Here is a 144179-nt window from a genome sequence, read left to right as displayed (position 1 = left end):
GGGTAGCTTGCAATGTTTTTATGAGAGCACTTTACCTCTGAAATCAGCTAGTGCTCCTTCAGCTGATAAAATGTTAAAAAAGTACAAGTCTATTCCAACCACTAAACTAACAGTGATTCGATGTCTATAGATATAAATGAACTAGATGATAAGTGACAAAGATTGAGTAGATAGCCAGAGATTTTTTTTCTTTAAGAGCTAATAAAGGGTGGGAGAAAGGTAATGTTATGCTGATTGGAGGAAAGTATGGTGGGGGTGGGTGTCAGAGGCAAGATTTTTATACATCTAGTGGTGAGTGCAAGGTGCGGTGGTAAGGGCAGATACATTAGGAGCATTTGAGAAACTTTTAGAGAGGCCCATGGATGATAGAAACATGGAAGGCTTGAAGGGGGAAAGGGTTTGATTGATCTCAGAGTAGGTTAAATAGTTGGCATTTTGTCGTGGGCTGAGGGCTTTTATGGTGCTGTAGTGTTTGATATTCTATGCTCTAAGTCCGTTAAAGATTCAAAAATTTAAAGTAATTTATTATCGAAGTATGCATGCAGAATACAACTCTGAGGTTTGTCCTCCCACAAGCAACCACCAAACCAAGAAACACCCTGGAACCCATTCGAGAAATCATCAGACACCCAATACGCGAGAAAAAGAACAAATTGTGCAAACAGCAAAAAGCGGGTGAACAAAACATAGAATATGCAACATCAAACCAGGAGCCCAGGAGGGTTGAGTTTAGTTCAGCTCAGCACTGCACCACTAGCTCACTGCAGGATACAGGGCCACTCCTCACCGAAGCACCCCAGTACACATTGATTGCCCCGATAAAACCACTCAAAAACAGCAAATTAAAGAGTAACCAGAATACAGGAACACATGTAATGTGAACCTCAAAGACACCCAAAGTTAGTCCTCAGACTCACCAATCAATCCCGGTAATGTGGATACCAAGACTCCTGCACTTTCCTCTGAATGCGCGAGGAAGACTGGTAGATGGCAATGAACACCCATCTATTTTCTGCACTCATCCGTGTCAACTTCAACCTTTGAGAGAAGCAATGGAGTTGAATATGGGCTCACACCCTCAACACCTCAGTTGGAGAGAAGCAATGGAGTCGATTATAGGCTCGTACTCTATATCCAGGCTTCAAGGACTTGATATTTGAAAGAAGAATAGGTAAAAGTAGTAGTTTCATAAACTGCCAGCAGGACATCACCGTCGGTCGCGTTGCTCACTGGCGCCATCTTGACTATGTCATTATTTAGTAATATTTGAAATTTAATTTGTTCTAAAAGAAAATCCACACTGAAAAAAATTATATAAGTAATCAGCTCTCATTGTATTATATCAGGAGCTCTTGTTTAAAAAGGCACGTAATTTCTGCAGTGGGAATTTCCTGATAGCAGTTCCTGAATAATGAGTAATTTTGAGTTCACAAACAATGTTGGGTTGTGAATCCTCCAGCACTTCTCCAAACCATGGATTCAGCTTACGCAAAGACATTCAAGAAATTATCAGATGGCAATACGAAGGCACAAAGCTTAAGAGAAGATATTTGTAAAGTTCCTTTAATGAATGTTTCTTGCTCATTTACATTACATCATTAAATGGATATTAAATCATTGAATGTCAAAGCAGTCTTAGTGTGTTCCCAGTGAAATACAATAAGACATGCGCCTTATTTAATATAATTTGCTTCACATTCTTAGGAGCTGAGAGAAAGGTTTCTTCCCTGTAGCGCAGGGTCTGACATTTTATTCAGATGGAGAAAGGAAATGTACAGAATTCTGAATTCTGAATTATTTCATCATACATTTTCTTCAATAATCTTTTTCTATTCATTACATTGCCTTACCTTTACAAAGATCATATCGATCTAGAGGCATGAAGCTCCCTTTAGCCTCTCACATATTCAAAATCTATGATGTAATAGATGAGTATCAATAGATTTGTGTACTTTGCATTATATATTAACCAAATCAGCTCATGATATGACAACCACATCATATTTATTAAATTATTATGTATTAAGGGGAAACCATGTTCAGAGGTTTGCACTGTTGATCCTTGCCAGCAAGGGGGAGATCTGGACAAGCAACAACAGCTCACATCAATGATATGTGCTTAGCCCACTGCTCTACTCTCTCTACACCCACCGCCGTGTGTCTAGACACAGCTCAAATGCCATCGATAAATTTGCTGATGATGTAACTTCTGTTCGCTAAATTTCAGATGGTGACGAGGATGCTTACAGGAGTGAAATAGATCAGCTGGTTGAGCAGAGCTGCAAGAACAACTTTGCACTCAATGTCAGTAAGACCAATGAATTGATTATGGACTTCAGGAAGAGGACGTCGGAGAATTACACGCAGTCCTTATTGAGGGATCAGAGGTGCAAAGGGTGAGCAGATTCAAGTTCCTGGGTGTCAACAGCTCTGAAGGTCTATCCTGGGCCCAACATATTGCCAAGGAAGGCACAACAGTGGCTATGTTTCATTAGGAGTTGAGCAGATTTGGTATGTCACCAAACACTCTAACAAATTCCTACAGATGTACCGGGGAGAGCATTCTAACTGGTTGCTTCACCATCTGGCATGGAGGGGCCACTGCACAGGAACAGGAAAAGCTGCAGAAAGTTGCAAACTCAGCCAGCTCTATCATGAGCACTAGCCTCTCCAGCATCCAGAACACCTTCAAAATGCAATTCCTCAAAAAGGCGGCATCTATCATGAAGGACCCCATCACCCAGGACAAGCCCAGTTCTCAGTACTACCATTGAGGAGGATGTACAGGAGCCTGAAGACATACACTCAATAACTTAGGAACAGCTTCCTCCCATCTGCCATCAGATTTCTGAATGCAAAATGAATCTATGTACACTATCTCACTATTTTTGCTCTATCTATTTAATTTAATTTTTAAAATATATATTCCTTTTGCAATTTATAGTTTTCATTATGTATTGTACTGTACTGCTGTCACAAAATAACAAATTTCATGACACATTCCAATGATATTAAACCTGATTGTGATCCAGAGATGCATCGGAATCTCCATTAAGACCATAAGATATAGGAGCAGAATTAGGCCATTTGACCCATCGAGTCAGCTCCACCATTTCATCATGGCTGATCGATTTTTCCTCTCAGTCCCAATCTCCTGCCTTCCCCCGCCGTATCCATTCATGCCTTTACCTATCAAGAATCTATCAACCTCTGCCTTAAGTATTCATAAAGACTTGGCATCCACAGCTGCCTGTGGCAAAGAATTCCATGGATTCACCACTCTCTGGCTAAAGAAATTCCTCTTCATCTCTGTTCTAAAAGGATGCCCCTTTATTATTAGACTACCACTCTAGTCCTAGACTCTACCACCACTGGAAACATCCTCTCCACATCCACTCTATCAAGGCCTTTCACCATTCAATAGGCTTCAGTTGGGTCACCCCTCTTCTTCTGAATTCTAGTGAATACAGGCCCAGAGCCACCAAACACTCTTCATATGACAAGCTGTTCAACGCTGGAATCATTTTTGTGAACCTCCTTCGAGAGCTCTCCAACGTCAGCACATCCTTAACTGCTCACAATACTTCAAGTGAGGCCTCACCACAGACTCAACCTGAAAATTAACCTTTAGGAAATCCTGCACAAGGACTCCCAAGTCCCCTTGCGCCTCAGTTTTTCATATTTTCTCTCCATTTAGAAAATAACCCTTTCATTTGATGGTAAAGCAAAATAAATTCAATGGTTGTCATGGAAACAATGAATTATCATTTTTTAAGGAATCTGTTGTTCTAACATCGTTCAGGAAAAGAAGTCTGCCATCCTTACCAACTAGTCCATATATGCCAACAGACCTAAGAAAATGGTTAATTATTACCTTCTGCAAGACACTCAGTTCAGTGAGCAATTGCAGATGATGAACAATAACTACCATGAATAAATACATTAAGAATGCCTTGTGTTTACATTGCTTGGTCTTGAATGCATACAGAATGTATCATGTTGTGTTCTGTCTGTGCACATTCATGTATGGAATACACATGATCTTACATAATCTTATATGAATTATCCCCATATGCTTCATATTTGCATATATATACTCTACCTCTTTTATGTATTCTGTTCAAAGTGGATTGCAGCTTTAGCCTGCCTTACCGTCTATTACAGGTCATAAGTGGAGATATCCCATAATAAATCACAGTTATTTTGATAAAATAAAAGCTGCAGATGTGGAAATCAGAAGTGTAGACAAAAAATGATGGAAGCATTCAATAGGTCAAACTGTAATAGTGGAAAGAGAATGTCAAGGATATTTTATCAGAATACATGGAAGGTATTTTGATCTGAAATGTGAACTGCTTTTCTTACCGCAGATGCTGTCTTAGCTGTTGCGTGTTGCTAGCATTTTTATTCATTCAATGAAATGAGGTTTAATAACACAAAGTATTATTTCTGTTAATACACCACCCAATGAGACAAAATGGAAGTCAAAGTACATTTATTATTCAAGTATGTATGCAGTATATAACCCTGAGATTCATCTTCCTGCAGATAGCCACAAAACAAAGAAACACCATGGAACCCGTTCAAAGAAAACATGGAACACCAATGCAGAAGAAAAATAACAACTCGTGCAAATGGTAAAAATGAGCGAATTACTCACAGAATGATAAGCATCAAACCGTAGTCCTTGAAACAGCCTAGGAATGTTCAGTTCACTGTAGCACTGTATCGTTCGCCGACTGCAGTCTGCAGAGCCAGTCCTACCCCATCAAAACTGCGCACAATAGCAATATAGAAGTGATAAACCAGAAGCACATATAACACGAACTGTAAACAACAGGAATTCTGCAGATGCTGGAAATTCAAGCAACACACATCAAAGTTGCTGGTGAACACAGCAGGCCAGGCAGCATCTCTAGGAAGAGATACAGTCGACGTTTCAGGCCGAGACCCTTCGTCAGGACTAACTGAAGGAAGAGCTAACTCTCGGCCTGAAACGTCGACTGTGCCTCTTCCTAGAGATGCTGCCTGGCCTGCTGCGTTCACCAGCAACTTTGATGTGTATAACATGAACTGTAGTGTCCTCTAAAAATGAGTCTAATCCACAAACCACACCAATCAAACCTTGCCCAAGGATCAGGACTCCTGCACCTTCTTCCAGCAGCAGTGAGTGAGAGGGAGAGGGAGGCTGGTCAAACACAGGCAGACAGCACTGAACACATCGCTCACCTTCTGTTCTTGGCCACGTTGATTTCAATCTTGCTCAACTCTTTAATCGACGAGATAGGTGAGAAATAGAACCAATCATGGGTTAGCGCTCTGCCATGAGGCCGCACACTTTGTTCTCCACCATGCCGAATTCCCTAGGAGACAGCAAAAATGGCAGATCACTCAGTCAGCCCCAAAACATATTATCAAAGTGTACGTTACAGGCTCCAATCGCACACAGGTCAGTAGTATAAGTATATTTAAAAGAAGAAGAGGAAGTAGTTGTTTTGTGAACTATTTGCAGGACGTTGCCGTTAGTTGTGTTGGTTGCCAGCACCATCTTGACAGAATTTGTGCTTTAGAAATATACTAATGAGTATTGACAAAATGCATAGCAACAGAAGTGTAAATACCATTCTGGAGAACATCAGTCCTGGACCAATTCGATATAATTTGTCATAATATATATTTTAAGGGAAAAATATTTTTGAGTCTATAGTGCAGCAAACCTATCAAAGATAATTATTTCAATGTCACAGATGTAAATCAGTCTAATTTTCTTATTTCCCACTACAGTCATTTCAGTTAAGTGGTGAGTTAGATCTATTTAGTATCTCTTTCAATTGAATAAATCAGAAAATTCAGGAAATCTATGAAGAAAGTAATACAGGCAGATAAATCTTCTCGGAACTTCATATACTTCATATTTTCTTGGGTTTTTATTGTTTGGTGCTTGTTTACCTTGCTCTCAACTAAAGATACTGGCTTTAGTGTTCCACATTCCTTTGCTCACTCACTAGAATCTCGCTGAAGTGACACCTATCATGTACACTGTCTGGACTTTGGGATTTGAAAGTTCCAACCATGATTCATTCTTCACTTGATCTGCACGAACTCACACATATGATCAGAGGCTGTTTTCCTCCTATTTCCTCTCAAAAACAGGAAACGATGGGTCTTATTATTCGGCTGCAAACATGTTCTAACTTAATGAACCGAGGTGCCAGTGGATTTCTGTTCAAACTACTATTTATACAGTCAGTACAAAACCAGGGAATAGTGGAAAATTGCTTTAAGCTTCCAATTCTAGATGAGCAGAAATTTCCTTCAATTACTGGGAAGGCTGAAGTTGATGATTAAATTTTGCAAGGACACCATTGATTAAAAAGTCAGAGTTTGCTGGCATTGGACTACTCAAGGAATGCCTCTCTGCAGTAATGCAAGGGTATATGGAAAGAAGCAGAGAATTGTAATGTTCCAGAAAGAAGCCATTTCTGTCTTCATTCTCAGGCCAACTCCGAGTAGTGCCATAGATCCCATTCTCTGGTACCCTGATAACTATTCAGGCTCAAGCACACGCCCAAGATACTGACTGATTCATCTCACAAGGAGTGAATTGCAAATTATCACCACACTGTTATATTGTTAGTCCTCGCATTTGAGTTACAGTGTCACAAAATAGAACTTCACAGAAATGAGCTCTTCAGCCATTATGTCCATGCTGCCCGTTTTTACCCGTCTACACTGATGCCATTTTCCTAGAGATACTTATGTATTTAAATATTTGCCTAACTGTTCTTAAGTTTCCAACCAAAATCAATGTCCCTTAGCTCTGAACTATCTCCTGAATGGAGGAGCATACCTCTTACTTACCCCATCTAAATCTGGTGTAATGCTGTAAGACAGATCTCTTTTCAATAGCTGAAGATGGACCAGAGTGACTTCACTATTTGTCAATGTATTTTTACAGTATTCTAGTAAACTCTAAATATTTTCTCAAATGTATTTTAATATTGTTAATATTTTTCTGCAGTTAATTATTTAATTCATATTTTGGATAGTTATTTATTGATTCAGAATATCTTTAATTAACTGAGATATTCCGAAATAATAAGACTCTGATAAACTTAACAACATTCAATGATGTAGTATAGACATCTTTATCTTACCCTCTATTTTTGTGAGCTCATCTAGCCTTAGACATGTTTCATAGTATTTTATTTTTGTTCTTAGGCTCTCAATAGTTTTAGTAATATGCTCTATCATCTTCGCAACTGTGCTAAAACCTGTTTGATTATTTTCATATGAAGTATTCCGAGATATTTTACTACATGAAAGGCACTGTATAAATATGAATTAACGTAATTGAAATGAAATAACTCTTGAATCTTAATGGTGATCTTTGGTGTGTAGGAAGGTACAAATTCTATATCAAAACAATTCCTTTTCTCACCCTGTCTGTTGCAAAAACGCCATCCCCTTCTCGCAATTCGTCCGTCTCCGCCGCATCTGCTCTCAGGATGAGGCTTTTCATTACAGGACGAGGGAGATGTCCTCCTTTTTTAAAGAAAGGGGCTTCCCTTCCTCCACCATCAACTCTGCTCTCAAACGCATCTCCCCCATTTCACGTACATCTGCTCTCACTCCATCCTCCCGCCACCCCACTAGGAATAGGGTTCCTCTGGTCCTCACCTACCACCCCACCGGCCTCCAACATATAATTCTCCATAACTTTCACCACCTCCAACGGGATTCCACCACTAAGCACATATTTTCCTCTCCCCCTTTCTTTGCTTTTTGCAGGGATCACTCCCTATATGACTCCCTTGTCCATTCATCCCCCCATCCCTCCCCACTGATCTCCCTCCTGGCACTTATCCTTGTAAGCAGAACAAGTGCTACACATGCCCTTACACTTCCTCCCTTACCACCATTCAGGGCCCCAGACAGTCCTTCCAGGTGAGGCGACACTTCACCTGTGAGTTGGCTGGGGTGATATACTGCATCCGTTGCTCCCGATGTGGACTTCTATATATTGGCGAGACCCGACGCAGACTGGGAGATCGTTTTGCTGAACACCTACGCTCTGTCTGCCAGAGAAAGCAAGATCTCCCAGTGGCCACACATTTTCATTCCGTGTCCCATTCCCATTCTGGTATGTCTATCCACGGCCTCCTCTGCTGTAAAGATGAAGCCACACTCAGGTTGGAGGAACAATACCTTATATTCCGTCTGGGTAGCCTCCAACCTGATGGCATGAACATTGACTTCTCTAACTTCCGCTAATGACCCACCTCCTCCTCATACCCCATCCTTTATTTATTTATTTATATACACACTTTATTTTTCTCTCTCTCCTTTTTCTCCCTCTGTCCCTCTCACTATACCCCTCTGGGCTTCCCTCCTCCCCCTTTTCTTTCTCCCTGGGCCTTCTGTCCCATGATCCTCTCATATCCCTTTTGTCAATCCACTTTCCAGCTCTTGGCTCCATCCTTCTCCCTCCTGTCTTCTCCTATCATTTCGGATCTCCCCCTCCCCCTCCCACTTTCAAATCTCTTACTGGCTCTTCTTTCAGTTAGTCCTGACGAAGGGTCTCAGCCAGAAACGTCGACTGTACCTCTTCCTAGAGATGCTGCCTGGCCTGCTGCGTTCACCAGCAACTTTTATGTGTGTTGATCAAAGCAATCCTTCTGTTTCAGTTAATATAACTCACTAAAACCATCTATCTATTTTTATTTAATTTTTATTTGAAGGTTGAAGAGAGATTATCAAAAAACTCATTATATTCTGAAACATCAATAATTTTTTTTAGAAAAGAGGCCAGTTGTTTGTCTTATGATTGAATATGGAGTACCACCTAGTGGAGGGCAGAGGTACTGCCTCAAATATTTCATTTTTGATATGAAAACGAAAGGTTACCAATGCTGTTAATTATTTCTGGAATATTGTCCAAGTACCTGGTTAGCTTTTGAAATATGTTAATTACTTCTTGCTGAGAGTGAATATCATTAATCAAGGTGCAGACTATTATGTGAAAATTGTAAGACATATTTTTAAAGAACTTTTATAGTCTTTTCCTCCTCTCTGAATACAATCTGTCTTTATATATCTTTTAACACATGATAAAGCATTAAATTCACCACTCTTATTTATACTTCTTCGATTCTTCTGTTGTGGATCTTACAGTCTTTCTGATTGGTTAAGCAAAGAATTTTATTCACAGTTTCAAGATATTTTGCTTCCTTTGTAATGATGTTATTGCATCTAATTTTCGGCAAATTGTCACACAAAATGATCTGAAAACCTCAATATTCAAGAATATCTAACTTGAAGAAGATAAATATAGAGGTTTTTGTTCATGCTAGGTAGCAGCGAGATTCGTGGAATTCTACTTCTATTTAGAAGTATTAAAGATCTTGGTGAATCTGGTACTTTATTAAGCATTTTATTTCTTTTTTAAATTCAGGTAAGTTACACATTAAGCCTTTAGGTAGAACCAGTTAACTAGTAATTACAGTCAGCAGGGGTTAGGTCAGGTCACAAGAATCTCCATTATAAAGTCGGGTGGATTTTTGCTCGTGTAGGAAGTAGTGCTTCGACAGAGGAGGGAGAGGTTCCTAAAGTAACACACATCAAAGTTGCTGGTGAACGCAGCAGGCCAGGTAGCATCTCTAGGAAGAGGTACAGTCGACGTTTCGGGCTGAGACCCTTCGTCAGGACCAACTGAAGGAAGAGCCAGTAAGAGATTTGAAAGTGGGAAGGGGAGGGGGAGATCCAAAATGATAGGAGAAGACAGGAGGGGGAGGGATAGAGCCGAGAGCTGGACAGGTGATTGGCAAAAGGGATATGAGAGCATCATGGGACAGGAGGCCCAGGGAGAAAGAAAGGGTGGGGGGGAAGCCAGAAGATGGGCAAGGGGTATAGTGAGGGGGACAGAGGGAGAAAAAGGAGAGGGAGAAAAAGAATGTGTGTATATAAATAAATAAATAAATAACGGCTGGGGTATGAGGAGGAGGTGGGTCATTAGCGGAAGTTAATGTTAATGCCATCAGGTTGGAGGCTACCCAGAGGGAATATAAGGTGTTGTTCCTCCAACCTGAGTGTGGCTTCGTCTTTACAGCAGAGGAGACCGTGGATAGACATATCAGAATGGGAATAGGATGTGGAATTAAAATGTTTCACTGAACACCTACGCTCTGTCCGCCAGAGAAAGCAGGATCTTCCAGTGGCCACACATTTTAATTCCACGTCCCATTCCCATTCTGATATGTCTATCCACGTCCTTCTCTGCTGTAAAGACGAAGCCACACTCAGGTTGGAGGAACAACACCTTATATTCTGTCTGGGTAGCCTCCAACCTGATAGCATGAACATTGACTTCTCTAACTTGCACTAAAGACCCACCTCCTCATACCCCATCCATTATTTATTTATTTATATACACACATTCATTTTCTCCCTCTCCTTTTTCTCCCTTTGTCCCTCTCACTATACCCCTCGCCCATCCTCTGGTTTTCCCCCCTCCCCCTTTTCTTTCTCCCTAGACCTCCTGTCCCATGATCCTCTCATATCCCTTTTGCTAATCACCTGTCCAGCTCTTGGTTCCATCCCTCCCCCTCCTGTCTTCTCCTATCATTTTGGATCTCCCCCTCCCCCTCCCACTTTCAAGTCTCTTGCTAGCTCTTCTTTCAGTTGGTCCTGACGAAGGGTCTCAGCCCGAAACGTCGACTGTACCTCTTCCTAGAGATGCTGCCTGCCTGCTGCATTCACCAGCATCTTTTATGTGTGTTGCTTGAAATTCTAGCATCTGCAGATTTCCTCGTGTTTGAGATTCCTAAAGTGTTAAGTTTTATTTCTTTCTAGAATTAAGATAAATTGTGCAATTAACATAAATCATTTAAATTGACTTTGATATTAACAGGGAGTTTATTTAATTGGTCCTGAAGCAACAGTTTTTGTTTGCTGACTATAAATGTTCTAAACTCAAGTGAAGACATTAAGGCCTATCAGATATCAACAGCCACAAATACTCTCACTAGAGGGAGATTATGCTGTAACTACCTGATCTTCAAAGACTAGTTCACTCCCATGTTTATTCTCTGTGGTGAGTTTTAGTTGCTAATACACACTATTTGTTCGATGGGTTCCTGCACCATACCAAGAAGAAGATACTTCCAGCTAACAAAGTAGTTTAAAACACAGTTAGGTCATTTATTTATGGTGACACATATTTGAATCTAGACATTCTTAAAACACATTTAAAACTCACAGAGGATTTCTTCCTTAAATGTTTATTTCTGAATTACAAACTGTTTCTAAAACACAAAGTATTTCTAAACCAAAGGAGGAATTCTTATAAATGAAAATGATGTGGATGGGCAAGTTGTTCATCACAAAAACCGCAGCTATTCACCCTATCTTCCTATCATTCTTCTTGATGCTTCTCAACACTCCTAATAAGCTTGAATTGCTTTCTACATTTATACATTTTTTCTACCACTTGGGTGCCTTCACACATGTATGATATTTCCTCAGATGTCCTTTAACACAACAGACCAAAACTATTTTGAAAGCATAGTTCTTCAACCATTAATGCTGTAAAGCTGTGAAGCAAATTTCCTTGAGCACAGAAAACCTTCCAATTGTAAACACATCATATTATGACAAATAATATTATACGTCTGTTCTGCAAGATTCCTTGAACCAAGTAATTTAAGAGTCAGCTTGTTTGTTTGAAACAGATACTTTATCTTGAGTAATAATAAAGCAAGTGAAGTGAACTGAACCTTACCTCTCCCAGACAGAATGTCTACTATCCACAAAGCGTGTTTGCAAAATTGGTCTTTAGACAATACTTAGTTTAACCTCAAGGTGATTAGTACTTGCCATTTACATTTCAAGAACTGAAGAATGACTTCCCTTTATGACCAGAAGTCAAAAAATTGTTAGTTGCATGTTTACTTACATCTGTTTGTGATCATACAATTAGCAGATGCTGTGCTTAGAAAGCAAGATTTGCAAAAAACCAAAAGAGAGAAAGAGGTCTTATTGTCCATGAAGTGAATATCCATCACACCCCCCTCTTGCTAAGCGAGGATTTCTAATTGAGCTTCTTCCTACCAAAATCAGTTTTGACATCAAGACTCCTGTTGAGAATAGGCTATCATTCCTCCATCCATTCCAGTAGGTTACCAGTGCTAGAAAAGGCTGTCTTCGTTCCTTCAATCTGATGATCAAAAGCACTCATCAAGTACTTTCCAATGTAGGGATTTCCTGTGTGATTTTCTATTCAGAACAGTAATTTCCTCAATCTCTGCTGCACACATTTCCCAAATCGCAGAGGAATGTCACTTGTATAATTTCCATAAATTCATGACAACAATGCATCAATATCCATATTAGTCTAATCTTAAATCTTTTTCCCCACAAACAGTTCTTACCATTTGCTTGATGCAAAATCCAAATCACTGTCTCTGTCACCATTAGTTCATCAGGCCAGCTGGCAATATCTCTCACTAAGTTCAACTCTTTCACAGGGATATTCACATTGCTTTCAATGTGATGCATGAATTCACTCACGTTTCCTGAAAGCAAGTCTCAGAAACAAGCTTCTGATCATGTATTGCTGTTTTCTTTTGCCTAAAGATTAGTAATCTCATATTTTACTTATAGAATATTATATCCATCAGTTATGTTATTTTACAATATAATAATATACACAAAAATTAAACACATAGAAAAGTAAGGAAGAGTACAGATCTCTTGATCAGAATTCTAAGCTCCCAGAGAGGAAAAGAAAAGTCACAACATAGGGATTAGTTACGTCCCTCCTGTGGGAGTGCACTAGAACTTAACATTCTGACACCAACCATACCATCTGCATAAGTCTCTTCCCATTTTTAGTGCTTTTCGACTCTGTATATAATTGTTCAAGTCTTCCAATTTAACTTTGTCAAGGATTAGACTCAATTGAGAAGAACTGACACATTTTCCTGATTTCTGTGTTTTCCTAGAAAACCTTAATGGAGCAAGATCACTAAGTCTATTCAGTCAAATCACAGGATTTTATCAACCAAATATACAAATTGTTTGGGTAGCATTAAGTATGACATAAAAAGCAGTGCTGGTAGGTTTAGTGGTCCTACGTGATGCGTTATCGGAGAACCACATACACAATATATATTTATACCCAAATAGGAAGCAAATAGCAACAGATTCTAATAATTAAAATTTGTGATAATGTAATGCTTTATAGATCTCAGAGGTCCTAGGATTACATCTCCATTTCCAAAGAAATTACAACAAAATAGGCAAGAAGTTCCCAGAGGCATAGCATTCCTCAGGGGTAGCCATCATTCTCCAAAGTTCAAAAGTTCAAAGTTCAAAGTAAATTCGTTATCAAAGTACATATATGTCACCATATACGACCCTGGGATTCCTTTTCTTGTGGGCATACGCAATAACCATAATAGAATCAATGGAAGACTGCACCAACTTGGGCATTCAGCCAATGTGCAAAAGACAACAAACGGTGCAAATACAAAAAGAATTTAATAATAATAATAATTTAAAAAGTAATAAATATTGACAACGTCAGATGAAAAGTCCTTGAAAGTGAGTCCATAGGTTGTGTGGAACATTTTAATGATGGGAAAAGTGAAGTTATCCCCTTTCATTCAAGAACCTGATAACTGTTCCTGAACTTGGTGGTGTGAGTCCCAAGTCTCCTGTACCTTCTTCCTGCTGGCAGCAATGAGGAGAGAGTGTGACCTGGGTGGTGGGAGTTCCTGATGATGGATGCTGCTTTCCTGCGACAACTCTTCATGTAGATGTGCTCAATAGTGGAGAGAGCTTTACCCGCAATGGACTGGGCCGTATCCATTACTTTTTGTCGGATTTTCCATTCAAGGGCATTGGTGTTTCCTTACCAGGCTATGATGCAACCAGTCCACTACACATCTAAAGAAGCTTGTCGAAGTTTTAGTTGTCATGATGAATCTTCCCAAACTCCTAAAGAAGAAAAAGCGCTGCTGTGCTTACTTCGTAATAGCACTAACAGGCTGAGCCCAGGACAGGTCCACCAAAATAATAATACTAAAGAATTTAAAGTTGCTGACCCTCCAATGAGGACTTCTGGTTTCCTCCTCCTGAAACCAATAGTCAGTTCTTTGGTCTTGAGTAAGATGTTGTTATTGTGACAGCACTTTCACCTTTGTGTAACATGACACACAAATATAATAAGGTAGCTAGTTTCAAAAGTCAAAAATGTGTACCGTGATTGTATAATGGTTCACTAACAATGAACAACACATTCACAAAGCACACTATATAAAATGTTTAAGAACCATGTATATAAAAAGTTACCCATGTTTAAAGTAGATATTCAACATCTAAATAGGTAAGTGAAAAATAATGTTTGGCGACTCATTTTTCTGTAGGATTGTGTTATTAAACCACTTATTCATGCCAGACACATCAGATACATCCCAACCACCCCACCGCCCCCCCAAGGTGAGGCAAAAAGCATGCACATCCATATGCAACATTAGCAATCAGAACTAGGAAGAGGAGATGAGCAAGGATAACGTGATCAGAGCAGTGACTGCTCTTCACTCTTCCAGGGTTAAAGATGAATCAGGTGCAGTAAAAAGGCCAGGAATAGCAAAGCAGTCATAAAAGAGATAACCTATAGTAGTGCAGATCAGCGATGGGAATGAACCAAGTCATAGGGGTGGAGCAGTCCTTGCAGGATAATTCCAATGGCGAGGGAAATTGTCCATTGGAAACTGCAAAAAAAATCTTCAACCCCATTTAAAGTACGACTAATCCACCGGAAACTATTCACTGCTGTGGAAGCTGAATTTACAAAAGTTGGAAATATCTTAGCGATTGCTTCTGCTAAAACGTTAAGCCAGCCAAGGGCTTAGTATGAGTCCCCAAAGGAAACTTGTGAAATGAGGTGCCTTGTTCATCTGATTGTTTCAGTTCTGTGACTCTGATAATGTATAGTGAAATATTCTTTTAATTTGACTGAGTCTCTTCAAGCCATTGTTGACAAACATTAGGTCCTTCTAGAACATTCCTGGTTCTGCATCCATCATAAATCATTCCTTAAAACTGGACTTGTGTCTCTGTCTCAACTAAATCATCAAATTACTCCAAGAGTCACTTCCTTTATGAAGTTTAAAAAGTGAGTGATCCCTGATAGCAGTATGTCTGAACAACTTTGGTCATCAGAAATTTCTGCCTTCAGAGTGAACCAAAGGATCTATTGCTATAAGAGTGACACTGTCAAAGGATCACACCATTGTTATTTTGAGAGTGTCCCAGTCTCAATTGCCACAATCCTATTATTGATAAACTACAACGTTTGTATGTAATGAGATGATAAGGTTTCCATTTACAATGAAAGTTAGGGTCAGATTTATTTTTGTCAAATTTCTTGCATCCAGTCTCCTTTTTGTGATACCAACCTTCCTTGTCAGGTTCCTTTGCTTTCTCTTGAATTCCCATAAACTCTCTCAATTCCTTGAGGAGAGTTATTTCAGGTGTAGGTGATGGTTGGTCTGAGTTAGTGATTGGGGTGTACTTGAATGAACATTATACGTTGAATCAGGTGTAGGCGATGTTTGGCCTGAGTTAGTGATCAGGGGTGTATGTGGGTGGACATTGTACATTAAGAAATAAAGTGTAACATTCTTGTGCACTCCTATGTTTGCAATTGGCATTTTGTTTACAGACATGTGTGCTTCAGGGACAGGTGTAGCCCACTTTTTTGGCCTCTAGAGTAGACCAGTTTTGTCCGGCCTCGCTGATTAAATGCTCTCTACATTAATACCCTTTTTCTATCACTTGGGTGACTTCACACGAAAATGATATTTCCTCAGATGTCCTTTCAACACAAACAGACTAAAATCATTTTGCAGACATAGTTCTTCAGCTGTAAAGCTGTGAAGCAACTTCTTTGAACACATAAAACCTTCAAACTGCAAACACATCATAGTTATTGATTATGATAAATAATATTATACATCTTTCCTGCAAGCTTCCTTGAACCAAGTACTTAAGAGTCAGCTTGTCTATTTGAAAAATCCAAATTAAAAAACCCATTGTGTTTTACTGCAGTAATAAAGCAGTTATAATGAGCTGAACCTTACTTCTCCCAGACAGAAAGTTTACTCTCCACAAAACTTGCTTTCAAAACTGGTCCTACGGTAATACTGGTTTTAACCTCAAGGTGATTAGTGCTTACCATTTACGTGAACTGAAGACTGACTTCCCTTAACGACCAGAAGTTAAACAATTGTTAGTTGGTGAAGTGTGGGAAAGGGATGCTGATTTGGTGATTTGTGAACATTTTATTTAGAGATACAACACGGAACAGAGGCTCTTCTGGCCCAACCAGCGGTACTGACCAACAACTCACCTAATCACAGGACAATACACAATGATCAATTAACCTACTAACTGGTATGTCTTTAGACTGTGGGAGGAAACTGGAGCACTCAGGCGAAATCCACATACTCATGGAAAGAACATACAAACTTTCCTGCAGATGATGGCGGAAATGAACGATGAACTCCAATGCCCTGAGCTGTAATAGCATCATGTAAACTGCGACGCTACTGTTTCAGGGAAAGAGTTTTGTTCCTCTGAACTAAGGCAGTGATTCAAATTGATGATGGGAATTTTTTCCCTTAGAGGGCTGTAAACCTCTGCACCTCTCTATCCCAAGGAGCTGTGGAGAAGAACGATTGACTATACATTCAAAGCTATGGGGTAAGAGAGGAAAGCAGGAGAATGCTGCAGAACTTAGATTGAATCAACCATAATCTTATTAACTTACAGAGTGAACTCAAATAGCTGATTCTTCTATTCTCCTCATTCCTTAAGCACTTCATACTTATTTTAACCACGATACTACTCCATCTATTCCTTAATGACCCTTCTCAACTCTACTGTTTTATTGATGTATTCATAAAATATTTTAGAATTTTGTTTCATTAATTTTGTTGTTTTATTAATAATTATTTTTTGTCTTCTTTGCCATACTGATTAATGTTTTGACTTCTCCTCTATACCATACACTCAGTGGCCACTTTATTAGGTACCTGTACTGAGTGTATGTTTGTGGTCTTCTGCTGCTGTAGCCCGTCCACTTTATAGTTCAACATGTTGTGTGCTCAGAGATTGTCTTCTGCCCACAACTGTTGTAACATTTGGTTATTTGAGTTACTGTCATCTTCCTCTCAGCTTGAACCAGTCTGGCCATTCTCCTCTGACCTCTCTCAGTAACAGTACATTTTCACCCACAGAGCTGCTGCTCACCGGATGTGTTTTGTTTTCTGCACCATTCTCTGTAAACTCTAGAGACGGATGTGCATGAAAATCCTGAGATACTCAGACCAGCCCATTTGGCACTAAGAATCATTCCACGGTCATAGTCACTCAGATCACGTTTCTTCCCATTCTGATATTTGGTCTGAACAACAATGGAACCTCTTGACCATGTCTGCATGCTTTTGTGCATTGGGTTGCTTCCGCATGATTGGCTGATTAGATGTTTGCATTAACAAGCAAGTTTACCTAATGAAGTGGCCACAGAGTATTGTAATCTTTCTGATCATGGACTCCTCCATGCTGCATTCAATCAATGAGTCTTTCCATACTAAATCATTCTCTTCCATACTTTTACATTCACATAGTCATAACTAATATTTTTCACATTCTTTCATTTATTGCTTCTATTGAAAGTTGCTGCTCCTCCCGCCTTTCCCAAAGTTGCTTCCCATTTTGTTTCCCCTGGTTTTATTCAAACACCTCCCATAGGAAAGTAAAGAAAGTTGAAAGAGTACAGAAAAATTTGCAAGGATGTTGCCGGATCTGGAGAACCTGAGTTATAAGGAAAGATAGACTAGGTTAGGACTTTATTCCTTAGAATATAAAGGATTGAGAATATGAAATGGCTTTAGGGAGGCTTTGGCAAGTATGAAAGTGCTTCAGGGATCCATTAGACTAAAAAAGCTTGAGAAACACTGTCCTAACCTATCATGCTGTGAACCTCCACATCCAATACATTATTCTCCACTAAATCTGCCATCTCCTAAGGGATTCTACCACCAAACACTTCTTTAAGTCCCACCATCTTCCAGCTTTCCACAGAATTGCTCCCTCCATGATTCTGTTGTCCATTCATCCCTCCTCACTAATCTCCCTCCTGGAACCAATCCCTGTAACCAGCCAAAGTGCTATGCCTGCCCATTCACCTCCTCCCTCACCTCCATTCTAGGTCCCAAACAGTCCTTCCTGAGGCAACACTTCATCTTCCAATCTTTTGCGGTTACTTATTGTGTCAGGTGCTCCCAATGCAGCCTCCTCTGCATTGGTAAGACCCCTCATAAATTGGAGGATCACTTTGTCAAACACATCTGCTCCATCTGCCAAAAGTGTAATTTTCCGGTGGCCAACCTCAATTTCTCCTTCTGGTGAAAATATTTCACTCCCCTTCTCTCTTCTTCTATTCCTCACTCCGGCCTCTTACCTCTTCTCTTCTCACCTGTCCCTGGTGCCCCTCCTTGCTCCCTTTTTCCGATGGTCTACTCTCCTCTCCTATCAGATTCCTTCTTCTCCAGCTCTTTTCCTTTCCCACCCAGCTGCGCCACCTACCATCTTCAAGCTAGTCCTCCTTCCCCACCCCCCACCTTTTTATTCTGCCATTTTTCTCCTTCTTTTCCATCCTAAAGAAGAGTCTTGACCGAAAACATCGACTCTTCACTCACGGCCATAGATGCTGCCTGACTTGCTGAGTTCCTCCAGTATTGTGTGTGTGTTATTTTTTAAATACAGTATAAGTTTATCAGTTATGGATATTGATCATTTGGTAAATTGTATATGTTTGAACTCTTTACTTGTAAGATCAATCACCACTCACAATAGAGGTGTTAAAAGTCAATTGAAACTTGCAGCTGACAAACTCTCCTGCTGGTTGTGAATGGAGTAACAACTTCTTGCAATCACTCCTATCTCACTTACTTTACTGTTTCCAGTCTGTTTTGATATGTCACTTTTAAATGTGATATTTTTTACTACGAGTACGAGGGGTGCCATAAGCACTAAAAAAGAAGAAGATGCTCCTGCATCCTTGGATTCTATAATGGGTTTGCTTCGAAAGCCCAGAAAAGAATCTTCCAATGAGTTCCAACAACTTAGATCTGAAATTAAACTAGTGGACGCAAAATTGGATTCTATTCAAAAAACCTTAACTGAGCATGATAAATGAATAGAAGAGAATAAAGAAACTCTGATGATTTTGGATGCAAGAATGGATGACCTGCAAAAGTTCTGTGAAAAGCAATCTAAATCTAATGAGAAATTAAGACAGAAGATTATCGAAGCAGAAGAAATAACCTACAAATTCTGGGTCTTGAAGAGTTAACGGAAGGTGGTCAGCCTACTGAATTGTTTGCAAGCTTTTTGGCACAATTATTTCCTAAAATCTTACTGTCTGCACCTATGATCGATCGAGCTCATAGATCACCTGTGCCCAGACCACCTCTGGGAGCCAAATCCAGATCAGTTATAATTTGTTTTCATGAATTTCAAACAAAGGAACGTTTAATTCATGAATCTTGTTGAAGAGGAATGATTGATTACAAGGGTCAGTAGATTAGGATTGTTGAAGATTTTTCGTCGAGGTCATGAATGAACGTGTTAAATTTAAAAAGGTTATGTCGGAACTTTTTAACAAAGGTTTAAAGCCATCTCTTTGTTATCCTGCTAGTCTTAGAATCACTCTGCAAGATGGTTCTAAAGAATGGTTTCGCTTAAGTGAAGAAGCCCGGGATTTCTTAAAAACAATGGATTGACTGCTTAGTATCTTGCTATATGAATAATTGCTTCTCTTACTTTTGGTGAACCTTCGCAGCTAAACTTCCTTGTGATTTAAATGCTTTATTTAGAGAATAAGATTTTAATGAATTAATACCGAGTGTGATTATATGCTATGAATTTTGTTAAGTTTTATTATTGTTTTATACACTTTTCTCAAGATTTTTTTTATCAATGTGGCTTAGTTTGGGTATTTTTCACTCTATTGTTTTAAACTGTAATAATTAATCTATTTGTGTTCTTGTTATGAGGGTTAAATTTTTTTGGCTGTTATTTAGTCTAGCCTGGAACACAGTTGACCTTGGAATTAATTAGGAGTCAAATTCAGCAGGTTGTTTTATACAGAACATAGAATAGTAGAGCACATTACAGGCCTTTTGGCCCACAATTTTGTGCTGACATACAGGTAGACTGGAAGAATCAGGTTGGTACTGGACCCCAACAAAGGGAGTTTGTGGAGTCCCTCTGAGATGGATTCTTAGAACAGCTTGTACTGGAGCCTACCAGAGAGAAGGTAATCCTAGATTTACTGTTGTGCAATGAACCGGATTTGATCAGGGACCTCAAGGTAAAGGAGCCATTAGGAGGTAGTGACCATAATATGATAAGTTGTATTCTACAATTTGAGAGGGAGAAGGGAAACTCGGAAGTGTCAGTATTACAGTTGAACAAAGGGAACTATGGTGCTATGAGGGAGGAGCTGGCCAAAGTTCAATGGAACAATACTGTAGCAGGGATGACAGTGGAACAGCAATGGCAAGTGTTTCTGGGAATAATGCGGAAGGTGCAGGATCAGTTTGTTCCAAAGAGGAAGAAAGATCCTAAGGGGAGTAAGGGGAGGCCGTGTCTGACAAGGGAAGTAATGGACAGTATGTAAAAAGGAAAAAAATAGTTAAGACCAAAATTGGGCCCTTGAAGACAGAAGCGGGTGAATTTATTATGGGGAACAAGAAATGGCAGACGAGTTGAATAGGTACTTTGGATCTGTCTTTGCTAGGGAAGACACAAACAATCTCCCAGATGTAATAGTGGCCAAAGGACCTAGGGTAATGGATGAATTGAAGGAAATTTATATTAAGCAGGAAATGGTGATGGATAGGCTGTTGGGTCTGAAGGCTGATAAGTCCCCGGGACCTGATGGTCTGCATCCCAGGGTACTTAGGAGGTGGCTTTAGAAATCATAGATGCATTGGTAATCATTTTCCAATGTTCTATAGATTCAGGATCAGTTCCTGTGGATTGGAGGGTGTCTAATATTGTCCCTCTCTTCAAGAAGGGAGGAAGAGAGAAAACGGGGAATTATAGACTGGTTAGCCTGACGTCGGTGGTGGGAAAGGTGCTGGAGTCAATTATGAAAGATGAAATCACAACACATCTGGATAGTAGTAACAGGATTGGTCCGAGTCAGCATGGATTTATGAAGGGGAAATCGTGCTTGACTAATCTTCTTGAATTTTTTGAAGATGTAACTATGAAAATGGACAAGGGAGAGCCAGTAGATGTGGTGTACCTGGACTTTCAGAAAGCCTTTGATAAAGTCCCACATAGGAGATTAGTGGGCAAATTTAGGGCAGATGGTATTGGGGGCAGAGTACTGATATGGATTGAAAATTGGCTGGCTGACAGAAAACAAAGAGTAGCGATTAATGGTTCCCTTTCGGAATGGCAGGTGGTGACCAGTGGGGGACCGCTGGGTTCAGTGCTGGGACCGCAGCTGTTTACAATATATATTAGTGATTTAGATGAGGGAATTAAAAGTAACATTAGCAAATTTGCTGATGACACAAGCTGGATGGCAGTGTGAAATGTGAGGAGGATGTTAGGAGAATGCAGGGTGACTTGGACAGGCTGGGTGAGTGGGCAGGTGCATGGCAGATGCAGTTTAATGTGGATAAATGTGAGGTTATCCACTTTGGTGGTAAGAACGGGAAGGCAGATTATTACCTAAATGGAGTCAAGTTAGGAAAAGGGGAAGCACAACGAGATCTAGGTGTTCTTGTACATCAGTCACTGAAAGCAAGCATGCAAGTACAGCAGGCAGTGAAGAAAGCTAATGGCATGCTGTTGGCCTTCATAACAGGGGGAATTGAGTATAGGAGCAAAGAGGTCCTTCTGCAGTTGTACAGGGCCCTGGTGAGACCACACCTGGAGTACTGTGTGCAGTTTTGGTCTCCAAATTTGAGGAAGGACATTCTTGCTATTGAGGGAGTGCAGTGTAGGTTCACAAGGTTAATTCCCGGGATGGCAGGACTGTCATATGTCGAAAGATTGGAGCCACTGGGCTTGTATACTCTGGAATTTAGAAGGCTGAGAGGGGATCTTATTGAAACATATAAGATTATTAAGGGATTGGGAATGCTGCAGGCAGAAAGCATGTTCCTGCTGATGGGTGAGACCAGAACCAGAGGCCACAGTTTAAGAATTAGGGGTAGGCCATTTAGAACGGAGTTGAGGAAAAACTTTTTCACCCAGAGAGTGGTGGATATATGGAATGCTCTGTCCCAGAAGGCTGTGGAGGCCAAGTCTCTGGATGCTTTCAAAAAAGAGATGGATAGAGCTCTTAAAGCTCGCGGATTCAAAGGTTATGGGGATAAGGCAGGAATTGGATACTGATAGTGGATGATCAGCCATGATCACAGTGAATGGCGGTGCTGACTCGAAGGGCAGAATGGACTACTCCTGCACCTATTGTCTATTGTCTATTGGCTATTGACCCTCAAACCCTGCATCCCATATAACGCCCCACCTTAAATTCCTCCATATGCCTGTCTAGTAGTCTCTTAAACTTCACGAGTGTATCTGCCTCCACCAGTGACTCAGGCAGTGCATTCCACAAACCAACCACACTCTGAGTGAAAAACCTTCCTCTAATATCCCCCCTTGAACTTCCCACCCCTTAACTTAAAGCCATGTCCTCTTGTATTGAGCAGTGGTGCCCTGGGGAAGAGGCGCTGGCTATCCACTCCATCTATTTCTCTTATTATCTTGGACACCTCTATCATGTCTCCTCTCATCCTCCTTCTCTCCAAAGAGTAAAGCCCTAGCTCCCTTAATCTCTGATCGTAATCCATACTCTCTAAACCAGGCAGCATCCTGGTAAAGCTCCTCTGTACCCTTTCCAATGCTTCCACATCCTTCCTATAGTGAGGTGACCAGAACTGGACACAGTACTCCAATTATGGCCGAATCAGAGTTTTATAGAGCTGCATCATTACATCACGACTCTCAAACTCTATCCCTCGACTTATGAGAGCTAACACCCCATAAGCTATCTCAACTACCCTATCCACCTGTGAGGCAACTGTGAGGAATCTATGGACATGTACCCCGAGATCCCTCTGCTCCTCCACACTACCAAGTATCCTGCCATTTACTTTGTACTCTGCCTTGGAGTTTGTCCTTCCAAAGTGTACCACCTCACACTTCTCCGGGTTGAACTCTGCCACTTCTCAGCCCACTTCTGCATCCTATCAATGCCTCCCTGCAATCTTTGACAATCCTCTACTCTATCTACAACACCACCAACCTTTGTGTCGTCTGCAAATTTGCCAACCCACCCCTCTACCCCTACATCCAGGTTGTTAATAAAAATCACGAAAAGTAGAGGTCCCAGAACAGATCCTTGTGGGACACCACTAGTCACAATCCTCCAATCTGAATGTACTCCCTCCACCACAACCCTCTGCCTTCTGCAGGCAAGCCAATTCTGAATCTACCTGGCCAAACTTCCCTGGATCCCAATGCCTTCTGACTTTTTGAATAAGCCTACTGTGTGGAACCTTGTCAAATGCTTGACTAAAATCCATATAGATCACATCCACTGCAGTACCCTCATCTATATGCCTGGTCACCTCCTCAAAGAACTCTATCAGGCTTGTTAGACACGATCTGCCCTTCACAAAGCCATGCTGACTGTCCCTGATCTGACAATGATTCTCTAAATGCCCATAGATCCTATCTCTAAGAATCTTTTCCAACAGCTTTCCCACCACAGACGTAAGGCTCACTGGTCTATAATTACCCGGACTATCCCTACTATCCTTGTTGAACAAGGGGATAACATTTTCCTCCCTCCAATCCTCCGGTACCATTCCCATGGACAAGGAGGACATAAAGATCCTAGCCAGAGGCTCAGCAATCTCTTCCCTCGCCTCATGGAGCAGCCTGGGGAATATTCTGTCAGGCCCCAGGGGCTTATCCGTCCTAATGTATTTTAACAACTCCAACACCTCCTCTCCCTTAATATCAACATGCTCCAGAGCATCAACCTCACTCACATTGTCCTCACCATCATCAAGTTCCCTCTCATTGGTGAATACCGAAGGGAAGTATTCATTGAGGACATCGCTCACTTCCACAGCCTCCAGGCATATCTTCCCACCTTTATCTCTAATCAGTCCTACCTTCACTCCTGTCATCCTTTTGTTCTTCACATAATTGAAGAATGCCTTGGAGTTTTCCTTTACCCTGCTTGCCAAGGCCTTCTCATGCCACCTTCTTGCTCTTCTCAGCCCCTTCTTAAGCTCTTTTCTTGCTTCCCTATATTCCTCAATTGACTCATCTGATCCTTGCTTCCTAAACCTCATGTATGCTGCCTTCTTCCACCTGACTAGATCTTCCACCTCACTTGTCATCTATGGTTCCTTCACCCTACCATTCTTTATCTTCCTCACCGGGACAAATTTATCCTTAACATCCTGCAAGAGATCTCTAAACATCGTCCACATGTCCATAGTACATTTCCCTGCAAAAACATCATCCTAATTCACACCCACAAGTTCTAGCCTTATAGCCTCATAATTTGCCCTTCCCCAATTAAAAATTTTCCTGTCCTCTCTGATTCTATCCTTTTCCATAATAATGCTACATTCCAGGGAGTGGTGGTCACTGTCCCCCAGATGTTCACCCACTGAAAGATCTGTGACCTGACCCGGTTCATTACCTGGTACTAGATCTAGTATGGCATTCTCCCTAGTCGGCCTGTCCACATACTGTGACAGGAATCCGTCCTGGACACACTTAACAAACTTTACCCCATCTAAACCCTTGGAACTAATCAGGTGCCAATCAATATTAGGGAAGGTAAAGTCACCCATGATAACAACCCTGTTATTTTTGCACCTTTCCAAAATCTGCCTCCCAATCTGCTCCTCTGTATCTCTGCTGCTATCAGGGGGCCTATAGAATACCCCCAATAGAGTAACTGCTCCCTTCCTATTCCTGACTTCCACCCATACTGACTCAAAAGAAGATCCTGCTACATTACACACCTTTTCTGTAGCTGCAATAGTATCCCTGACCAGTAATGCCACCCCTCCTCCCCTTTCCCCCCTCTCTATCCCTTTTAAAGCACTGAAATCCAGGAATATTGAGAATCCATTCCTGCCCTGGTGCCAGCCAAGTCTCTGTAATGGCCACTAAATCATAATTCCATGTATGTATCCAAGCTCTCAGTTCATCACCTTTGTTCCTGATGCTTCTTGCATTGAGGTGCACACACTTCAGCCCTTCTAACTTACTACCTTTACATCATTTATTCTGCTTCTCCTTCCTCAAAACCTCTCTATATGTTAGATCTGACTTTACTCCATGCACTTCTTTCACTGCTCTATTGCTCCGGGTCCCATCCCCCTCGCAAATTAGTTTAAACCCTCCCGAACCATGCTAGCAAACCTACCTGCAAGGATATTGCTCCCCCTCGAGTTCAGGTGCAACCCATCCAATCTGTACAGGTCCCACCTTCCCCAGAGGAGATCCCAATGATCCACAAATCTAAAACCCTGCTCCCTGCACCAACTCCTCAGCCACGCATTCAACTGCCATCTCCTCCAGTTCTTACCATCACTGTCACGTAGCACTGGCAGCAATCCTGAGAACGCCACCCTTGAGGTCCTGTTCTTCAGCCTTCTGACGAGTTCCTGAAACTCACACTTCAGGACCTCATCCCTCTTCCTGCCTATGTCGTTGGTACCAATGTGTATCATGCCTTCTGGCTGCTTTCCCTCTCATACCAGGATGTCGTGCACCCGGTCAGAGACATCCCGGACCCTGGCACCTTTGAGGCATCAAACCATGTGGGTGTCCTTCTCACGTCCACAAAATCTCCTGTCTGCTCCCCTGACTATAGAGTCTCCAATGACGACAGCTCTCCTCTTCTTCGTCCCACCCTTCTGCACCACTGGGTCAGACTCAGTGCCGGAGGCCCTGCCACTGTGGCTCACACCTGGTTGGTCATCCCCGCCAACAGTATCCAGGACAGATTTGGGAGAGTGATGTCATTAGCTGTAGCTGCCAGCCTTCTTTTGGCTGGCCTTCTGACTTTGGGAGGGGGGAGGGGGTGTCTCTTTCTGGGAGCTGTTTTGGGATGTTAGCTAAATCTGTTGCTTGGTTCCCCTAATTCAAGGCTTATTGTTTGGTTTTAATATTCATTTTACTGGTTATTACTTTAGTTTCTTTATTAAATAGTATTAATAATGGGTCATACTATTATACAGTCTTAATGTGAAAGGATTAAATCACCCTGTGAAGCGGAATAAGATTTTTGCCTATATTAAACAACTTAAGGCCACAATAATTTTTTTAACAAGAAACACATGTACGTAATTGTGACAACTTATGACTATAATTTTTACTCCTCGTTCCAGGCTAAGTCTAGGGGAGTTTCAAATTTTATAGATAATACAGTTCCCCTTATCCAACGTAAGGTAGTGTCTGATACTAATGGGCGTTTTGTCATAGTGGCAGGAAAATTAGATAATAAATTAATGGTATTTGCCAATCTGTATGCTCTGAATACAGATGATCCAGGACTTTTTGAGTGTTTTTTTGTTTCTGCCAGATTTGAGCCTTTACTCATTGGTGATGGGAGGAGATTTTAATTGCTGGTTAGATCTAGTTTTAGATAGGTCATCCTTTAAAACAGCGACACCTAATAAATCGGCTTTGTTTTTTCAATCTTCTTTAATGAAATGTGGCATTATTGATGAATGGCGTTTTTTATATCCAATAGATAGAGAGTATTCATTTTTTTCTCATGTCCATCATATGTATTCCAGGATTGATGACTTTTTTACTGATAGTCAAATGATTCCTTTAGTTCAATCCTGTGAATATAAAGAATTTGCTGTTTCAGATCATGCTCCGGTGCTTTTATCTTTAAATCTCCCTGATTTTCCTCAAATAAACATGGATTTTAATTTAACTTTGTTATCTGATAAAGACTTGTTAAAATTTCTGGAGAGACAAATTATTCTTTTTTTTTGAAGAGAATACTTTGGAAGAGACTTCTAGTCTTTTTATATGGGATGCCTTTAAGGCTTTTATTAGAGGTCAGATTATTTCCTATACTGCAAGTGTCAAGAAAAAAGCTAATAAAGAGAGAATTGAGTTAGCTAATGAGTTAAAACAATTAGACCAAAAATATGCCTTGGCTCCAGATCCTGCTTTATATAAAAGGGAGGGAACGTCAACTCAGACCATGGGATGTCTGCTTCGGGCATTTTCATGCTTTACAAGGCACGGATTGGAAGTCTGTGTGGGGCGCCACTCCTCACACAGACATTTGAGCAATGTATGATTAACTGCCTTGCTCAAGGACACAAACACGCTGCCACAGCTGAAGCTGGAACCAGCGATTTCAGATCACTAGATGAACACCTTAACCACTTGGCCACATGCCCAACACTTTTATATAAAAGGTGTGTTGAAATTCAAACTAAATATAATCTTCTTTTAACATATCCAATTGAAGCTCACTTTTAAAAGATAAAAGTCGATTTTATATCTACAGAGACAAAACAGGTAAATTATTGACTAACCAATTAGAAACCTTTATAGCTAAATGACAAATTAAAGAAATTTATAAAGCCAATGGTGATAGGACAACCGACCATTTAGAAATAAATGATATTTTCAAAGAATTTTATTCTAAACTTTATAGTTCTGACCCTCCCAAAGATAATACTGTCATTAATATTTTTTTAGATCAATTAAACATTCCTACACTTTCTGTTGATAACCGAAAACAGTTGGATCAACCTATTTTGTATGAGGAAATTGTCGAGGCTGTACGTTCCTTGCACTCGGGGAAGGCTCTGGGTCCTGATGGATTTTCTGCAGAATTTTATAAGGCTTTTCCCTCACTGCTTATACCTCATTTATGTGTAGTTTTTTTTGGACCCCTTTAAGTTGGGTAGGATGCCACAATATTTTTATGAAGTTTCTCTTTCGCTTATTCTTAAAAAGATTAAGAACACAACTGAATGCTCTTCATACAGACCAATCTCTTTAGTTAATGTTGATATTAAAATCCTATCAAAAGTTCTGGCCCGTAGAATTGAAAATATTTTACCATTTACCATTTCTGATGATCAGACGGGATTTATTAAAATTGATATTCCCACTTCAATATTCATTGTTTATTAAACGTTGTTTATTCCCCTTCTAAGGAGATATCGGAATGTGTGATTTATTTGGATGCTGAGAAGGCTTTTGATTGAGTTAAATGGAATTATTTATTTAAGCTTTAGAAAAATTTAATTTTGGGCCGGATTTTTTTCAATGGATTAAATTACTTTATCTATCTCCTTCTGCTAGGGTCCTTATTAATTTTCAGAATTCCAAACCTTTTAAGCTTCAACATGGATCTAAACAAGGTTGTCCCTTGAGCCCTTTGCTCTTTGACTTGGCTTTAGAACCTTTAGCCATCGCTTTTGGAGAATCTTATGATATTACTGGTATTCTAAGGAGAGGGACTGTTCATAAAGTTTTGCTTTATGCTGATGGTCTATTGCTTTTTATCTCTAATGTCGAGACTTCACTACCTCCTGTGCTTTCTCTGCTTTTGTATTTTAGCCAGTTAGGATACAAACAGAATTTACATAAGAGTGAACTTTTTCCTCTGGATAATTTGTTATCAATTAATACTAACCTTCCTTTTAAAATTGTAAGAAATCAATTTACCTATTTGGATGTAACAATTACCAAGAATTATAAATACCTATTTAATGAAAATTTTGTTACTTTACTGAATTTTGTAAAAAGGACCCTATCAAACAGGTCGCCTTTATCGTTATCCTTGATTGGCTGAATTAACTCTATTAAAATGAGTATTTTACCTAAATTTATATACAATGGCATCCAAAAGTTTGGGCACCTCTGGTCAAAATTTCTGTTACTGTGAAGAGTTAAGTGAGTAGAAGATGAATTGATCTCCGAAAGTCATAAAGTTAAAGATGAAGTATTCTTTTCAACATTTTAAGCAAGATTAGTGTATTATTTTTGTTTTGTATAATTTTAGAGTGAAAAAAAGGAAAAGAGCACCATGCAAAAGTTGGGGTACCCCAAGAGATTTGAGCTCTCAGATAACTTTTTCCAAAGACTCAGATCTTAAATAGCTTGTTAGGGCTATGGCTTGTTTGCAGTTATTGTTAGGAAAGGCCAGGTGATGCAAATTTCAAAGCTTTCTAAATACCCTGATTCCTCAAACCTTGTCCAAACAATCAGCAGCCATGGGCTGAGCAGCTGCCTAGCACTCCGAAGGTTAAAATAAATAATGCCCACAAAGCAGGAGAAGGCTATAAGAAGATAACAAAACATTTTCAGGTAGCCGTTTCCTCAGTTTGTAATGTAATTTAGAAGTGGCAGTGTGGCAGTTAACAGGGACGGTAGAGTCAAGTTGAGGTCTGGAAGATCGAGAAAACTTTCCGAGAGAACTGCTCGTAGGATTGCTCGAAAAGCAAATCAAAACCCCCCTTTGACTACAAAAGACCTTCAGGAAGATTTAGCAGACTCTGGAGTGGTGGTGCACTGTTCTACTGTGCAGCGACACTTGCACAAATATAACCTTCCTGGGAGAGTCATCAGAAGAAAACCTTTCCTGCATCCTCACCGCAAAATTCAACGTCAGAAGTTTGCAAAGGAACATCTAAACAAGCCTGATACATTTTGGAAACAAATCGTGTAGACTGATGATGTTAAAATAGAACTTTCTGACCGCAATGAGCAAAACTATGCTTGGAGCAAAAAGGGAGCAGAATTTCATGAAAATAACACCTCTCTAACTGTTAAACACTGGAGTGGATCGATCATGCTTTGGTCTTGTGTTGCAGCCAGTGGCACATTTCACTGGTAGAGGAAGAATGAATTCAATTAAGTACCAGCAAATTCTGGAAGCAAACATCACACCGTCTGTAAAAAAGCTGAAGATGAAAAGAGGGTGTCTTCTACAACAGGATAATGACACCTCAAAATCCACAATGGACTTCCTCAAGAGGCGCAAGCTGAAGGTTTTGCCATGGCCCTCACAGTCCCCCGACCTAAACATCATCAAAAATCTGTGGATAGATCTCAAAAGAGCAGTGCATGCAAGACGGCCCAAGAATCTCACAGAACTAGAAGCCTTTTGCAAGGAAGAATAGGCAAAAATCCCCCAAACAAGAATTGAAAAACTCTTAGCTGGCTACAGAAAGTGTTTACAAGCTGTGATACTTGCCAAAGGGGGTGTTACTAAGTACTGACCGTGCAGTGTATCCAAACTTTTGCTTCAGGCCCTTTACCTTCTTTGTTATTTTGAAACTGTAAAAGATGGAAATAAAAAAGTAATCTTGCTTAAAGTATTAAAGAAACTTTAATCTTATGCCTTTAACTTTATGACTTTTGGAAATCGGGTCATCTTTTATTCACTTAGCTGTTCACAGTAACAGAAATTTTGACCGGGGTGCCCAAACTTTTTCTTGTTATTGTACCTTTTTCAGGCATTACCCGTTTTTATTCCTAAAACTTTTTTTGATTCTCTCGATTCTATTATATCTTCTTATATATGGAAGAAGAAACATTCTTGACTAAATAAAATTCATCTTCAAAAATCTAAGAAGAATGGAGGTTTAGCTTTACCAAATTTTAGGTTTTATTATTGGGCAGTCAATGCACGAAATCTTATGTTTTGGACATATTATATTAACCGTGAGGACTGTCCGATATGGGTTTCTTTAGAAGTAACTCTGTTAATATAATTTTCTATTATTTCTCTTCTCGGATCCTCACTCCTTTTATTCTGTAGTAAACTAACTGAAAGTTTGGTAGTTAAACATATCTTGAGGATCTGGGTACAATTTAGGAAATTCTTTGGTCTATTGAAATTTTCTTTGTCTAGTCCCATTTGTTCTAACTATTTTTTTAAACCTTCGATGACCGATTCTGCGTTCCCAACTATATACATTTCCTATAAGTTCCGGTAAGGACTTATTAGATGTAATTTTTAATTTGAAACCTTTTTATAATGGTTCAATATCCAATATTTATGGTATGTTGCCAGGAATGAGAAATATTCCTATCGACAAAATTAAAAATCTTTGGGAACAAGATTTACAGACTTCAATCTCTGAGGAAACTTGAAATGAAATTTTTAAATTGGTTAACACCATCGTTATGTGCCCGTCATTCCCTCTCACAATTTAAAGTGGTTCATAGGGCCCACATGTCTAAAGATAAGCCATCTCGTTTTTATTCGGATGTATCTCCTTTCTGTGATAGATGTAATAATGGAGAAGCTTCATTAATTCACATGTTTTGGACATGATCGAGCCTTGAGAGATAGTGGAAGGAAGTATTCCAAACTTTCTCGGTACTTTTCAAGGTAAATTTTAAACCTAACCCTTTGACCCCGTTATTTGGTACTGTTGGAGGAAAAGACTTTATTTTGGAGACACCTGATTTGCATATTTTGGCTTTTTTCTTTCTTATAGCTAAGAGAGCACTCTTGCTTAAATGGAATGATGCTGTTCTGCCTACTCACGCTCAATGGTTACGTGATGTTATGTCATGCTTAAACTTAGAGAAGATCCATTGTTCAGTTTTTGAATCTAGCCAAGACTTTTATACATTGTGGGGACCATTTCTGAGTTATTTTTAAAATCTTTGATTTGTTATAAAAGTACAGCTGGTGGCTAATAATATATTTTATTATATGATAAGTGTTGTTTCCCCTTTTTTCTTGCTTTTCCTAACAGTTTTGACTTTGGTAGTGAGTTTAGATTTTTTTTCTGTATAAAAAATTATTATATTTCAATATTACGATTAATTTAATTTTTATGAATGCAAGGTTTTGTGATTGTAACTGTATTTTTAATACAATGTATTTGGTAATATTTTATTTTTTGACTTATATACCTTCTTGTACTCTGTATTCTTCTATGCAGAAACTAATAAAAATATTGAAAGAGAAACTTCCAGCTGACAACAGATGTTATCACATCCTTCCGTTATTCCTATCTCGTTTGTCTCCAACGCTCCCTGTTGTGTAAAGGGACGTTATGTTTTAAGGAGACCTTTCTGGAAAAGTATCGTTGCAGCGATCTCACTCGTCTGGCTTGAGTGCACATTGCTACAGTCAGAGCAGTCTGTAGTAAGCAGAGCTGTCTCTGGCAGTGTCACTTGACTACAACTGCCCCAGGCTAACCTTGCCTGGACATTGTCTTGAACTCTTGCCTTACCATAGATTCCACTATGACCCTCAGATGACATTGGGTGGTTTGGAGCTTCAATATGTTGACCCAGTGACAGTGAAGGAAAGCCAAAATATTGTCAAATCTGGGCGGTGTAATTTGGACAGAAACCTTCAGGGGATGATCTACTAAAATCAGCCTTCTCATGGTGAAAGCCAGTGGTTTTGAGAGTGCTGTGAAAATGAGTTGTTACAGTTCTCTTTGTAGATGGGGAAAAAGTCAATGTAAGACATGTCACTACAGGATACCCTAAAACTGGCTTGCTGTTGAAGGTGGTTGCTCATGTTACATTCATCCTCAATGTGATCTAAGAGATGTCAATGATAGATTTGTCAAATTTGTCAAAAGCAATCACATTCTGTTATTATACTCCTTTGTGCAACATCAATACACTGTGCAATGAAATAATATTTATGGATGACACACTAAAGCTTTTAACTCTACTTCAGTACAGGTGATTGTTGTAAAATCTCTTTCCTTTGGAGGTGATCATTGGTACTTCTGCACCACTTGCTACTTATCAGCCCAAACTTGCATGTTTCCTTGCTCCTTCTGAACATGCATGTGGGCATTTTCATGGTTGGAGGAACTGAGAATGTAACTCAACATGTTACAATCATCCATACAAATCCCCACTGTTGACCTTATTTTGCAGGTGAGGACATTGATGAAACAGTTGAAGATGATTAGGCCGAGGACATCCCCATCTAAGGACATCTTCAATGATGTCCAACAGGGAGAACATAAATAGTTCAAAGTGAAACAAAAGTGCCCTGAATGAGGCAACTGTATGACCCAGCTGGTCAGTGTATGGACTCTCAGTGTTTATGCACTGGGTCATGTGCAAACAACGAGATCTTAGGTGAGGTGAGGATATCAGCTGTCTTAAATGGGATCATCAAAATCCATGATAGCGAAGCATTATTCAAGTTTTATTGCTTGAATCCTGGGCAGCCGGTACAGATAACTAAAGTACAGGCTTCCCCCGCTACCCGAAAGTAGAGCATTCCTATGAAACCTTTCGTAAGCTGAAATGGCATAAAGCAAAGAAGCAATTACCACTAATTTATATGGGACAAATTTTTGAGCGCTCCCGACCCAAAAAATAACCTACCCAATCATACCAAATAGCACATAAAACCTAAAATAACACTAACATATAGTAAAAGCAGGAATGATATGATAAATGCACAGCCTATATAAAGTAGAAATAATTTATGTACAGTGTAGTTTCACTTATCAGAATCAGGAAGATTTAGCCAAAACCGATTTGTAGAAAAAAATCGGCACGTACACGCATGTGCACACACCTGCTCGCGCTAGGCTTCATGGTCATGGTAGTCTTTCTCGGGGTAAACACAAGTTTAAAGCGGGCGCTTTTTTGCGTAAAAGCGAAAATCCTCTTCGAATTTCTTTTGGTTAGCGAAAACAGATACTAATGTAGGTCTTTCGTAAAAGCGAAGTGGCGTAAAGCCAATATTACAGCAGGGGACACCTGTAATGTACTTTCGTATTGAAAAAATGAGGGATAAAAGTGAACTACGAATATAAAATTGCTTACTGTCCTGTGCCTGGCACGTAAGCGCAATGATGAAGAAAGCATGGCAGTGCCTCAACTTCCTTAGGAGTTTCCGAAGATCCGGCATGATGCCTAAAACTTGGACAAACATCAATAGATGTGTGGTATATTAACTGGCTGCATTATAGTCTGGTATGGAAACACCAACGTCCCTGAATGGGAAATCCTACAAAAAGTTGTGGATAAGGGTCAGTCCATCACGGATAAAGCCTTCCCTACCATTGAGCAAATCTACATGAAGAGCTGTTGCAGGAAAGCAGCATCCATCATCAAGGACCCCCACCACCCAGGTCAAGCTCTCTTCTCACTGCTGCCATCAGGAAGAAGGTACAGGAGCCTCAGGATCCACACCACCAGGTTTATGAACATTTATTACCCCTCAATCATCAGGCTCTTGAAGAAGAGGGGGATAATTTCACACAATTTCACTTGCCCCATCACCAAACTGTTCCCATAATCTATGAACTCACTTTCAATGACTCTTCATATCATGTTCTCGATATTTATTGCTTTTTTTAAGTTTTATTTTTTCTTTTGTATTTGCATAGTTTGTTGCCTTTTATACACTGGTTGTCCAGCCTGTTGGGTAGGTCTTTCATTGATTCTATTATGGGTATTCGATTTATTGAATATGCCCTTGAGAAAATGAATCTCAGGGTTATATATGGTGACATATATGTATGTACTTTGATTATAAATTTACTTTAAACTTTGTACTTTGAACTCTTACTTGCCAGTGATATAATCCAACGGGCATTCCCCCTGAAATAAGGAGATGAAACAAAATACCCGGTAGTTATTTCTGGAATTCATTATCTTTCAAAATAACTTCCAGAGGCCATGGGAAGTGGAAAAGCAGTTTGAAAAAAGGCCTGATATAGAGCTTCCAGTAGTTTGTTGAGAAAAATCAATTGATAGATTAAGCTTTATCTACTCCCTCCACTGAGATTACAGCTGAGAAATAGTCGATAAAGGATTTATCTCATGCACAACAATTTATCTTCATTATTTCTGCCATCAATTCTACATCACAGTACAATGTGCCCAGTCTGATAATCATTCTATCTCTGAGGAATCGGAAAATTGTCAGAAATTCAAACTAATGATGAAGGTACATTGTTAAATAAAAGAAATGCTGGCAGGGTCAGAACAATTTGCTTTTAATACTGCAGCTTACATCCAGTGAAACTGAGACTTTTAATATGTTCTACATCACAAAATATTGTAATAATTTGATACCATGATGCAATTATTAAGGTGCTACCAATCAGGATTATAATTGCCACATTTGTTATATACCTCTGTTTATGATGATAAGAACAAATGCATCCAAATGATTATCTACTGTCTGTGTCTTTTGGCACAAACTCTTCCAGATGTTTGGGTTGACTGAATGTCCTTCGCACTCTGGGCCCATTTAGTTACACTTCGTGTGGGACCTAACACTGGACTGTGATGTTCTCACTCTGCAGAGTTCATCCTCTGATATCTTCATGTGTTTTTGTAAAACAGGCCTCTTCCCTACCACCAAACACATCTTTACAGCCCCCCACTCCTCACTCTCTGTGACTCCCTGGTCTACTCATCCCTCCCCACTGACCCTCCTTCTAGCACTTACCCCTTCACCTCCTCCCTCTCCCAACAGTCCTTGCAGAATGGGCAACACGTCACCTGTGACCCTGTTGTGGTCGTGTACTGTGTCCAGTGTTCCCTGCAGAGGAGGCAACACGTTACCTGTGAACCTGTTGTGGTCGTGTATTGTATCCAGTGCTCCCTGCAGAATGTGCAACATGTCACCTCTGGACCTGTTGTGGTCCTGTATTGTATCCAGTGCTCCCTGCAGAATGTGCAACATGTCACCTCTGGACCTGTTGTGGTCGTGTATTGTATCCAGTGCTCCCTGCAGAATGTGCAACATGTCACCTCTGGACCTGTTGTGGTCCTGTATTGTATCCAGTGCTCCCTGCAGAATGTGCAACATGTCACCTCTGGATCTGCTCTGGTCGTGTATTGTGTCCAGTGTTTCCTGTACACAGGTGGGACCCAATGTAGACTGGGGGGAATCGCTTCATTGAACACCTTTGCTCCATCCACAAAAATTAAGATTTCCTGGTGGCCGACCATTTTCATTCTAATCCTCCTTCCCATTCCCACATGTGTGCCCATGGCCTGCTCTCCTGCAATGATGAGGCCACTCTCAGGCTGGATGAGCAACACTTCACATTCCATCTGGGTAACCTCCAACCTGATGGCATGAACATCGATTTTTCCAACTTCTGGTAGTTCCCCCCCTTTCCCCTCTACTTCAATGCCCCACTCTGCCTCCTCTCCTCTCACCTGAATATCACCTTCCCCTGTGCTTCTCCTTCTGTGTCTCCCATGGTCCACCCCATTAATATTTTTTTTTCTCCAGCCCTTTACCTTTTCCACTTATCACCACCGAGCTTTTTACTTCACACCCCTCACCCACCTTCGTATTCCAGCTTCTTCCCTCTTCCTTTCCAAAACTGATGAAGGGTCTCAGCCCAAAACTTTGACTGTTTATTCATTTCCATAGATACTACCTGACTGGTTAAGTTCCTCCGGCATTTTGTGTGTTTTACTCTTCAGTGGTCTTCCTGAAATGACATTCAATTCTCTGATCAGAGACACTTTTCCTCATCATGACCTGTGTGGACCTGGGCTGGTGAGACTGATGTGAGCTTCTTCTCCCTCACTGCACCTCTGCATTTGGCACTGCTTTTGTGGTAATATACTGGTCTTTTATAGCTGGGTACAGATATCTTCTCACACTTTAGATCCAGCAGCCTTTCTGTGGTTGGGATTAGATTGCTAGTCTGTATATTTATAAATCTCCCCACAGGATTCCTCAGCATCCCCTGCTTGGTGTGCTGCAGAAGGCTAGGATACTCAAATAGGGCTCTTGGCCATTCTCAGCAGTTCCTCAGACATCTTCACTGCCTTTGCTGCCTTTCCTGTTCCACTGTGAAAGGTGAGATGATAAAATCCTTTGAAACATAGAAACATAGAAAATAGGTGCAGGAGTAGGCCATTCGGCCCTTCGAGCCTGCACCGCCATTCAGTATGATCATGGCTGATCATCTAACTCAGAACCCTGCACCAGCCTTCCCTCCATACCCCCGATCCCTTTAGCCACAAGGGCCATATCTAACTCCCTCTTAAATATAGCCAATGAACTGGCCTCAACTGTTTCCTGTGGCAGAGAATTCCACAGATTCTCCACTCTCTGTGTGAAGTTTTTCCTCATCTCGGTCCTAAAAGGCTTCCTCTTTATCCTTAAACTGTGACTCCTCGTTCTGGACTTCCCCAACATCGGGAACAATCTTCCTGCATCTAGCCTGTCCAATCCCTTTAGAATTTTATACGTTTCAATAAGATCCCCCTCAATCTTCTAAATTCCAGCGAGTGTAAGCCTAATCAATCCAGTCTTTCATCATATGAAAGTCCTGCCATCCCAGGAATCAATCTGGTGAACTTTCTTTGTACTCCCTCTACGGCAAGGATGTCTTTCCTCAGATTAGGGGACCAAAACTGCAACAATATTCCAGGTGTGGTCTCACCAAGGCTTTGTACAACTGCAGTAGAACCTCCCTGCTCCTGTACTCGAATCCTCTTTCTATGAATGCCAGCATAGCATTCGACGTTTTCTCCACCTACTGTACCTGCATGCCCATTTTCAATGACTGGTGTACAATGACACCTAGGTCTTGTTGCACCTCCCCTTTTCCTAATCGGCCACCATTCAGATAATAATCTGTTTTCCTGTTCTTGCCACCAAAGTGGATAACCTCACATTTATCCACATTAAATTACATCTGCCATGAATTTGCCCACTCACCTAACCTATCCAAGTCACCCTGCATCCCCTTAGCATCCACCTCAGCTTCATGTCATCCGCAAACTTGGAGATGCTGCATTTAATTCCCTCATCTAAGTCATTAATATATATTGTATACAACTGGGGTCCCAGCACTGAGCCTTGCGGTATCCCATTAGTCACTGCCTGCCATTCTGAAAAGGTCCCGTTTATTCCCACTCTTTGCTTCCTGTCTGCCAACCAATTCTCTATCCACATCAATACCATACCCCAAATACCATGTGCTTTAAGTTTGCACACTAATCTCCTGTGTGGGACCTTGCCAAAAGCCTTTTGAAAATCCAGATATACCATATCCACTGGTTCTCCCCTATCCACTCTACTAGTTACATCCTCAAAAAATTGTATGAGATTCGTCAGACATGATTTTCCTTTCACAAATCCATGCTGACTTTGTCCGATGATTTCGCCGCTTTCCAAATGTGTTGTTATCACATCTTTGATAACTGACTCTAGTATTTTCCCCACCACCAATGTCAGGCGTACCAGTCTATAATTGGAAAGCGGCCAGTGCGTGAGTGGGCCAGTGAAGGAGTGGAGCTTTGAGGCTTTGACTCGAGAGGCTTCGACGAGAAGAGGCGGAGGACAAGCTAGCTCGCAGTTAGTTTTTACAATGTCTCCTGAGACGGTGATGAGCCTCTCATGTGAGATGTGGCAGTCTTGGGGGAGCTCCACCCTCCCGCAGAGTCATATCTGCTAGAAGTGCATACGGCTGGGCGATCTGGAAGACCGTGTAAGGAATCTGGAGCAGCAGTTGGATGACCTTCGACTCATAAGGGAGAATGAGGCAGTCATAGATGAGAGCTACAGGGAGGTAGTCACACCTAGGCTGTTGGAAGCAGGTCATTGGGTGACAGTCATTGGGGGGAAAGCGAAGGTGAGCAGATAGGTAATGCAGAGCACCCCTGTAGCCATTCCCCTGAATAATAAGTTTACCGTCCTGGATACTGTTGGCGGGGATGACCGACCAGGTGTGAGCCACAGTGGCAGGGCCTCCGGCACTGAGTCTGACCCTGTGGTGCAGAAGGTTGGGACAAGAAGAGGAGAGCTGTCGTCATTGGAGACTCTATAGTCAGGGGAGCAGACAGGAGATTTTGTGGATGTGAGAAGGAAACCCAGATGGTTTGTTGCCTCCCGGGTGCCAGGATCCGGGATGTCTCTGACCGGGTGCATGACATCCTGGTACGAGAGGGAAAGCAACCAGAAGTCGTGAAACATGTTGGTACCAACGACATAGGCAGGAAGAGGGATGAGGTCCTGAAGTGTGAGTTTCGGGAACTAGGCAGAAGACTGATGAACAGGACCTCAAGGGTGGCGTTCTCAGGATTGCTGCCAGTGCTACATGACAGTGATGGTAAGAATTGGAGGAGATGACAGTTGAATGCGTGGCTGAGGAGTTGGTGCAGGGAGCAGGGATTTAGATTTTTAGATCATTCGGATCTCCTCTGGGGAAGGTGGGACCTGTACAGATTGGATGGGTTGCACCTGAACTCGAGGGGGAGCAATATCCTAGCAGGTAGGTTTGCTAACATGGTTCGGGAGGGTTTAAACTAATTTGCAAGGGGGATGGGACCCAGAGCGATAGAGAAGTGAAAGAAGTGCATGGAGTAAAGCCAGATCTAACATACAGAGAGGTTTTGAGGAAAGAGAAGCAGAATAAACGATGTAAAGACAGTAAGGTAGAAGGGCTGAAATGTGTGTACCTCAATGCAAGAAGCATCAGGAACAAAGGTGATGAACTGAGAGCTTGGATACATACATGGAATTATGATGTAGTGGCCATTACAGAGACTTGGCTGGCACCAGGGCAGGAATGGATTCTCAATATTCCTGGATTTCAGTGCTTTAAAAGAGATAGAGAGGACGGAAAAAGGGGAGGGGTGGCATTACTGGTCAGGGATACTATTACAGCTACAGAAAGGGTGGGTAATGTAGCAGGATCTTCTTTTGAGTCAATATGGGTGGAAGTCAGGAACAGGAAAGAAGCAGTTACTCTATTGGGGGTATTCTAAAGGCCCCCTGGTAGCAGCAGAGATACAGAGGAGCAGATTGGGAGGTAGATTTTGGAAAGGTACAAAAATAACAGGGTTGTTATCATGGGTGACTTTAACTTCCCTAAAATTGATTGGCACCTGATTAGTTCCAAGGGCTTAGATGGGGCAGAGTTTGTTAAGTGTGTCCAGGACGGACTCCTGTCACAGTGTGTGGACAGGCCGACCAGGGGGAATGCCATATTAGATCTAGTACTAGGTAATGAACCAGGTCAGGTCACAGATCTCTCAGTGGGTGAGCATCTGGGGGACAGTGACCACCGCTCCCTGGCCTTTAGCATTGTCACGGAAAAGGATAGAATCAGAGAAGACAGGTAAATTTTTAATTGGGGAAAGGCAAATTATGAGGCTATAAGGCTAGAACTTGCGGGTGTGAATTGAGATGATGTTTTTGCAGGGAAATGTACTATGGACATGTGGTCAATGTTTCGAGATCTCTTGCGGGATGTTAGGGATAAATGTGTCCCGGTGAAGATGAAAAAGAATGGTAGGGTGAAGGAACCATGGGTGACAAGTGAGATGGAAAATCTAGTCAAGTGGAAGAAGGCAGCATACATGAGGTTTAGGAAACAAGGATCAGATGGGTCTATTGAGGAATATAGGGAAGCAAGAAAGGAGCTTAAGAAGGGGCTGATAAGAGCAAGAAGGGGGCATGAGAAGGCCTTGGTGAGTAGGGTAAAGGAAAATCCCAAGGCATTCTTCAATTATGTGAAGAGAAAAAGGATGCCAGGAGTGAAGGTAGGACCCATTAGAGATAAAGGTGGGAAGATGTGCCTGGAGGCTGTGGAAGTGAGCGAGGTCCTCAATGAATACTTCTCTTCGGTATTCACCAATGAGAGGGAACTTTATGATGGTCAGGACAATATGAGTGAGGTTGATGTTCTGAAGCATGTTGATATTAAGGGAGAGGAGGTGTTGGAGTTGCTAAAATACATTAGGGCAGATAAGTCCATGGAGCCTGACGGAATATTCCCCAGGCTGCTCCATGAGGTGAGAGAAGAGATTGCTGAGCCTCTGGCTAGGATCATTATGTCCTCTTTGTCCACGGGAATGGAACCGGAGGATTGGAGGCAGGTGAATGTTGTCCCCTTGTTCAAAAAAGGTAGTAGGGATAGTCGGGGTAATTATAGACCAGGGAGCCTTACGTCTGTAATGGGAAAGCTGTTGGAAAAGATTCTTAGAGATAGGATTTATAGGCATTTAGAGAATCGTGGCCTGATCAGGGACAGTCAGCATGGTTTTGTGAAGGGCAGATCGTGTCTAACAAGCCTGATAGAGTTCTTTGAGGAGGTGAGGAGGAGATGAGGGTAGTGCAGTGGATATGATCGATATGGATTTTAGTAAGGCATTTGACAAGGTTCCACACAGTAGGCTTATTCAGAAAGTTAGAAGGCATGGGATCAAGGGAAGTTTGAGCAGATGGATTCAGAATTGGCTTGCCTGCAGAAGGCAGAGGGTGGTGGTGGAGGGAGTACATTCAGATTGGAGGATTGTGACTAGTGGTGTCCCACAAGGATCTGTTCTGGGACCTCTACTTTTCGTGATTTTTATTAACGACCTGGATGTCGGGGTAGAAGGGTGGGTTGGCAAGTTTGCAGATGACACAAAGGTTGGTGGTATTGTAGATAGTGTAGAAGATTGTCGTAGAAGATTGTAAAAGATTGCAGAGAGACATTGATAGGATGAAGAAGTGGGCTGAGAAGTGGCAGGTGGAGTTCAACCCGGAGAAGTGTGAGGTGGTACACTTTGGAAGGACAAACTCCAAGGCAGAGTACAAAGTAAATGGCAATATACTTGGTAGTGTGGAGAAGCAGAGGGATCTCAGGGTACATGTCCACAGATCCCTGAAAGTTGGATCCCTCACAGGTGGATAGAGTAGTTAAGAAAGCTTATGGGGTGTTAGCTTTCATAAGGAGAGGGATAGCGTTTAAGAGTCGCGATGTAATGATGCAGCTCTATAAAACTCTGGTTAGGCCACACTTGGAGTACTGTGTCCAGTTCTGGTCACCTCACTATAGGAAGGATGTGGAAGCATTGGAAAGGGTACAGAGGAGATTTACCAGGATGCTGCCTGGCTTAGAGAGTATGCATTATGATCAGAGATTCAGGGAGCTAGGGCTTTACTCTTTGGAGAGAAGGAGGATGAGAGGAGACATGATAGAGATGTACAAGATAATAAGAGGAATAGATAGAGTGGATAGCCAGCACCTCTTTCCCAGGGCACCACTGCTCAATACAAGAGGACATGGCTTTAAGGTAAGGGGTGGGAAGTTGAAGGGGGATATTAGAGGAAGGTTGTTTACTCAGAGTGTGGTTGGTGCGTGGAATGCACTGCCTGAGTCAGTGGTGGTGGCAGATACACTAGTGAAATTTAAGAGACTACTAGACACGTATATGGAGGAATTTAAGGTGGGGGCTTATATGGGAGGCAGGGTTTGAGTGTCGGCACAATATTGTGGGCTGAAGGGCCTGTACTGTGCTGTACTATTCTCTGCTCTATAATTCCCTGATTTCTCTCTCCCTCCTTTTTTAAAAAGCGGGGTTACATTAGCTACACTCCAATCCTCAGGAACTAATCCAGAATCTAAAGAGTTTTGAAAAATTATCACTAATGCATCCGCTATTTCTTGGGCTACTTCCTTAAGCACTCTGGGATGCAGACCATCTGGCCCTGGGGACCTATCTGCCTTTAATCCCTTCAATTTAGCTAACACCACTTCCCTATTAACATGTATTTCCCTCAGTTCCTCCATCTCACTAGACCCTCAGTCCCCTACTATTTCTGGAAGATTATTTATGTCCTCCTTAGTGAAGACAGAACCAAAGTAGTTATTCAGTTGGTCTGCCATGTCCTTGTTCCCCATGATCAATTCACCTGTTTCTGACTGTAAGGGACTTACATTTGTCTTAACCAATCATTTTCTTTTCACATATCTATAAAAGCTCTTACAGTCAGTTTTTATGTTCCCTGCCAGCTTTCTCTCATAATATTTTTTCCCTTTCCTAATTAAGCTCCTTGGCGGGAGGAGGTGATAGTAGCGCGGTGCGTGCGCAACCCTCCGGTGGAAAATGATATTGTATCCGTTAAATAGGGGCCGTGGACAATTCTGATTTGATGGAGACAGAGGTGAAAGCACAGAGGAACATCTGAAAAAATTTCTGAAACACCCGTTTGCTGCTGTTGTTACTGTGCGATCGGGAATCTTTCGGAGGGAAGGCCTCAAAATCCCTGGCTTTGCCTGCTGTTGGCGACCGAGATGGAGGTTGAATTGCTTGGATAGAGATGGCGCTCAGTACTCGGTGTCGGAGAGCTGATCAGAGCTCGAAGTTTTCGGATGACTCAGAGTCGGACCATGGTCGGGTATGGCAGAGAGAGTTTTTCTTCCTTCTCCCGTCTGTGTGAGATGTGGGACATTTGAGAGACTTTGAACTTTTACTGTGCTCATGGACTTCTTCATAAAGTTATGGCATTGTTGCATTGTTGTAACTATATGTTATAATTATGTGGTTTTGTTAGTTTTTTTCAGTCTTGGTCTGACCTGTGTGTTGTGATATCACACCGGACGAAATATTGTATAATTTCTCAATGCATGCATTACTAAATGACGATAAAAGAGAACTGCGTGTCTTCATAATCTAGCTAATAAAATCTCAGTATTTTTCTGGCACGAATGTCAGAGCCATTACCTGTCATCAGATCCTGGTGATGTCTCTGAATTCCTTCATCTGTGGCTTCTTCACAATCCGGAATTTCACTGCCCTTAGCTGCTGACTGTGATCCGTAATAAAACAGCAACGGAATATCGCATTTGCTGCTAAGTTTTTGTTGAGGTACTCCAAGGAGAAGATCAACGGGAGGGCATAAGGTTTCTGGATTGGCAGGTATGGGTTTGATATCCTTTGTGCTCCACCTGCTCCTGCTCTGAATGTTGCCGACTGATCCAAAAGACATGATCGACCTCTTGATCAGATCCGTTTCTAGTTAAGACTGTAAACACAGAGTGAAACCAGATACCACAGTTCCAGTAATGTTCCAAGTCAGTGGACCGTAACATAAATTGTCATCTGGGTTTCAGCCAGAGGAATCTTATGGTTTTGATTCTGATTTGGCCTTTACTTCATCTCACCAGCTCTCTGTACATTTCTCTCACTCTTCCTCCTCTCTCTCACTCTCTATTTCTCTCTCTCTTTCCTCCACCTTTCTAACTTTTCTTCTCACTTCCACCCTCTCCCGCTCTCTGGCTCAGAATTTGTTTGCCCGGTTACTGAGTGACATCGACACTCGGTGAAAATCATTTGCTTCATGTAAGATGAAAGCAGAAAATACTATAAGCACTCAGCTGGTCAGGCTGAGGAAGTAGAAACAAAGTTAATACTTTGAGTTAAATGCCCTTCTATCAGAACTTGTAGAGGGGCAAAGCAAATTAGTTTTACATTACAGAGGAAGTAGTGGAGAGAAGGAAGGATGGGAGGGGATATTTCGGATATCAGAGTTGCTACCTTAAGCCTTTTGTGATTCAACTGAGAACCAAAATCGTCAGTCAAAACCCTCTTTTCAAGGAAGTTGAAATCCTGAGGAGTGTAACCGTGTGGTTCTATTACCATGTTTGTAAATCTTGGACAAATCAAAAGAAGGACATTATAAATTGAAGCAGAACCAGACAGCTCAGTCTCTTGCACCTTCTCCATCAGTCAATAACATCCCCACTCCAGCCACCCATCCTGACTGAAAGCTTTAATATACAGATAGATTGGTTTACAAAATTCATACTTCTCTGTATGAATCGCATTGTCCTTGATTCTCTTAATATTGTCTACATAGTCCTACATTGAAAATTTTCAAAATTCATTACCCTCTGTGTGAAGCCATGTCTTTTCATGTTGCTGTCGAATAGCTGTCTCTTTATTCAGAGATGCTGAACTATGCTTCATTATAGCCCCACCAAGGGGAAACGTTATGGCCATGCAGAACCTGAAAAGCCCCTTAAGAATTTAGTTTGATTTAATAAGTAAATGGAGAGAGTGTAATTCATTTACTTTAATTAGTTCACCCCATGAATTCATGATTTCTGGGAGTGACAAACATTCTGAACCATTTGGCCAATTTCAGTTTCCACTACTACCGCCTCTTGCTCATCTCTGCTATTTTGTGAAGCCCAGACCGTGTACACACAGTAAGTAAGTGCTGTATTTTCTCAAGTAAAGACTGTAGAGCCATACTGTTACAAATAACAGTAATTGGTGCACACTAAAGATATCTTGGTTGCTACCTTATTGTTGCAGCCATATCTAAAATGCACTGTCCTGTACGATAAGTGGAACAGTAGTCCTAAAGTTCTACAAACTGAGGTACTGTAAGTGCTTTGGTATCCCCACTCCAGCCACCCATCCTGATAGAAAGCTTTAATATGCAGATAGACTGGTTCACAAAACATTTGTGGTGTGAGCAGTGTGCTAGGGACTCCTTAATAAGTTTTTGGCTTTGTGATTGCTGATGCTAACAGCATTTCAGTTGAACTGAGTGAACCATAATTATTATGGAAGTTAGAGCCATGGTCTTGCATTTGGGCGTGCGATGGATTCTGTGTGTGCTAACTATAATTGCCACTGTTGAGTATCATCTGTGCAGAATAAATTCCAAGGTGTTCGATGTACACTACGTTGGTTCCTCTTGGCAAATGACTGCATACTGTATAAATGTTGCCGTTTGATGACACAAAGTGAAGGTGCTTCTGTCATGATTACATAACCGCTCATGCACAAAAGAAAGGCAGCAAGTTGGAAGGAAAATGAGAAGGCCAAGTTGGAACAACAAATTTCACCACATACTGAGCTGTACCCCTGAATCACATACTGATTTCAGCAGAGCTGAGAATGAATTATGAAAGGTTATTTTGTTTAATAACAAATACAGGTGTCCCCTGCTTTTCGAATGTTTGCTTTATGAAAACTTGCTGTTATGAAAGACCTACATTAGTTACCTGTTTTCGCTAACAGAAGGTGTTTTCACTGTTAGGAAAAAAGGCAGCGTGTGAAGAAAGCAGCCAAGCTCCTCCTCCGGAACTGCATTCTACCCCGGCATTGCTTAAACATGCGCTTGTGAGCAGCCATTAGCAAGATGAGTTCTAGGGTATTGGAAAAGCCTAAGAGAGCTCGTAAGACTGTTACACTTAGTGTAAAACTAGACGTAATTAAGCATTTCGATCGTGGTGAACGAAGTAAGGACAAAGTGAGTTCGGCTTGTGGAAGTTGACGAAGATGATGTTGAAGAGGTTTTGGCATCCCATGACCAAAAACTGATAGATGAAGAGCTGATGCAATTGGAAGAAGAAAGGATAACAATTGAAACCGAATGCAGTAGTGAACAGACTGAAAGTGAAGTCGTCCAGGAACTGAACGTGAAGAAGATGACCTGCCTGACCTGATGGAAATAGACGATGATGAGATAACACCCTAGTGTCCCACCACCCCAACCCCCGGGCCACGGACCGATACATTGCCGCCGAGAATTGCAGCGGTAGCTGGGACGCACCCAGCACATCTTTAAGAAAAAAAGCCGAAATAAACAAGCTAATTAATTAGGTGCCGCTCGGCACGTAAATGTCAGCCCAGATCAGAGGTGATTGCTGATTGTTGAAAGCTGTGCCGAACATGTAATTACCTTAGAAATGACCTCCGGTTACCCATAGCCCTCTGTTTTTCTAAGCTCCATGTACCTATCTAGGAGTCTCTTAAAAGACCCTATCATATCTGCCTCCACCACCATCGCCGGCAGCCCATTCCATGCATTCACCACTCTCTGCATAAAAACTTACCCCTGACATCTCCTCTGTACCAATTTCCAAGCATCTCAAAACTGTGCCCTCTCATGCTAGCCATTGCAGCCCTGGGAAGAAGCCTCTGACTTTCCACACGATCAATGGCACATATCATCTTGTAACCTCTATCAGGTCACCTCTTATCTTCCGTCGCTCCAAGGACAAAAGGTCAAGTTCACTCAACCTATTCTCGTAAGGTATGCTCCCAAGTCCAGAAACATCCTTGTAAATCTGCTCTGCACCCTTTCTATAGTTTCCACATCCTTCCTGTAGTGAGGTGACCAGAACTGAGCACAGTACTCCAAGTGGTGTCTCACCAGGGTCCTAAAGAGCTGCGACATCACCTCTCAGCTCTTAAACTCAATCCCACGATTGAGGAAGGCCAATGCACCGTATGCCATCTTAACCACAGAATCAACCTGTGCAGCTACTTTGAGTGTCCTATGGACTCAGACCCCAAGATCCCTCTGATCTTCCACATTGCCAAGAGTCTTACCATAAATACCTTATTCTGCCATCATATTTGACCTACCAGAATGAACCACCTCACACTTATCTGGGTTGAACTCCGTCTGCCACTTCACAGCCCAGTTTTGCATCCCGTTGATGTCCGGCTGCAATCTCTGACAGCCCTCCACACTATCCACAACACCCCCAACCTTTGTGTCATCAGCAAATTTACTAACCCATTCCTCCACTTCTTCATCCAGGTCATTTATAAAACTCACAAAGAGTAGGGATTCCAGAACAGATCCCTGAGACACACCACTGGTCACTGACCTCCATGCAGAATATGACCCGTCTACAACCACACTTTACCTTCTATGGGCAAGCCAGTTCTGGACCTACAAAGCAATGTCTCCTTGGATCCCACGCCTCCTTACTTTCCTCAATAAGCCTTGCATGGGGTACCTTATCAAATGCCTTGCTGAAATCCATAAACACTACATCTACTGCTCTACCTTCATCAATGTGTTCGGTCACATCCTCAAAAAATGCAATTAGGCTCATAAGGCTATCTCTGCTCCCTTTCTTGATTTAGAGAACAACATCTGCAACTCTCCAATCCTCTGAAACCTCTCCCGTTCCCATTGATGATGCAAAGATCATCGCCAGAGGCTCAGCAATCTCCTCCCTCACCTCGCACAGGAGCCTGGGGTACATCTCATCCGTTCCCAGTGACTTATCCAACTTGATGCTTTCCAAAATCTCCAGCACATCCTCTTCCTTAATATCTACATGGTGCTGTAGATTTCTATGTTCTATGTTTTATGTTCTTTGTCAACTGTCACCAGCGTGTATTTTCCTAGCTCTAGTCAATTTAAACTGAAGTGTTGATGAGAGTCATTAGCATTTCTTTCCATTTTGTAATTGTTTCTAAACATCACCACTTGATGGCAGCAAACTGATGAACAACAAGAAGCAGCTCCCTGTGCATGTAACGTGAATGGTTGCCTTTTGATTTGTGACTTTCCTGTTCTACTGCAATTCTTCCTAACAAGCTACGGATTAAATTGATTGACCTTGAAGACAAAATTTATTGTGAGCAAATAAAAAAAATAACCCAGACATGTAGTTCAGGGACTAGAGTTCAATTCGCAGAACAATGTTCTGCAGTTCAAAATGGGTTTAACCTGGAACAGAGTTACCTTGTTAATATTTGCTGGGTGAATTGATGTCTCATGAGTAAATAGACCATGAGTTTTGTTGGCACATGTGCCACCTTTACCAGAGTAAAACTGCCCCCTACTATCAAAATCAATAATAGGACAAAACACTTGCTGTGAAAATTTCAAACTCACTCATCTGAACAAATATGGTTTTTATATACTCACAGAACATCTCGGTGTTATTCTCACTTTATTTTCTCAGAAATGGTGCTATTTAAAGAGTAAACACTTACAGAGTAAACAATCATGCTTCATTCTTTGTCCTGGAAGAAGTCTGTGACTTCAAGTAAAACCTCACGTGTGCCTAGATTGCTTTACCCGGTATCGTTCTCAGTGTGCCTCAAGTAGCGAAGAGTTCATTGTCTTTTCCTTCCACCATCAGGAATGTGAGAGACATATTGTCCTATTCCAGGCTTCCATAAACATGCAGGCATTTATTGTCTGCATTCATGCCTTTACAAAGTCAAAGTTGATTTTATTGGAACAGAAGATCTTGCCTTTCAATCAATATTGTAGCTAGATTGTTTATCTTTATTATTTTTATTTAGGGAGACAGCATATTAACAAGCACATAACATCATACTGTATAACATTGAATTGACTTTATTATTTACATTCTTCATATACATGAGGAGTAAAAAAATACATTATGTCTCTGTCTAAATGTGAAATGTGCAATGTATAGTAATTTGTAATAAATAGTATGTACAACAATATAGCATAGAAATACAATTGTATCTGTGTGAGTTAATCAGTCTGATGGCCTGGTGGAAGAAGCTGTCCCGGAGCCTGCTGGTCCTGCCTTTTATGCTGTGGCACTGTTTCCCCGATGGTAGCAACTGGAACAGTTTGTGGTTGGGGTGACTCAGGTCCCCAATGATCCCTCAGGCCCTTTTTACACACCTGTCTTTGTAAATGTCCTGAATAGTGAGAAATTCACACCTGTACACAATAAGCAGCATTCACAATAAAAAAAGAACATACTCATAAATTATCCAAGTGACACACATAAAAGTTGCTGGTGAACGCAGCAGGCCAGGCAGCATCTCTAGGAAGAGGTACAGTCGACGTTTCAGGCCGAGACCCTTCGTCAGGACTAACTGAAGGAAGAGTGAGTAAGAGATTTGAAAGTTGGAGGAGGAGGGGGAGATCCAAAATGATAGGAGAAGACAGGAGGGGGAGGGATGGAGCCAAGAGCTGGACAGGTGATTGGCAAGGGGGATATGAGAGGATCATGGAACAGGAGGCCCAGGGAGAAGGAAAAGGGGGAGGGGGGAAAAAACCCAGAAGATGGGCAAGGGGTATAGTGAGAGGGACAGAGGGAGAAAAAGGAGAGAGAAAGAAAGAATGAGTGTATATAAATAAATAACAGATGGGGTACGAGGGGGAGGTGGGGCATTAGCGGAAGTTAGAGAAGTCAATGTTCATGCCATCAGGTTGGAGGCTACCCAGACAGAATACAAGGTGTTGTTCCTCCAACCTGACTTTGGCTTCATCTTTACAGTAGAAAGAGGCCGTGGATAGACATATCAGAATGGGAATGGTACGTGGAATTAAAATGTGTGGCCACTGGGAGATCCTGCTTTCTCTGGCGGACAGAGCATAGGTGTTCAGCAAAACGATCTCCCAGTCTGCGTCGGGTCTCGCCAATATATAAAAGGCCACATCGGGAGCACCGGACGCAGTATATCACCCCAGTCGACTCACAGGTGAAGTGATGCCTCACCTGGAAGGACTGTTTGGGGCCCTGAATGGTGGTAAGGGAGGAAGTGTAAGGGCATGTGTAGCACTTGTTCCGCTTACAAGGATAAGTGCCAGGAGGGAGATCAGTGGGGAGGGATGGGGGGGGATGAATGGACAAGGGAGTCGCGTAGGGGGCGATCCCTGTGGAAAGCAGAGAGAGGTGGGGAGGGAAAGATGTGCTTAGTGGTGGGATCCCGTTGGAGGTGGTGGAAGTTACGGAGAATAATATGTTGGACTCGGAGGCTGGTGGGGTTGTAGGTGAGGACCAGGGAACCCTATTCCTAGTGGGGTGGCGGGAGGATGGAGTGAGAGCAGATGTGCGTGAAATGGGGGAGATGAGTTTGAGAGCAGAGTTGATGGTGGAGGAAGGGAAGTCCCTTTCTTTAAAAAAGGACATCTCCCTCATCCTGGAATGAAAAGCCTCATCCTGAGAGCAAATGCGGTAGAGATGGAGGAATTGCGAGAAGGGGATGGCATTTTTGCAAGAGACAGGGTGAGAAGAGGAATAGTCCAGATCGCTGTGAGAGTCAGTAGGTTTATAGTAGACATCAGTCGATAAGCTGTCTCCAGAGATAGAGACAGAAAGATCTAGAAAGGGGAAGGAGGTGTTGGAAATGGACTAGGTAATCTTGAGGGCAGGGTGAAAGTTGGAGGCAAAGTTAATGAAGTCAACGAGCTCAGCATGTGTGCAGGAAGCAGCGCCAATGCAGTCATCGATGTAGCGAAGGAAAAATGGGGGACAGATACCAGAATAGTTTTGGAACATAGATTGTTCCACAAAGCCAACAAAAAGGCAGGCATAGCTAGGACCCATACGGGTGCCCATAGCCATAGTTTGGAGGAAGTGGGAAGAGCCAAAGGAGAAATTATTAAGAGTAAGGACTAATTCTGCTAGACGGAGGAGAGTGGTGGTAGAGGGGAACTGGTTAGGTCTGGAATCCAAAAAAAAGCGGAGAGCTTTGAGACCTTCCTGATGGGGGATGGAAGTATATAGGGACTAATTTTTACAAGAAGAAAACAGAAATAGATTTTCCCCCAGTGATCTCTTGTCAGAATTACATGGGTCGCACACACAAAGATCATCCCTACTTAGCCACAGTCTTCACCAGGCTTTTAAAGTCCTCTATCGGTTGTAAGGAGCTTGTGCGTTCTTCCTGTGAGCATGCGGGTTTCCTCCGGGTGCTCTGGTTTCCAAAGACATACGGAGTTAGTGGGTTAATGGGTCACATGGGTGTAATTGGGCAGTACGGGCTCTTTGGACCAGAATGTCCTGTTAATGTGCATTCTCTCTAAATAAAATAAAAAGATAAATAATGTGGCTACAATATTGGTCGAAAAGCTTGAGTTTCTGTGGCAAATAACTCACCTGCCTGCCGCCCAATACTTAGTTATTATCTACAAGGAACAAGTCAGAAATGTGATGAGTGCAGCTCCCACAGGAGAAACTGAGTATTATCCAAAATAAAGTGGATCAGTTGACTGACCCTTTATTATCTCAGTTATTCCATTCCTCCATCACCAGTAACAAGAGGTTGCTATATAAATTGTTGCTTCAGGATGGGCTACGGAAAATTGTCAGGATTTCTTTGACAGTGTTTACTAAATCCGTGACCTCTATCCCCTGGAAGTACTAAGGCAACAGACTGATGAGAACTCTAACAATCACCACCATTTTGATTTAGGAAGGTGACACATCTGCCAAAAGGTGACTCATATCCTGTGATTGAGTAAATAAATAACTTGAGAACATAGTGTAAAAAAAAATTCCTTGACATTTACTTTGACGACAAAAATTATTCAGTCAACACCTGTTGGGAATTATGCCACTGAAGGTTGGTTTTAAATCATATTCTCTGCAACCAGCTGCAAAATTCACAGCTGAGAATTTGTACTTGACTTTGATGCCTGCAAGTGAAAGTTTTAGTGATTTTATTGCTATTTTCAAAACACTGGACCATTATATTACAGTGACCTATTTTAATTTAAAAATACTCTGCAAATTCATGTATTCTTTTCCTTCAATTTCTTAGAAATGTTAACCAGATATATGAATGAATAAAAGGATATACACTATTAATAGCAGAATTATGTTCATATTACATAACACTTCATAGAAAATTTTCAAGTGCAGTTTGAGTCTATCAATAAGACACAGCAATCCTGTTACTTTGCATGTCAGAAAGATATTTTGAATTCAGTAAACAGAAGATATATTTCCTATACAATCTGTTCATATGGAAATACATCTATTAAATTTGCATATTTTCTATATATTGAAACGTTGAAACATAAAGTTCATGTAACGCCCTGAAGATTTTTGCAGCTCTGCTGTAGGTATTTCATTTTAGCAGTTCTGTAAGAGCAGTCTGTTCTGCTTTCACCCTGGTTGTGTTTGAGCTAAGATAGGGGGCTTTGTTGTTCAGTTTAGGAATGTTGTGTCAGTCAGTCAGGAGGGTGGACTTGGGAGACGGTTCTAGAGAACTCTGGGTGGAGAAGTGTTTGTGACAGACACTGGTGTGGGTCGAGGTCTTTTTTGCGGGAGCTGGGAGAAAACAGGAGGGAAGATGGCTGAGGATGCCAGCCCTGCTTTGTACGGTTGAACAGCTTCAAGGGGGAAGGACCAATACTCCCGTTGAGGGACCTATTTGTTGGAGATGGATTTTGAGCAACCTTTCGGAAGGTTGTGTGTGCTTTCACGCAGACCAGTGTTCCAGTGCATGAGTTAAAGACAACTTCAAGATGGGTTCCAACTTATGTACACATTTGGACTGGGTTAACTGTAATGGGCCCTTTTGTAGTTTTCTTCCTTTAATAACTGTTTGATTAAGTTAACATTCACAAATATATTTTCTTTATCATTTTAGGCTGTGTACAGTCTGTTATTTCTTGCTGGCGGGCAATTACATGGGGTCAGTAAAATATATAGTATTTGCACAGATCGGGATTTGGGTGGACGAGACATCCCAACCTCATGGGTTTTGCAGGACCCAAGTCATATCGACCCTAGATGTACGGAGTCTGTGAAAGGTCGTTTTCTCACCACTGAGTCCGGTGGCTTTTAGCGAGGGGCTAACGAGCCACATCTCCAGAGACGCCCGATAAAAAGGGGCTTCATTCATTACAGTGATCTATGTATTCCAGATTTCCCCAGGAAGAGGAAGCTCCAGATTCTTGGCAAGCTTTTGTTTGATTGTGTTTCAGTGTTCGTCTTCACAAGGAATCCAGTGGCTAAACATGAAGTTAAGTATTTTCCCACTGCTTACGTTTAGAAATCCTCTTGAACAACTTGCACCAAATTAGACATATCTGAAAATCAGCTTCCTGTATTTGAATGGTCAGCAATTGTTGTGAAGGTTTAAGATATGCTCTAGATCACTTAGACTTTTGCAGCTTTTTCAATTGTCCTTAAAAAAGTTGATTGTTCCTATTGTCTGTTTTCTTCATTTATATTTTTTCATGTTGAACTGTTAATAAATAGATGCTTGTTGTTCCACTGCATTTCATGCCTCAAGGTCCAATAATAAGAACCATTCTCTGCAAAAGGATCATTGTATTCTCAGCAATCAAAACCGAATCATGACATCATTTGTACTTTGGCTGAAGTACCATTTATAACAGCTGAAAGTTTTCACTGAATCAGCCTCATATCATTTTATAAATCAAGTTTATTCAGTATATAGCTAAAGTGATAACCGATTTATTTTTCTTTGCAATCACCTACTTTGGTTGTAGCCATTTTTTGGAAGGCAAGTTCCAAGGCCCCTTCATGTGAAGTTCTTCTATAGATTATTCCTATTATTGGTTTTAATCAGTTTAGTCTGTGAAGATATTTTGAATGAATACTAACTGGACATTTGTTTCTACAAATGGCAGATTCAAATTAAAAAATAATTTCTATCAATTTATCAGTAATATCCGGTTAGCATTTCTAAGAAATTGAAGGAAAAGAATGCATGAGGTTGTACATTATTTTTAAATTAACATACACTATTGTCATAATAAGGGTCTGGTGTTTTGAAAAAAGCAATTAAATCACTGCATCTGGTGGAAATCCGAAGCAATACCCACAAAATGTATGGGGAACACAGAAAGCCAATCAGCATCTATGGAAACGATTAAACAATCAATGTTCCATAGATGCTGCCTGACCTGTTGTGTTCCTCCAGCATTTTGTGTTGTTGCCGGCCAAATGACCTAATTCTGCTCCTATGTCCCATGGTTCAATGGTCCTATAAACTTTTCTCTTGCTACTGCCTAGCAGCATATACCATGTTGATAGTCCCACGCTCTTTCCAGACTCTCTGGTAGGAGTCCATGGTCAATGTATGGTGTAAGATGGTTGAGAAGAAGCCTGATGAAGATATTTCCTGTGATGACAGCAAAGATGTTCCCCGACAGTTATCGCAGGACTGCTGGTTTCCCATTCGCTTACAAAGTTTGACGATGGATGAGTCTTTAAATTCCTGTAGAATCATCTCTTGCTCCACATGAGTTGGAATAGCTGATGGAGCTTTTCTGTTACCACTGCACCAGCTTCCTTTTAGGCTTCAACTGGCATTGCATTTGATCCAGGCAGCTGAAAGATCACTTTCTGGGTCTCAGCTAAGGTCAGTGGAACATTTAGTGCTTCATTGACTGATATTTGGGGCAGACAATCAAAGGCTTTGTTATTTATAGCCAATGGGCAATTCAGAATACTGTTAAAGTGCTCAGCCAACCTCTGAGGAATTTTCTCTTTGTCCATGTGTCCCCGCAGCAGTAAGGAAAAGTGATGATGTTGATGATGAGGGGTTAAAGACTTCTTCTAGTGTCATACCTATCTGCATACACCTGGATCTTATCAGCTTTTTGCTCAGCCAGCAATCCTCCATCTGCTGTATGGTCCTTCATATATTATTGAAGATATCTTTCTTTGAGATGGACTTAAGGTCACTGAGGAAACCTTTGTGGAGACAATGTTTCTCACCCAGCAGTTGTTTCATGTTGACACAGTTTTCATCAAACCAGTCCTTGTGTTTTCTGGTAGCAAGCCCCAGAATCTCTGTAGCAGTATCGTAGATCGGCTCTCATTGAGCTGACCAAACAGTTTCCACATTCTTATTGTCAAGAGGAATGGAATTTAAGTGGTCTGCTAGAGTCTCAACAAAAGATGGCTTTATAGTAATGCTTTTCGGCAGCCATCTTGGTGCTTTCTTTCTTTGTGGGCCTCTCTGGGGCTAAATATGGATGTTCAATTTAGAAACAATGACATGGTAGTCTGTCCCACATTCAGCACCGCACATAGATTTTGTCAGCTAGTGTATCTTTTCTGTTTCTCTTCCCGACAATGACGGAGTGGATTAGATGCTAGTGCTTAGAGAGGGAATACACCCACGAAGTTGTGTTATGGGTGGGAAATCAGATGACGGTGTTGGTGATCAACAATTCATGTTCGACACATGAGTGGAATGGTAAAGACCATTGTTGCTGCAGCAGCCATCGTTGTATTTCCCAATGACCCCATCCCAGGAAGTGTTGTTAGAGCCTACTCTTGCAGTGATGTCATCAAGGATGATAAGTTTGTCAGCTTTTGGAACTGTGGCAATAACTGAGTGCAGTTCTTTATAGAACTTGTCCTTGATATTATCTGGGTAGGTCATTGATTGGGGTGTAAGTGCTGTCAGTGGTGACATGTTCTTACCGGGGGAGCGTCATCGTCATGAGCCTGTCATTCACGCCTTTTGGAGGTCCAGCAAGCTTGCCCCCAATCTCCATCTTCACTGCAAATCCAATCCCGGACTCAGATTGGTCTGAATTTTCTTTTCCACTGCACAAGAATTTGATCCTGTGGCCCATTCATAAAGCTCAACCTCTCTTGCAATTTGCATCTTACTCAGGGCTTCAATATCAATGCTATATTGACCCAAATCCCTCTCTATTAGAGCAGTTCTCCTCTGAGGTCTGTCAGCATCAACTCTGTCCAACAGGCAAAATATTCCAGGCACCAGGGAATGTATTGAGATGTATAGAGACCACTGTGACAGGGTCCCCACTAGACGCTTTAATCTGGACAGGGAAAGAATGAAACAGGCAATGTTAAGGGCATTTTTCCAGCCCCTTCCTCATAACAAGGAGGTGAAGTGCATTCCTGAAAGGGGCTGCTCTCTCACTCAGGTGGTAATGAAAGCCATGACTGCTCCCTGTCAGTGGATAACCAGCCTAAGGCCCGAGCCACCAGTGTGCAGGTTTGTGGCTGCGGCAACCAATTACTCACACCTGCCACTCTGTTGTCACAGGAATTAGGCGAGTTTGGGATGGGAAGCATGGAATGCAAAAGTGACTTGCACAGAGACAGTTTAAAGTGGGAAAGAGTTGCACAGCGTCGACCTCACTCCCTCATCTGGGACCATCGGTATCCAGTGACGAGACAGAGTCAGGACATTGGAGATACAGTCAGATGTAGTGGATGACCATGATGTTCTGAGTGCCTCATTATGCTCAAAGAGCTCCACGGCACCTTGCTGGGCCTGCCTTCCTGCCCGTTGAGCTAAACTTCTGGTTACCTTCGTGCACGCTGCCGGGTTCAGTCCTCACTTGAGTTATACGGCACAGAAAAGAGACTCATTGGCCTAGCTTGTCCATGCTGCCAAAAGAGCTTGTATCATTTGCCTGTTTCTGGTCAAAGCTTTCATATGCATCCATCTATCCAAATGTCTTTTAAATGGTGTCATTGTAACTACATTTCAGTGCAATTACAATCATTTTCTCTGGCAGCTCATTCCATTGTAAGGACAACACTGTGTGAAAAGGCTGCTCCTCAAATCCCATTTAAAGCTTTCCCCTCTCACCTTATAACAATACCCCCTAGTTCTGGACTTCTCTACCCTAGGGATAAGACTATAGCCATTCATCATAGCTATGACCCTCATGATTTTATAAATCCCTGTAAGGTTATCCCTTAGCCTCCTCACCTTCAGAGAAAAAAAATGTTCAAGCTTATCGAGCCTCTCCTTATAACTCAAACCTACCAGTCCTGGTAACATTTTCATAAAGCTTCTCTTCTGCACCTTTTCCAGCTTCACGATACCTGTTAAATAGAAGTGCAACCAGAATTGATTAGTTTGACTTCAGTGGAGACAGAGATCAATACTACTCATATTATTTTTCTACCCAGACATAATATTAGTGAGAGCCTATGTTAGGACAATTTCCAACCTCTGTGGGATAAAAGAGACATAATTCATTACTGCCTCAATCACTTTCTCTGGCAGCTCATTCCATCGTAAGGACAGCACTCTGTGTGAAAAGGCTGCTCCTCAAATCTCATTTAAATCTTTCCACTCTCACTTTAGAAGAAAACCTCCAGTTTTGGACATCTCCACCCTAGGGATAAGACTATAGCCATTCATCATAGCTATGACCCTCATGATTTTATAAACCTCTTGTTAAATCATCTCTCAGTCTCCTCACCTTCAGAGGAAAAAAACATCCAAAATTATCTAGCCTCTGCTTATAACTGAAACCCACCGGTCCTGGTAACATTTTCATAAAGCTTTTTTCACACCTTTTCCAGCTCCATGATGCCTGTTCTATAGAAGTGCAACCAGAATTGATTAGAATTTTCCTTCAGAGGGGACAGAGATCAATAATTGTCATATTATTTTTCTACCTGGAAATAATATTATCATGAGCCTATGTTAGGGCAATTTCCAACCTCTGTGGGATAAGAGAGGCAGAATTCATTGAACCTCACTGCAGCTGCAAGGGAGAAGATAGCTGCTCTGTGGCAGTTGTTCACTTCACTAGAAGTTTTTGCAACAATAGCACGATCTAGATGACACTGTACTCTGTCTGGTCTCATGTAAGTCCCAGTGACATTGCAGTGTTTCAAATTGCTTTTGGGATGTACCTGAACCATTTCTTAGAAACTCTATTCCCAGGGCAGGGGAGCCGATCTTCCTGGAACACACCAATCAAAGGTTTGCCTTCCAGGGAAGTGACCTTCATGGAAAACTGCTCCAAAATGTGGGTCACTGTGATTTTCAGCAGCAAAAATGTGACCATTGCAGGAACATTAGAACCTAGTGGAGAGACCATTAAGCTTGTTTAGGGAGTTAAACAATTAAAAGTGGTTTGTTTAACAAGTAGAGAAGTAGTCATTGAAATATAATTTTGCCCCTTACTAAGCATAATAAAAGGTATTTAAATTCAGTGAGTATGAATTTTCAATGGATATTGTATGATTTACATTCAACATGAAAGGGAAATGGCTGGCAGAGCCCTGAACAGTGATGCTGAAAGGATGTGCTCTGCTGTATTGTGCAGTGTGCACTCATACTTAACCACACAGTGAATTGTTCCTTTCTAACGGAGAGCCAGATGATAATTCATTAATGCATAGATAATAATCTTTACTTAACATAGCAAACGATAAAACATTGGCTCAACCTTGGGAGTGGCAGTGCAACACTTGTCTGTACAGTGACCATTGTAGGAGGAAGGTATATTGTTTCCAACTGTACAAGAATCATTATCATCACTCATAGGAAGTGCCACTCTGATCCTTGGACTCCGTCTCCAATGGTCATCGACAGTACCGTTGAGTGATGGTAGGCAAGACCGTCATTCCATTAAGACTTAGGATCTTTAAATGGTCTCGGACAGGAATTGAGGTTATGTATTTTACTGCTTAAGTGATCAGCATTTCATATGTGATCACCATTATGCCTCTGAATCTAAATAGGAATCAAGAGTGTCATTACTTCACATCTTATTGGTTGTCAGCTTGTGGCAAGGCTCCTTAAAACTTCTATTTCCTCCACAGCTGTATTGATGTTAATGGGGAGCCATTCGTTATAATGAGTTGACCCTGTCTGGACATTAATTATACATACCACAGGCACCATGGGGACAAAGGAAATGCATGGAACCTGACATTTTAGCAGTTATGAACAAGAGAGTGATTGAGGTTTGGGATCTCATTGAGTCGAATAAGCATAACCAGAGTGTACTGAATATACAAGTTTCTCCCTTTATTCCTGATCAAAGGTTTCAAAGGTGCATTGCAAGAGCCTACGCATTGAGAATGACAAACCCCATGATAAAATGATGATCACCCCTGACTTCAGACAGTAAGACATGAGCTTTAGTCATCAGAGTATATTGCTGATTCCCTGAATTGTGGTGAGCGCTTATGTTCTGTATCATAAAGATGTATTTTTGTAGTGGTGCAAATGGATTGAAGGCAAGCAACAGGGATGTAGGATAGTTGTGCTTGGATGTCAGATGTCCGGCTGGCCAAAAGTGGATGTGGGCACTACCCCCCCCCACCCCCACTCCCTCAGGTCAGTGAGATGTTGGCAGGTTTTAAAGTCAAAGTTCCATGTGGGAGGAAGGAACAATTTCTGATTGACAGATGGGCTCGTGAATCAGTGAGCCTTATGTTCGAGGCTTAGTGTTTGGGGTCCTGTCATTAGCGAGTCTGGAGTTTGAAGCCCAGTGTTTGGTAACATGCGCGTTCTGGAATCAATGACGAGGATTGTGGCCCAAAGTCAAATCAAAAGACCGGATATTGAGGTCCGTTGGTCGGTGTTTTGTCTGCAAATCTCTGCAAGTCTACTGAGGAAGCTGAAGCCCAATATCTGCAAGCCAGAATCTGGGTCCAAGCCCATGTCCACTGGGGGCTGGAGGCTAAAGGATAGGGCCTCTTTTGGGTTTAAAGGACTGAGCGTGTGCATAGCTGGAATGGAGGAATGGGGCCTGTTATGGCATTATTGTTTGGTTGCTTGTCATGTTCTGTCTAGCATTGTGGGTATGCCATGTTGGCACTGGGATGTGTGGGCTGCCCCCAGCACATCCTTAGGTGTGTTGGCTGCTAATGCAAATGACACATTTCACTGTATGGCTCAATGTACACATGATAAATAAACTTGAATCCTGAAAAAATGATACTTGATGCATTACGAGGATCTTTCATGGCTTGTAGCATATCCAGATGATTGTGTCTTTCTCCATCCCTGTCATTGGGCTCTTTCTCTTGCCATTGCTCTAGGGCTGTCGATGGAGACTCAGATCCTGATCATCCTCCTCCTTCCCCTCTTCCTGCTGTGGAACTCAGGCAAGTTCTCTGCATGTCTTTTTGCCAAGTTGATCAGTATGCAAGAAATAGCTATGATACAGAAGTCCCTGCCTGGTGTGCAGCAAAGGGGACACCCAGAATGTGCTTACCATTCAATCTGAGGAGATCAGTACCTTTGACACCAAGGTCTGGTCATCGATACTTTTTATTATGGGGAAATTGAGTCACAGTGATTTGAAAGCACATTTTCATAAGAAGTGAGGAGAGGATGGGACAGCATTTATTCCCCAATATCTATTAATCAAGGCAACAAACTGTCTGAAAGACGATAGGGAGCCAAAACTTCTTTGGAAAAAATGATATGCATGAACTCCCATTAACCTGCTAATGATCATGAATATGATCATTGATATCCATATATAACAGAACATTGCCTGAGTGCAATCCCTGAGGAGTACTGTAGTGAAGCCCAGAGAACTCCATGAGGATAGCCTTTGATGGTCAGAGCCATGGGAAAGCTATCAATCCTGCTTAATCCTCAACTTCTGGACTAGTCAAAACATAGAAACCATCTCCCTTAGTGCCAGTGACCTTGGTAATGCATGGAGAATACCAAATATAGATCTAACTGCATCTACTCGGAACACTCATAAATCTAGGAAGCCTGAATGGTAGCAACCTCCATATTGGAGATGTCTAAACACAGGTAGTAGCCTGGACTTGAAAGAAACAAGGTGAAATCTCAGTCATGACTGCTTTGGCAATTCTGAGAAACTGATAGTCACAATCTCCAAACTTACATTTCGTGGTTCATTTGCAGACCAACCAGGTTTGCATACACTGTTTGCATCACTATACAAATCCATCTTTATGATACAGAACATAGGCACACATCACAATTCAGGGAATCAGCAGCATTCCCTGATGACTAAAGCTCATGTCTTACTGTCTGAAGTCAGAGGTGATCATCATTTTAACATGGGGCTTGTCATTCTCAGTGTGTAGACTCTTGCAATGTACCTTTGAAACCATTGGTTAGGAATAAAGGGAGAAACTCGTACATTCAGTATACTCTGGTTATACTTATTTGATTCAATTTGAAACACTGTAATGTCACTGGGACTTACATGAGACCAGACAGAGTACAGTGTCATCTAGATCGTGCTATTGTTGCAAAAACTTCTAGTGAAGTGAACAACTGCCACAGAGCAGCTATCTTCTCCCTTGCAGCTGCAGTGAGGTTTAATGAATTCTGTCTCTCTTATCCCACAGAGGTTGGAAATTGCCCTAACATAGGCTCATGTTAATATTATTTCTGGGCAGAAAAATAACATGAGTAGTATTGATCTCTATCTCCACTGAAGTCAAACACTAATCAATTCTGGTTGCACTTCTATTTAACAGGTATCGTGAAGTTGGAAAAGGTGCAAAAGAGAAGCTTTATGAAAATGTTACCAGGACTGGTAGCTTTGAGTTATAAGGAGAGGCTCGATAAGCTTGAACATTTTTTTTCTCTGAAGGTGAGGAGGCTAAGGGATAACCTTACAGGGATTTATAAAATCATGAGGGTTGTAGCTATGATGAATGGCTATAGTCTTCTCCCTAGGGTAGAGAAGTCCAGAACTAGGGGGCATTGTTATAACGTGAGAGGGGAAAGCTTTAAATGGGATTTGAGGAGCAGCCTTTTCACACAGTGTTGTCCTTACAATGGAATGAGCTGCCAGAGAAAGTGATTGTAATTGCACTGAAATGTAGTTACAATAACACCATTTAAAAGACATTTGGATAGATGGATGCATATGAAAGCTTTGACCAGAAACAGGCAAATGAGACAAGCTCTTTTGGCAACTTGGTCAGCATGGACGAGCTGGGCCAATGAGTCTCTTTTCTGTGCCGTATAGCTCAAGTGAGGACTGAACCCAGCAAAGTGCATGAAGGTAACCACAACTTTAGCTCAATGGGCAGGAAGGCAGGCCCAGCAAGATGCTGTGGAGCTCTTTGAGCATAATGAGGCACTCAGAACATCATGGTTATCCACTACATCTGACTGTATCTCCAATGTCCTGACTCTGTCTCGTCACTGGATACCGATGGTCCCAGATGAGGGAGTGAGGTCGACGTTGTGCAACTCTTTCCCACTTTAAACTGTCTCTGTGCAAGTCACTTTTGCATTCCATGCTTCCCATCCCAAACTCGCCTAATTCCTGTGACAACAGAGTGGCAGGTGTGAGTAATTGGTTGCCACAGCCACAAACCTGCACACTGGTGGTTCGGGCCTTACGCTGGTTATCCACTGACAGGGAGCAGTCATGGCTTTCATTACCACCTGAGTGAGAGAGCAGTCCCTTTCAGGAATGCACCACATCCCTGGTCCCTGGGCCCAGTGGAAAAGAAAATTCAGACTCATGACCATGGAACGAACCCCCTCCCCATTAAGAACATGTCACCACTGACAGCACTTACACCCCAATCAATGACCAACCCAGATGATATCAAGGACAAGTTCTATGAAGAACTGCACTTAATAGTCTCCTACTATTCCACTCATGTGTCGAACATGAATTGTTGACCACCATCACCATCGCCCACCTTCCCACCCATAACAGAACTTTGTGGTTGCAGTCCCACTCTCAGCACTGGCATCTAATCAACCCTGTCATTGTCAGGAAGAGAGACAGGCAAGATGTATTAGGTTGATAAAATCTATGTGCATTGCTGAATGTGGGACAGACTACCATCTCATTGCTTCTAAACTGAACATCCATATAGCCCAATAGAAGACCACAAGGAAAGAAATTTCCAAGATGGCTAAATGTCTCCAAGCTGAAAAGCAATACTATAAAGCAATCTTTTGTTGACACTCTAGCAGACCACTTAAACTCCATCCTTCTGGACAATCAGAATGCGGAAATTGCTTGGTCAACTCAACAAAAGCTGATCTACAACACTGCTACAGAGATTCTGGGACTTGCTACCAGAAAAACAAGGACTGATTGGAGGAAAACTGTGCTGACATCAAACAACTGTTGCATGAGAAACATTGTCTCCACAAAGGTTTCCTCAGTGACCTTAAGTCCATCTCAAAGAAGGATGTTTTCAATAATATATGAAGGACCATACAACAGATGGAGGATTTCTGGCTGAGCAAAAAGCTGATAAGATCTAGGTGTATGCAGATAGGTATGATTTAAAGACCTCTATACACACTGGAACAAGTCTGTAGCCCCTCATCATCAACATCATCACTTCTCCTTAGTGCTGATGGGGACACATGGAAAAAGAGAAAATTCTTCATAGGTGGGCTGGGCACTTTAACAGTGTTCTGAACTGCTCATTGACTATAAATGACAAAGCCACCGATTGCCTGCCCCAAATATCGATCAATGAAGCACTGGATGTTCCACTGACCTTAGCTGAGACCCAGAAAGCTATACTTCAGCTGCCTGGATCAAATGCAATACCAGTTGAAGCCTATAAGGAAGGTGCTGCAGTGGTAACAGAAAAGCTCCATCAGCTATTCCAACTCATGTGGAGCAAGAGATGATTCTACAGGAATTTAAAGACTTTGTAAGCGAATGGTAAACCAACAGTCTTGTGATAATTGTTGGGGAATATCCTTGCTGTCATCACAGGCAATATCTTCATCGGGCTTCTTCTCAACCGTCTTACACCATACATTGACCAGGGACTCCTACCAGAGAGGCAGTGTGAACTTGGAAAGAGCGTGGGACTATCACCATAGTGTATGCTGCTAAGTTGTAGCAAGAGAAATGTTGATTAGGACCATAAAACCATAGGACATAGGAGGAGAATTAGATAATTTGGCTGGCTGCTTGAGATTGAGTGTAGTCAACCACTTGATCATGGTTGATCCATTTCCCTCTATACCTATCTTGAAATCAACTGCAAACTTGGCTACAAAGCCATCAATTCTGTGATCCAAATCATCGACATACAACATAAAAAGAAATGGTTCCAAAACCGACCCCTGTGGAACAGCACTAGCTACTGGCAGCCAACCAGAAAAGGTTCCCTTTATCCCCACTCTTTGCCTCCTGTCAATCCGCCAAGGCTTTATCTATGTGAATCTTTCCTGCAGTGCTATGTGGTATTGTCTTGCTAAGCAGCCTCATGTATGGCACCTTATCAAAGGCCTTTTGAAAAGCCAAGTACACCACATTCACTGATTCTCCTTTGTCTATCTATTCTGCTTGTTATTTCCTCAAAGAATTCCAAAAGATTTGTCAGGCAAGATTGTCCTTTAAGGAAACAATGCTGACTTTAGCTCATTTTATCATGTGCCTCTAAGTTCCCCAAAACCACATCCTTAATAATTGACTCTAACATCTTCCCCACAACTGAGGTCAGGTTCTCTGGCCTCATGTGCCTCCAAGTTTCCCAAAACCACATCCTTAATAATTGACTTCAACATCTTCCCAACAACTGAGGTCAGCTAACTGACCTACAATTTCCTTTCTTCTGTCCCTCTCCTTTCTTGGAGGGTGGAGTGACATTTGCAATTTTCCTCTCATCTGGAACCATGCCAGAATCTAGTGATTCTTGAAGGATCATCACTAATGCCTCCACAATCCCTTCAGCCACCTCTTTTAGAACCCTGGAGTGTACACCATCTGGTCCAGGTGACTTATCTACCTTCAGACCTTTCCGTTTCCCAAGCACCTTCCCCCTAGCAATAGCAACTGCACTCCCTTCTTCTCCCTGACACTCTCAAACTTCTGGTACACTGCTAGTATCTTCCAGAGTGAAGACTAATGCAAAATACTTATTCAGTTCATCCACCATTTCCTTACCCACATTACTACATCTCTAGCATTGTTTTCTAGCAGTCCGATACTTACTCTCACCTCTCTCCTCCTCCTTATATAACTGAAAAACTTCTGGTATCCTCTTTGATATTATTGTCTAGCTTACCTTTATACTTCATCTTTTCTCTCATTATGTTTTTTTTCAGGTGCTTTCTATTGGTTTTCAAAAACTTTCCAATCCTCTAACTTGCCCTCTCTTTCACTTTTATTTTGGCTTTGTCTTCCCTGTCAGCCACAGTTGAGTCATCCTGCCTTTAGAATTCTTCTTCTTCTTTAGGATGTATCTATCCTGCACCTTCCTAATTTCTCCCTAAAACTCCAGCCATTGCTGCTCTGCTGGTCATCCGTGCCAGTGTCCACTTACAATCAACTTTGGCCAGCTCCTTTCTCGTGCCTCTGTAATTTCTTTTACTGCATTATAATATTGATACATCTGATTTTAGCTTTTCTCTCTCAAATTACAATTGAGTTCCATCATGTTATGATCACTGCCTCAGTGGGTTTCTTTATCTTGATCTCCTTCATCAAATCCAGTTCATTACACAACACCTAATCCAGAATAGCCAATACCCCATGGGCTCATCCACAAACTGTTCTAAAAAGCCATCCTGTAGGCATTTTACAAATTCTCTCTCTTGGGACTGAAAGTCAGCAGCAACCTATCTTTCTATGCTTGCAGTTCCTTACAATTCTACATCTTCTGATCCTATGCCACCTCTTTCTAAGGATTTGATTTCATTTTTATCAACAGAGCCACGCCATCCCCTCTGCCTACCTGCCTGCCCTTTTAATACAATGTGTATTCTTGGATGTTAAGGGTAAAATGTCAGGAGCAAACCACTGATCTGATCTCCTGTTATGTCAATCTGACTAAGGCCCTTCTATCTTTAGCAGAGAGGGTCTGTGGAAGATCGTGGTAAAATACAGATGCTTGAGGAAATTCATCATCGTGGCGCAGCAATTCCATGATGGAATGCAAACCAGAGTTCAGGACAATACTGAGACATCCCAGCCCTTCCCTGCCTCAAACAGGGTCAAGTAGGGCTGTGCCTTGGAATCAACGCTACTCAGTGTGGTGTTTTCATCATGTTGACTCATGCCTTCAGAGACAACGATGTTGGCATCAGCATCAGATTCCACACTAATTCTAAACTGTTCAACCTCCACGCAAAAACTAAAGTTATGACAAACATCATCAGAGACTTCCATTTTGCTGATGACTGTGCCCTCAGTGCTGGTTGAGAAGATGATATGCAGTGCTGTGTCAGCAAGTTTTCTGATGCCAAGAAGACTGAAGGAATGCACCAACCAATTCAAAATCATGCATTGAACTTAACATCACAATCAACGGTCAAAAGCTCAACTCTGTGAACAGTTTTTATAAAACTTGGTAGCACACTGTCCCAGAACATAGTCATATTTACCTTCTATTCCTGTCTTCCTGCAGTTCAAAAGTGGCAAATCTTTCTACAGGTCCCAAGGGCTCCTTGATTTGCACTGTACCCTATTGGTCTCCGTACCAGAGTTGGTTACCAGTGGGGATAGTGAAGCACAGTGCTTTCTCAGCAAAATCCTCCTCTTATTTAGGCTCCACCTCTGCCTTCTCCTTTTGCTGTTCATGAACTGTTGGAGATGAAGTGGGATCTACTGATACAGACAAAACGTATCAAAGTTGCTGGTGAACGCAGCAGGCCAGGCAGCATCTCTAGAAAGAGGTACAGTCGACGTTTCAGGCCGAGACCCTTCGTCAGGACTAACTGAAGGAAGAGTTAGTAAGAGATTTGAAAGTGGGAGGGGGAGGTTGAGATCCAAAATGATAGGAGAAGACAGGAGGGGGAGGGATGGAGCCAAGAGCTGGACAGGTGATTGGCAAAGGGGATATGAGAGGATCATGGGACAGGAGGCCCAGGGAGAAGGAAAGCGGGGGGGGGGGGGGGTGGGGAACCAGAGGATGGGCAAGGGGTATAGTCAGAAGGAGAAAAAAGGAGAGTGAAAGTAAGAATGTGTGTATAAAAACAAATAGCGGATGGGGTATGAGGGGGAGGTGGGGCATTAGCCTTCCGCTAATGTCCCACCTCCCCCTCGTACCCCATCCACTATTTATTTTTATACACACATTCTTACTTTCACTCTCCTTTTTCTTCCTCTGTCCCTCTGACTATACCCCTTGCCCATCCTCTGGTTCCCCCCCCTACTTTTCCTTCTCCTTGGGTCTCCTGTGCTGTGATCCTCTCGTATCCCCTTTGCCAATCACCTGTCCAGCTCTTGGCTCCATCCCTCCTCCTCCTGTCTTCTCCTATCATTTTGGATCTCCCCCTCCCCCCTCCCACTTTCAAATCTCTTACTAGCTCTTCCTTCAGTTAGTCCTGACGAAGGGTCTCGGCCTGAAACGTCAACTGTACCTCTTCCTAGAGATGCTGCCTGGCCTGCTGCGTTCACCAGCAACTTTGATGTGCGTTGCTTGAATTTCCAGCATCTGCAGAATTCCTCTTGTCTACTGATACAGGTAACAGTATCACAATGGAGTAAAGGGAATCACAGAGGCATGAGAGAGGAGCTTGCCCTGATGGATTGGAATAGGATGCTGGTGGGGATGACGGCTGGTGGCTGAATTTTATGGGAGTAGTTCACAAAGCGCAGGATAGATATGTCCCACAGAGGAAGAAGTTCTCAAGTGGCAGGGGTAGGCAACCCTGGCTGACAAAGGAAGTTAAGGATTGCATAAAAGCCAAGGAAAGGGCATATAAGGTAACAAAATTGAGTGGGAAGTTGGATGATTGAGAAGCTTTTAAAATCCAACAAAAGGCACCTAAAAAAGCTATAAGAAGGGAAACGATGAAATATGAGGGCAAACTAGCCAATAATATAAAGCAAGATACCAGTAGTTTTTTCAGTTATATAAAGAGTAAAAGGGAGGTGAGAGTTGATATTGGACCACTGGAAAATGATGCTGGTGAGGTAGTAATGGGGGACAAAGAAATGGCAGATGAACTCAATGAGTACTTTGCATCTGTCTTCACTGTGGACGACACTAGCAGTGTGCCAGAGGTCAGTGAGTGTCACAGAGCAGGAGTGAGTGCCATTGCTATTACAAAGGAAGAATGTGCTAGGCAAACTCAAAGGTCTTAAGGTGGATAAGTCACCTGGACCAAATGGACTACATCCCAGAGTCCTGAGAGAGGTTGCCGAAGGGATAGCATATGGGCATTGTTCATGATCTTTCAAGAATCGCTTGAATCTGGCATGGTCCTGGAGGACTGGAAGATTGCAAATCTCACTCAAATCTTTAAGGAGGGTGGAAGGCAAAAGAAAGAAAGTTATAGGCCAGTTGGCTTAAAGTCAGTGGATGGGAAAGTCTATTATTAAGGATGAGGTTTTGGGGTAATTGGAGACTAATGATAAAATAAGTCAAAGTCAGCGTGGTTTCTGTAAGGGAAATCTTGCCTGACAAATCTGTTTGAGTTCTTCGAGGAAGTAACAAGCAGGGTGGACAAAGGAGAGGTTGTGGATATTATTTACTTGGATTTTCAAAAGGCATTTGATAAAGTGCCACACATCAGGCAGCTTAACAAGGTAAAATCCTGTGGCGTGACAGTGAAGATACTGGCATGGATAGAGGAATGGTTGACAGGCAAGAGGCAGCGACTGGGAATAAAAAGGCCTTTTAGGTTGGGTGCTGGTCACTAATGGTGTTCCTCAGGGGTCAGTATTGGGACTGCTACTTTTCACATTGTCTATCAATGATTTGGATAATGGAGTTGATGTCTTTGTGGCAAAGTTTGTGGATGATACAAAGATAGGTGGAGAGGTATGTAGTACTGAGGACACAATGTGATTGCAGCAGGACTTAGACAAATTGGAAGAATGGGCAAAAAAATGGCAGATGGAATACAGTGCTGGAAATGTATGATAATGCATTTTGGCAAAAGGAACAATAGTGCAGAATATTATCTAAATGGGGAGAAGGTCCAAACATCAGAGGGGCAGAGGGACTTAGGAGTCCTCGTGCAGGGCTCCCAAAAGGTTGAGTCTATGGTAAAGAAAGTGCAATGTTGGCATTTATTTCAAAGGAAATAGAATATAAAAGCAAGGAGATAATGCTCAGACTTTATAAGACACTAGTCAGGCTGCACTTGGAGTATGGTTAACAGTTTTGGGCCCCATACCTCAGAAAGGATGTGTTGTCATTGGGAAGAGTCCAGAGGAGGTTCACAAGGATGATTCCAGGAATGAATGGGTTAACATATGAGGAGCATTGGGCAGCTTTGGGCCTGTACTCACTGGAATTTAGAAGAATGCCGGGGGGGGGGGCGCGGTGGTAGATCTCATTGAAACCTACTGAATGTTGAATGGACTAGATAGGGTGGATGTGGAGAGGATGTTTCCTATGGGGGGGATATCCAGAAATAGAGGACACAGCCTCAACATTGAGGCGGCGACCATTTAGAACAGGGGGAAGAAACAATTTTTTAGTCATAGTATAGTGAATGTGTGGAATACTCTGCCACAGACTAAGGTGGAAGCAAAGTCTGTGGGTATATTTAAGGGCGAAGTTGATCATTTCCTGATTGGTCGGTGCATCTAAAGATATGGCGAAAAGGTAGGTGTTTGGAGTTCAGTGTGATCTGGGATCAACCATGATGGAATGGCAGAGCAGACTCAATGGGCTGAATGGCCTAATTCTTCTCCTATGTCTTATGGTCCTATGGTATATCTCTGGGGAACCTTCACTAATAAAACATAAACAATAGCAGGGTATGAGATATGCATGGTTTCTTCACTCTAAGTAGTGATCAGATTGAGACTTTATTTCAAAAAGGGAATCAATGTTGTCATGCAAAGATAGATGTCTACAAGGAAATATCCATGGCTGTCCTGTTGCCTTTGAGGTATGAGGTTTGACTATCCTCGAGAAGGAGGGTACCTTTTTATTTTTGCAGACTGCTTCGTCTGATAGGCTGAGCATGTTCTCTGTCCCAGGCCTCAAATGCTTTGATTGTTGTTGGTTCTTTGCCGCTTTAGTAAGTCAGATGAATGCAGTGCACCTATGGCAAGATTTGCCCTGCCCAATGAACCTGTCCATTCATGTCCTGATTATCAGAGTGGTGGGGTCATGGTGGGGGAGTGAGTAAATGTTGTCTGACTGGCAAGGTGTGAAGGGAAGGGGAAGAATAGGGGAGTGAGCATTGCTATCTGTTGGATTAGGATGAGGAGGGGAGGAAGACTGGAGTGAACATCCTGTTTGGCAGTCAAAGAGGAGGAAACTAGAACAGATACTGTTTTGCCATGACCTCAGTCCTGACCACTGGTACTCCCATTCTCCTGTGAATGCATGTGTTTACCCCCGAAGCTCTGATTTCATAGAAGATGGAACATTACAGCACAGTATAGGGCCTTCAGCCCACGATGTTGCGTGATCTTTTAACCTACTTTAAAAGCAATGAAGCCCCTCCCTCCTACATAGCTTTCTATTTTTCTATCATCCATCATTCATGTGCCTATCTAAGAGTTTCTTAAATATCTCTAATGTATCTGCCTTTACCACCACCCCTGGAAGCATGTTCCATGCACCCACCAGTCTGTGTAATCATAAACTCAAGAGATTCTGCAGATGCTGGAAATCCAGAGTAACAGACATAAGATGCTGGAAGAACTCAGAAAGTCAGGCAGAATCTATGAAGAGGAATAAACAGTCAACGTTTTGGACCAAATCCTGATGAAGTGCTTCTGCCTGAAGTGTCCACTGTTTATTCCTCTCCATAGATGTTCCTGACCTGCTGAGTTCCTAAAGCATTTTGTATGCATTACTCTCTGTCTAAAATAACTTATCTTCTGCTTCTCTGTCTTGTTTTATGGCGGTTGGCACCCAGTTTAAAGGTGCATTACCACCACCTTCTGCTCCGGAGTGTGCAATAGACTTGCACTCTAAATCCCTAAAATAACTTGCCTCTAACATCCCCCATATACTTTCCTCCAATCACCCTTAAATTTATGCTTCCTGGAATTAACTATTTCCCTCCTGGCTATCTCCTCCATCTATGCCTCTTATCATCCTGTACACCTCTGTCAAACCTGCTTATTTTCCAAAGATATGTGAGTTGGTAGGATAATTAGCCATTAAAGAATTGGCCTGAATGATTAGTAATTGGTAGACTCGAGGGTGGGGGGAGGAGGGACTTGATAGAAATGTGGGGTGAATAAAACGGGATTTCTCTAGGATTAGTGTAAATGGATGCATACTGGCTGGTTCAGAATCAGTGGGTTGAAGTATCTGATTCTGTGCCATATAACTTTATGAGTTTATGACTGAAAACTGTTGCTGAAGCAAACTTCACTCTGTGGTGAGTTGTTTTTAGTAGTGAATCTGAAGCTGCACAGTAGGACAGTAACAAGTGAAGGTGTGACTATCACATCCTACACATAACTCAAAAGCACCATATGTTGGGATAAGTCACTCCAGAAGTGAGCTCCTGCACCATTTCCAGCCAGCAGAGCCGAATTGTTGCCTTGGACAGCCCCTATGGCACAAAATACCTCTTTCATGTAAGTGATTTTGTCCACTAAAATTTTCCAATTCCGTCTACTCCTCTGTATCTATCATTTTTAACAAGTTGTATCTGTGTATGTTATCCTTTGAGGGATGGTTTCTCATGGTGACAGCTATCTGAACTGCTGTTGATGTTTGTAATAAAAAGGTAGGCAGCAGTTGAAGTATAAGGCAGTATAAAGAAATCACCTATCCTGTTACACAAGGATCAAAATTGAAGTTCATGATTGCTTCCAACATTTGAAAGCAGCATCAATGTGATAGCAATACACACAAAATGCTGGTGAACGCAGCAGGCCAGGCAGCATCTATAGGAAGAGGTACAGTTGATATTTTGGGCAGAGACACTTCGTCAGGACTCAATGTGATAGACAAGGTTGTTGTAATACTCTGATCTTTGTTTCTAAACCATCTGTTATAGTTGGAAGTAACATTCCCCTAGAAAGTGGCCCTAAAAAGCATTTGATCCAGAGTGCTAGCCTTGTCATTAACTAAGTCTTTACCTTCTTAAGACCCAGGATCATAGATTGTTAGAATATAAGAGGCTTTGGGAATCCATTATATTATATATTACATTTGTTACGTACCCCGTAACTGGGTTGCCAAACCAGCAGAAATGGATCACTCAGTTGGAGTCTGGAGTACTAGAACTAAGAAAGTTTTATTAAAGAAACAAGCAACACAGTAATCGAAAGGATAATAAATGCAACAGTTCAGTGACGATAAACACACATGTGCACAGAATTAAGATAACAGCATCAATCAAGCTCTATCGTTGTCTAGGGGTAAATGACCAAATTTCAAAATGACTCAAAGTTCAGTTCGCAGTAATCGTTGCCATGGCGATGGACAACGTGGGGGAAGAGACAAAGAGAACAGGAACAACTCATCATTCAGCACAGCTTCACTCACAGACCAGCGAGATTGCTCACGAGCAACTTTTGGGCGGGTCCTTGGTGATGTCACCTGAGGTCACCGACTGTGACCCCTCCTCCAGATGCGGTCGATCCTCTGCAGTGAACCCGGCACCCAGGCAAGGGCGGACACACACCGGGTTCCCGCTGATCGTACCTTTCCACCCTTGTCGTTGTCTGGTACTTCTCACCCACTCGTGAGAGGCGCACCGCTTCCAGGGTCTCGTTACCTCGGGTGGCGTGTGTCCTGCCTTAGCGAACCGGTCCCTTTTTATCCCCCTGCTGGGGTATCGCCTGTCCATCACTTCAAACAGTTCAAGGTTCAAAGAGGGGAGCCGCTCCAGACAGCTCTCTCTCCCCCGTCCCTTCATTACACATCTCCAGACGCTGCTCCATTGTTCCTTATCTCTCCTTCCCCTGAGGGCAGGTGGCAGACCACTTGCTGATGTCACTGATGCTAACCCAGGCCAGCAAACATCTTAATTTTATGTGTATTCTCGTAACACATTACATTATATATTATAGCAACGTGCTTGACATGTGATTGGTTAGATTTACTTCTTGCATCTTTGGTTGACAGGTTAAATTATTCATTGTACTTGTGCGTCTTTAATTAGCTGATTTTTGTTGTCTAATCTCCTGTGCTTTATTGTGACTTGGGGAATGATGTGAATGTTGGACAATCAACATGTTTATCGCTGCACATATTAAGTGGAACTTGGAATGGAACGTCTGAAAGCATTCATCACCTACAAAATCAGGATGATGTATATGTTTCAGTGCCAGTGCAGCAAAATAAGAATGGTTCTCAAAAACTAAAAAAAGTACTTATATTGCATTTTTATCATAGTGATGTGCCCAATATCTTAATAATTAATTTTGTACTTTGTGAAATGGATATGTTATCACGCTGTAAATCAGTACAGCCACAGAAAGATCCCACAGACAACAAAGTGACAGTGACTAGGTAATTGTTTTCTAGTGGTATAGTGGTGGCTGAGAGGTGAAATATAATTTAAGTCAGACTTTAGAGCAATTTGAGTTGCCTCTCACAGTTCAAAGCAAGAATCCAAATTAAGAATTTAAATAATTTACCATTGAAAAGATGGTCCTAATTTCCACCAAAAAAAAGATCCTCATGTGTTGCTTGCATTACTTTTCCTTAAGTGAAATGAATAGCAAAATAAATGTGAACAAATGGAGAATAGATCTCACAAGTTTTAATTTGTCATTATTTTGAGCTGATCTTGTTAAGATTAGTTAGAATTTTCTAATTTGGAATGCCTTCAATTAAATTATAATTTGAATTTATTTCACATCATGTTTCACAAATGATGTTCCAAGAAATTATATGGGAAATAAAGTGATAATCTGTCACATAAATATCATTTTTAATATAGGATTCCAATTTCAACTACTGACAAATTAATGTATAGCACATCGAACTTTAGAGCTATCGTCATTCATTACATTAACCTTAAAGTCAGTTCATCTCAAAACTTTGCAATTAGCCAAGGAAAAGGGGGAATGGGGCCTACCTTCTCTTCGAGATTATTATTTTGCAGCACAGATGAGAGCTGTGATATGCTGGTGCAACCCATCATATGAAGCTCAATGGAAAAACATTGAGGAGAAGATACCTTCCATCCCCATACAGGCAATTTTGGCTGATAACAACCTACAAAGTTATATAAATACCATTGATAACCCATGGGTGAAATGGACACTTAAAATATGGAAAACTATTATAAAAGAATATAAACTAGAGGGAGATATTGTAATTCTTAACTGGTGTGCATATGACGCAGATTTGACGCCGAATAAACTGGATGCTAGATTTAAGGACTGGACAGCTAAAGGAATAACAGTTCTATGCCATATAATGAATGAAGGAACACTGTTCAGTCTTGAAATGCTTAAAGGGAAACACCTATTAGAAAAACAAGATTTTTATCAGTATTTGCAGATGCGACATTATGTTAATAGGAGGGTGAAAAATGTAACCAAGGCAAGTACATGTTTGATAGAACTGTTTACAGAAGCATATCGTTCAGATAATGGTAGTAGAATCATTTCAAGGGTGTATAAGGGTCTGTCAAATCTTAAAACACATTTGACTTCATACATTAAAACAAAATAGGAGAAGGAAGGAGGGATAACTGTATCTGAGGAAGAATGGACAAAAATATGGAGGTATCAATGGAAGTGTACCAATTCACAGAAATGGAGGGAGTTTGGGTGGAAAAACCTGACAGGATATTTTATTACACCCTCTCAGAAATCCCATTATGATAGTAACCTCCCTGTTTGCTGGAGAAATTGTGGAAATCAAAATGGAAACCATAACCATATTTTCTGGGATTGCCCCGTTATCAAAGACTGTTGGAGTGGGGTACACAATGCCCTACAAGACATTTCGAAACGTGAAATACCCTTAGAAAGTAAGACCATATATTTTGGGCGCGTACCTCAAGGATGGTTGAAAAGAGATACATTTTTAATGAATATACTGCTGGCGGCTGGTAAAAAGACCCTTACCAGGAAATGGTTATCACAGGACAGCCCAACTTTAAACGCATGGATGGAAATTACAATGGACATTTACAAAATGGAGAAGATAACAGCATCTGTTAATCATAATTTGGAACAATTTGATTCATACTGGGGAAATGGTTTAACTATATAACACACCATAGGCCTTATTTTATTCTCACAAATGAATGATTTTGTTGTAAAAAAAGATCACTCCCTACTTGTACATAGTTTTCCTTTTGTTAGTTCTTTCTTTTCTATAAGTGTATATCTCAGATTAATACTATGTGGAGATTTGTAGCAAACTTGAATATATGATATATACATACACTATCTGAAATACATCTTATGGAAGTGTTTGTATGATGCTGAATTTCAATAAAAAATAAATTGCAAAAAAAGTCAGTTGAAATCTTGTTTATCAAAGGGTTCATTAGGTTTCAGTAAAAAGAGGAAAAGTTGACATAGCGTTCATTATTCTTTCCCTGTGACATGAAGAAGAAGTCCAAATGGTCATATAAAAAACAAATACCCTGCCGATCCCCACTTCATAGAAAGCCATTTCTGCCTATTTTTTCACATTCCTCTATCCTTTTTAAATTCCATTCTCTAACTTGTCTTATGCTTCTTCCATGTTGTTTTAGCTACACTATGCTGCCAATTGTTTTGCCTTTGGCCTTGTATCCTAACATTGCTCCTGAAATTGTCAGGCTATCAAATAATTTCTTCTTTTAATCTACTTTGTCCTGGTAACTTACTCTGTCCGGCTCATTCCTCAGTGTAATGCCAATGTTCACATCCTCATCTGAAGAATACAGAGTATTTGATCCTCAGATGGGTTTGCCAATATGCCTGGACAACCTCATGTGCTGTCATTATCCTCAGCAAAACCTATCATTCTTCAAGGCCATTCTGGTAAGCAAATATCCTGCAGCTTCTTGGTCTTCTCGACTAGTATGAACAGCATGGATCGAATGGCCCCCTTTCTTAACTGTAAATTGCTCTGATTCTGTATTATTAATGGTCACTCCTCTGATTTGCCTTGATCTTTCGGTTTCTGCAAGCTATTGGATCACCTCTAACTTCCTGTTTCTCCCCCATCCTTAGATGTTCTCCCTAATCCATGGCCACTTCCACTGCGGTTTGTTTTCCTTTAGTTTTGCAAAAAATGAATAAAAATGTTAGGTGTCCATAACCAATGTGCATAATCCAAGAAGGCCCACCAGCGCCTTTACTTCCTGAGAAATCTAAAGAAATTTGGCCCGTCCCCTAAAACCCTCACTAATTTTTATAGAGGCACCGTAGAAAGCATTCTTCTAGGTACATCACTACCTGTTATGGAAGCCGTCCTGTCCAAGACCAAAAGAAGCTGCAGAAGATCGTGAACACAGCACAGCACATCACAAAAACCAATCCTCTATCCTTGAACTCACTTTACACCGCACGCTGTCGGGGCAGTGCTGCCAGGATAATCAAGGACATGACCCACCCAGCCAACACACTTTTCGTCCCTCTTCCCTCTGGGAGAAGGCTCAGGAGCTTGAAGACTCGTACGGCCAGATTTGGGAACAGCTTCTTTCCAACTGTGATAAGACTACTGAATGGATCCTGACCCGGATTTGGGCCGTACCCTCCAAATATCCAGACCTGCCTCTTGGTTTTTTTTGCACTACCTTACTTTCCATTTTTCTATTTTCTATTTACGATTTATAATTTAAATTTTTAATATTTTTAATATTTAATATTTGTAATCCAGGGAGTGGGATGCGCAGAATCAAATATTGCTGTGATGATTGTACGTTCCAGTATCAATTGTTTGGCGACAATAAAGTATAAAGTATAAAGTATAACTATCCTCTGCACCCTCTCTATACTCTATGCTACCTTGCACCTCATGATCCTTTAGCTTATGTTGCATTTGTTTTCTGTGTTATGTTGTTTATAGATGTTGTCCTGACTTGTTTTTACCCAGTTACACTCTGACCAAATTCTCAGATGTTGGCCGCCTTCATTCCAGTGAGAACAAACCCAGCCTATGCAGTCTCTGCTTGTAAGTAAAGATTTTCATTCCAGGCAACACCCTGGTGAATTTCTTTGGCACTCTTTCTAATGTTACCTCATCCTTCCTGTGACCAGAACTTTACACAGCATTGCTTATGTGTCCTGAGCAATGTTCTGTGCCAATAGCAATTTTAGTTTAAGCAAGAAGTGATGATCTTGCACTTTCTAAGACACACCTCAATATTTTGCAGAAGTTTCATTAATGGCACTTTCGAAAATGAAGGACTGCACAATGAGTTAATTGCTCAGTGCTGCTCTTACAGTTTAATTAAAGCTATTGGTCAGAGAAGAGTGAATCATTGGTTGGGATGCTTTATAGACGTTCTAGGGTGTATTAAATATTGTTTGAGATAACTGAGTGAAACACAAGTAAAACGTTGCACTGGAGAAGGAAACTTCTGGCCATTGCACACACTAATGCAGAAGCCTGGACAACTTAATCTTCATACCTTCCAGTTATCTGATGACATGGAGGAGGGTCCAAATGATGACTAACCTCTTTTCAGAAAATCTGCATATAATTTGGAAACATAACTGCTATCAAGGGCTTTGCAATTGTTCTTGAGTACAACCTTTTTCATCTACAAATCAGGTTCATTTTCAATTCACACTACCCACTAGCCCAGTATTCAGGCTCCAGCTTCAACCAAATCATAGCAGTGAACTGCAAACATCACGCTGAACCAGGCAGTTTGGTGCTGAAGCTGAACTGAAGATCAAGTTGTTATAGTCCCTGAGGTAAATGGTTAGAGAAGGCTGGACAATGGGCTCAGTATGTAGGAGGGTATTGATCATATGGCTGGGGATACTTAGAGAGAGGAGGGTAGCAAAAATCAGGAGCAATTGCTGGGGGAGCTGTTAAACCATATATAACCATATAACAATTACAGCACGGAAACAGGCCATCTCGACCCTTCTAGTCCGTGCCGAACTCTTACTCTCACCTAGTCCCAACGACTTGCACTCAGCCCATAACCCTCCATTCTTTTTCTGTCCATATATCTATCCAATTTTACTTTAAACAACAACACCAAACCTGCCTCAACCACTTCTGCTGGAAGCTCGTTCCACACAGCTACCACTCTCTGAGTAAAGAAGTTCCCCCTCTTGCTACCCCTAAACTTTTGCCCTTTAACTCTCAACTCATGTCCTCTTGTTTGAATGTCCCCCATTATCAAAGGAAAAAGCCTATCCACGTCAACTCTATCAATCCCCCTCATAATTTTAAACATCTCTATCAAGTCCCCCCTCAACCTTCTATGCTCCAAAGAATAAAGACCCAACTTAGAAAACCATAGAAAACCATAGAAAAACTAAAGCACAGAAACAGGCCTTTTGGCCCTTCTTGGCTGTGCCGAACCATTTTCTGCCTAGTCCCACTGACCTGCATACGGACCATATCCCTCCATACATCACCCATCCATGTATCTGTCCAATATATTCTTAAATGTTAAAAAAGAACCCGGATTTACCACCTCATCTGGCAGCTCATTCCACACTCCCACCACTCTCTGTGTGAAGAAGCCCCCCCCCCATGTTACCTTTCAACTTTCCCCCCTTCACCCTTAACCCATGTCCTCTGGTTTTTTTCTCCCCTTGCCTCAGTGGAAAAAGTCTGCTTGCATTCACTCTGTCTATACCCATCATAATTTTATATACCTCTATCAAATCTCCCCTCATTCTTCTACGCTCCAGGGAATAAGGTCCTAACCTATTCAACCTTTCTCTGTAACTGAGTTGTCCTGGCAACATCCTTGTAAACCTTCTCTGCACTCTTTCAAACTTATTAATATCCTTCCTGTAATTTGGTGACCAAAACTGAACACAATACTCCAGCTTCAGCCTCACCAATGCCTTATACAACCTCATCATAACATTCCAGCTCTTATACTCAATACTTTGATTAATAAAGGCCAATGTACCAAAAGCTCTCTTTACGAACCTATCTACCTGTGATGCCACTTTTAGGGAATTTTGTATCTGTATTCCCAGATTCCTCTGTTCTACTGCACTCCTCAGTGCCTCACCATTTACCCTGTATGTTCTACCTTGGTTTGTCCTTCCAAAGTGCAATACCTCACACTTGTCTGCCATTTTTCAGCCCATTTTTCCAGCTGGTCCAAATCCCTCTGCAAGCTTTGAAAACCTTCCTCACTGTCAACTACAACTTTTCTCTGTAACTTAGGAGATGAAACCCAGGCAACATTTTAGTAAACCTCTTCTGTACTCTCTCAATCTTATTGATATCTTTCCTATGATTTGGTGACCAGAATTGTACACAATACTCCAAATCTGGCCTTACCAATGCCTTATACAATTTCAACATTACATCCCAACTCCTATACTCATTGTTCTGATTAATAAAGGCCAGCATACCAAAAGCTTTCTGTTCTTAACAGAAAAGGTGTGCAAATCTGTATGTTCAGCTGTGAGATGCATTATCTACTGTACTTCTTCTCTGAAATGTTGTCTAAATCTTTTAATAATTACAGTACAAAAACAAAGATTCTGAAAGGATGTAAACAAGCAATTTTGGAAATACTGGTCTATTAGCATTTCGTGCATGATGATCCTCACTGCTGAGAGCATTTAGTTGTTCAAGTTACTTCATGTGCTTTATTTTATCTGTATAGAAGGTGAAATGATTTTGTACAAGGTTTTTTTGAATGTCCAGAAAATCAGCTGTGTTTGTCTTGGAGCAATATAATTGAAAATGGATTCTTATTGAATAAAAATATGATAATAGCAATTTCTGGTCAATTTGTGTCACTACAGAATATCTACTTGTTACTTGTCCACTTTATTAATTTTTGGAACTCCAGAACATAAAAACTAATTGAAAGGAAAACAAGCGAGCTAGGAATATAAGTCCAACTTCATTTTTTCCAAAGGAAGGTGTGCACGTCTCACATGATGACATATGTCACTTACGTACTTTTACAGATAACCCACAGTGCATTATGTAAACAACAAAGGATGCTTAATCAAACAATATTTACAATATTACTCAAATAGTACTGAAATATTAAATATACAACACACCTGAGTCAATGTCTGTCTCATGCACACATCAAAATATGTTATTTCTCATGCAAGTATCCAAAGCTTTGCTAGGGAAATTATACCACTGTATTCTCAGGAATACTCAATTGGGAATTTTCTGAACATATAGGTTTTATTACCAGTGTCTAGGCTGGTGTTCCCACCACTCATAACAGTGACAATCCTTCACCCAGTGGTTTCTTTCCCAGAGTGTTCTTAGCATCAATGTTGACTCATCAATCACCCCTGGCTCACACCCTGCTGAATAAATTAGCCCATGCTCTGAATTATCTGATCTTTCAACTGTTTCCTTCTCTGATCTTTAATACCTCAAATTCTGGGAGTTGTAATAGAGGTAACGCAAAATATGCTAGCTCGATCAAGTCTGTCTTATTTAGAGACAATATTGCATTTGAAGCTTTATATTTTTAAAAATACTGTCCTTTTCTCCTATAATGAGGTTTGCAAAGTAAATATTCCTTTTTACTGTGACGAGATTTTGCTCCCTTTTGCTAGGATCTAATTCACTGCTGTGAAATTCTGTGGCAGCTTGTGAACTGACTATTATTTGTCAAAGGAACACATACAAGGTAGGCGGGCCAGGCAGCATCTATGGAGAGGAGTCAATAGCTGATGTTGACTGTCAATTCCCAATTACAGATGCTGCCTGACCTGGTGATCTGCAGAATCTCTTGTATTTATTACTTCAGTAAGACCCTTGACTGTGGTTGTCAGCAAGCCTCTTCAGTGTAGGGTAAGGAGGAAGAGAGAACAATAATTGAGAATGATATTGTTTCATTATTGAGACTTTCTGTGCATCCGTTCAATTCATATAAAACCAAGGAAGTACTGGGATGTAAATGATTCGAGAACCTTTCTATTTGTGTCAAATCATCAAAAAAAAGGATTTGTGGAGAGGTTGTCAGACAAATCTGAAGTTTTATATTGGTTGCTGGAAATTATTTAATGTATATGCTTAACATATCTTGTTGAAATTATCAGTAGGCGTTCTTGAGCCTGTCTATTACAAATGTCTGATATTGCCAAATCAAGAATAAACTATAACTTAATTCAATATTTGTGGAGAGTTAGAGTGATGGAATTTTATGGTCACCATGCCCATACCATACTTTTCCATTTGCCAAGTCTCTAATGAATGTGACAAACAGCAAGAGTCCCAGCACTATGGTACACCACGTGTCTCTGATCAGAAAAAACATCCTTCTACCAAGTCAATGTAGGTTCCAATTAATTAGCTCATCTTGAAGCCCATGTGCCATAACCTTTTGGAAAAGTCTATCATGAGGGACCTTGCCAAATGCTCCATATAGACAATGTCAAGCTCCATGGTTACCTCCTCAAAAAAGACACAGTCAAATAAGAGAGATGGGATTTCCACTAACAAAACTATGCTGACTCTTTTAAATCAGTTCCTGCCTTTCCAAATGGACTGAAATCCTATCCCCTTGAATTTTCTCCAATGATATCTCTCCCACTGATATAAGGTTCACTGGCTTGTATTTGCCTGGTTTATTCCTCTGTCCTTAAATAATTGGAAAGCATTAGCTATTCTGCAGTCCTCTGGTAAATTACCATTGGCAAGGACTGAATGACAGCTAATGTCCAGCTCTGGGGATTTACCCACTGTTAAGATATCTAAGGCCTCCACCTTCCCAATACAGACATGCTCCAGACTATCAAAATAAGCTCTCTTTATGATCCTCAAGGACCCCACTTAATTTTGGTTGCCTATTCTTCCATGATTTTCCAGATAAGACATTCAATTATCTTGGTTATCCTAGATTACTAGTCTTGCCATCCTTTCCTTTCACCCTTTCTGGAACTTGCTGTCCCTGAACACTTGCCAACTCTTTTTAAATGACTGTGGCAGAACAATTGAATATCCATATTTTATCAGTTGGCTGTACATGAATTTGTCCTTGTTCGCTTGTAGCTAGGAAATATCAACTAGGGGATTTGAGAGATATAAAGGTGGCTGCAACCTACTAAGAAATGACAAAATCTACCAAACTGAAATGCAGATGGAATGATCACTCCTGCATTTTGGCGCTCTACAGTCCAATGGGTGTTTTTTTTCAACAAAAATGTGTTAGGGCCCCAGACAGTCCTTCCAGGCACTTCCTCCCTTGCCACCATTCAGGGCCCCAGACAGTCCTTCCAGGTGAGGTGACACTTCACCTGTGAGTCGGCTGGGGTGATATACTGCGTCCGGTGCTCCCGATGTGGCCTTCTATATATTGGCGAGACCCGACGCAGACTGGGAGATCGTTTTGCTGAACACCTACGCTCTGTCCGCCAGAGAAAGCAGGATCTCCCAGTGGCCACACATTTTAATTCCACATCCCGTTCCCATTCTGATATGTCTATCCACGGCCTCCTCTACTGTAAAGATGAAGCCACGTTCAGGTTGGAGGAACAACACCTTATATGCCGTCTGGGTAGCCTCCAACCTGATGGCATGAACATTGACTTCTCAAACTTCCGCTAATGCCCCACCTCCCCCTCGTACCTCATTCGTTATTTATTTATATACACATATTCTTTCTCTCTCTCTCCTTTTTCTCCCTCTGTCCCTCTGACTATACCACTTGCCCATCCCCTGGGTTTCCCCCCCCCTTTTCTTTCTCCCTGGGCCTCCTGTCCCATGATCCTCTCATATCCCTTTTGCCAATCACCTGTCCAGCTCTTGGCTCCATCCCTCCCCCTCCTGTCTTCTCCTATCATTTTGGGTCTCCCCCTCCCGCTCCAACTTTCAAATCTCTTACTAACTCTTCCTTCAGTTAGTCCTGATGAAGGGTCTCGGCCTGAAACGTCGACTGTTCCTCTTCCTAGAGATGCTGCCTGGCCTGCTGCGTTCACTAGCAACTTTGATGTGTGTTGCTTTTTTTAAAATTACTGTTTTGGCCATAAGGAGATCACACATTCCTGACTTCAGTCAAAATGATGTCAATGACTTTCAGGAGACCAACTTTTCATGGAAAGTTCTCAAACAAACGTTGTATCTCATACTGAACTGACAAGAAGTTCAAACATCTGTGTCAAGTAATGTCCTGAATGTTTCTTTCTGTGCCTGCTCAAGAGTGCTGAGTTGTACATGCTTGGTGCTTAGAACATGCCAGTTTACCGCATTGTGTTCTCAGCATCTATTTGACTGTGCATAATAAGACCGTAAGATAAAGGGGCAAAAACAGATTTAGGATATAGGAGCTTAATATGCATCTTCTAAAAACTGCACTGTAACTTCTCATAAGGCTTTTCATATAGCTATTTTTAAACTTGTGTACTTCCACTACCTGGACTTATAGCGACAACGGGAACACTTGAATATCACCAACTGCCTTTTCAGATTACACACTACCTTGACTTAAAATATATTATCATTGCTTCATTGCCATGTCATAGAAATGCCTACTGCATACTCACCTGTGGTAGTACAATTCCTTCGCCTGGAGGAGCTCTGCAGCTTAGGTTTCCAGGAGTGGCGAGGATGGTTCATGACAGCATCTCACACACACCTTATAAAATTTGATATTTTAACAGCAGATATACCTTGTTTATTGGATGGCACAATATTTTGGCCCTTCCAATGCAGCAAATCAATTTTTTTGAAATCAAAGCCATGTTGGTATTTAACCCTTGCATATAACTATGGGCAATAGTTTCAGAGTTTGAATTAATGTAGACACCCAAGACTCATATGTGTGAGAACTAACAGGACATAGTAACAGATACAGTTTTATTCTGGAAGCCCAAATGTGAAAATCCATGACTGGCGCAATGATAGCAATACCCAGAAGTCTTACAAGTGTATGTAGCTCAATTAGAAGTTAAGATTTAGTCTATGGTTTTGTTATTTATTTATTATCTGCATTTGCAACATTTGTTTAAGGTTTACTGTTCCTGATGTTTGCAGCTTACAGATCCCGTTTACATTACTGTTCTATAGATTTGCTAAGCATGCCTGCAGAAAAAGAACCTCAGGTTTGCATGTGGTGACAGGTATGCACTCTGATAATAAACTTTACTTTGAACTTCGAATATTTAGCAAGCTAAGTTCTGCTCATATAATTTTAAACAATATGAAAATACTTCTTTTCTCTAGCTCAGTGTTCATCCTGTACGTGCTGGGAAAAAATAACCATGTTCTTTTACTTGGAACAACACAATTTATAAAGTATAAGGGAGGCCACAAAGAAGTATGTAGTTGCATTGTTCCAAAGAAAGAAATGAAACCTAAATGCACTCTGAAGCTACAGATAATCCATGAGAAACTATGTCTTGACTTTCTGCATTAGGTCTATTAGCCTTTCTTCAACCTGATCAATATTTGAAGCCTTGTATCTTATCCAAAATTAAACTATCTTGCTTGCATCATACACCAGTGTGCTCTCTTCAGTTACTTGATGAGGTAACCGCAGCCTTTGGCCAAGGGCAGATGTTGTCAGGTGGTGCCCAAACTTCATAGAGTGTTTCGATCCTTAAACACTACACACTCCAGTTGGTGGGTCAGCAGTGGTGGCCAAGTCACTGCCCATCTGCTCCTGACTTACAGCTCAACTCCTCTCGTCTACTCCATATCCAGTAAGAGGCTCTTTCTGCTTCCTTCCCCATCCTGCGAGATGCTTGGTTCTTGCTCCTTTCATCAAGGCCCAGCACGGATAATCACCTCCATGCTGGCCTTGTCGGGAACCCTCTACAGCCGATCTCCATGGGGAAAAGCCATGCCTGCCATCCTTTGTCCCTGCATTCCTGGACTAAGGATTGGTACTTCAGGGCCTTCCCGTCATGAGCCTCCTCGCATCCTTAGGCAGCTCCTTTCACCTCCAATTAAAATATTATGTTAAGTATGTACAGAATCACTTTGGGCTCATGCTCCCATTACTTTTCAGAAAATGTTACCTCAGGAGATTTGAGTATGCAGCAAATAAGGGCTGGATATTTTACATCAAAGGCCGAAGAAACTCACCACAAATTCTATAAAGCAATGCATTGAGACACTTTGAACAGCCGTATGACTGAAAGAAATTGATATCATTGGGAAGATAAGAAAAAAATATTTGGGGGAAAAAAGGCCAAACAAAAATAAATAATATTGAAGAGTTGATAGAGACTCTTAACTCGTGGTTTAGACTTACTGCCAAAAATCCAAAATCTGTAAAACTTCTTTCTTACTAACGAAAGGGTTTTGAAACTTGAATTTCCCATTATTTACTCATTGCTTTTGGTCTTCCCGAATCTTATTGGGAAAATGAAAGATAAACAAAAGTGTACACATCCTTAAATCATTTATTTAATCCATTAAAATGTTAAGAATTGAACTGGATTGATGATATGTTACTAATTTAGAGAGCTGCAACTAAAGAAATCATTCCCAGAAGTGGCAGATTGAAGAGTCTGTTACTTTCAGCAACTCTTTATGTATCTTCCCATGTGTGATACTTTAGACATGTCTCTCTTTGAAAGGAATGAAGCACTTAAAAAAAACACTGAACACATCTCAGAGCATATAGTATAAACAGTGATATTAATCCTGATTTGGCTTTTTATTTTGTGTATTGCAGAATACTGCTGCCACCAAACAACAAATTTCACATATGTCAGTGATAATGGACCTGATTCTGAACCTAATTTCTGATTAAGACTTGCTCCTTACATATTTCTGTGTTTCTTTCTGTCTGTTCTTCTAGCTGTGTAATGGAGTATGAAAGATAACAAAAGCCACCTTTGTGCGCAACAGATCTACTTACAGATGCACAAAAGCTCATTCTAATCTCATAACTTTGCTGCACATACTAAAATGATAATTGTCAATGCCTCGTGTATCTGTTAAAAATTGTAATAGAAACCTCTAACGATGTATAACTTTGCAGTACAAAAAAACAGAAGAAAATAATATGAATACTCAGCAGGATAGAAAGCAGCTGTAAATAGCGAAATGGAGTTGACATTTCAGGTCAATTACATCCCCACAAAATACTTAATTACATACCTAATTTTATAAGAGATCAAATCGAATCATAACATTGCATTTGCTTTATTTTTAAACAAAGTTCATTACTTTCATGACATCGGAACTAATATTTTCATTGTGCTTAAATTGCACTTCAGAGTGATAGAAACAGGCCCTTTGCCCTACTTATTTTGTGCTGAAACATTAATCTCATCTACCTACACTATGACCATAGTCCTACATAGCATTCCCATCCATGTACCTATCCAAACTCAAACCACATCCGCCACTTGCACTGGCAGCTCATTCCACACTCTCCCTGCACTCTGAGTGAAGAGGTTCCTCCTCATATTCCCCATAAACATTTCACCATTCACCCTTAACCCTTGACCTCTTGTTGTAGTCTAACCCAAGCTCAGTGTATTTACCCTATCTATACCCCTCATAATTTTGTATACCCCTATCAAATTTCTCATCAATCTTCTATATTTTAAAGAATAAAGTCAAAACCTGTGCAACCTTTCTTTATAATTCAGAGCTTCCATTCCTGGCAACATCCGAGTAAATTCTCTCTGTATCCTTTCAAACTTATTGACTTAGATGAGTTATTAACTTCAATCTTTCTGCATAATCACTCAAGGAGTTGAACTGCATGTACATGTAATGAGAGCTGTATAACTCATCTCCTTCTACCTTAGGTCAGAAATTTATCAATCACCTCTGGAGGTCCAAGATGCCGACTTCTACAAAGAAGGGACCGTATGCTCCACGACTGCTGGACTAAGTGTGTAAATATAGGAGGGGACTATGTTGAAAAGTAAGTGTGCTAGGTTTTCTGAAATTGACTCCTTCTACCTTAGACCATGAACTTATCCATCACCCCTCGTATATTCAAAATATTTACACGAGTAAGAAGAACTTAATATCCCAACAGTCTGTCTTAGGTTCCAAATCTCAGAAATCAAACAAAGACTTTTCTTTTAGTTAGAATCAGTGAGATTCATGAGAATAACATTTATTTCTCCAATTTCTCAAACTATTTTGATCTAGTATTATTCCCTATTTAAAGGTTTACAGACTAACATCTGTGTTTTTTTTATTTATCCCTAGTTAGTTAGGAAACTAATTGAATTCCTATTTTTAAGTATTATGGTTAACATCAGTTTCAGTTCAGGTCAGTATGGCTACAAATTCAAATTCAACACCTGAAAAATATATCTATTCAGCTTAACTCCTTTCACAACAATTCTCCAACATCACAACTTTTAAACAAAATAATTCTCATTCAGTAACTTATCAAACTCTTTGTAAATACAATCAGTTCTTCCAGGAAATCAAATTCAAATCCTTTGAATAAGAAATAAACATAAATCTAACCATATTAAATCCTCTACATCATGAAACATTTCGTTCCCGTGCTGGCTCTGTGATCTTGGGTGGCTTGCTATCTTGTTTCTTGGTTCATTGGATGAAATAGTGGGTCATCCATGGAAAGTCATTTCACAATGCTTACACAAAAAACAAACTTGCCCAATCCCCTTGGTATGATTTAACAGAACTAAGTCATTGTTACATGGTGGAGTTCTTGGATACTACTCTCTGTTGATATTGTCTTGCGAGCGCTTGTTATAACCATTGCTTCAATATATCTTTTATTGATATTGTCTGTCCTCCAGGGTTTCACCCTGATGATTTCCAGTAAGTTGAGTAGAGATACTAACTACTAACTCCACTTTTAATAGTTTATATCCTTAGTTAGTTTCTATAATTTGCTACATTTCTGTTGCTAAATACGTTACTGAAACTCAAAAATAACTCAATGAACACCTTTGAAACATGAAACAGTTTGATTTTACCTTTGAACACTGTCTTTTTTCCAAATTGCACAATTTGACCTTTTGATTCCATTTGCAAAATGTCCAGTAACTTTGTCACTCATAGCATGAGTTGCACCACAGTACAGAATTAGACAATCTCTTTCCACTTAACCACATCAAATTTTACGTGAATAATGACTATATGCCTTAACTCAGAGGACAAGAAGAATGATTCACACCTGATAATTGACTTTCCTTCCACTGTCGCTTCTTTTTTCATTAATTCTCACCTCTTTTCTGAACATTATTTACAGCTGTTTACACCTTAAAGACAACTGCGTATTTCACTATCTATTTTCTCACTGCGGCTAGTAGCTGCAAATTGTACTGCACACACTAATTGCTGCCAAAAAGCAAATTCTGAAGGCATTTCAGATCGTGCTTTTGAGTCCTTCCTCTTTAATCAGGCTTAAGATGCAATGTTCCAGAAAACAAATTGTGATATTTGACAAAGTCAGGTGCTGTGACTATTCTCGGAGCAGTGATGTGAGCAAATGCAGCACTCAGGGAAGTTTAGATTATCTTCTGCTGGGTTCTCTTGTGTGTATATGTATTGAATTTTTGTGGAACTGACTTATTACTTCCAGCAGCTAGAAAACAGGTATGTGGGCAGACATAAAAGGAACCACGTCAAGCAGGATTCTAGATGTAGTTACAATTTTTTTTATTACTTGAGAATCCATTCAATCATTTAAAATGAATATTTAATTTTGAAACTGATTACACTGATATTTAGCATGGCTTCAGTTCAGTGTTCTCTGAATAAAACTTTATTGCAGCTAATTTTCCGCTTTGCTTATTTTGTGGTTAATCTCAGAATCATAAAACATTTACAACATAGTTCGTTATACTAATTTTTTTAAAACACTGGACGAATGTCTGAACTGTTCAAAATTACAATTAAACTCTTTCTGAACTTGCAGCAAGAGGGTTTGGTCAACACTGTAGATTTGATAATGTTCATAGCAGCTGGATGCTTTCTTAGTCTCAAGCATTATTAACATGAGAGTGTCTATTAATGACTACATTTCTGTTGGTCACTTTGAGAACTAAGTTGATGAATTCTTTCTTAATGTCTGTCAAAGTGGCTTGATGGATTTTTTTTACATTCAGGCCTTATCACTTAACAGTATATATAAAATTATTACCCTTCTGTAAGTCCAAGGAATGTTGTGTCCAAAACATTGGTGATTTAATGAATGAGGAGTGACCATTAAAGTGTCAAATTGATTTAAAATGGTCTGCTGAACACTGTGCTAATGAAAATGTGTTGTTTGGATGAAAGAAACCAGGCTGAGTTAATGGCGTGAGACCAAAAGATCCAAGAGTTTGTCAGTCTCTGTGTGTCTCTCTAACTTGTGGAACTTGTATTTAATGGGGTACCTTCAACTGAGGACCAGAAATTGTGATTGGTGCCTGGGGCCCAGGAGTGGTTTCATGAGTGAGTCAAAATTCAGAGTTCCCCCGACAACAGTGACAATAAACTGGTGACTAAGAATCATGATCCCTGTAGTCTATGTGGAAATATTTGTGACTTACTACATAGTATTTTGTGTGGTTTAGTTGTGCTATCTATTTTATGATAATACGTTGTCAGGTTGTCACCGCCAGCCTTGGAAATTTCTTCGTCAGGCTGTTGTACTCCATCACCGACAGTTGTCCGGATGGTTTCAGCGTCATTACAGATGGCAGTAACTGAACTGATGGAATATGGAAGAGAGAGAGAGGTCGAATGCAAAGCCCGCCCACAGAGAAAACCGATAGCTCTACTTAGCACAAAGAGAGATCAAGCAGGATTCATTCATTTTCTTTCTTACTTTTTTTTCCCTCTCCCTCTCTAAAAAATCGATTTCCGGAATATTGTATATAATTTGCGGGCATCCGGAAGCTGCTATCGGTATGCGGGAGACTCCCGGAACTCCCGGGAGAGCTGGGATGTCTGAAGTATACTCAATGACTTAGCCTCCACAACCATCCGTGTCAATGAATTCCACAAATTCACCACCCTCTGGCTAAAGAAATTTCTCCTCATTTCTGTTTAAAGGTACTAGGCCTTTCAATATTTTATTGGCTTCAATGATATCCCCTCTCATTCTTCTAAATTCCAGCAGGTACAGGCCCATGTCATCAAACACTCCCCATATATTATCCCCATTTTTCCAGGAATCGTTCTCATGAACCTCCTCTGGACCCTCTCCAAAGTTAACGCATCTTTGTTTTGATAAGGGGCCTAAAACTGCTCACAATACTCCAAGTGCAGTCTGATCAATGCCTTATAAAGCTGCAACATTACATCTTTGCTCTTATATTCTAGTCCTCTTGAAATGAATGCTAACATTGTACTTGCCTTCCTTACCACAGAGTCAACCTGCAAGTTAACCTTTAGGGAATCCTGTACGAGGACTCCCAAGTCCCTTTGCACCTCAGAGTTTTGAATTTTCTCCCTGTTTAGAAAATAGTCTATGCCATTATTCCTTACATGACTATACAGTTCCCTACAATATATTCCATCTGCCATTTCTTTGCCCATTCTCCCAATCTTTCTAAGTCCTATTGTAGAACCTCTGCTTCCTCAATACTATCTGCCTTCCACCTGTCTTTGTATTGTCTGCAAACTTAGCCACATTGCCATCAATTCTATCATCTAAACTGCTGACGTTCACATAATGTAAAAAGGAGTCGTCCCAACACTGACCCCTGCAGAACACCACTAGACACTGGCAGCCAACCACAATAGGCCCCTTTTATTTCCACTCTTTGCCTCTTGCCTCTCAGCCAATCTTCTATCCATGCTAATATCTTTCCTGTAATATCATAGGCTCTTACCTTGTTAAATAGCCTCATGTGAAGCACCTTGTCAAAGGCCTTCTGAAAATCCACGTAGACAACATCCACTTTGTCTATCCTGCCTGTTATATCCTCAAAGAATTCCAACACATTTCCCCTTAAGTAAAGCATGCTGACATTTGCCTACTTTATCATGTGCCATTAAGTACACCAAAACCTCATCTTTAATCATGGACTCCAACATCTTCCCAACGACTGAAGTTAGGCTAACGGGCTTACAGTATAATTTTCTTCCCTGTTCCTCCCTATCATCTTAAGGAATGTAGTGACATTTGCAATTTTTCAGTCCTCCAGAACCATTCCAGAATCTAGAGATTCTTGAAGGATCATTACTAATGCCTCCATATCCTCTTTAGCTACCTCTTTCAGAACCCTGGGGTGTATTCCATCTGGTCCAGGTGACTTCCCTACCTTCAGACCTTTCAGCTTTCCAAGCACCTTCTTTGTAATGGCAACCACACTCACACCTGCCCCAAACACTCGAATTCTGGCATACTGTTAGTGTCTTCCACAATGAGGACTGATGCAAAATACTTATTATGTTCATCTGCTATTTCTTTGTTCTCTATTACTACTTCTCCAGTGTCGTTTTCCAGCAGTCTGATATCTACTCTCCCTCTCCTTTACTCTTTATATATTCGGGGAAAAAAACTTTTGGTATCCTCTTCTATGTTATTGGTTAGTTTACCTTCATATTTCATCTTTTCGCTCCTGATGACTTTTTCATTTGCCTCTGTTGGTTTTTGAAAACTTCCCAATTCTCTAACTTGCCACTAATCTTTTGCTCTATTACATTCCCTCATTTTGGATTTTATGTTGGCTTTGATTTCTCTTGTTAGCCACGGTTGTCTCAACTTCCCTTTGGAATCCTCTTCATCTTTGATATGTATATATCATATCCATTCTGAACTGCACCCAAAAACTCCAGCCATTGCTGTTCCGCCTTCAGTCCTGATAGTGTCCCCTTCCAATCAACTTTGGCTAATTCCTCTCTCATGCCTCTGTAATTCCCAATAATCCACTGTAGCTCTTATACTTCTGATTTTAGCTTCTCCTTCTCAAACTGCAGAGTAGATTCCATCATATTATGATCAGTACCTCCTAAGGATTCCTTTAATTTAAGCTTCCTAATCAAATCTGATTCATTACACAACACCCAATCTAGAGTTGCTTTTCCCCTAGTGGGCTCAACCACAAGCTGCTCTAAAAAGCCATTTCAGAGGCTTTCTACAAATTCTCTCTCTTGGGATCCAGCACCAGCCTGATTTTTGCAATCTACTTGTGTATTGAAATCCCCCATGACTATAACATTTCTCTTATTACTTGCCTTTTTTATCATCTGTTGCAATTATTCCATATCTTTGCTACTGTTTGGAGTCCTGTATCAGGGTCTGTTTTCCCTTGCAGTTTCTTAACACAAGGATTCTACATCTTCTGATCCTATGTCACCCATTGCTAAAGATTTGATTTCATTTTTGCCAACAGATCCCCTCTGCCTACCTGCTTGTCCTTTTGATACAAAGTGTATCCTTGGACGTTAAGCTCTGAACTATGATCTTCTTTCAGCCATGACACAGAGACGCCAACAACATCATACCTTCAATCTCTAACAGCGCCACAAAATCATCTACCTTATTCTGTATACTTCATGCATTCAGATAAAACAACTTCTGTCCTGTATTGTCACCCTTCTCAATTTTGCCTTATCATAAGAACATAAAAAATAGGAGCAGGAGTAGGCCATCCGGCCCATTGAGCTTGCCCTGCCATTCAATAAGATCATGGCTGATCTGACCATGGACTCATCTCCACCTATCTGCCTTTTCCCCATAACTCTTAATTCCCCTACTATGCAAAACTCTATCCAACATTGTCTTAAGTATATTTACTGAGGTAGCTTCCATTGCTTCATTGGGCAGAGAGTTCCACAGAATTACCACTCTTTGGGAAAAGCAGTTCCTCCTCAACTCCATCCTAAATTTATTCCCCCAAATCTTGAGGCTATGTCCCCTAGTTCTAGTCTCTAATCATCTGCCTGTCCTTCCTCACATTTTGACTACACAATGCATCAAATGCTTTATCCTTAGCCCTACCACTCCAGTTCCCGTCCCCCTGCCAAACCTACTTAAACCCTCACTAACAGCCCTAACAAACCTGCCCATAAAGATATTGGGCCCCCTTGGGTTAGGGTTGTACTCTGTCCTTTTAGTACAAGCCATGCTTTCCCCAGAAAAGATCCTAATGATTCAGAAATCTGAAACCCTGCCCCCTCCTGCACCAATTCCTCAGCCACTCATTCATCTGTCCTATCATCTTATTCCTGGCCTGACTACCACGTGGTGCTGGGAGTAATCCAGCGATTACTACACTGGACATCCTGCTCTTCAGCCGCTTCCCTGCCTCCCTATACAGTGGAGGGTCTCTTCTCCTCTTCTTTCCTATGTCATTGGTACCAATGTGCACCATGACTTCTGGCTGCTCACCCTCCTTCTTGAGAATCTTCAGCAGCTGCTCTGAGACAACCTTGACCCAGACATCCATGAGGAAGCACATAATCCTGGTGTCGTTTTCTGTTTTTTTAACACTCTGCAGAGAGAAATAGGCTCTTCTTATTTAGGCGTCACTGGAAGAGGCTTCGAAGAGAAGATTTAAACTATTTAGCCTGTCTAGATGTCTAAAGTTTTATATGCTTAAAATTAACTCTCACTTCAGCTTCTATTATTCCAAAGAAAAGAAGTCCAGTGTATTCAATTCAATCTTTCTTTTTTGCTACAATTTTCCAGTCCTAGAATCATTTTTAAATCTCCTCCAAACCCTCTGTAATGTGAAAACAGAAGTAAACACAATGATAGCATATTGAAATTATTCTGCCCTCATTCAAACATTGCCAACTAATTGGTAAACACTCAGTGGTACTTATTAACTACACCTGTGTACCTGCTCATAAATGCAAATATCTAATCAGCTAATCATGTGGCAGCAACTCAAATCACAAAAGCATGCAGACATGGTCAAGAGGTTCTGTTGTCGTTCAGACCAAGCATCAGAATGGGGAAGAAATGTGATCTAAGTGACTTTGACCATGGAATGATTGTTGGTAACAGATGTGTGATTTGAGTATCTCTGAAAATGCTGATCTCCTGGGTCTCTAGAGAATGGTGCAAAAACAAAAAACACCAAGTGGGCAGCAGTTCTGTGGATGAAAACATCTTGTAAATGAGAGAGGTCGGAACCTTGAGTGGATGGGTTACAGGTGCAGAGGACCATGGGCATGCACTCCGTGGCCCTTCATTAGGTACAGGAAGTACCTTATATTGTGGCCACTGAGTGCATAATGTAATCTAAAGGAGTGAATCATGTTAAAACTGACTAAACCATATTCAAAAGTGAAAACAGAATAACTGAAGATTTCACTTTGGTTCATATCTTATTTTAGAAGCATTCTTTTTACTACCTATGAGTTGGTACATTTTCTGACCAAATCAATAAATTAATCACTTTACAAGTAACGAGCCTAATCGGTTTTCCTTTAGAACCTGCTGTGTTAATGTACACTTCAACAAAATCATATTGCAAGGTCAAATTTATTAATCTTTTGCTACCATCACTTACAAAAGTTAAAATAATTAGCTAAGATAATTAGTAGTCAATAACTGTGCCCAAGAAAGCTTCATTAAAAAAAAAGCAGCCAGTTGTAAACATGTATGGAAATAATTTGGAATGAACAATTACAAAGTTTCGCAGTGGAGAACAAAAGGAGTTATCCACCTAAGAACTCTTTGGTGGAAGTAAATGAATTGAAATGAATTTAAATGAAGCTTCCTCCTGTTTTCTACTCAAAAAGATGCATGAATTGAAATGAAAACTATTAGCTGTAACGCATTTTAAGGTTGTCCTTGTATCTGGCTGGGAATGTAGCTAAACTCTAATCCAATAATATCCACAGAACATCAGGAACTTCTAAACTGGAATGTATACCTTAACTAGTCATCTGATGCTATGTTCTGCTATCAATATAACATCTACATATAACCATCATCATCATCAGGTGCCATGCCCAGATTGAGCTTTGACCACCAAGGCTCACACACTCCTGGTTCGGGTCAAGTGGATCAATTCATCGGTATTCATTTCCAGTTCTCTGGCAGCTGTCTCCATCATCATTTGTCTTTGTCTTCCTCTTGCTTTCTTCCCTTCAATCTTTCCCATAATTATCGTGCATTCTAGCTTCTCTTTCCTAGTCACATGTCCAATGAAGTTACGTTGCCTTTTCATGATCTCATACATTATTTCTCTTTTTCTGCTTGCTCTGTTCATGACATCCTCGTTAGATTTTCATTTTGTCCATGATATTCTTTGCATCTGCCTCAAAAACCACATCTCTGCTGCTTCAATTCATTTTCTCATGTTACTAGATATTGTCCAACATTCTGATCCATATAACATAACTGGATAAACGTAACATTTCAGTACTCTGAGACGGGTTGTCATGCCTAGTTTAGTGTTGGTAATTATATTCTTCATTCTCGTAAAGGTGTCTTTTGCCATCCTTATTTTTCTTTTGATGTCCATGTCGCACCTGCCATCTGATGTCACCCAGCTTCCTAAGTAGCAAAAGTTCAGTAGTTGTTTTATGTCTTCCCCATTTATTTTCAGTCTGCAGATAGGATTCCCCTTCTTTTTGGATATCACCATACATTCTGTCTTTTTGCGATTGATAGATAGACCCATTTTTGCACTTTCCTCAACAACTATATCAAAGTTTTGTAGTTCTTCCTCCATACTTGCAATTAACACAGTGTCATCCGCATATCTGAAATTATTGATGTTTTCATCGCCAACTTTGGTTCCCAAGATGTCTCTTATTTTTGTAACATCTGCATATTATACGTAAGTATATCATACTGATTTTCCTCCTGAAAACAATCAACAATCCTAGTCCACCTAGTCCCTTAGATACTTCCATCCACACCTTTGTTCTCTGTCTGCTAAATGTGAGTCAGTGTCATGAAAATTCAATAAACATAGACACTAATTGCTGATTCAGTCTGTTGACAAGCTTCTTCAGTGGCTTTACCTTTTCAGTTGTGCCCCTGTCTCTGATGTATTATCTTCTAAAGAACTTGCAGCCTCTGGACTTAACTTGCTGTTGTGCCTTGATTCAACAGCAGTTGATCCCATGATGTTATGAGGAAAAAATCCATCATCATAACTCAGTATACCACTTGCTGTGATTTTTGTCAAGAACATAAACATTTTTACTATTGCTTCCAACACATCTTGAACATGAATTACTTCACTGAGATTTGTCACTGAGTCTCATACACTTTCTGCTGCCTCTTCCACTCAAACAAAATTGTTTGTCTTTTCCTTGAGATGTTGCTTTTTTCTACAATTGATAATTGACTAATTCTCCCCTCCATTGTATCTGGTTCAATTCTGTATATCAATCAGGGATGCATTACCAACTCTGTCAAAATAAAACGACTAGTAGAGCATGGAGTTAAACCATACTTAAGCAAAAAATATATAGTCAATTAATAATTCATCATGAAAGCAGAAGGGTCTTGAAAAGTTTGCACTTTGAGGCTTCATTTAAAGTATATACAAATCTTACTGTTATCTCATGGAGGAGATAGGAGCTTCAGTCAGCTGTTCAGAGGGCATTTTTTGCGAATAAAGAACTTTCAAATGTATGTAAGAAGTGTGATAATCCATTATTGAACAATAATTTTGGTGTTAATCATTTCTTGGAAAGATCCACCTCAATTTCTGAACAGGTCTGACAATAGGAACAAGGCAGTTTTTGTTTGACAAAAGTCAACAAAAGCTACCATAGTTATGTTAGCCATTTCCATGGTTACAATGGTATCTTGAAAAGCATTGCTTTGCAGTTCTGGCAAACTGTGCACATTCATATGAACTTTTCCAAATCTTTAAGCAAAATTAAGTAATATGCAAAATTCATGGCAATGGCTTTCATGTTGTCAATATCAGTGTTAGTATGTTACATTTGAAGTTTATCTAAAATCTGCTTTGTGAGAGCATTTAGAATAACAGATTAAAATCCCTATCTTAAACAGCCATGGTCTTTGAGCATTTAAATCCATGGTAAATAGGTTCACTATTGTCATGTGTATTAAGGATAAGTGAAAATCTATGATTTGCATGCCATCCATAATCACCATTTTATCACAACAGTGATCTGAGGTAGTTCAAAGGAAAAGCAATAGCAGAATACAGAATAAAGTGTTACAGTTACAGAGAAAGTTCAGGTAGACAATAAGACACAAAGCCATGATAAGATAGATTTTGAGGTCCAGACTCCATCTTCTTGTACAGAGATCAATCTTATAACAGTGGGATAGAAGCTATCCCTGAACCCAGTGGTATGTCATTTCAGGCATTTGTATCTTCTGCCTGATGCTGGGCAGAGGGTGGGGTGGAGAGAAAAGAGAGAATGTGACACAGGAGCAGCCAAAAGCTGCTGTTCAAGAGTCATAGGGAACTGTTTACTTAAACACTTAAAAGCCTGTGGACCTGAACAAAGATGCTTGCGTTTAAGCCAAACATTTGCAGAAATATTTCAAGTCAATGACCTTCCATCAGAAATGGAAAATGCTTAGGATTAACAAAGATACTGATAAAGGAGGAAATTGTTATTGAAAAGTCACTTTTGTTAAAGCTACTCATGTCAGTTTGACTTGTAACGAAATAGAAGTACTGCTTTTTTTTTACCCCCACATAAAACCCTTATTATAATGACCCCCAGCTTTTCCAACTTGTACAGCTTTGGATCATTAGACAGTTTACACATGGGTGGGATGCTCTAGAATGTAAAGCAAAGGTAGGTGACTTTCAATGCAGTCAATGAGCAAAAACCGTCACTCTGTCCATTCTGATTTTTAATAAAAGAAGGAATTTCTCTGCAAAAATTTCACTATAGAAGTCATATTGGAGTTTCACTGTGAATGGAAGACAGCTTTATTCTGTTAAGAATGCCTCATCTGCATCTGGACAGGATGCTCTTTATCAACATCAGCTCAGCGTTCATTATCATCATCCCCTCAAAACTGATCAATAAGCTCCAAGACTTTAGCCTCAATGTCTTCTTGTGTAATTGAATCCTCAATTTCCTCACCTGCAAACCCCAATCAGGTTGGATTGGCAAAAACATTTTCTCCACGCTACTTTTGCACAGGTGCACCACAAGGCTGTGTGCTTAGTCCCCTGCGCTACTCGCTTTACACTTATGATTGTGTGTGGCCATGCACAGCTTTAAGTTTGCACAATCATGGCTGAATCAAAGGTGGTGATGAATCAGCATATAAGAGGGAGATTAAGAATCTGGCTGAGTGGTGCCACAACAACAATCTCTTACACAATGTCAGCAAGACCAAGGAACTGAATACTGACTTCAGTAGAAGGAAACCAGAGGTCCATGAGCCAGTCCTCATCAGAGGATCAGAGGAGGAGAGGGTCAGCAAATTTAAATTCCATGATGTTATTATTTCAGAGGATTGCCCTGGGCCCAGCATGTAAGTGCAATTACAAAGAAAGCATGGTAGCATCTCTTCTTCCTTAGTTGTTTGTGGGGATTTGGCATGACATGTAAAACTTTGTGAAACTTTTATTGATGTGTACCGAGAGCATATTGACTGGCTGCATCACAGCATGGTATGGAAACACCAATGCCCTTCAGCGGAAAATCCTACAAACAGTAGTGGATACACCTTAGTCCATCGTGGATAAAGTCCTCCCCGCCATTGAGCACATCTATATGAAACACTGTCGCAGGAAAGCCGCATCCATTCATCAGGAACCCACACCACCCAGGATATTCTCTCTTCTCATTGCTGCCGTCAGGAATAAAGTATAGAAGCTTCTAGACTCACACCACCAGGTTCAGAAACAATTCATAAACACAAAATAATCTGCAGATGCTGTGATCAAAGCAACACTTTCAGTACGCTGGATGAACTCAGCAGGTCGGGCAGCATCAGTTAGAAACGATGAGTCGATGTTTCGGGCCGGAACCCTTCGTCAGGACTGAAGAATGAAAGATGGGGAAGGATTTGAAGAATGCTTGTAGCTTCATTTGATAGACCAGTAATTTGAAAGACAAAGGGGTGGGGGAGGGGAAGCATTGACGTCATAGCCATTGAAAACAATGGGTGGTAGAAGAAGGAGGCGGAACCATGAGGGAGCTGGGGGAGGGGGTAGGGTGAAATAGGGATAGAGGAAGGGAGGTGGAGGGAATTACCGGAAGTTGGAGAATTATCCCTTTTTCACTCTACCCCCTCCCCCAGCTCCCTCATGGTTCCGCCTCCTTCTTCTACCACCCATTGTTTTCAGGGCTATGATGTCAATGCTTCCCCTCCCCCACCCCTTTGTCTTTCAAATTACTGGTCTATCAACTGACGCTACAAGCATTCTTCAAATCCTTCCCCATCTTTCGTTCTTCAGTCCTGACGAAGGATTCTGGCCCGAAACGTCAACTCATCGTTTCTAACTGATGCTGCCCGACCTGCTGAGTTCATCCAGCGTACTGAAAGTGTTGCTTCAGAAACAATTACTACCCCTCAACCATCAGGCTCTTGAACCAAGGGACATAATTTCACTCTACTTTCGCTCCATCATTGAAATGTTCCCACAACCTATAGACTCACTCACAAGGACTCTTCATCTCACAATCTCGATATTTATTCCTTTTTTTTGTATTTACACATTTTGTTGTCTCCTGCAATCTGGTTGAATACCCAAGTTGGGTGGTCTTTCATTAATTCTGTTATGGTTATTATTCTATAGATTTATTGAGTATGCCCACAAGAAAATCTCAAGGTTGTATATGGTGACAATATATGACTTTGCTTATAAATTTCTTTTGAACGTTGAGATTCAATGTACTTTATAGGAGAGGCATCTTGAGTTAGCTTTCATTATACAGTATATTCAGATTTGTACACTTCTTTATTTCAGTGGAAAAGGTAGAGCATCGCCAGAATCCAGCTAATTATTTTAACATATATGCAAATAAACAATTGATGCCATTCTTTGTAAAGACCTATATTATATTATAAGTTGTTTTTATTGTAATGCAAGCTCCCTCCAGCTAAATATCTTTACTATAGTCATTACTGGTCAGGGCAGCGGCCGTAAGAACTATACTGAATTTGAAATTGCATGAAGGGTATCTCCACCATACATTTAGATTCAGTTTAATGTTGCATGTTTGGTGATTTCTGTCATTCAGAGCGCATTTGATCACTCACATAATACTTCAAAGATAAAACACACAGCACATTTAATAATCTACTGTACATTGTGTTCTTTGTAGATGTACCAATTACAGCAGAGAAGGAAATAACTGGGTTCTTGCCCTCTCCTGTAACACTATTAAAGATTGTGCATACAGTCCATAGAGAGTCACACGGTTATAGAGTCATATATCATGGAAAAAGACCCTCTGGTCCAACTGGACCATGCCTACCACGATACCCAACCAAGATAATTCCATTTGTCTGTATTTAGGCCATAATCTTCTGAACAATCACAATCTTTGTATCTGTCTAACTGTTTTTTTAAGATGCTAATGCACCTGCCTCAGCCGAATTTCTACAGATGTAACGTGGAGAACATTGTCGCTGGTTGCATCAGAGTCTGATATGAAGAGTACCACTGTACAGGATTGGAAAAAGCTGTAGAGGGTTGCAAACTCACCCAGCTCCATCACAGGCACTGGTCTCCCCAGCATCGAGACATCTTCAAAAAGACGGCACCCATTACTAAGGAATCCATCACCTGGGTCATGCCCTCTTCTTATTGCTGTCATCAGAGAGAAAGTACATGACACTCAAGACACACACTCAAAATTTTAGGAACAGCTTTTTCCCCTCTGGCATCAGACTCCTGAATGGACAATGAAGCAGCCCATGGATTATTTTTGCTCTCTTTTTGCACTAATTTCATCTTTTTAATATATATTTGTTCTTGTAAATTATAGTATTTTTATATATTGCACTGTACTACTGCCACACAACAACAAATTCCATGCGGTATGCCAATGATATTGAACAGGGTTCTGACTCTGATTTGCCCACCTCCTCAGCAGCTGATTTTACATCGATCAAAGTGAAGATGGAACTTATTGTCATATACACCAGTTCATGCAGGCACAGGTGCAATGGATAACTTACTTGCAGCAGAATCACAAGCACATAGATTCATGTAAGCAGCATTCAGAAGTAAAACAGAAACCTAAATCATACACAATCTTACAAGAACAAAGCACAATAAGAACATCATTAAGGATGATGTAGCCCCCTGGTAAGCCTCAGGCTCGCTCAGCTCGCTTTCCTCTAGGGAGAGCAGCCTTCGGCCCGCCAAACTAGGTAATCAAGTTTGTGTGGATGCTGTGTGATGTACCCCACCCCATCAAATAACAGACAATACACCATATGCAATTAAATGATTACACTTTATAGATCTCACTGGAACTATGTGATTAATAGAGATAAAATATAAAAGGAAAGTAAAAGGCGCCAAACTTATCAAAGTTCAACCACTTCGAGCACAACAGTTGGAGCTCAATTAACGGAGTCCTCTTTCCACCATTCGATCCCCTCCAACCACCTCGACCCGCCGCCTGGGACCAACCACGGTGGTCGACCAGACGCTCCACATGAGTCTGTCTTCATCTCCTCTCCTCGCCGAAGACCCTAGTCCTCGGTCTCACGCTCGGACCCCGTCCCGTCACCCAGCTTACGCACCTCGTCTCCTCTCTGTGTCCCCATCGCGCCTTCTGCCCCAAAGCCTCCCGAAAAACAATAGCTTACAGACACGCAAGAAAGAATAACATCTATCCCAATTGGTTAGCAAATGAATACCAATCTCATTATCAGTAATATAACCCAAACAAGCTGCTAGAGGGAGAACTTTCTCAGCAGTTAACATAAGAAAGAAGCCATTTTATTCTAACATAACAAAGAAGCCATTTTTTTTAGCCTCAGCAGTAACATAAAAGAAGAAACCCTTTACAGTGATAATGTGATAAACTGGATCAGCAGATTTACAGATGACAACAAGGTAAGGGGATAGTGAACAGGGAGGAATGCTATTAAAACTTGCAGTATCTGGACGAGCTGGAAAAACAGGCCGAAAAATGACAGATGGATTTTAATGCAGGTAAATGTGAGTTACTGCTTTTTGGGAGGACCAACCAGTGTAGGACTTACATTCTGAATAGTAGGGCACTGAGGAGCGTGGCAGAACAGAGAAAGTTGGGAATAGAGATCTATAATCCCTTGAAAGTTGTGTCACAGGTAGATAGGTTGTAAGGAGAGCTTTTGTCCCATTGGCCTTCATAAATCAAAATATTGAGTACAGGAGATGGGATGTATTTTGAAGTTGAATAAGACACTGGTGAGACCTAAATTGCAGTATTGTGTGCAGTTCTCATCACCTACATAAAGGAAAAATATCAATAAAATTGAAAGAATACAGAGAAAGTTTACAAGGAATTTGCCAGGACTTGAGGATCTGAGTTATAGGCAAAGGTTAAATAAGTTATAACTTTATTCCTTGGGGCATAGAAGAATAAGAAGCTATTTGATAAAGGTTTACAAAATTATGAGGGAGTTAGAGAGGGTAAATGCAAGCAGACTTTTTCCATTGAGATTGGATAAGACTAGAAATAAAGGTCTAGTTCTAAGACCTAAGGGTGAAAGGTGAAATGTTTAAGGGGTAAACAGGGATAACTTCTTCAAGGATGTTGAGAATGTGGAATGAGCTGCCAGCAGGAGTTGTGGATGTTGGTTTGATTTCAACGTTGAAGAGAAATTTGGATAAGTACATGGATGGGAGGGGTATGGAGGACTAGTCTGGGTGCAGGTTCATGGGGCCTGACAGAATAATAGCTTGGCACAAACTATATTTGCCAAAGGGCCCGATTCTGTGCGGACGTACTTCATGACTCTATCTTTAAAAAACGTCTATTTTAAAACAAAATAATCAGAGTAGTCATACTGCTGCTAAACTATAGTGGTGATTAGGGTTTTGCTAGTTGGTTCTAGGGTTATGGCCGACAGGAAGTAGCTTTTCTTGAACGTGATTTTTTGAGACTTCAGGCTTCTATAGCTTCTGCTTAATAGTTGCTGCCTATTTGGTAGGGATCTTTGATGGGAATTAGCTGATTATCTGGTAGGTATCTTTTCTTTGATGGATGGTGGCTGATTACCTCGTAGGGATCTTTGATAGATGTTGTATTCTTGAGGTAGAACCTTCTGTATTTGCCCCTCAAGTTCCTTTTTAAATCTTTTAAAATCTTGATTCCCTAATTTTGGGGAAAAGATTGAATGCATTCACCTTATCCATGCCTCTCATGGCTTTACATGTCTCTACAAGTGTTATCTATGAAACCATCAGTGACAGAGACTGCCATTCAACAGCTGCTGCAAACCTTCCGCCACTCTGGGATGCCCAGAGCGCTTGTTTCTGACAACAGCACTTAATTCAGGGCACAGTAGTTTGCTGCATTCTGCCACACCCACTCACATCACCTCCTACATCCCCCTCCGCCACCGTATCACCCACAGTCCAACTGCAAAGCAAAGAGGTTTGAGGATACCTTCAAATGCTGACTTCTGAAGCTGAGCCTCTTGACATATTTCTGCTGACCTACTAAATTACACTGCATCCAGGACTCAAGGGAGTCTCCAGCTGAAGTGTTTTTGGGGAGGAAATTATTCACAGCATTGGATGCAATGCTGCCAATGCATTCAACATCCGAGAAAGCAGATGGACAGAGGCACAAAGACAGCTATGCAGACCCTAGGCATTGGGTGAAGTGATTCAAGCTTGGAGCTGCAGTGTGGGCCAGGAAGTATTACAATGGTCAACACCCATGCGTACCAGATCAGATTGTCAAATGCATGGCAAAAGTTCTATACAAAGTTATCACAGATGGGCATCCCTGATATCACCACATCAACCAGTTACAGCTACGTACCCCCAAAGGCACAACAGGTTCATTAAATAGATCATCAAACATAGAGCTGGACTGCCATCTCCTCCTGGAAGGGTTCAGTTTACCCCGACCAAACCAATAGCCAGTGAAAGCACAGCCACAAGCAATATCACAACAAGAAGGTGATGGCCTACGACCACAAAATGAACTGATCACCAGCGCAAGCTGGTTGTTCCAATCCAAATAAAGCCTCAGCTCAAATCCTACAGATAATCATCATCAAGAGAGAAGTGTTACAGCGGAGATGCAAGCAACCAATGCCTATTGGTTGGCTGTCAACCAATCCCAGGCTGACGTTCTCTGAATGATCATTGTTCCTGACATTGTCTCGGATGTTCTTTGTGACCTTTAAATTGCTGTGCTCCCGTTGCACTGTTGGTTTTGGCTGTGTGATTTGTTGAAAATAGGTTCATTTTGTGTTCTGCTTTTGTTCTGTTTCCAGGCTCAGGGTCTCATCGGTAGATATTGGCGAGTAAACACAACAATACAATCACCTCTCCTATGCCCCAAAGAATAAAGTTCTAGCCTCCTTACAGTCCAAGATCTCCCTACAACTTAGTTCTCCCAAGTTCTGGCAGTGAATGTTTTCTGCACTCTTTGCAGTTTAATAACATCCTTCCTATAGAAAGATAACCAAAACTGAAAACAATACTCTAACTGTGACCTCACCAGTATCCTGAACAACCACACCGTGATCTCCAATCTTTTATACTCAATGTCCTTACATTTCTCCTTTAGGAAAACTTACCCAGTTCCTTTTTAAAACGTTAGTTCATATTTCAACAGCAGTTCAGAGTGAGGGGTTGAACTGATCTTTCAAGAAACCAACTCTTAACCTTCCAGGTCAGAGCAGGAGGAGAGGGATGGAAGGTTAGACCTGTTTCACAAAGATAGTCAAGGGTGGAAAATGAGAGGAAATTTCAGAAGGTTGTTACTCAGCTATCTGCTGGGAGCAATGCTCTGACTGCCAGACAGAGTGAGTCACCCATCTGATGGCTGGGATTTACTGCTAGACTGATTTTTGAGTTTAAGTCATTTACATTTAGCAAATGTCTTTGGCTACTAGTCTTCTGTTCCTTGAAAATGTATTGTGGATTTAATTTGGAACAACAGATTCCTTATAGCTGCGAATCCCAGTCGTGATGATGCTAATGTCTGTGGTTGAATGCGAATCAGGAGGTGTGAAGTTTGTATGTAGTTTCAAAAGAAAGCGTTGTCTCTACTTTGTAAAAATGGAATTGTCCTTTGTGCTTAGCACATAAAATATCAAGCCGTACGTTAGGCCAGCAGACCTTTTCATTGAAAGTGTGTCCATATGATACCTGGGGTACCTTGTTTTGTCAAATAAAGAAATTGCTCTGTATCTACCAGTAATTTTCTCTGGTGATTTCATGCATGCAACAACACTGACCATGACAGTAGCAAAGGAGGATTTGTTATTGCACGGGCATAGCTCAAAATGCATCCTCAAGCCTCCAGTAGGCATTCTGTTTATGGAGATTATTGTTCCAGTCACCTGATACTAGATTCTGGATGCTTCCAGGTGAAGGCACCTGTAATTTGACACATGTATCATCTTGCAGCTTCCTGCTTTGTACACAAGAAGAGAAGTAAATTAATAATGGGACCATAGCTAGTTGCAAGTAAACTTTGGCCAGAGACAATAGCTTCATTCTGTACAATGACTCTCTGGAGGAAATTCATAGACCCCTCTACAAATTGTATATCAAACAATCTGCTACCACAGAAAAGTAGAGGTGAATGTCATCTGTGTATGTGTGATAGCTCTTATCATACTTGTTCATGATATTTTGAGGAGGAAGAGAATAATGGCAAGGACAGATCCAAACAATGCCACATGAGATCAGAAGAGAAATAATTGTTGACCATAATAAAATAAGAAAAACTGGAAACAAGTAAGTAACAGTATTTTTGGATCTTATTCGAATAAGTCTGTCTGCCTTTTTATCCCTGGAAGATCGCTCTGCTGCCGGAGAGGGGAGAGTGACATTTTATCGCCGATGAGAACATTTTGTTATGGAGAGGGAGAATGTTGCTCAGGTTTTCTGCGTTTTGGATGTGGACTTGAACTGTGGACTTTTTTTTCAATCTTATGGTTTTTTTGTAATCTGCTTTTTTGCCCAATCTTTCTCAGTTGTTTTTTCGGGTGCAGGGGAGAGTGAGGGTCGAGGCACCTATTCTATTTTTGTTCATTTTTTTGTGTGGTGAGGAAGGATTTGGGGGCTGATAATTGTGCTGTCATATTTTTCTTTCTTGTTTTTATGGCTATGTAGAGGGGAAGAATTTCAGGGCGGTATACTTCGATAATAAGTGAACCTTTGAATCCTTGAATAACATCTCTTCACATCTGATCAGTAATGGAATAGTGTTCTTGGAGCAAGTTCTGATTGAGTAAGCCATCAGCTACTTGGATCTGAAAAGAGGGAGGTGACTCATAAAAGATTTCTATGGCTACGGAATGCCAATGAAAAGACTACCAAGAGCCACAGATCCTTATCCTTCTGCTCACATCAGAACTGGGCTGCTGACTGTCTCAGATGCTGTCAAACCCGATTGAAAGAAAGGTTGCTTGTTTCGCACAGTGAATAGCAAGCAGATACTAGACTTTCTTTCCAAGCTGGTTATTATCTGTCACTCCACCGGAGGCTGAGACAACTGTTAGAATGTTCCTGAAAACCTGTGTGTTCCAACTCAAAAGCAATTGTCTATTTTACATTAATGCTTAAAGGCATAGCCTTAGAACCACTCAAAAATATTGCATTTCTGTACAATAATTATGAATTACATTTAATTTGGACATTTATTTGCTTACCTTGATTAACTTGAGAATTTGTCTTATGTAGGTAGCTTCTCTTAAAGCAAACCTTTGAACTTAACATGAATTATTCAGTTGGGGAAATCTAGTAAAGGTTCACGCTACAAAACAATGCAGAAGTCTAACAAATAAAATAAAAGAAATATAATTAGTATGTACGATGGGACATAAGATGCTTCATGATATTACTGAAGATATGAGATAAATACTATACCATCATACATTAATATAATCTCTGTATTCTGTACCTACACAGCTTTAACCCTTGGCTGTAACTCATATGTACTCACAGCTATCTCTCTTTAATTCTCGACAGGTAGCCATTTCTATCCATCATTACTTTGCAGCATATCCTTTAGCTTTAAACATTAGTCACTCTTTATCTCTCAATAATTTTTGGATAGAAGTCGCCTTGAAAACAACTCAGAATGTGGGACAGTTCTGACTACAGCCGTCTGCAAGTTACCCAAGACTTTCCAGAACAATTCTTACTTTATAATCCACCACTCTCTGAGTAACAAATTTACCTCTCACATCCCCTTTGAACCTACCCCCTCTCATGCCCTCTGGTTTTAGACATTTCTAAACTGAGACAAAGATACTCCCTGTCTACTCTATCTTATGCCTCTCATAATCTTATAAACCTTTATCAGATCTCCCCTCAGCTTCCACCACTCCTAAGAAAACAACACAAGTTTGTAGAGCCTCTCATGGTAGCACATGCCCTCTAATCAGGCCTTATTCTTTCCAAAGCCTCAACATCCTTCCAATTGTGGGGTGACCAGAACTGTAGACAATACTCCAGATCTGTGCTAACCAGCATTTTAAAAAGTTGCAATGTAACCTCTTGACTTTTGAACTCAATGCCAACTCTCCACCAACTTCCCAACAACTGACAAGAGACTCACTGGTCTATAGTTCCCAGGATTTTCCCTTGTTCCTTTCTTAAATAGAGGTACAACATGAGCCACTCGCCAGTCCTCCAGAACCTCAAATGTGCCTTGAGAGGACATGTAGGTACCAGTCAAGGCCCTAGTAATCTTATCTCTTGCATCCTTGAATAACCTGGGGTAAATCCCATCAGGCCCAGGGGTCATATCCAAATTAATACTCATTAGGAGGCCTAACAAGTTCTCCTCCTTGACCTCTAAACATCCTATTTCTACACTCAGCACTGATCTCCTGGTCTTCCACATCCTTTACCTTGGTAAATATTGAAGTAAAGCACTCATTACGTACATCATTCAGATAGTGCACAATAAAGCAAATTTTCCTCTCTTTGTCCCTCTCTCCAGTTGTCCTCTTGCTCTTGATGTATGTATAGAAAGCCTTGGGATTCACCTTGATCCTACTTGCCAAGGACTTTTCATGGCTCCTCCTGGTTTTCCTAATTCCCTTCTTTAGTTCTTTTCTGGCTCCTTTATACTCCTTATGCGCCCTAAGTACACCTTCATCAGTAAAAAAACCCATTCAAATCCACACTCGACAGGTGTTTTCTGATACCATCAAAATAGGTCTTTCTCCAACTCGGGGACCAGACCTATCCTTTTCCATAATTTCCTTGAAACTAAAGGCATTATGATCACTAGGTGCAAAGCTTTCCCCCACACACACTGCTGTCCCATCCCCCAACAGATCTGGTATCACACTCTCGCTAGTTGGGACTTACCTGTACTGATTAAGGAAACTTTCCTGAACATGTTTAACAAACTCTTTCCCATCTGGTACTTTTACAGTATGGGATTCCCAGTCGGTATGTGGAAAGTTAAAATCACTTACCTTATATTTCTTGGAACAGACTGCCATCTCTCTGCAAACTTGCTCCTCTAAATGCCGCATACTGTTGGGTGGTCTATAATATAATACTATTAATATAGTCACACCTTTCTTATTCCTCAGTTCTACCAATAAAGCCTCACCATACGAGTTCTCCAGTCTGTCCTGACAGCATTGCCATGACATTTTCCCTGACTAGACATGCCAGTCCTTCTCCTTGAATCCCTCCCACTCTGTCATGTGTAAAACAATGGAACCCTGGAACACTGAGCTGCCAGATCTGCCCCTCATGCAATCAAGCCTCACTAATGGCTGCAATGTCATAATTCAAAGTTCTGATTCATGCCCTAAACTCATCCATCTTTCCCCCAATACTTCACCATCTGTGGAGTAGCTGTTTTTCAACTGTTAGCAAAATAGAGGTGCTTTGATGGATGAAAAAAATGAGGTTATTTGCTTCTCTGCTCTATAACCTTCAAATTATTTATAGATGTTTCTCATCCTTACCCCAGAATATTATCCACAATGAGGAAAAGAAACTTCACATCCTCCCTCCGGCTCAGATCCTGGCATTTTATGCGCCATAGTAAGTAGTTTGGGGGTGGGATCTGCATGTGCTGAATCATGAGGGACAAAATGGAATCAAGTCAGGCAGGGAAAAGGGGTAGCTCATGTAACAAATGACTGGAGGGTGATGTTACACGCTGGATTTACTATAGACTTGTTGAGAACCAAGTTCAACAAATGAGGAGTAACAAATATGCACTTTAAAATGCTTAGGATACTCTTCTGCCTGCCCAAAACTTTTGTGTTTTTACCTTATCATCCAACTGCTTCAAGTGACTGGCCCTGATTCTGAGCAAGTACAGTCCAAAACTGCTTCTTGGTATTCTTGTGTTTGCCTTCCTAAGGGCCAGTTTCCTTCACTGAAGGTCAGCTACATCATACCAGGGATGGGGCAGCCATTAGTCAGCAGTGTGGTTCATAAGAACAGACTGAGTCACATAGGCAAGTGTGATCAGATGCTATCGGCAAGAATGCTCAATTCTTGGTGAACAAAGGTTTATCAAACATAGTGGAAATCCAGTGCTAGTGCTGAACTTGATAATAAATTTCAGGTTCATAAAAATGATTCTGGGATTAAAGGGCTTTCATATGAGGAGCATTTGATGGTGCTGTGCCTGTACCCACTGGAATTCAGAAGAATGAGGTGGTGGAGGACGGGGATCTCATTGAAACATAACAAATGTTAAAAGGGGTTGATAGAGTGGATGTGGAGAGGATGTTTCCTATGTTGGGAGAGTCTAAGACCAGAGGACACAGTCTCAGGCTAGATCATCTAGTATGGTGGTGAGGAGGCCTTTCTTTAGCCAGAGAGTGGTGAATCTGTGGAATTTATTGCCACAGATGGCTGTGGGGGCCAAGTCATTGGGTATATTTAATACAGAAGTTTTTGATTAGTCAGGGCATGAAGAGTTACGGGAAGAAGGCAGGAGATTGGGGCTGAGAAGGAAATGGAACAGCCATGATGAAATGGAGGAGCAGACTCGATGGGCCAAATGTTCTTATGGTTGTATTTGTTTATACAAACAGAATCTTTATTCAAGCTCATTCTTTGAGACAGTGCCATTCATAGTTTCACATTACACTGTCAGAGACAAGATACCTCCAGTATAGTTGGTTCCGTCCTCAAGAGGCCTTTGAAAATTCATCATGAGAACAATATCGCTAACGAGCTTTTTAGAATGAAGATAAACTCAAAACTTTTTTCCTCCAGAAAAGAATTATTTTGTGCTAATGATGGGCACCCAACATTTCTAATCGGAGAATTCATGGTCTTGTAGCAAGTAAAAAGGATGGAAATGATACTTAACTACGAAGTGGAAGGTTGCTATCACAGCTTGGTATAGCAACTGCTCTGCCCAACACCACACGAAATTAGTAGAGTTGTGGACACAGTTCAGTTCATCACAAAAACCAGCCTCCTCACTGTGAACCTCGTCCACACCTCTTGCTGCCACAGAAAAGCAGCCAGAATAATCAAAGAGCCCTCCCATCTAGGACATTCTCTCTTCTCCATCTTCCATTAGGCAGAAGATTTAAAAGCTTGAAAATGTGCACCACATGACTGTAGAACATAGAAGTGTACAGTGCGGAAACAGGCCCTTCAATTCACGATGTTGTGTCGAAACAATGGCACTTTCTCTCTAACTGCGTCTGTAACAATGTACAGTATTCTTCATTGTGTTGTGGCTTTTCTCTTGTTCTACCTGAATGTACCCGTGATTTTAATTGATCAGTATAGCTGGCTTGCAGGACTAAGTTTTTCTCTATATCTCAGTACATGTGTCAATAATAAAACAATTCCAGGTTGAGCCAATCAAATTTCATTGAAGCTGAACCCAGGACCCCTAAGTGATTGCCAGAGTGAGCTCTATCCAATATCATCCAGAGTTAATGAATGAATAATATTCAAATCTAAAGAATGGATTGCAAGGCAACTGAGGATAGAATTGACCATCTATACTGAATTAGAGAGATATGGATGTGAATGGTATGCGTGAGTTAGAGTTAAGGGTTCAAACTCTGTAAGGTACATAATAGAGGTCATATTAGTGTACAGGAGTCTGTAGCATTTCAGTGATTTCATATAGTGTTTTTGTTCACATTAGTTTAATTCGTTTGGCACAACATTGTGAACCAAGGGCCTGTTCCTGTGCTGTACTACTCTATGTTCTACAGCCCAGAGCTTATCCACTATGTAGAAACTTCTTGATTTAAAAATTCTCATTCTTGTCTTCAAATACCTTCTTTAAAGTCATCCATCATTTTAATGTAATTAAAAAAGTCTTTAATTTGAACATTTTTATAATGTAGCAAGTCCAAGGTTCCAAGGTGATTGTGAATCTTTGCAAATACCAAAGATAATGTATAACAGTGACAGCTGATGAGTTTGAAAGCTTTTGAGGGAACAGAATGAATCCGTGGTTGGCAGCAGCTATCTCAGAAAGATCTGCCCAGATGTTTCTATATTCATTCTGGACAGCAAATGAATTAGGATCTCTGTTGTCAACAAGGCTGGCTGAAGGTCATGGCTGCAGTGAGTGCAGTGTGGAGAAAAACAACCCAGGATGATTCAGATAACGAATTCATTCCTACCGTCTGTCTGTCTAACATTACAGTAGCAACCTTCACTGGAGCATATAAAGAGATGATAAAGGTAAGGAACAACAAAGCAATGGAATGATTTGAAGGCAAGAATGACACAGGTGACACAGTAATGTCCTTATAAGCAGGTTTTTGCTCACTTGTTAAATGAAAGGATTATAAAAGAATTCCAAAGATTGCCATAATCCTCAAAACTGCTTCAAATGGATTGTGCTGAAGGGTGCCCTTACATAATCTAAAGAATGGAATTATACTTTACCGTACCTGTATTGTTCTTGATCATACTTTTTATCAACGGCCTTTCGATGCCCAGTCACATCTTTGTGACTAATGAACCAACTGACCCGTCCGTCTTTGGAAGTGGGTGAAGAAATGAAGCACCCTGAGGAAATCCACATGGCCAAGGGGAGAAAGTACAAACTCCTTACTGAGAGTAGCAGAACTGATCCTGAGTCACTGGCACACTAACTGCTACACTGCCGTGCCGCTAAAGTCATGGAAATGAGCCTTCATGCATAAATCTTTCTTCTGATGATCACATTCAAACTGAACTTTAATTAAGTACTTCATTTGCAAGGTGACACTATGGATTCAAGTGTGTAATGAATTATACATCAACTCAATGGCACTCAATTATTTGAAGAGTCCTTCAGTCCTGTATAAAACACATAAGCAGTACCCTATCTCATTGACTATTTGGAAAGTGATAAAGCTATTAAACTGAGTCCAGAATGGACCAGTCTTTTTTTTATTGCAGAGAGCTACAAGTTGATTGATGCTGTTATTGGCTCTCCAGAATCTGGCGCATGTCTCTTCAGGATAGCTGGTGCCAAAATGGTTGCTGGAACCACAAAGTTTCCACTAAAATTTTGGAATAAATAAATTTTAAAGCAAGTTGCCATCATAGTCAATGGTTCGTGCATTGGTATGTTATTACCTGAAAGAAACTTAAAAATAAATCGTTATACTAAATTAATCTATTTGTCTTGCAACCTCTGGACTTGAGCCAACCTCTAATGTTGTCTTCCAGAAGTTCCTACCTGACCTTCTCCAACTAGTGGTGGGAATCCAGTGGTATCCAAAGGGGGTTAGCAACTGTTCCCGCGGAATGAAAACAGAAAATAACTGGAGCTGCAAGTCAGTTGGAGTTGCAGAGTACCCTCTCCTTGCATACTGAAGGCTAAAGCTTCAGGCAAAACTGAAAACTGAGCCGCAGTTTCAAAATTTGTTACAGAGTGGAATTATAAGCAATATTGTTACTCTTTCTGCACCAGAGTTTTATTTTAAACATTTAATATCAACTTCATGTGAATTTAATTTACAATCCCTATGTGATGCAAGCACGGAATTGGATAAATAGCATAGGCTGTGCATAAGCAAATTCTGTTGGCTGTGTATAGCTCTAACACTGCATCCTGATCAATTATTTGCATTTTCCAAAGTGCACATCATGCATTATAGGGCTGCACGACCGGCGTAACAGATTTCTGATCATTTTCCTTTCCTACATAGGCACAATATGAGGAGAATGACTCTCTGGAGTCAACTAAAAAATACTTACTTCAGTATTTCATGGCTGGTACTTTACAGGTTTTTCTCAAATATGCATGTTGCCATTACACATTTCTGTCATGATTCACTTCTTTACAACTGTCTAAGATTCCAATCATTGAGTGGTATCATTTTTTGCCTCCATTAATTTCAATCTCATAGTAATGAATCTGTCCCTCTTGACTTTATCTTGTATTGAAGATGTTGAACATGTTGATCCTGTGTCATCAACCAGTAATTTAATTTTCTTTAATGCCAGGAACTCACTTGTAATGTTGCCTTTAGATTATTCAGCTCAATTTCCAGTGCAGACTCTCTGCCCTCCCGTTGCCATTAAACCATTAACTGATTTCTCCAAATGCTGCTCTACCACCTATCAGTACCTGCTTCTCTATATTAACTGTATTCTAACTACTTCCCTTCTCAAATATTCTCTTAGCCACTAAGGTCTTCTAATGCTATTTCTTCATCTATGTATTTTGTCGTTCTCCCTGCCCTACCCATTCTGCTTTCATTTCTTTCCTCTCAGTAATTCACTCATTTCTCTAAACTTTCTCTATACTTGTTAGGATGTCATTGTATTGCTTACAGTAAAGTTGTTTCTGGAAACTGTGAATGAGAGCTCAACAAATCCACCTTTGTAGTTACCTTCAGGTTATAAATAAGTAATTCTCTTCTCTCTCTTTCTGTGTTCAGTTCTGGTCGCCTCTTTGCAGGAAGGTTGTGGATGTATTAGAGAGGATGCAGGAGAGATTTACCAGGATGCTGACTGGATTGGAGAGAATATTGAAGCAAAGGCGGATGAACAAAGACCTGATGAAGGTGTGTAAAATGATAAGAGGCATAGATAGAGCGAGAGCCAATAACCTTTTCTCAGGGTGGCAATGGCTAATATGAGTTGGCATAATTTTAAGGTGATTGGAGGAAAGTACAAGGAGGATGTCAGAGGATGATTTATTTTTTACACAGAGAATGGTAGTGAATGCAATGAACTGCGTGAACTATGCAGGGTGGTGGTAGAGACAGATATATTAGGGACATTAAAGAAACTCTTAGATAGGCACATTAATGAAAGACTGGAGGGCTTTGTGGAAGGGAAGGGTTAGATTGTTGTTGGAGTAGGTTGAAATGTCAGCCCAATATTGATGGTTCAAGAACCTGTACACTACTATGTTCCATGTTCTATATTCTCTGTTCTGCTTCTTTCATCTTTTCTCTTCCCCCGCTCCCCTATCTCTTTCTCTCCTTTCCTCTTCTCCTAGGAAAGTTTTCAGTTTGAAACATTAACTTTGTTTCTTACTCCACTGACACTATATGACTTGCTAAGTCATTGCAACAGCTCGTATTTTATATCTTAATGGTTTGAATTTAGATACAAAATTAATAAACTCACTGGTCAAATTCTAAGACAGTTGATTTTAAAAAGTGGCAAAAATTTGTATTTGCGGTCATGCCAATCATTAGAGCAGGGGTCCCAAACCTTTTTAGCACTGCGGACCGGTTTAATATTGACAATATTCTTGCGGACCGGCTGACCGGGGGCGGGGGGGAGGGTGGGGGTAGGGTTGCCAACGGACAAGAGTTGCAGTCAAATATGTTGTGTTTACCCTGAGAAAGACTACAATGACCATGAAGCCTTGCGAGGGCACCAGTGTGCATGCATGTACGTGTCGATTTTTCCCCCCCCTGCAAATCGTTTTCGGCGATTCTGCTCGGGGGTGGGGGGGGGGTGTTACTCATGACCGGAATATAGGTGATAAGTGGCTAATACACTCAATTTCATTTCTAAAAGGGTTTATCTAACAAATTTAATATTAAACACACAACACATATTTTCCTTGCATGAATATAGTGATAGATCAATTATCGGGGGAGGACAGGGGAGCTTGAAGTAAGTGTTGAACGAACTTCCAGTAGAAGTGGTAGAGGCAGGTTTGATATTATCATTTAAAGAAAAATTGGGTAGGTATATGGACAGGAAAGGAATGGAGGGTTATGGGCTGAGTGCAGGTCAGTGGGACTAGGTGAGAGTAGCATTCGACATGGACTAGCAGGGCCGAGATGGCCTGTTTCTGTGCTGTAATTATTATATGGTTATATAAGTCACTTATAAGTCAATAACATCATAACATTTTAAGTAACGTTTGGATATTAAACCCACAACACATATTTTTCCCGTATGAACATTTAAAATCATTGCAACACACCAATATCGCTGAATCAATGGGAGCCCTGGGCTGAATACTTGTTCCCTGCAACAACACGATCATATCGAGGGGTGATGGGAGACAGCGATACTCGAAGGGGGTTCCTTATGTCCAGTCTATTCCGCAATTTAGTTTTGGTTGTATACATTGCAGAAAACTCCGCTTCGCAGAAAAATGTTGGAAATGGAAGCAACGTTCTCAGTGCTTTCATGGCTATCTCAGGATATTTAGCCTTGACTTTGATCCGGAATGGCGGCAGAGATGTTATGTCAAACATACTTTTCAGCCCGCCATCATTTGCAAGCTCGAGGAGTTGATCTCCTTCCCGCGCTGACATGGATGATGTGCGGGTAATGACCTCGCATGCGTAATGGCTCAACAATGTGCGTGACAGGGAATGAGGAAAGGTTTCCTCGCGGCCCGGTACCGGTCCGCGGCCTGGTGGTTGGGGACCACTGATTATAGTATAATATGAGATCATTTTTTAGAATGTTGGCTATTTTTCCCTCACGAATATTGGATTCTGAGGCAGAACAAATGAAGTCCAAGAGACACTATTGAAGTATTTAAAAGATTCGAGATACTTACACATGAACATATAAATCAGGGGCAGGAGCAACACTCAGCCCGTCTCCTCTTAGGATGATCCTGATGGATTTCATTGCAATTCTGCTGCAATCCAGTGTAACAGCAGTAATCCTCCACCCCCATCGCTTATCAAAAATTCTCTTGACACTGGCCTTTAAGGAAGATAATTCCAAATAGTCATGATCCACTGAGAGAAAAAAATGCCACCAAACTGCTATCTTAATTTTTGCTATTTATCTTCTATTTAGCGATACAGTGCAGAGTACGTCCTCTGGCTCTTTGAGCCATGCACACTTGACAAACCTGGTTAGCCCTAACCTAATCATGGGACAGCTTACCATGACGAATTCATGTATCCGCTATGCCTTTGGACTGTGGGAGGAAACTGGAGCATCTGTGGAAAAACCACATGTTCCAGGAGGAGGGCGCGTGTGGACTCCTTACAGATGGCGTCAGAATTGAACTCTGAACTTTGACACACCGAGCTGTAATAGCATTGTGCTAACCGCTATGCTTAGAGTGCAATCATAATGTTGAAGTGAGCTGTACCTGTAGATCCTCCCACAAGCAGAAACATCCCCCTCCACATCCACCGAGGCTTATCTCGACCTTACTTGTTTATATGAGAAAGCAGAAACCATTTAACTGCAACTGAAGCTGAGCAAATGTTTTTTTAAATTAATATCTGACAGATAAATTGCAGGTTTTGATAATGTTGCAAAGTGGTTCTCAACGACAAGGTTAGGGTTAAGATATAGTTACCACGATTGTGAATTTTTTGATGTTTGAAGGAGTAATACAGATGATTGAGAGAACTGTGAATTCAAAGACTAATGTGATCCTGAGAATGCACAAACAAAATTTACGTTAAATATAGCAAAAAAAAAATCAAGAATACTGAGCAACAATGGGGAACTAATTGTCCATGTTTGGGTATAACATAATCTTAGAATTTATCTTGTAAGACTTTGTAGAACAGGTGAAGAATATGTAAGTTAAGAGGATCATGAATATAGCCAAGATCCATGCTGAGCAGGTACTAAGTTTGTTTTTTCTAGTTATGTGTTCTTATTTCTTACTTCAGCCATTTGTATTTATCTGCTATTATCTTATCCTATGTGCTCTCATACTTGTTTATCTGATGTACCGGACGAGCTTCCATTTTTCACCTTGTCATTGAGGAGAGTCTGGCCGGAATCCCGATCTTTCTTGTAGAAAGCAGGAAGTAAAAAAAAATAAAGCTGGGGCCTGTAGATAAAACTCTTGGTATTCATATCCTGGGACATATTATTCAAGCAAAGGCTCAGAAGCAGTATTTTCATCCACACTCCTAATATGACAAAAATGCAATACAGAAATATGCAGGAACAAGTAAATATACATAAAAATATAACGAGCAAACAGAAAGTCATTCACAGTTTGAATATTTTCAGTGCAAGTTGTAAGACTGGGGATCAAATCCTATCTCTGTCTGTAAGGAGTTTGTACGCTGTCCCAGTGACTGTGTGGGTTTCTGTCATGGTCCGGTCCGTGGAGTCTGCATTCTGGTTCACCGTACGGTCTATCGACCCTTGCTCCAGGTTTTCCTGTCTACCCTGTTTCTGTTCCTGTTGAGCACTAATTGAGGCAGCTGATTCTCATTGGGGCTGGCTACATAAATACCTCCAGAGACCAGGCCGTGTCTGCTGAATTGTTCTTGTCCTTACTCCTTGTATCCCTTCCCCTGCCTTCTCTTTCCTTGCCTGAAGCCTTGCCTTGTCTTGCTGGTAACTCTTGCCTCGTCTCGCCTGAAGTCTTGTCCTGGAGCCACCCTGTACCTAGCTCCCTTCCTGTCCCTTGCCTCTGCCGGCTAAGTCAGGCCAGATTGCGGTTAACCTGCGGTGGGTCCTGTCCCTTCCTATCCCTTGCCTCCATTGGGTAAGTCAGGCCAGATTGCTGTTACCCTGCGGTGGGTTCTGTCCCTTGCCTCCATCAGGTGGAGATCTGCACCCTGCCCAGGAGGAGCTTCAAGACCCCAAGCCTCTAGCCAAGACTCGCCTCGAGTCTCTAGCTGAGCCTCGCCTCGCCTCAAGTCTCTAGCCTAGCCGAGCCCCAAGCCAAGCTTCAAGACCCCAAGCCTCAAGCCTCTAGTCTCGAGTCTCTGGTCTCCAGCCTCGCCTCAAGTCTCAAGCCTGAAGACTCCAGCCTCGTCCTGCCTGCCAGCCAAGTCACGTCCTTGCCTAGTTCTGGGGTCCCAGCCAGAGGCAAGACCGAGGTTCTGGGTCCTTGTCCAGTCTCTGGCTCAGAGTCCAAGCCCGGGCTCCTAGCTCTCTTGTCCTGTCCTGTTCCGGGTTCCCGGCTTTCGTGTCCATATCCTTGCCCTCACCCTGTATCCTAGTCCTGTCCCTAGTACTTCAGTGTCTGTGTCTTGCACTTGGGTCCGTTCCCAGCCACATTCTTATGACAGTTTCCTCAAGTGCTCCAATTTCCTCCCACAATCTGAAGCTGAAGAGGTTCGGGTTAGTGAGTCGTGGGCACGCTGTCTTGGCCAACACTTCTAGGCAGCCCAACACAATCCTCACTGATTTGATTTGACACAAATGATGCATTTCACATACATTTCAATGTGACAAATAAATTAAGGATCTGATCTAATTTTATCGTGTTATCTTAATTGCAGATTCAAGAAGCCTCCAAGAAAATACAACTAAGTTGCTGTGCTTAAGATCATTTAAGTGATTATCATCTGACGGCCACTTTATTTAAGAATACAGAATAGCATTGTTTTTATTTAGTTGACAATTATTTCTTCTGTAATATAATTTCAGGCTTGAGTAAAGCTTTGCTGACTGAAAATTCCAGTGCTCAAGTCCTAGTGCGAGGTACGATTCGCTGTTTAGACAATTGAAACGGTGGCCCAGATCGGAGGTGAGAGCTGATTTTGGTTGTTTTCTGAGATGTTCACTCCTCTCTCCAGGATGCCGGAGCATTTCACTGTCCGTCGTTTGGTCAATTTAAACACATAGAATGAAAAGACACGGTGTCTGTCGGGATGAGAGCCGATTCCATTTGTTCTCCTCGATGGTCATCTCCATGGTGCTGAGGCTATGAAGACTGCCCTGGCTGCTGCGCTCCATGCCCGCTAATATGATGAACTGATAAGTGAGGCTTTGGGCCTACTCCGGACTGCTCTGGGCCTTGGGTCTGAGGACTCAATTTTGGTTCCGAGTGCTGTTGTATACTTCAATTTTGTGCATGACTTGTAATTTTTTTTCTTTCTCTTGCACATCATGTGTTGGTCTTCTATTTTTATTCTTTTTTTTACTTTAATGGGGTTCTTTCGGATTTCTTGCTTTGTGGCTACCTGTGAGCAAGCGAATCTCTAGGCTGTATAATTTATACATGCTTTGATAATAAATGTACTTGAATCTTGAATCAATGCTTATCAGTGATAAAGCATTTTCTAAGTACAGTCCCTGATGTAGAATTGGAAATACTGACAATTATGATACAGAACGCTCTTACAAATGGGAGCATGATAATAAAACAATAAAAAACACTCAGCAAATCAGATAGCATTCATGAAAAAGAGGGGAATAAAGTTTATGCTTCAAATCCAAGATCTTTCATTGCTCAAAGCATTTGGTTTTCTTGCATTAGCTGATATTTTTGCTTTTTATATATGGGAGTGTAATGATCAGTTGACATGCTTTGGTAAAAATTTCCATTGGGGTGTTAATTTAGTTTTGTGCTGAAGCTATGTATTGCACTGGCATCTCACAACATAAGAAATAGCAGCAAGAGTTGACCATATGGCTACTAGAAATTCTTCCATTGTGTAATGTTTTACTCGCTCAATGAACTCTTTTTCAATATATTCCATTTTTTTGATGTCCTAAAATACAAACAGTCAACAACTTGGTACTGCAGTTCTATTTGTCACGCAGGTGAGAAACTGCCAGAAAGTTCAGCAGTCTAATGTACAAGGAGGCAATTAAAAGAGAGAGAGAATACGGCGCGAGCTGAGACACGAGCTGGGAAGTCACCATGGTAACAGCTCAGAGCGGTTGAGCTAATGGACGCTGGAATTTTGGATGGATTATAAAAAGTTGATCCTTTTGTCTGATAAGGCAGAGGAGACATGACATGGGAGAACTGCAGAAGCTACCCAAGAAACCACTGGTGGAGTTTAAGACCACCACGGGGGTGGAGGCGACGGACCGATTAATTTCGACCCGTGATTACCAGTGCGGGTAAGAGCTTGCCTGTGGGGGTCTGCTGGTGGTGAACCTGTGCTGTGGGTTAGTAGACAATTCCCTAGAAGGGGCTCTGTCCATCTGTGTCTGTGTGGGGGGGGGGGGTCACACAAAGTGACTCCAAAGACTTCGGAAGCAAGAACAACTAAACCTGCCAACTTGAACATCAACTCAATTAACTCTCTCTCTCTCCATCAATTCAACCTGATGCAACACAAAGTGAACTGAACTGCTTACACTTACCTGACACCTTAAGACTGATATCTACCTATCTACCTCCTGGACTATTATTTTTTTTTGTATCCACAATCCATTACGGGGTTCGTGACATATTAGAGAATAAAAATCCAAGATCCAAGGATTGTGTCCTCATCTTACTAATAAATCATTTATCCTACAGGTTTGAACCAACTCGATATCACAGTGAGGGAAGTAGCCTTTCAGCGTTTAACCTGTGTACTTTAGTATGCAGCTTACTCGCTTGGCCTCTGAAGATTAGGTGAAGATAATCAGAATCAGGTTTATTATCACCGGCATGTGACGTGAAATTTGTTAACTTAGCAGCAGCAGTTCAATGAAATACATAATATAGAAGAGAAAAAAAATAAAATTAAAAATAGTAATAAATAAGTAAATCAATTACAGTATACATATATTGAATAGATTAAAAAATGTGCTCCCTGAAAATGTCCTGGGTACTATGGTGAAATATTACAATAATAACATTCAGAAATAAAACAATGTGTTTTAACAATGTAGGGAAGCACAGAAGGACCTGGGTCAGAGATGGAGAAGGATTCCGAACAGTCATAATTTTCTTTAGGAAATAGATTTAAGTGAAATAATTTTGACAAAAAATTAATGGGAAAGATTTGATGAGGCCCTAACATTAAATTCAACAGAAATTCCAGTCTCCTCAGCCAAGCTAGTTTCATTCTCCCTTCACCTTTCCTTCTTCTCTATAAATATGCTGCACCTTGCATAGTGCACTGATCATGCATGAACGTCTACAGAAAAGAAACGGTAAACTGAGTTTTGCTATCTTTACTCTGTGTACAAATCTGCTTGCAGCACATCAGTGTCAAATGCCTGCTCCTAAAAATACTGCTCTGAATGAATTTATTTTGCTTTATACTCAGCCAAATGTAGTTATGCTCTTCCGTGCAACACGTGCTTCACATGTCCGATCATGCAGCCAGCCTGAGCAGTATTCCCCTGACTCCACTTAGTCCTGGTAAACTATTTGAAATAGACTCTCGTCTCCTCCATTTATTGTTGAGCTCCAGTGCCTGGCAGTCTGAGGTATGTGCCATGCCTTCCATCTGCAGAATCTGGATAGCCCACTGAGTTTCAATACTCTCCAGTTCAAGGGATAATTCAAAACTGGGCTCATTTTCAAAAACAGAAGGTGAAAATAACGGAAAAAATATGAATAATTTTCCTTTAATCTGAAATTATGCACCACTTGTTACCTTACTTTGGACTCTAGTTAGTTCCTGTCCAAGTCAACTGAAAAGTACTCCCTGTATTGGAATAGGTGGGTCAGCGCCATGGAGATGGCCGTTGTGGAGAACAAGTGAAATCGGCTCTCGTCTCCATGGACACCCTGTCTTTTCAGTCTATCTGGGCATGTGTTTAAATTGACCAAAGAACGGACAGTGATGGGTCAATTATTCCAGGGCAGTTTTTCTCATGAATGTTAAAGAAATTTAGTAAAATATGATGCCAAGTGTTAACAAATGGCTTTGTGCAAATTTTAAGTATTTTATGGTAGAATACAGTGAAAGTTAAGGCTCCCAATGAGAGATCTGGTTATGGTGCATTCTTTCAGATTTCACTTCACTCTGCCCTGACCCACCTAGACAGCCCCAACTCTTACGTCAGAATGCTGTTCATTGACTATAGTTCGGCTCTAAACTTCGTCAGCTTGATATCAGCTCATCCCTCTGCAACTGAATGTTGGACTTTCTGACTAACAGACCCCAATCAGTTAAGTTAGGCAACCTCTCCTCCTCTACTCTCACCCTGAACACCGGCGTGCCCCAAGGCTGTGTGCTGAGCCCTCTTCTGTACTCCCTTTTCACCTATGACTGCGTTCCTGTACGTGGTTCTAACTCCATAATCAAGTTCACAGACAATACCACGGTGGTTGGCCTGATCGGAGGGGATGACGAGACAGCCTACAGGGACAAGGTCCAGCACCTGGCCGTGTGGTGTGCCGACAACAACCTGGCCCTTAACACCCAGAAGACCAAGGAAATCATTGTGGACTACAGGCATGATTGATCAAGCTTCAAATTCCTTGGTGTCCACATTGCCGAGGATCTCACCTGGTCCCTGAACTCCTCCATCCTGATTAAAAAGGCGCAACAGCACCTTTATTTCCTGTGGAGCATCAAGAAAGCTCACCTCTGTCCCAGGATACTGACGGACTTTTACCATTGAGAACATACTCAGCAACTGCATCTCAGTGTGGAATGGCAATTGTCCCATATCAGACCGCAAAGCACTCCAGCGTGTGGTGAAAACTGCCCAGCAGATTATCGGCACCCAATTGCCCACCATTGAGAACATCTACCATAAACGCTGCCTGGGCAGGATGCAAAGCATTATCATGGATGTATCTCACCCTAACCATGGACTTTTTACTCTCCTCCCGTCTGGCAGGCGCTACAGGAGCCTCCGCTCCCACACCAGCAGACACAGGAAGAGCTTCTTCCCTGAGGCTGTGACCCTGCTGAACCTCACATCACAGCGCTAAGTAGTATTGCACCCATATTATACTGTCTCAGTACTTTTATACTTGTGTGCGGTAGCACTTACTTTTTATTTGCAGTTATTTTGTAAATAACACTATTCTTTGCATTTTTAATTAGAGGCTAACTGCATTTCATTGACTTTGTATCTGTACTTGGCACAATGACAATAAAGTTGAATCTAATCTAATCTAATCTAATTTGGGCAAGCAATTTCTGAGACTATAATTCTACAATCCTTCCATTGCAACAACACTAGTTCTCAAACAATGAGGAAGAATGAGATTACCATTGATGCCACTATATTAGAGAGCTTGTCACCACAGACTTCCATTCTAGACACCTTTTTAATAACAGAATCACACAGATCTCAGCCAAAGGGAAATTCTGCAAATCTGGAATAAATTTGAGTAAAGTAGAAATGTACAATTTGCCTGGCAGCATCTACGGAAAAGACAATTTCTGACATTTGTAGTAAAGAAAGTCCACCAAAAAGGAAGACTGAGAGCAAGTAAGGATTTTAGGTGTAAAGATAAAGCAAAAGACAGAAAAGCAAATTTGTAAAGGTTGAATGTTTTGGTCAGGATCACTTTAATCTGTAAAATTAATTTTCCTTTAAATATCAGAGTTCAAAAGTTCAAAGTAAAACTTATTATCAGAGTACATACATGTCACCATATACTACTCTGAGATTCTTTTTCTGCGGGCATACTTAGCAAATCTATAGAACTGTTTTATTATAGTTAAATGTACTGATGGAAGTAATGTTCCTGCATTGCAGAACTGTACAAACTCATTTCATTAGTGTGTTATTGCTTTTATCATTGCGGATATTGTCCACTGCATTATGAGAAGCAAAGTGAATATTTGAAGCTGTTACTAAACTGTCTCAAAAAGGAGTGTTCTGTTTATGCTGCAATGAACATCAGTGATGTAAATTTATCTGTTCAGTCCTTACCGTCCATGCCAATATTTATTAAGCATGTGGTGTCAAGATGTTCAGTGAAATGATTTTGTTGATTGATTTTCTCCTATGGCAGCAAAATCATGATTAATCAAGCTGTCTTTTGAATTTACATTATTCTGTTCAGACTTGGCAACACTTTTCTTGATCCATTGAACAACTTGTTGCTTTACCTTGTGGATTAAATTAATAAATAGCTAAAAATCTTTGTTTTGTGTGCTATCCAGACAGATCATTCAGAATATAAGTACACTAAGATAATACTAAGTGAAAAGCAATAAAAGAATGCACTTTCCCCCACCTTTTACTCTGACTTCAGCTTTCTTTCTTTGCAGTCCTTATGAAGGGTTTCAACCCGAAATGTCAACTGTTTATTTCCCCCTGAGGAAGCTTCCTGGCCTGCTGAGATCCTTCAGAAGTTTTTGTGTGCTACAAAAAGTAGTTTATAGATTCAGAGAAAGCGCAGTGCGGGTAGACAAGTAAGATGCAGGGGCCATGATGAGATAGAATGAGTATCGGTCCCAACACAGAGCCCTATGGAACACCACTAGTCACCAGCGGCCAACCAGAAAAGACTCCTTTTATTCCACTCTTTGCCTCCTGCCAATCAGCCACTGCTTTATCCATGCTAGAATCTTTCCTGTAACACCATCGGCTCGTAGCTTGTAAAACAGCCTCATGTGTGGCACCTTCTAAAAATCCAAGTACTCAACATTTATTTTTTGTCTATCCTACTTGTTAATTCTTCAAAGAATTCCAACAGATTTGTCAGGCAAGAATTTCCCTAAAGGAAACCATGCTGACTTTGGCTTATTTTACCATGTGTCTCCAGTATCCTGAAACCTCAACCTTATTAATTGACTCCAGTGACTTCCCAACCACTTTGGTCAGGCTAACTGGCCTATAATTTCCTTTCTTCTGCCTCCCTCCCTTCTTGAAGAGTGAGTGACATCTTCTAGTCCTCTGGAACCATGTCAAAATCTAAAGGTTCTTCAAAGATCATTACTAATGCCTCCACAATCTTTTCAGCTATCTCTTTCAGAACACTAGGCTGTAGTCAATCTGATCCAGGTAACTTATCTACCTTCAGACCTTTCAGCTTCTCTCCTGTAATAACAACTGTACTCACTACTGCTCTGTGGCACTCTCGAACTTATGGCGTACTACTAGTATGCAAAATGCTTATTCGGTGCTTCCGCCATTTCCTTGACCCCAATTACTACCTCTCCAGTGTCATTTTCCAGTGGACCAATATCTACGTTCACCTTTCTTTTACTCTTTATATATCTGAAAAACAAACTTTTCATATCCTCTTTGATGTTATTGACTAGCTGTCTTCATATTTTTTCTTTTCCCTCCTTATGACATTTTTTGTTGCCTTCTATTGGTTTTTAAAAGCTCCCCAATCTTCTAACTTTCCACTAATTTTTGCTCTATTATATGCCCTTTCTTTTACTTATATTTTGGCTTTGATTTCCATGATTCTATCTTCCTATCTTCTTCTTCTTTGGGATATATCTATCCTGCGCATTCCGAATTGCTCTCAGAAACTCCAGCCATTTTTGCTCCACGCATCCCAGGTGCCAGGGTTAGGGATGTCTCGGATCAGGTCCACAGCATTCTGATGGGAGAGGGTAAGCAAGCAGATGTCTTGGTACATATTGGCACCAACGGCATAGGTAGAAAAGGTGAGGAAGTCCTGAAGAGGGATTTTAGGTAGCCAGGTTGAAAGTTGAAAAAGGAACATTTGTCTGATAAATGTTTGGCTAATGAACTAGTACATGAGGCAGAGGTTCAGGTTTCTGGATCATTGGAATTTCTGCTGGGGAAGGTAGAAGCTGTACAAAGGACACTTTACACCTGAGCCCCAGGGGGACTAATATCCTTGTAAGCAGGTTTGTGAGAACTGTTCAGCAGGGTTTAAGCTAATTTGTCAGGGGATGGGAATTGGAGGGATAAGGCTGTGGACGGGGTAGTTGGTTTACAAACAGAGGCAGTGTGTAGTGAGAATGCTAGAAAAGATGGACTGATGATAGGCCAAAATTGCAGTCAACAGGATGAATTGCAATGTAAGATTGGGACAAAATCAAAAAGGGTGATGAATACAGGGCTGAAGATTTTATATTGGAATGCACACAGTGTACAGAATAAAGCAGATGAACTTGTCACACATTTAGGTTGGTTGTTCGTCCATCGTTGACGTCGATGAGGACTTCGACACCATTATGATGTTGTTGAGATTAGCGCGTGATTTCGATTTAAGTGAGGGAGAGTTGCGCAGTGTCAGCCTCACTGTCTCTTCCCAATTCCCATCTGGATCCAGTGGCAAGACAGAGTCTAGACGGCTGGAGATGGGACTAGGTGCAGTGGATGACCAGGACGTCTTCTGTGTCTTGTCCTGCTCTACACGTTCCACGACGCTTGCAGAGACCGCCTTCTTGACCGTTGGACCTTCCATAGGTCTCGTCCGCTCAATCTGCCAGAGTCTGTCTTCACATGCTGGGATAGACAACTCCCTATCTCACCGAGGGTTTTCGGCTACGGGAGCCACAGGTGAGAGCTGAGTGCCAGGTGGGGACCAAAGGTGGACTAACCACCCTGAAAAGGACGCGACATGTTCCCCCACCAGAGGTGCTACCCCTCCCTGACACCCCATACACATTTAGAGAATGACATGTATGACGTTATGGCCATCACAATTCATGCGGCTGAAAGATGACTATAGCTGGGAGCTTAACATCCAAGAATGCATGTTGTATCAGCAGGTAGACAGAGGGGATGTGGAGGTTCTATTGGTAAAAAGAGAAATCAATTCATGAGAAAGAGGTGACATAACACCTGAAGGTGCAGAATCTTTGTGGGTAGAGCTAAGAAACTGCAAAGGTAAAAAGATCCTGGTGGGAGTCATGTACAGACCTCTGAACAATATCAAAGATGTGGGCTACAAATTACAACAGGAGGTAGAAATGGTGTGTCAAAAGGACAATGTTACAATAGTGATGGGAGATTTCAATATGCAGGGAGATTAGACAATCAGATTGATGCAGGATCCCAAGAGGAGGAATTTGTTGAATGCCGACAGAATGGCTTTTTAGGGAAACTTGTGGTTGAACCCAGTAAGGGATCGGTTACTCTCAATTGGGTGTTGTTCAATAAACTGAAATTTATTGGAGAGCTTAAGGTAAAAGAACTCTTAGGGTTCAGTGATTATAATATGATGCATTTCACTGTACAATTTGGAAGGAAGAAGCTAAAATCAGATGCATCAGTATTACAGTGGAGTAAAGTGAATTACAGAGGCATGAGAGAGAGCTGGACAGAATTGATTGGCAGGGGACATTAGCAGGGATGATGGCAGAGCAGCAATGGCTGGAGTATCTGGGAGCAATTCAGAATGTGCAGGATATATACACCCCAAAGCAGAAGAAGTATCCTAATGGCAGGATGATGCAACTGTGGCTGACAAATGAAGTCAAAGCCAACATAAAAGCCATAGAGGGCCATATAATAGCTCAAAAATTAGTGGGAAGTTACAAGTTTGGGAAGCTTTTAAAAACCAACAGAAGGTAACTAAAAAGTCATAAAGAAGGAAAAAAAGGGAATACCAATGTAAACGAGACAATAGTATCAAAGAGGATACCAAGATTATCTTCAGATATATAAGGAGGAAAAGAGAGGTGAGAGTAGATATCAGTCCACTGGAAAATGATGCTGGACAGGTAGTGATGGGGGACAAGGAAATGGTGGATGAACTGAATAAACATTTTACATTAGCCTTCACCATGGAAGACACTAAGTGATATACTGGATATTTGAGAGTGTCGGAGTAGGAGTGAATGAAGTTGCCATTATGAGGGAAACGGTGCCTGGGAAACTGAAAGGTTTGAAGTAGCTAAATCACCTTGACCAGATGGTTTACACTGCAGGGTTCAGAAAAATGTTGCTGAAGAGATTGTGGAGGCATTATTAATGATTTTTCAAGAATCAATAGATTCTGACATAGTTCCAGAGGACAGGAAAATCGCAAATGTCACTCCACTCTTCAAGAACAGAGAGACAGAAGAAAGGAAATTATAGGCCACTTATTCTGACCACAATAGTTGGGAAGATGTTGGAGTCGATAGTTAAGGATGTGGTTTCGAGGTACTTGGAGGCACATGATAAAATAGGCCAAAGTCAGTATGGTTTCCTCAAAGGAAAATCTTGCCTGACAAATCTGTTGGAATCCTTTGAGTAAATAACAAGCAGGATAGACAAAGGAGAATTAGTGTGTGTTATGTACTTGAATTTTCAGAAGGTCTTTGACAAGGTGCCACATATGAGGTTGCTTAACAAGTTAAGAGCCCATAGAATTACAGGAAAGATACTAGCATGGGTAAAGGGTTGGCTGATTAGTGGGAGGCAAGGAGTGGGAAGGGAGAGTGAGAAGGGAGCCTTTTTTGACTAGCAGTGATGAGTGGTGTTACACAGATTTCTGTGATGGGACTGCTTCTTTTTATGTTATACAGCATGTCAATGATTTGGATGACAGAAATGATGGCTTTGTGGCCAAATTTGCAGATGATACAAAGACAGGTGGAGGGGCAAGTAGTGTTGATGAAACAAAGAGGCTGCAGAAGGACTTTGACTAATTAGGAGATTGGGAAAAGAAGTGGCAGATGGAATACAGTGTTGGAAGTGTATAGCTACACACTTTGGTAGAAGGAATAAAGGCAGAGACTATTTTCTGACTGGTGAGAAAATTCAAAAATCCAATGTAAAAGGGACTTGGGAGTCTTTGTGCAGGATTCCCTAAAAGTTAATTAGCTGGTTGAGTAAGTAATGAGGAAGACAAATGCAATATTAGCATTTTTTTTGAGAGGACTAGAATATAAAAGCAAGCATGTACTATTGAGGCTTTCAAGGCATTGTTGAAGGCTCATTTGGAATATTGTGAGGAGTTTTGGACTCCTTATCTAAGAAAGGATGTCCTAAAAGTGGACAGGTCTCAAAAGAGGTTCATGAAAATCATTCTGGGGCTGAATGGCTTACCATATGAGGAGCGTTTGATGGCTCACTAGAATTCAGAAAAAAAAGGGGAGATCTCACTGAAACGCATCGAATGTTGAAAGGCCGTGATAGAGTGGATGTGGAGAGGATGTTTCCTCTGGTGGGGAGGTCTAGGACAAGGGACACAGCCTCAGAGTAGAGAGATGTCCATTTAGAACGGAGCTGTGGAGGAATTTTTTAAACCAGAGAGTGGTGAATCAGAAATGCGTTGCCTCAGGGACTATGGAGGCCAAGTCATGGGTATATTTAGTGCAGTTTGATAGATTTTTGAATAGGCAGGATATTGAGGCCAAGAGGGAACTAGATCAGCATGGTGAAATGGCAGAGCAGACTTGATGAGCCAAATAGTCTAAGTCTGTGCCTATATCTTGTCATCTTATGGTCTTATGGTCACCCAAGTCATACCTTCTTCTCATTGCTACCATCAAGGATGAGGTACAGGAGCCTGAAAAGACACACTCAACATTTTAGGACAGAATCTTTCTCTCCTCCATCAGATTTCTGAATGGACATTGAATCCATGTACACAACCACACTATTTATTTCTTGCTCTCCTTTTGCTACATATTTCATTTAATTTTTAAGTATATATTTCTTATTGTTTTTATTATTACGTATTGTAATGTACTGCTGCTGCAAAACAACAAATTTCACAACATAGGCCATCGCATTAAACCTGATTCTAATCCTGATTCTGATTCTAATTTATTGCTTAAATTTGAAACTTCTGAAGTGTAGAAAAAAGTAGCAAATGTTGCCACCTCCCCCTCGTACCCCATCTGTTACTTATTTTTATACACATATTCTTTCTCTCACTCTCCTTTTTCTCCCTCTGTCCCTCTGAATATACCCCTTGCCCATCCTCTGGGTCCCCCCCCCTTGTCTTTCTTCCCGGACCCCCTGTCCCATGATCCTCTCGTATCCCCTTTTGCCTATCACCTGTCCAGCTCTCGGCTCTATCCCTCCCCCTCCTGTCTTCTCCTATCATTTTGGATCTCCCCCTCCCCCTCCAACTTTCAAACCCCTTACTCACTCTTCCTTCAGTTAGTCCTGATGAAGAGTCTCGGCCTGAAACGTCGACTGCACCTCTTCCTAGAGATGCTGCCTGGCCTGCTGCGTTCACCAGCAACTTTTATGTGTGTTGCTTGAATTTCCAGCATCTGCAGAATTCCTGTTGTTAGCAAATGTTACAGAATTTTTTGATGAACCATTCTGATGGTAATGAAGGAAACAAAGAGAAATTGGGTGTTGAATGAGAAAATACAATGAATTACAGGTCCACAATTTCTTACCCGAAACCATTGGGGCCAATTTCGTCTCTGAATTCAGAATTGTTTGGATTTCAGAAAATTGATAATTATATTGATAATTAACCTGTCTCAGTGTGGGTGGACTTTAGGACCCAGGGGAGCTCCAGACCTATGCACATCCTCCAGTATACTTGAAATCACCTCTGGATTACTTATAGTACCTAATAGAATGTAAATGCTATGTAAGTAGTTGTTATACTGTATTGTTTAGGGAATAATGACAAGAAAAAAGGTCTGTACATGCTCAAACAATGAGTGCTAGAGAGAGAACTTCTGGGTTTTACCAATCCGCGCTCTTTTTGACTTATTGGAATAAATATAGAACATAAATACTCTAGGACATATACAGGGTCAAACTAAGCTAAATACTTTACAGGTACCTGATGGGCCAGGAACAGGATTCTCAAGTTATGAAGCAGCACTACGACAGATGGCGTTTTTAAAGACTTCTTCAAGTGTCATCTGTCTCATTAACATAGGTTTATGTCTAAGCAATCTCTCTCCTACTGCCATAATCTCATTGTTACCCAGAGAGGTACCTGCAGCTCTTTTTCACATCTTCACAGTGAAATTAAACATAAAGTCAACAGTGAACACAAAATATCAGCGAACAGCAAATGCACGTGTAACCAGTACGGGCGCTGAGCAACTACGGAGGTCTAGCGGCCTCTGCTAGTGCTGCCACGTCACACCTGAGTGACGTCAACTGTTGGCGCACCAAACAAGCCTTGTTACGACACGCTCCACATTCCATGAGAAAAACTTCGGTTTTCGGATTTCAGAATTTCGGATGAGGGATTGTGGACCTGTAACATTTTTGGTATGTGAAAATACATTATGCTTGGAATTCAGCAAACTTATTCGCTGCATTGTGGTAATCATATTAAAGGTTTCAATGGGATCACTGCAGATCCTCTCCCATTTGTTTTGCAGCTGAAGTATTTAAAACTTTGTTTCATTGGTGTGAACCTGTAGAAAATAAATTACTTGCCAAAATGAGCTCCTGGCCTTCAGAACTTAGCTTCTTAAAAGCTCAAGTTTCCTGAGAGATGAAGTTGACAAGAGCAAATCTGCAGATGCTGGAAATCAAAGTAATACACACAAAATGCTTCAGGAACTCAGTAGGCCAGGCAGCATCTCTGCAAACAACAACTGTTTTCTCTTTTCCATAAATGCTTTCTTGCCTGCTGAGTTCCTCCAGCATTTTGTGTCAAGATGAAATTGACTTTTGAGCAGCCTTCATTTGATTTGGTACCCAGGAGGGGCATATAATTACACTGGTGCATTGAGGCCTCAAAGAACTAAGTGTGCAATTTACCTGTGACTTTATTTGTCATTACCACCTGCTGATATTTGGATTGTTTACTAGTTGGATTGGAGAAATTTCTTTCAAAATTATTGGCCTGCATTGAAAGAAGAAGATAATCAATATTTAGGTAAAAATTCGGTACTAAAGCCAGGAACGAAGGATCTGCTTGATCTTTGTAAGCAGGCAGTGCATAATGGCTCAGAAATATTCAAAGAGTAGCTGAATTATTCTGATCAGGAGATTCATGTCGTGTCCTCCGAAAACTTATCCCGGACTGTTTCTTTCAAGGACATGCCGAGCTGATTTGCAATCTGTCGTGCAATCCACTTTGGATCCCTGAAATACGAGGAAGACTACGGATGCTGGAAATCTGTAACAATGCACAAAATGCTGGAGAAACTCAGCGAGTGAAGCAGTGTCTCAGAGTCCTGATGAAAAGTCTCAGCCTGAAACACCAGCTAACCGTTTCCCCCATGGATGCTGCCTGCATGCATTTAGTGTGCTGCTTTGCACTAATGTTTCTCTTGTCAGGATGAAGGATTTCATTGCATTTGCCGAGGCAAGTGTCCAGAAATAAAATCTCTTCTCTTCTGGGACGGACTGAATTTCATTAGCAGAATGCATACATATAATGTATGTGACTATCACAGCTACACTATAATGACTGTCACGCCATATTTTGCTACTCCACTTAAGATCTCACTAATAAATTATTAAAATTACGCTCTACAGCTAGGGACTAATAATGTCTTTTAGCAAAATTCTCAGTTTTGATTGACAGAAGGTTTGCTACAATTTAACAGGGGTGGATACAAATATCAACAACTAACCTGAAACAGGCTAGCTCACGAACTAATCTCAAAAGCTTTTCTTTCCTGTCAGTAAAGAATTTCCAGCAAAAGCAGCTTGCCTCTTTCTCCTGTTGTGTTTCTTTTTTTCTGATGTAACAAGGAGAATTGGATGGTCATTTTTTGGGACTTCCTGCTATGAAAATAGGTGGAATAAGAACAAGCATAGAAATGGCTCTTTTCTTGATCCTTTGATACGCCCACCCCCATTAAAACAATTTTGCACTTTGGAAGGTGTCTCAGTGAATGCAATACTGTATAGCAGCCTTGAAATTGATTCATTAAGGCTAGAAATCTCTCTGAGGACAAACTGGCTCAGGAGAAGGAATTGCTGCTAAGTTACACACTGCAGAAAGGAAAGAACATTTGACAGACAAATGTCTTCAAATGCCAGCCTTCTGTTACATTACCACTTTGCAATTTTTCCTGAGAAATTGTTTGCTTGCTCTATAATGTGGTAGTAGTGGAAACAGGCAGTTTGGTGGAGCTTAGAATGCTTTTAGATAAACACATGAATATGAAAGGAATGGAGGGATATGGATGGTAAACAGGAGGAGTACATTTGATATAAACTGGCATCAATTTCAGCACAATATCGTGGACCAGCAGGTTAAGTGCAATACGTCATGAGCCCTGTAGTCTGCACAGCTTGCTGCAGAGCACTGAGTTTCTCAGGTTCTTGAGCACCTGTATTACTAAACATTATTCTAACCAGAGCTGTTAAGCTCCTGTGTTTTCAGTTTCATCTGTCCAGTTAATTGTGACTGGCATGTGTTTCCTGCATTCTATGATTATTTAAAGAGGACTCTCGTTTAGTGCCTAGACGGAGTGATTGTGCTGGAGAGAATGATTCATCTTGGAGTGTCGCTCAGTTGTTCCTCCGAAGCTCAGTTGGTATTCCTGTGTCTAACCGCTCATTTCTGTCTCTTCATGGGGACTCCGCTGTTCCCCCACTCCTGAGTTAAGTCGTGAGCCTGCCATCCGGCACTCCTGGGTTGTGCCAGTCAGTGCCAGCGACTCCCATGAGCACTGATGGCACCGGAGTACATCGGCAACTTTCTGCAGGCTGCAGAAAATTGTTCCCGTTTTCCCCTTAAATATACTTCTTTTGATTTACTTCCACTGCAATCTGCAACATGCAGGTTTCCTCTTAAAAACGGACTACGAAATTACATCAATGATCTTCAGATCTCACGATGAATGGTTGAACGTGCAGCAGAAGTCATGAGCTCCAGTGGAGAAGTTAAGCGTGGCGTCTACTCCATGGCGGAAATCGTGGCAGGAGAGGCGGAAATCGAACCAGGCTGAAGTGCGGAGGGATGAGGCCTCCCGGACCCAGCATCTTGTTGGAAAATTGATGATCTCAGAGCAAGGAATTTGTAACAGTTTTCCTCTTAAGTATACTCCTTTTGAACAACTTTCACTACAATCTGCAGCAGGTAAATTTCCTCTTACAACGGACTGTAAAATTACATCAATGATCTTCAGATCTACGCTCGACGGTTAAATGCAGAGCAGTTAAGCGTGGTGCCTTTAAGGGTCAACGCCAAGGCCAAGTCCGAAAACACGCCACGGGAGGCGGGATTCAAACCAGGACGAAGCGCAGGGGCATGAGGACTCCTCTGCCTACCATCTTGTCAGCGAATGTACAGTCAACTGAAAATAAGATTGACGATCTCAGGGCAAGGCTGTTGTATCAGAGGCAGATCTCAATTGTTTGTTGCATTGAGACTTGGTTAACAGCGAACACGCCAGACACAGCTGTCCGACCAGAATGTTTTATGAACTTCAGAATGGATCGAACTTCGAATTCTGGTAAGGAAAGAGGTGGAGGGGTGTGCTTTTTAGTCAATTCTATTTGGTGTTCGGACATGGAGGTTATGTTGACCTCTTGTTCTGCTGACTTAGAACACCTAACGATTAAATGTAGACCATTCTATTTGCTTCAGGAGTTCTCATTCTCATTCATGCTGCATTATGGCCTGGTATGAGAACACCAATTCCTTTGAGTAGAAAATCCCACAAAAGGTAGTGGATTTGGCCTAGTACATCCCAGGTCAAGCATTGAGCACATCTACATGAAACATTGCTCTAGAAAAGCAACATCCATTATTAAAGATCCTCACCACCTAGACCATGCTCTTTTCTCACTGCTGCCATCAGGTAGAAGGTAAAGGACCCTCAGGACTCGCACCACCAGATTCAAGAACAGCTACTACCCCTCAACCATCAGACACTTAAACAAAAGGGGATAACTACATTCATTCTATTTCTGGTGTTCCCACAACCGATGGTCTCACTTTAAGAACTTTGTTATCTCATGTTCTCATTATTTATTGTTACTTATTTATATTTGCATTTGCAGTTTGTTCATTGATCCTGTTTGCAGTTACTGTTCTATAGATGTGCTAAGTATGCCTGCGGGAAAAAGAAACTCAGGGTTGTATGTGGTGACATGTATGTACTCTGATAATAAATCTTACTTTGATCTTTCAACTACTGAACTTTGATAGAGAATGCCTGTCATTCCTGAGCACCTGGGTCCAGTCCCGCAAGCATATACCATGACTGTATGTTCTAAATTTGAACTGTGTTGACAACTCTGAGGAGGATGCCAGGTTAAATAAAAGATAACTTCTTCCTTCACATGAGCTATTATTTCTCAGAATTGTGTTCATAATCAGCACACGGTCTCCTCAGCCAAAATAAATCACTAAAACCTACTATCTAACACAGCAGGGGGGAGAACTTACAATGTAGTTGCTTCTTGGAGGCACACTAGCAGATGCTGTCTTCTGTCACTGTGTCAGATGCTGGCTATTCACTCCGTGGTAATGCACTAACCATTCAGCATTAGAAGTACTATAAAATAAACAAAATTACAAGTCTTGAGAATAGTGGACAACAATCACTTCCCTGCCCCTTACATAAATATGTATATTGAGAAATACACAAGCTTCCAGGGTGTAGTGCAGATACAAAAATGTTCAGAATAGCCAAGAGCAAGACTCCATACTTTATACAGAAAGATAAATGCACAAAGCTCAAAAGTCTTAAGACTCAAGCTTGAAACAGCTAAAGAAAAAAAACAGGTCTACCCTTCTCCCAAAAGGTGATGCTGTGGCGACCCACTTTCTAGCACACACGAACCAGCTCACAACAGCGCGCGCAGGCAGAGGGCCGGCCCCAAAAAGGGCGCCAGGCCATCTTCACCAGCAGGGGGAAAATCCCGCGCGCAGAAAGGGTCTGGGAATATGCATTCCCCACTGTAGTCCCGCCCAGGGAGGGCGGGAACAGGAAGGCTTTAAAGCCGGCCGTGAAGTTTGAATAAATCTCTTTTATCGCAACTCCAACTCACCAACTCCGTGTGGTTATTCTAGCGCTGTGTGTAGCACACCGCTACAATTGGTGACCCCGACGGCCCAAACGATATTTGGGCCAGAGATGACCGATGCTGCATCTGTTCACGCAGTTTCGTTACAACTGCCAAGCTTTTGACCGCTGAGATCTCGTCTGTGCTTGGAACAGGCAGAAGCACAATTCCACAATTGGCAGATAACCTCGGAGTCCACTCGTTACTACAACGTGCTGAGCTCCCTCGACCAGGAGACTGCTGCACAAGTTGAGGAGTTTATACAGTCGCCCCGGAGGACGGCAAATACACAGCATTCAAAGCCCTGCTCATAAGGACTTTTGGACTCTCACGGTGCGAACGAGCACGTCGCTTAATGCACCTGGACGGTTTAGGAGACAGGCTGTTGTCGGCATTAATGAATGAAATGCTGGGCCTGGCTGAAGGACACAAACCCTGCCTTATGTTTGAGCAGGCGTTCCTAGAGCAACTGCCCAAGGACATACGCCTGCTGCTGTCCGACACAGATTTCAGCGACCCCCGGGAGGTGGCGGCCCGAGCAGATGTGTTGTGGAATGCCAAGAAGGAGAGAGGGGCATCCGTCACACAGATCACCAAGCCGCGTGCCCAACGGCAGACCAGACCAGGCCCAGCAGCAAAGCCCAATGAACAATGGTGCTTCTACCACCAGCGGTGGGGCACAGAGGCCCGCCGCTGTAGACCACCCTGCAAATTCCTGGGAAACACCAAGGCCCAGCTGCCGCCGATCGCTACGGTGGCTGGCCATCAGGACAGCCTCCTGTACGTCTGGGACAAGCAGTCGGGACGCCGATTTTTGGTCGACACCGGAGCGGAGATCAGCGTTTTACCTCCAACTAGTTACAACACCCGCAACAGAGAACCGGGACCCACCCTGAGGGCCGCAAATGGCAGCACAATACGAACCTACGGCACCCGCACGGTGCGGCTACAGTTCAACTCCAGCCGGTTCACTTGGAACTTCACACTGGCCGCCGTGGCCCAACCACTCCTGGGGGAGGATTTTCTGCGAGCCCACAGCCTGCTGGTTGACCTGCAAGGGAAGCGATTAGTCCACGCCAAGACTTTTCAAACATTCTCCCTGGGTGAATCAAAGTTGCCAGCCCCACACCTGGACTCCATCACGCCATCCGACGACGAATTCACCAGGGTCCTGGGGGATTTCCCATCAGTACTGACACCGCAGTTCATGGCAGCCATGCCCAGACACGGAGTACAGCACCACATCCCGACCCAGGGACCACCCCTCCACTCCCGTGCTCGAAGACTTCCCCCGGACAAGCTCCGAATGTCGAAGGAGGAGTTCAAGAAGATGGAGGAATTAGGGATCATACGATGGTCCGACAGCCAATGGGCCTCCCCCCTGCACATGGTACCCAAGGCAACGGGGGGGGGGGGCTGGAGACCATGCGGTGACTACCGCAGACTGAACGAGGCTACAACGCCAGACCGCTACCCTGTGCCGCATATTCAAGACTTCGCAGCAAACCTACACACCGCAAGGATCTTTTCCAAGGTAGACCTCGACCGGGGATACCATCAAATCCCGGTACATGCGGACGACATCCCCAAAACAGCACTCATCACCCCGTTCGGACTTTTCGAATTCCTCTGAATGCCGTTTGGTCTAAAGAATGCCGCACAGACTTTCCAGCAGCTAATGGACGCGGTGGGACGCGACCTGGACTTTGCATTCATCTATTTGGACGACATCCTCATAGCCAGCAGTAGTCGGCAAGAGCATCTGTCCGACCTCCGCCAGCTCTACTCCCACCTGAGCGAATTCGGCCTTACAATCAACCCAGCCAAATGCCAGACTCGACACCATCGACTTCCTGGGCCACAGGATTACTAAAGAGGGGGCAACCCTGATGCCCGCCAAGGTAGACGTGGTCCACCACTTCCCCCGACCCAACACAATCAAAGGCTTGCAGGAATTCGTGGGTATGGTGAATTTCTACCACCGTTTCCTCCCCTCAGCAGCCCGAACCATGCGCCCCCTGTTCACTCTGATGTCGGGTAAGGGCAAGGACATTACCTGGGACGAAGAAGCCGCAGCTGCTTTCGTTAAAACCAAAGAAGCCTTAGCAAACGCCGTGATGCTAGTGCACCCCAGAACGGACGTTCCTACTGCCCTCATGGTGGACACATCCAACACAGCAGTCGGTGGAGTGCTGGAACAACTCATCAAGGGTCGCTGGCAACCCCTGGTGTTCTTCAGCAAGCACCTACGATCACCCGAACTCAAATACCGTGCTTTCGACCAGGAGCTATTGGCACTATACCTGGCAATCCGGCATTTCAGGTACTTCTTAGAAGGTAGGCCCTTCACTGCGTTTACAGACCACAAACCACTTACCTTTGCGTTCACGAAGGTGTCCGACCCCTGGTCATCCCACCAGCAGCGACATCTGTCCTACATCTCCGAGTACACGACGGACATCCGGCATGTCTCTGGAAAGGAAAACGTCGTGGCGGACGCACTATCCAGACCTACCATACAGGCCCTGTCCCGGGGGTGAACTATGCAGCGCTGGCAGAGGCACAGCAGGCAGACACTGAGATCCCCAGTTACAGGACTGCAGTCTCCAGTTTGCAGCTCCAAGATCTCCCCATAGGCCCAGGTGAGAGGACCCTACTATGTGACATAGCTACTGGCCAACCCCGCCCCGTCGTCCCAGCAGCCTGGCGCCAGCGGGTTTTCGAATCCATTCACAACTTAGCGTACCCCTCCATCAGGACAACCGTCCGGCTGGTCTCCAACGGATTCGTGTGGCATGGGCTTTGTAAACAGGTCAGTGAATTGGCCAAGGTTCAGTGGCACACCAAGGCTCCGCCGCAGCAGTTCGAACCCACCCGCCAGAGGTTCGACCACATCCATGTGGATATCGTGGGGCCCCTGCCAGTGTCGCGAGGAGCGCGGTACCTCCTAACTATGATAGACCAGTTCACCAGATGGCCAGAGGCAGTCCTGCTCACCGACACCACCTCCGAATCCTGCACCCGAGCACTGATCGCAACCTGGGTAGCACGCTTTGGGGTACCGGCCCACATTACCTCCGACAAGGGCGCCTAGTTCACCTCCAGCCTGTGGTCGGCTATGGCCAACCTTTTAGGATCGCAGCTACACCACACAACTGCCTACCACCCACAGTCGAACGGACTAGTGAAGCACTTCCACCATCACCTGAAATCGGCTCTCATGGCCCGCCTGGAGGGGCCTAACTGGGTGGACGAGCTTCCCTGGCTCCTGCTCAGAATCCGCAAGGCGCCCAAAGAGGATCTGCACACCTCATCGGCCGAGTTGGTGTACGGCGCACCCCTGGTCGTCCCAGGAGAGTTCATACCAGCCCCCAGGGGGCAAGAGGAAGAACCCACAACAGTCCTGGACAGACTACGGGAGAGGCTCGGTAACCTGGCCCCCATACCCACTTCACAGCACGGACAGAGCCTGCGTACCCAAAGACCTGCAGAACTGTAAGTTTCTTTTTGTATGACAGGGCAGACACCGGGCACCGCTACAGCGGCCCTACGCGGGGCCGTTTAAGGTGATCAGGAACAACGGGTCCACGTTCATGCTGGACATTGGGGGGAGGGAGGAGGTGTTCATGGTGGACCGACTCAAACCGGCCCATGTGGACTTGGCGCAGCCGGTCCAGGCTCAGGCACCGCGGCGCAGGGGCAGACCTCCCAAACAGAGGCTGATCCAGACTGTGGACATTGGGGGAGGTACCGCCGGTTCTGCGGGGGCGGTTATGTGGCGACCCACTTTCTGACACCCACGAACCGGCTCACCAAACAGCACGCGCAGAGAGGCCGGCCCCAAAAAGGGCGCCAGGCCATCTTCCCCAGCAGGGGGAAAATCCCCCACGCGGAAAGGGTCTGGGAATATGCATTCCCCACAGCAGTCCCGCCCAGGGAGGGCGGGAACAGGAAGGCTTTAAAGCAGGCCGCGAAGTTTGAATAAATCTCTTTTATCGCAACTCCAACTCGCCGACTCCGTGTGGTTGTTCTAGCGCTGTGTGTAGCACACTGCTACAATGCCTTTCTATTATGTCCCTCTTAATCTGGCGTTCTTCACTAACTATTTTTCTATGTGGGTGCTTGCATAAACAGTTTGTTTTAAATGAGTGCTTTTGTGTTATGTTTTGTAACTCCAGAAATTAATTGAAAGATAAATGCGGGAGCCCAGGAAACCGTGACTGCTTTGTTTGACTTTAGCGAGGTACACACCAATGACATGGTGACATAATGACATACGCCATTCACGTACTACTTACATATAACCCGTAATGAATTAGTTAAACAAAGAAAGAGAGTTGAATCAAGGAATATATTTACAATATTACTGAAATATTAAATACACTACACCTCCCTACTTAGCTATAAGCTCCAACTCAATATAGAATTCAACTCAGCTTAAGTATAGTTTGTAATGCAATTACTATATAGACATCACATCGTAGTAAGTATTAAATCGTCCCATTCAGACCTAAATATATAATCGCTGTGGATGATTTCTCACTCTTGAGGAGCAACATCTTTCTTGACGGGGGTGGGAGGGGTGGTCACTCTGCTTGGCAGGTGTGACTTGTAGATTTGAAACAATCTCAGGCTCTGGGCCTGCTCGGTGGTGGGTGTAGGAGCTGACTCTGGGGCTGCAGAAAGTGGTTTTGACAGCTCTGGACACTTTGTAGCTGCAACCACTGCTACCAAGAGATTTGTGCCCATGAATGGTCCTGCGAATTCCAATTGAACCTCCTACCAGGGCAATGTGGGCATCTACAGGGATGGAGCGGTGCTGCTTTGTGCACCTTCTGGACGTGTTGTCAGCTTGAGCAATGCATGGCAGGCTGCTCGATCTGCTGATCTATCCCTGGCCACCAGAAAAAGCTTCAAGCCAGCGCTCTCATTTCGACCATGACTACGTGACTGCAAAGTAGCTCCTTCAACATTTTAGCTCTCAGCTTGGACTCTCAATACCCATATAAGGCAAACCCCATCAAGGGCAAGTTCATCCTGGCGATGGCAAAAATGGGGAAACTTGAATTTCTGCTGCATATTTGAGCCATTTTGTGTGACCATGTAGAAGTGAGACAGTGTGAGGTATTTTCTAATTTTCTAATATGGATCTTCTCTGCCGTAATAGGGAGACTTTCAATTTCCATTAGGGAGAATACATCAAAGGGAGAGTCCTTTTTTATAAATTTTTCAGTTATTTCCTTTTCCAGGCATGAAGGCAACAATCTATTAGCATTTTCATGATTAGTTGTCCTTCTAAATTCGATGTTGTAATTATGTCCTCCAAGAAAGAGAGCCCATCTCTGCATTCATGCTGCTACTGTTAGTAAAACACACTTCTCTGGACTGAAAATGGACAACAGTGGTTGATGATCAGCAATGAGGGTAAACTCTCTCCCATACAAGTACTGAGAGGAAAGATTTACACCCCAAACTATACTCTAAGCCTCCTTGTCAATATGTGCGCAATTTTTTCTGCAATGCTAAGGGAACTGATGGGGTGTTCAATTACATTACTCATAATATGTAGCATGACTGCAGCTATACCATAATGTAAGGCATCACAGGGAAGATTCACTGTACAAAGCGGATCATAATCTCTGAATACAGTGTTACCGTTTCCTTTGCCTTTTGGAAAGCCACCTCGCACTGCTTTGTCCATTGCCGTTACTTCTTGATCTGTAGTAATGAGTTCAAGATGTGGAGCACAGTAGTTTGGTTTGGCAAGAACCTATTATAGCAATTGACAAATCCTAAAAAGGACACAACTGTGAAATATCCTTTGGCCTTAGGGAATGTACTACTACTTGAATTTCCTTAGCACACTTGTGTAATCCTAGTACGTCAGTGGTGTGACCACAGTAAATGATGCTTAGTTTAAAAAATTCGCACTTGTTGCATTGCACTCTGAGCCCATAATGTTCTAATCTATTTAAAACTGTCTTGATATTTTGGAACACACATCAAAGTTGCTGGTGAATGCAGCAGGCCAGGCAGCATCTCTAGGAAGAGGTACAGTCGACGTTTCAGGACGAGACCCTTCGTCAGGACTAACTGAAGGAAGAGTGAGTAAGAGATTTGAAAGTTGGAGGGGGAGGGGGAGATCCAAATTGATAGGAGAAGACAGGAGGGGGAGGGATGGAGCCAAGAGCTGGACAAGTGATTGGCAAAAGGGATACAAGAGGATCATGGGACAGGAGGTCCGGGAAGAAAGACGGGGGGGTGGGGAACCAGAGGATGGGCAAGGGGTATATTCAGAGGGACAGAGGGAGAAAAAGGAGAGTGAGAGAAAGAATGTGTGTATAAAAATAAATGACAGATGGGGTACGAGGGGGAGGTGGGGCATTAGCGGAAGTTAGAGAAGTTGATGTTCATGCCATCAGGTTGGAGGCTACCCAGACGGAATATAAGGTGTTGTTCCTCCAACCTGAGTGTGGCTTCATCTTTACAGTAGAGGAGGCCGTGGATAGACATGTCAGAATGGGAATGGGATGTGGAATTAAAATGTGTGGCCACTGGGAGATCCTGCTTGACGGAATATAAGGTGTTGTTCCTCAAAAAATCTCTTACTCATTCTTCCTTCAGTTAGTCCTGATGAAGGGTCTTGGCCTGAAACGTCGACTGTACCTCTTCCTAGAGATGCTGCCTGGCCTGCTACGTTCACCAGCAACTTTGATGTGTGTTGCTTGAATTTCCAGCATCTGCAGAATTCCTGTTGTTTGATATTTTGGAGATGTTCCTGGTCATCTTCACTGGTAACAATGATGTCATCTAGCCTTGCAGCACCTAATAGTTTTCTGTCAGTGTGCAAGTGCAGTTGTTACACCAAAAATAAGTCTATTAGAGTGATAAAGCCCATTGTGAGTGTTTATGGGGAGAAACACATTGGACTCTTCTTCCATCTCTACCTATAGATAGGTCTCAGCTGTCCATTTTGCTAGTGTTTCCCTCCAGAAAAGTTTGCAAAGATATCCTCCTTCCTGAGCAGAGGGTGTTGAACTACTTTCAATTCTGGGTTGATGGTGATCTTCAAATCACCACAGATTCTGACAGACTCATTCTTCTTGGCTACTGGGGCCACTCAACCTTGGAAAGAATTCCCTCAGTTTCCATGCGATCTAGCTCACTGGCTACTTTATCACGGATGGTATAAGGAACCAGATAGGCTTTATAAAACTTGTGTGTGACGCTTTCATTTAACACTATTTATCCTTGACATGTTTGAGTATACCAGTGCCACCCTTCAGCACTGCTGCGGCATCATCTAGTACCCTTCTTAGTTTGCTTTCAGTTGACTCTATTGGAGGGGATCGGGCATGCAAATGGGAGATGAATCTCCAATCAAGTTGTAGATGTCTCAGCCAATCACAGCTACACTATGCTGGCCTTTCTGTTTTTACCAGATACATGCTCAATGTGGCTTGTCGGTTGTTGCATTTCACTATTACAAATGTCATTCCCACAGGAGTTATCTTTTCCACAGTATCAGTATCTGCAAGCTTCAGTTCCACATTTTTTGAAATTCTGTTCAAACTCATTTTGTATGTAAGGAGTTTCTTCTTTTATGTTACTGCTAAGGCTAATAAAGGTGGCTTCTTTGTTATGTCAGAATAAAATGATTTATTTGTTATGTTAACTGCTGAGAAAATGCTTCTCTCTCGCAGCTTGTTTGGGTTTATTACTGATAAGAGAATTGTATTCATTCGCTAACCAATTGGGATAGATGTTATTCTTTCTTGTGTGTCTGTAAGCTATTGTTTTGCGGGCTTTGGGGCAGAAGGCTGATGGGGACAGAGAGAGGAGACATGATGCTGTAAGCTGGGCGGTGGGATGGACCCTGAGCAGGAGTCCGAGGCCTAGGGTCTTCAACGAGGAGAGGAGACGAAGACAAACTCGTGTCGATTACTGTGGTTGGTCCCAGGTGGCGGGTGGAGGAGATCGGAGGGGATCGAATGGTCGAAAGAAGACTCCGTTAATTGAACTCCAACTGTTGTGCTCGATGTGGTTGAACTTTGATAAGTTCGGCGCCTTTTACTTTCCCTTTATATTTTATCTCTATTAATTACATAGTTCCAGTAAGATCTATAAAGTGTAATCATTTAATCGCATATGGTGTATTGTCTGTTATTTGGCAGGGTGGGGTACATCACACAGCATCCACACAAACCTGATTACCCAGTTTGGCAGGGCTGAAGGCTGCTCCCCCTAGATGAAAGTGAGCTGAGCGAGCCTGAGGTTTGCCATGCTACATGTGGAAACAAGAATTTACGCTTTTGGTAGCTGGAGCTCGATAAAATGGTCCCCAACTTATGATGGGTCTCACCAATGTAGAGGA

This window comes from Mobula hypostoma, chromosome 13 (genome assembly GCF_963921235.1).
Source record: "Mobula hypostoma chromosome 13, sMobHyp1.1, whole genome shotgun sequence".
NCBI lineage: Eukaryota > Metazoa > Chordata > Chondrichthyes > Myliobatiformes > Myliobatidae > Mobula > Mobula hypostoma.
This window is presented reverse-complemented; position numbering follows the sequence as displayed.